General features: G+C 35.3%; 16 protein-coding genes and 2 long non-coding RNA genes across 34 annotated transcripts; 10 read left to right on the top strand and 8 right to left on the bottom strand.

Moving 5' to 3' along the window:
- Positions 1-20: 20 nt before the first annotated feature.
- Positions 21-12,854, bottom strand: LOC133690898 (proteasome activator subunit 4). Its single transcript, XM_062111180.1, has 35 exons — positions 12,531-12,854; positions 12,346-12,448; positions 12,117-12,229; positions 11,919-12,041; positions 11,480-11,581; positions 11,221-11,386; positions 10,452-10,568; positions 10,281-10,348; positions 10,079-10,180; positions 9,764-9,980; positions 9,380-9,613; positions 9,158-9,285; positions 8,926-9,043; positions 8,619-8,837; positions 8,377-8,532; positions 8,119-8,195; positions 7,802-8,010; positions 7,030-7,246; positions 6,855-6,934; positions 6,594-6,711; positions 6,333-6,503; positions 5,826-5,994; positions 5,708-5,751; positions 5,573-5,615; positions 5,353-5,498; positions 4,969-5,063; positions 3,943-4,844; positions 3,364-3,642; positions 3,183-3,278; positions 2,515-2,693; positions 2,091-2,172; positions 1,646-1,773; positions 1,229-1,321; positions 370-523; positions 21-271 (listed from the first exon to the last, which is right to left on the bottom strand). Exons 1-35 carry the CDS (start codon positions 12,689-12,691, stop codon positions 230-232), a joined length of 5,451 nt encoding a protein of 1,816 aa, XP_061967164.1. The 5' UTR covers positions 12,692-12,854; the 3' UTR covers positions 21-229.
- A 4,277-nt stretch (positions 12,855-17,131) lies between these two features.
- On the bottom strand, positions 17,132-17,887 carry LOC133689765 (uncharacterized). Its single transcript, XM_062109827.1, has one exon. The coding sequence runs from the start codon at positions 17,686-17,688 to the stop codon at positions 17,242-17,244; it is 447 nt and encodes a 148-aa protein (XP_061965811.1). The 5' UTR covers positions 17,689-17,887; the 3' UTR covers positions 17,132-17,241.
- Positions 17,888-20,046: 2,159 nt separating this feature from the next.
- Positions 20,047-21,814, top strand: LOC133680804 (uncharacterized). Its single transcript, XM_062103798.1, has 3 exons — positions 20,047-20,996; positions 21,091-21,162; positions 21,260-21,814. Exon 1 carries the CDS (start codon positions 20,277-20,279, stop codon positions 20,934-20,936), a length of 660 nt encoding a protein of 219 aa, XP_061959782.1. The 5' UTR covers positions 20,047-20,276; the 3' UTR covers positions 20,937-20,996; positions 21,091-21,162; positions 21,260-21,814.
- Positions 21,815-22,357: 543 nt separating this feature from the next.
- Positions 22,358-25,229, bottom strand: LOC133680803 (THO complex subunit 3). The gene is made up of 11 exons (XM_062103797.1): positions 25,003-25,229; positions 24,809-24,904; positions 24,469-24,598; positions 24,131-24,222; positions 23,949-24,017; positions 23,601-23,658; positions 23,387-23,486; positions 23,173-23,259; positions 22,980-23,058; positions 22,664-22,796; positions 22,358-22,545 (listed from the first exon to the last, which is right to left on the bottom strand). Exons 1-11 carry the CDS (start codon positions 25,063-25,065, stop codon positions 22,511-22,513), a joined length of 942 nt encoding a protein of 313 aa, XP_061959781.1. The 5' UTR covers positions 25,066-25,229; the 3' UTR covers positions 22,358-22,510.
- Positions 25,230-29,120: 3,891 nt separating this feature from the next.
- LOC133676088 (KH domain-containing protein At5g56140-like) lies at positions 29,121-34,924 on the top strand. Its single transcript, XM_062097662.1, has 7 exons — positions 29,121-29,500; positions 30,023-30,108; positions 32,298-32,443; positions 33,290-33,409; positions 33,506-33,622; positions 34,057-34,200; positions 34,330-34,924. Exons 1-7 carry the CDS (start codon positions 29,355-29,357, stop codon positions 34,477-34,479), a joined length of 909 nt encoding a protein of 302 aa, XP_061953646.1. The 5' UTR covers positions 29,121-29,354; the 3' UTR covers positions 34,480-34,924.
- Positions 34,925-35,765: 841 nt separating this feature from the next.
- Positions 35,766-39,340, bottom strand: LOC133676098 (probable calcium-binding protein CML21). 6 transcript variants are annotated; one of them, XM_062097690.1, is made up of 6 exons: positions 39,045-39,333; positions 38,532-38,575; positions 38,143-38,391; positions 37,236-37,438; positions 36,619-36,787; positions 35,766-36,172 (listed from the first exon to the last, which is right to left on the bottom strand). In XM_062097690.1, exons 3-6 carry the CDS (start codon positions 38,339-38,341, stop codon positions 36,054-36,056), a joined length of 690 nt encoding a protein of 229 aa, XP_061953674.1. In that variant the 5' UTR covers positions 38,342-38,391; positions 38,532-38,575; positions 39,045-39,333; the 3' UTR covers positions 35,766-36,053. The 6 variants fall into 6 exon arrangements, with proteins under 6 accessions (XP_061953674.1, XP_061953681.1, XP_061953666.1 ...); XM_062097697.1 differs by having other exon boundaries at positions 39,076-39,333; XM_062097682.1 differs by lacking the exon at positions 38,532-38,575 and having other exon boundaries at positions 39,045-39,332.
- A 1,430-nt stretch (positions 39,341-40,770) lies between these two features.
- Positions 40,771-43,586, top strand: LOC133691545 (ubiquitin-conjugating enzyme E2-17 kDa). Of its 2 annotated transcripts, none has more exons than XM_062112102.1 (5): positions 40,771-40,962; positions 41,424-41,503; positions 42,156-42,283; positions 42,967-43,071; positions 43,249-43,586. In XM_062112102.1, exons 2-5 carry the CDS (start codon positions 41,434-41,436, stop codon positions 43,390-43,392), a joined length of 447 nt encoding a protein of 148 aa, XP_061968086.1. In that variant the 5' UTR covers positions 40,771-40,962; positions 41,424-41,433; the 3' UTR covers positions 43,393-43,586. The 2 variants fall into 2 exon arrangements, with proteins under 2 accessions (XP_061968086.1, XP_061968077.1); XM_062112093.1 differs by having other exon boundaries at positions 40,772-40,962; positions 41,418-41,503.
- Positions 43,587-44,634: 1,048 nt separating this feature from the next.
- LOC133684367 (uncharacterized) lies at positions 44,635-47,806 on the bottom strand. Its single transcript, XR_009837878.1, has 2 exons — positions 47,559-47,806; positions 44,635-44,909 (listed from the first exon to the last, which is right to left on the bottom strand). It is a non-coding gene; the product is annotated as an uncharacterized LOC133684367 (long non-coding RNA).
- A 3,628-nt stretch (positions 47,807-51,434) lies between these two features.
- LOC133670304 (phosphatidylinositol/phosphatidylcholine transfer protein SFH13) lies at positions 51,435-57,108 on the top strand. 4 transcript variants are annotated; one of them, XM_062090817.1, is made up of 15 exons: positions 51,435-51,706; positions 52,525-52,618; positions 52,779-53,082; positions 53,211-53,310; positions 53,675-53,941; positions 54,316-54,393; positions 54,474-54,578; positions 54,664-54,713; positions 54,801-54,900; positions 55,028-55,126; positions 55,218-55,331; positions 55,508-55,661; positions 55,843-56,223; positions 56,328-56,402; positions 56,750-57,108. In XM_062090817.1, exons 2-14 carry the CDS (start codon positions 52,612-52,614, stop codon positions 56,366-56,368), a joined length of 1,800 nt encoding a protein of 599 aa, XP_061946801.1. In that variant the 5' UTR covers positions 51,435-51,706; positions 52,525-52,611; the 3' UTR covers positions 56,369-56,402; positions 56,750-57,108. The 4 variants fall into 4 exon arrangements, with proteins under 4 accessions (XP_061946801.1, XP_061946796.1, XP_061946797.1 ...); XM_062090814.1 differs by having other exon boundaries at positions 51,437-51,706; positions 56,314-56,402; XM_062090812.1 differs by lacking the exon at positions 56,750-57,108 and having other exon boundaries at positions 51,436-51,706; positions 56,314-56,650.
- A 3,035-nt stretch (positions 57,109-60,143) lies between these two features.
- LOC133668595 (uncharacterized) lies at positions 60,144-60,663 on the bottom strand. Its single transcript, XR_009833761.1, has 2 exons — positions 60,525-60,663; positions 60,144-60,439 (listed from the first exon to the last, which is right to left on the bottom strand). It is a non-coding gene; the product is annotated as an uncharacterized LOC133668595 (long non-coding RNA).
- A 394-nt stretch (positions 60,664-61,057) lies between these two features.
- On the top strand, positions 61,058-65,457 carry LOC133668574 (actin-related protein 8-like). 2 transcript variants are annotated; one of them, XM_062088517.1, is made up of 12 exons: positions 61,058-61,377; positions 61,538-61,623; positions 61,786-61,856; positions 61,994-62,061; positions 62,145-62,206; positions 62,467-62,564; positions 62,928-63,009; positions 63,359-63,501; positions 63,924-64,072; positions 64,340-64,473; positions 64,644-64,762; positions 65,069-65,457. In XM_062088517.1, exons 1-12 carry the CDS (start codon positions 61,058-61,060, stop codon positions 65,144-65,146), a joined length of 1,410 nt encoding a protein of 469 aa, XP_061944501.1. In that variant the 3' UTR covers positions 65,147-65,457. The 2 variants fall into 2 exon arrangements, with proteins under 2 accessions (XP_061944501.1, XP_061944509.1); XM_062088525.1 differs by having other exon boundaries at positions 61,244-61,377; positions 61,480-61,623.
- Positions 65,458-66,476: 1,019 nt separating this feature from the next.
- LOC133668586 (GPI-anchored protein LLG1) lies at positions 66,477-68,161 on the top strand. Its single transcript, XM_062088537.1, has 4 exons — positions 66,477-66,762; positions 66,860-67,063; positions 67,162-67,218; positions 67,553-68,161. The coding sequence occupies exons 2-4, from the start codon at positions 66,970-66,972 to the stop codon at positions 67,915-67,917; spliced, it is 516 nt and encodes a 171-aa protein (XP_061944521.1). The 5' UTR covers positions 66,477-66,762; positions 66,860-66,969; the 3' UTR covers positions 67,918-68,161.
- A 136-nt stretch (positions 68,162-68,297) lies between these two features.
- Positions 68,298-70,262, top strand: LOC133668539 (pentatricopeptide repeat-containing protein At5g66520-like). Of its 4 annotated transcripts, none has more exons than XM_062088485.1 (2): positions 68,298-68,735; positions 69,027-70,262. In XM_062088485.1, exons 1-2 carry the CDS (start codon positions 68,435-68,437, stop codon positions 69,995-69,997), a joined length of 1,272 nt encoding a protein of 423 aa, XP_061944469.1. In that variant the 5' UTR covers positions 68,298-68,434; the 3' UTR covers positions 69,998-70,262. The 4 variants fall into 4 exon arrangements, with proteins under 4 accessions (XP_061944469.1, XP_061944462.1, XP_061944452.1 ...); XM_062088478.1 differs by having other exon boundaries at positions 68,949-70,262; XM_062088468.1 differs by having other exon boundaries at positions 68,298-68,858; positions 68,949-70,262.
- LOC133668564 (actin-related protein 8) lies at positions 70,230-75,283 on the bottom strand. 2 transcript variants are annotated; one of them, XM_062088504.1, is made up of 12 exons: positions 74,557-75,283; positions 74,182-74,267; positions 73,985-74,055; positions 73,775-73,842; positions 73,395-73,456; positions 73,053-73,150; positions 72,637-72,718; positions 72,091-72,233; positions 71,747-71,895; positions 71,253-71,386; positions 70,999-71,117; positions 70,230-70,710 (listed from the first exon to the last, which is right to left on the bottom strand). In XM_062088504.1, the coding sequence occupies exons 1-12, from the start codon at positions 74,886-74,888 to the stop codon at positions 70,633-70,635; spliced, it is 1,422 nt and encodes a 473-aa protein (XP_061944488.1). In that variant the 5' UTR covers positions 74,889-75,283; the 3' UTR covers positions 70,230-70,632. The 2 variants fall into 2 exon arrangements, with proteins under 2 accessions (XP_061944488.1, XP_061944481.1); XM_062088497.1 differs by having other exon boundaries at positions 73,395-73,465; positions 74,557-75,282.
- Positions 75,284-77,063: 1,780 nt separating this feature from the next.
- Positions 77,064-81,530, top strand: LOC133694801 (uncharacterized WD repeat-containing protein C2A9.03). 2 transcript variants are annotated; one of them, XM_062116501.1, is made up of 10 exons: positions 77,064-77,196; positions 78,254-78,412; positions 78,520-78,687; positions 78,774-78,860; positions 79,019-79,153; positions 79,248-79,358; positions 79,606-79,697; positions 79,779-79,884; positions 80,625-80,711; positions 80,795-81,530. In XM_062116501.1, the coding sequence occupies exons 2-10, from the start codon at positions 78,275-78,277 to the stop codon at positions 81,206-81,208; spliced, it is 1,338 nt and encodes a 445-aa protein (XP_061972485.1). In that variant the 5' UTR covers positions 77,064-77,196; positions 78,254-78,274; the 3' UTR covers positions 81,209-81,530. The 2 variants fall into 2 exon arrangements, with proteins under 2 accessions (XP_061972485.1, XP_061972494.1); XM_062116510.1 differs by having other exon boundaries at positions 77,119-77,364.
- A 1,101-nt stretch (positions 81,531-82,631) lies between these two features.
- On the top strand, positions 82,632-83,347 carry LOC133694813 (photosystem I reaction center subunit V, chloroplastic-like). Its single transcript, XM_062116521.1, has one exon. It carries the CDS (start codon positions 82,748-82,750, stop codon positions 83,225-83,227), a length of 480 nt encoding a protein of 159 aa, XP_061972505.1. The 5' UTR covers positions 82,632-82,747; the 3' UTR covers positions 83,228-83,347.
- A 1,563-nt stretch (positions 83,348-84,910) lies between these two features.
- On the bottom strand, positions 84,911-88,987 carry LOC133696935 (WPP domain-interacting protein 1). 2 transcript variants are annotated; one of them, XM_062119236.1, is made up of 3 exons: positions 88,667-88,987; positions 87,212-88,479; positions 84,911-85,843 (listed from the first exon to the last, which is right to left on the bottom strand). In XM_062119236.1, exons 2-3 carry the CDS (start codon positions 88,395-88,397, stop codon positions 85,134-85,136), a joined length of 1,896 nt encoding a protein of 631 aa, XP_061975220.1. In that variant the 5' UTR covers positions 88,398-88,479; positions 88,667-88,987; the 3' UTR covers positions 84,911-85,133. The 2 variants fall into 2 exon arrangements, with proteins under 2 accessions (XP_061975220.1, XP_061975227.1); XM_062119243.1 differs by having other exon boundaries at positions 87,212-88,424.
- A 40,743-nt stretch (positions 88,988-129,730) lies between these two features.
- On the top strand, positions 129,731-134,031 carry LOC133690961 (uncharacterized). The gene is made up of 3 exons (XM_062111246.1): positions 129,731-129,847; positions 129,958-130,098; positions 130,284-134,031. The coding sequence occupies exon 3, from the start codon at positions 130,800-130,802 to the stop codon at positions 133,788-133,790; it is 2,991 nt and encodes a 996-aa protein (XP_061967230.1). The 5' UTR covers positions 129,731-129,847; positions 129,958-130,098; positions 130,284-130,799; the 3' UTR covers positions 133,791-134,031.
- The last annotated feature ends 4,275 nt before the right edge of the window (positions 134,032-138,306 follow it).

Here is a 138,306-nt window from a genome sequence, read left to right as displayed (position 1 = left end):
AACCCAATTATTTAAGAGCATTACAACACAAAATAGGCTGACACCTTTCATTTATTGGCAATAACATATATCTTATGCAATGAAAATATGAATAATGTAAATGAAGACTTATCATATTAATCACACCCTAGAATTACATAATTTCTTGCTGTTCTTCCAATCATTGATGTAACAACCTTTTCAATCATTAGTAGTATGGTATCTTCTCTTACTAGAAACCCAATGTATATCAAGCAAAATATGACGACGAAGACGACGTATCAGCCAGAACCTGCAAGTATCAAATAAGTAGAGGTTTAAAAATCAAGGTAACTAAAATTCTCCAATACAACCTAAGGCATCTAAGAAGATAAACTTTTACAAAGCTACCTCGAGTTGCTCTTCAGTAAATGAATCTTTCTGGACATTCCATGTATCCGCATGAGTCCGCCGGAACTCAGCGATTGCTTTTGTAACTGCAGATTTCACAGGTGATGGCTCTCCTCCAAAACGAGCCAGCAAAGTAACATGCTCAGGCAACCAACTGAAAGGATACAAATTACCAGGTAAAATACAGGGGCCAATGGGATTATATTTATATGTATTCATAAATTATTCAATGAAATATCAACAATCAGATCTCTTCAATCCTATCCCCTAAGTTAGAGTCACAAAAAGGCTTTCTGGTGTGGTTTACAAGAGCTGAAAATAGGATAGTTACCGCGAAGCCATTCACTTGTTTCAAAAATATTTTAGTCACCCTCAAAGAATCTTCGTTTAATAACAGATGCCAGGAAAGAAAAAAAAACAGAGAGAGGGGGAGAGAGATCTTCAGCTAGTCTTGAGCAATACAGGTACTTCTATTCGAAGTCTCCTTCCACTAAACCCCCAGCATATCAGCCCATTTCTGCTGTCGTGATTGACATAATCCATGATGGTGTTATTACAAATAAAAAAAGAACCACAGAAAACAACCCTTCGACCATCTTCTTAAGCAAGGGTGTGTTTTAGGATACCTTAACTCTACTGGGCTTATTGTTACTCCAAATCACTATTTTGATTATACAGATTGGCTAGTTGGATGACAATAAAAAGATCACTTGACAACTCAACTACACAGAGGATCTGACATGATTATGAACTTTCCATTAGTGGCACACCATCACCATTTCATACGAAAACCAAAATATTATAGGATCATTCTGGAAACACATGATACAATCAGTTCCTTGTATTAACATGAACACACCTGGGCATATCATATGGAACTGACAATACAGAAGCCACCAAAGCAAGTACTGCACCATGAATAGATGCTACAGATTGGTGATTTTTTAGATTCCTGCAATCATGCGAACAATCTTTAGGTTAAAATTACAAGATTATCCGTAACAGGACTTGTTGCTTGTGTACTCAAAGCAGAGGGGATGTGAAAACAAGGTATATCAGCAGTGATCCACTCACAATAATCATGATGATGGCGAATAACATGTATAGTATTTTGACTTCAATAAGAAACGAATTTTCAAAGAAATTTCAACGCAAAACACCAGCCTTGCAAGTTTGACATGCAGACCCCAAAAGCAAGTGCATGAATGTGTGCATGACAATTGTATCCTCAGTGAAAGATAAATCTAACTTATAGAACATTAGATAGTGATATGACCTCTGCTTTCTCTTCATTTGGATGATCGTTTTTGCCTCCAAGTAAGCTCTTTCACGGAAGTCTCTTGCAAGATCTTCATTCCCACCCTTCACCAAACCTGCTAGAACTGCTGCAGCATGCTCCCTTACCTGACCAAGAATTTAGCTTTTTATGTTGAAAGCAAAAATAGTGACTAGTCCTGTTGTCCAAGGAATTCATTCCCTCACTAACTCCCACAATGAAAGAAACCTTTGCATAAAGGACTATCCGAACGCACCTGGTGACCTAGTATTTCAGTACTTGTATTTTATTTTGGGAGTCCAAGTTCTTATCACAAATAAGAGTCAGTCAGGTCGATAGTTATTAAATATTAATAAAGTAGATGATTATTCTTCAACAGCTAATCTACATTTGCACCTAAAAATCTATAGTACTCTTTAAATTGAAGATTCAGCCAGGAACTTGCCTCTACTTGATTATCTCTCAGGAGACTTTCAACTGTGCTCCAAATTTGTTGTTTTTCCACATTTGAGAGGATGAAAGTATGCCTGTAATAAAAAGAGCACGCCAACTATATTATAATCCACAACATAACAAATACCCGCTTAACCCACAGGCTCAAGCTGATTCCCAGAAAATACTCAACATGGCTCTAATCACATTCAAGCTGATAAAATATATTTTCACATTCAGGTCTATAACAGACATCTTGTTAAACATGATATCACGGAAAATAAAATTGTTATCCACAACAGACAATTAATACATATTCTTGTGTGGGAAATGCAAAGCAAAATTCATAGCTTGCCTAGAAAGGAGTTTAGCATGTTTAATATGATAAAAAGGAGTCCACAATGTAAGAGATGAGGCATTCAGAAAAGGCACACTACCTATACATAAAAGTACGCAAATATGTCAGAGTAGCTGATCGGGTCCGCCAGTTAGAATCATTGGCAGAAGAAAGAATCACTGAAACAGCCCTCTGGAGATGAGGTGCCAAGAAAATTCTCCATTTCAGCAATTCAAAACATGCCTTTGCCAGTGTTGACAAATCTTTATTTGATGTTTCCTTCACAGAAGCAACATTAGGCACATTAAGGAAATAAATTCAAGGATGCTGTTACCACTATCAAATTGCCCAGATAATTTGAAGCAGTCCACAATATTGTGCATCACATTGGCATCTGTGTTTGTAAAATCTCTAAAACAAAATGCTAGCAACAAGTGGGCAAGATGACCGCAGCTTGTGCTGCTCTGGGTGGAAGACTTGCATGCAAGATCAAATAAGGAAACTGCATGCCAAAAGAGAATGCTATTCTACTCAAATAAGGAACCATGTTTTCCCCCTTTCTGATCTATTTTGTAATAAAAAGTGTCATTCTTATTGTTTGTGTCCAAACATATGTAAGCCAACCCTAGAGTGTAGGCGAGCATAAAAGGAATCATGGAAAAGAGTTGGGGTGTTCAGAAAATTGGAGCACTCAATGCAGCAATTAGATGGAAACCACTGGCAAAGACCAGTCAAGTAACACAAACAATGAAAAAGCACCATAAATACCTGCAAAGAAAGTACAGGATAGAGAAATTGCACGATAACATCCAGTACATAAGAAGATCTCCCAGACTTCAACGTTGAGATGATAAAATGAAATAGCTACATCAAACAAGAAATATACTGATAAATCAGTCATTCTTAATAGTTATAGATGCAAATATAAATTTATTCTGAAGATTAATACCGTTTCCATCCACTTAACATCATCTAGTGCATCCCCATTCAAAGACCTGTTTTGCAGAGCTATATGCCCATCAGTCTCCAAGTTGTCTGCTGGGCTAGTATTCTGAATATTTGTGACCACATCAGATGCTCGGTCAGTCAGAACAAAAACCCACTTTTCCTCTTTCAATTGATTGTCAATCTCACTGCCTCCTTCATGTGAATAATCATGAGCAGATGACAGCTGAAGACGAATGTTAGAGCACAACACGGACAAGGTAACACCTATGGCTTCCCTTACCTGTTCCGTGACAAATTTCCATTGAAACAAGATCAGAAAACAACTCAATCTGTCACAGAAACAGAAGGATGCAAAAAATATGGTTGTTCTTTTCAGACATCATTACATAAGATCAATCTCTTCCTTGGAAAAAATTAAATTTCTTCCTTATTTCCTCCATTCCCTTTTTCATGCGTGGAATAGAAAGGAAGTTCAACTTACTAGAACATAATCATATGATTCACAAGAGTGGCAAAATATGCCAGCAGACACAAAATTTGAAAAGTAGAATAACAAAATGTATGAAAATGCCATGCTTACTTGGGCTGATGAGTGGCACATGTTATCCAACAACTCATTCATAAGTTTGTTATGGAGCTCTATCTCAGCCATTGGCATCTTTTGCGGGGATATTTCTATTAGTGCAGCAGCAAGAAAAGTGTAGCGCTTTGCAACAACAGTGGTATTTACAGCTGGAGGTAAAGGTTTCATCAAACAGTCTAAAATTTGTTTCCTCAGGATGGGGACTCTTGTACCATATTTTCCTTTTCCTGTCACTGAATAGCGTATGCAAGCTGCCCACTCTGGAATAGATTCCACTGACTGAGAAAGAATGATACTCTGCAACTGAACTGTTATCCAGCTGTCCCATGCTCCTAAAAGACCATTGACATCAGAGTGCAACACCCCAGCTAATGCTTCAGCAGCAACACACTGCTTAGACCTTTCCTTAGCATTTGCAAACTCCTCCAATGTTTCTTTAAGTGCTAGTAAGACAGGCATGCCACATTCTTGTATTAGCCGTTTAAAGATTCGTGCAAAGCTGGAGTAAAATGTATCACTTCCTAATAGAGAGATCCAACTAGGAGTACGTGGCCATGAAGACGAAAAATCAAAATAGAAACGGGTAATTGATTTGTCTGCAAGGCTTTGGATAGAAGAATTCCTGTGACTTCCTCGGGAAGATGTGCTCTCAGTATCAGTGATTATATGAACATGAGACAGGCTATTCAAAGTCTCATTAAAGAACCCTTCTTCCTGAAAAATTTCACTTAATGCCCCTTCTAGAGATGATTTGACATGTGTTTGTGACTCCTCAGATACTGCAGACTGATTCTCAGCAGAGAGTCTGTAAGGCGATTCTTTTAATAGTGTATTTAGAGCTGAGATTGCTAGTATCCTTGTTTGAGGAAGTTGACTTTTTAAATTCTTAAGAAAGTGACCTGAAAAGGCATTAGTAAGACAATGTTGAAGAAATTGTGAATGATAATATCATTAAATTGTGGAAAGAGTGATGGTGAAAAGGGCAAGGAGTCAATCACACAAACTGACAGGGAAGGTACTCACCAGCAGTTTCACTCAGGATTTTAGAAGAGATGTTTGGAACATTTCTAGAACCCATAGCCAACAATAGAAGAACTCTGTTAGCCATCAGGTTATACCTGCCAGGTAAAAACAACAAGGAATGAAATTGAACCAATATCCATGGCAATTTGAAGGCCAAGAGTTTTGAACAAATAGAGCTTCTGCATTTTCAAAAATTCCAGTCAAAACTATACATGCAGTTTGCATCAAAGGTAATCCTTAATCAATCAGACACTATTTCTAAGTCTGCCAATACATGGTCCTTCATAAACAAGCCAAGACAGTTCATAATAAACTTAAATGCAATTCTCCAGGCAGCTCAGCACAAACTGCAAATAGAAAGTAAACAAAGAAATAGATTTTTACCGCCAATGCAAACCAGTAGAATCAAAACTCATCGATCCAATTTGAGAAACCAAATCAGCAAAATTTGGTCCATCTATGTGATTATCTGGTGTCCTGAAAATGCTTCTAGACACTCCCGAAAATTGGATGTTGTACATAACAAAAAGCTGTTGGCAATCAAATATTAGAGGAAGAAAATTCAATGACCCAACCCTAAATTACTACTGATGAGAGCCTTGACCTCATTAATCGCTTTCTGGGCTTTCAGTGATTCATGATGTGAGCTGCAAAAACAAAAAGGAAAAGCAAGGTAGAGCCATATGACTTCACAATTATCAACAACCTCCAATATATAAGAAAAGGAATCAAGGATCACCTTGAAAGAATACCAAGAAGAAAAGAAGACAATGCTTTTGGATCCTGAAATAAAAGATGGCATATCAAATAATTTTATTTCCAGATATGTATTGCAACCAATTTGTGCTGAATATTACTGTTGTCAAATGCTTGAGAACTGTTTGCATAGAAAGGATTGTACAAGAACCCAGCACTGCATATTCTGGTGAGCTGGGATTCTGTAAGTGTTCAGTAAGTGAGAGAACACAGTTTGAAATCATTGATGGCCATCTCTTAATCATTTTCAGCAGAGATTTTCCAGCAAGCCTGGCATAAGATTAACAATGAATATCAGATATGATATGAACACTCATTGTTTTTCATGGTAAACAAGTCAAACCTTTAGTTAAAATCATTTGCAACCCTATGACCCAATAGAATCATATACGCATATGAAAATCCAGTTTGATCACACAATGATTATCGAAGACTGAACAACTTACACACGAACAATTTCATAGCTATGCAAAGAAAGGTTTAGCAGATCATCCATCAAAAGAATTGCACGTTAAAATCATTTGCAACTGTATTGCCCAATAGAATCATATATGCATAAGAAAATCCAGTTTGATCAACCAAGGATTATCAAAGACTGAACAACTTACGCACGAACAGTTTCATAGCTATGCAAAGAAAGGTTTAGCAGATCATCCATCAAAAGAATTGCATGATCTGGTGGAGAGAAGTTCCTGCTTGAACGAAACCGATGATAGGAGGATTGTGATGACCTCCAAGTACTATGCATGTATGCTTTGTCGATAAGAGCCCACCTGGGCCTGAAATGGATTAGATTAAACATTCAAATTCCAGTCTCCAATGCAAAGTTCACGTAACAATACAGGGACTATCATGACAGGACTTCTTGCCTTTTTTTTCCTCGAGAATGAGAAGAAACGATAAAATTCATTGGAGGTTCTAAAATAGCAGCAGATTCCAACTTCCAAGCCTGCCTGTGATTCGACCACTCCTCATACTCCAAACTTCCTATTTGACCGAGGTTGGGAGATGAAATACACATGTCAAGAGATGAAAAGGGAGGATGTCGAAAATAGTTGTACAGAAAAACTACTCTAAGCTCTCAAAAAAGTTGAAAGGAATTTTATTCATCCAAACATAAAGTTCATTACCAAAGTTTCCCAAAGCATCCATAATACGGACAATGAGTATCAAGAGGATGCTGTCATCTGATTTTTCTTCTAACATATATCTGCCAGTGTTGCAAATATAACAGCATTTTAGCAACTCGGACTTGCTCAATATGGGTAAATAATATCCAGATAAATACTAAAATCCAAACATTACTTGCAAGCTGCATGTATAATCTCAGCAGCTTTTTCACGCAGTCCAGTGCTGCCAACACTTGAACCAGTTGCTCCGGCTATCAAGAAAGAAGTATGACTTGTATCTTCAACAATCCCATTCCTGGAGGACGGGCTGAAATCAGGTAAGCAAGATAAAACCCCTTGCAATGAAGAATCAATTCGCAAAAGAGTCACTTTCAAGTGCTCTTTCTCATTCCCTGTTAACAAGTTGCATGTAATTAGTGAAAGAATAATAATGAAATATCAATTGCAACATGTAAGTCAAGACAATTTTCTTTACATGGGAAAACAGCATGTATTCAATAACTTGGGAAAATTCTTCAACTACTAAGACATGTGGAGTCATGAACACTAGAACATGGTTGTATGAGATTTATCGTAGAATGAACCTTCCTAAAATATTTTGATCCATTGATATAAAGTCATCAAATTCAGAGGTTTTCTAGAGGGCCATTATTTTTTACTGGTTTTCTGACTTAGCGAGGCTCTGTTTGGCATTGCGGTTCAACCGCGCTTTTGAAAATTTTTGAAAATATTTTTTTTAGCTTCAAATTAGTTTTTTTGGTGTTTTTGGATTGTATTGATATGCTGATGTCATAAATGAATTAAAAAAAAATATTTTAATGCATTTCTAAGCGAAAAGCAACATCTACCACACTCCTAAACAGGCCCTAAGCTTCTCAAGATAAGAATTTCACCACAAAATCAGAAAAATACAAGAAGAAAACTATATTAGAAGAAAGGAGGATTACCTGCATCTGAATGTATTTTATTTTGGCATATTTTCAAAAGGTCATCTAAAGCTGATTGAAAATGAAGGTTTAAAAGTTCATTTGCGAACTGAACTTCATCATCACTTGGAACATGCCACTTGGGGCCCATCAATGGTTCATCACTATTATAATCTTTTGCACTGATCCACTCTTCTAATGCCGTAGCAGCTGGATGCCATGAAATGCACCTAGGAAATCCACATTCTTCAATTTTTAATTCAAAGGGGAGTTGAATAAATAACCTACAGAAAGAATTTATCACAATCACATGTATAGATGAAAAGACATAAGCTCACTTGTATTGATCGATAGGATAATAAACAATCAGGCTTCCAAGGAGGGATCGAAGGAGATGATCACCAGCTCCATTAACCTATCATATGATGAGAGAGTTTTCCACAACAAAAAAATATGTCGTTAATGCAATACAATAAAAACAAACACCCATTTAAAATATTCAGCAAAATATCCAATATGCACCCTATCCAAACAAAAATCATTTGAGTAGGATCTGCAATTACAAAACAAACAAGTTACTGGAAGTAAATTGAAACCTTCCAAGAGGGAGATTCAAAAGCTAACGCGATAGCCTCTTTGAATTGATTCTTGTAACGAAGAAGAGCAGGACCTCCATAGTTTATGGCAACTGATAATATTTTCAATTGATAATCGATTGCTGTTTCAAGAGCTGGAGAGATTGTTGGTTTTGCCTGGAAAAGAAGCCATCAATTTTCAGTAAGAATCTTTCTGCAAAAATAAAATCTAATAACTTATGCCATCTAACAAATGAAAAAACCTTAATTGAAACTTTAGCATCAGGAATCCCGCTCCCTCCAAACCCTGTAGCAGGTGTTCCTTTCAAAGAGGATATAACAGATGACAAGATTGGATCAACAAGAGAAGCAACAGCCTCTTCCGGGTTTGAATGAACACATGCACAGCAAAGCAATCCAACCTCTGCAACCGCTCCAGGAAGAATGTTTGTCCTAACAAACTTTGCAATTTTTCTCAAAGCCTGCTACCATGAAAGGAATAGTTTACAAAACAATCTCCTACCCAAGGAGGGGGACATGGTGACTGTGAATGAAGAAAACAATTGAAACCTGATTGTATAGCGGTTTTGATAGCCTTCCAAGCAAGATTTCAAGCATACAATAGTAGAAAGGACCATCATCTACAAGAAAAGTTCCTGATGTTGCTGATGAATGTAGGCCTTCATTCCTATAACAATGATAATGAGTTGATCTAACTAGAATGGCAAATCAGCATGTCTAAGTATATGAAGTTATGCAGAAAATTCAAGAAAGAGATAAGAAACTTAATGCTATTACTTACAGAACACTGCCAGGTTCCAAATGTTGAAGTAACGAAAATAAGCGACATAAGAATTCATCCAACCATTCAGAAAACTGGATCATTGGCAAGAACGATAACTGATCGGTGTTATCATCCAAAGTAGCAATCTGCATTTATAAATAGAATAGCAAATGACCATGTCATAAATCATAGAACTATAAAACATAAATGAGAAAATGAGATCAAGGCCTTAACTCTTACATTGGAAAATATAGACCCAAGTAACTGCATGGTTGCCAATGTTTTGGGAGGATCATTAGCATCCATACCAAGTAAAGCATTTGATAATGAGATCGTTAGAAGATCAACATATGCATCATCACCACCACCACAATCCTCTTGTTTACCTATACTTGAGAGAGATGTGAGACATAGAGAACGTCCTGCATATGCTACTGACATCACTGCAGTTTTCAACTGGTGGGTGGCAGTCATCTGACTAGACACAAAGGTTGGAAAAAGACAAGTTAATGTGGTGAAAGAGGCATAATCCGAAGAGGAGACTACTAAATATCCCTTGAAGAGAAGGTCATTATCAAATTTTAGCATTGTGGGCCCTAAAATAACACATGCACCACTACTAACCGTCTCCAAGGCCAAACGGAATCGAGATGCCAAAAATGGAAGAACCAGAGTTGGCTCCACATATGACAAAATGGAAGTTGCTGCAGCAACTGTCTCAGAAAGATGTTCATCTTTGCTATATTGTCCGCGATCAATTAACTTCAGCAAAACATTGACAAAAAAAGTCCTTTCTGATCTTCCAAGAAACATATCTGCCTGTCTACTGCTATCAGTGCTCCTGTAACATTAATATTTGAATAGTGAGAGTTGAGCTAACAAACTTAAAGAAAATGCATAACACGTGTACAAGCGAAACAGATACAGATATATCCTTACTGTTGCTCACGCTGTAAGCGCTTCTGGAACGTAATGACCAAATTAAGCAAAAACCTCTCCAATGAATAAGTCCAGCGACCTCCATTAGAGGGATGGTAATATCTAAATAAATAAAAAACAATAACGAGCCAAAAGTAAGAACTATGAACAATTCACATGGTTGGAAATGATAATTAGAGTATTTGTATGTTAGTGAACAAACTGTTCTAAGAGGTTGATCAATTTCTCGAAATGCTGCTGAGCTGCACTACCAGGTTTAAGCAGATAGACCTGAATCCGCAATGAAATAACATAGGATGATGATATAGACAACACTCAGATGAGATCAATTGTGGAAATCAACAAAATGGATGGCCATGTTTATTGATCTTACAATTGACTTTGCAATGGCCTTTGCTGGGGTGGCAGTTTTATTGGAGAATAAGAATCTTGTATATCTTGGAACGTCAACAGAAAATGGATATGAAGCACTTCCATTTGCCACAGGAACCTTTGATTGCCAGATTAAAGCATGATAGTGGAAAATCAGAATGGCAAGAAGTAGATTGATATCGACAGAGAACTCAAGCAAAACAAGAGCAATAAATTTTCTTATGGCAAGAGATAGAGAATTAAAGTCAAGCCTCATTTAAATGCACGCAGCATTTGATCATATGTTTTGTACACTGATTCCATTCCCACATTTAAAATATTTAAGTAAATTTGCAAAGAGTGAAGAGTTCTAGATCCTCTGTATTCCAACTGTCCCTGCTTCTTCCCTCTTCTTGATGTTGTAGAATATTTATAAAAAAAACCTTCCAACAAGGAATCCTTGCTTGCAAACTATCTCATAGTTAATTTGTCAATGCATATCTTTAGTGGATTCGGGGAAGAGGTTCTCTCCTCCTGTTCCTCTTCCCATCCTTTCCCCTACTACAGGTACTTATGAAGTACTAACTACATAGGGTTTAAAAAAATTCAGCAGCATGATTTAACTTGTCTTTGCTATCATTATGAGCTATAATTCCAAATGTTGAAGAAGAAGGAAATCCTACCACTCATGCACCTCTACTCCTCAAATCTAAACATCATGCAAGTCAAGAACTTCTATTCCCCCAACCTAGAGACTGATAAAAGATTAGATAAAACATACATAAGCTCACCTCGAACATGTTCAGGTATCTACTAAAAAGCGTTGGTAAGAAGCATTCCCAGTTGATAAAGTTGTAGTTTTTAATAACACGTGCTATGACAGCTGCCCACTGGTTGTTCCAGAATTGGGAATTTGGTATTGAGTCCCACGAGTCCAAACTTTTTTTAACCCAAGCACTGCCATGTCAACAATAGGTTATAAAACTTGTTCCAACAACATGTCCAAAAACCCTAAAGAATTAAGAATTCCAAAAACTATGCATCACATACTCAGTATAGAAGTCCTGGTTCTCCAAGTTTGTAGGTAGAAACAGTCTCACAAACCCCGATCCTTCAAAGGCTGAATTGTGCCATGGATTTTCCAATAGAGAACTGCAAGTTTATTTCAAGAACATTTCCAGGAGTGAACAACGAAATTGTAGAAACTTTATGATGCCACCAGATTCTTCAAGGATGGATTGCACCATCATATAATTTAATTAATGCTTTTTCAGGCTTTTTGTCTTGGCTGTTTTACAATCGCATAGGCTAAATGAACAAAACCAGCCTTTCTAGTTGTTTTTTTCAATTTCTAAATTGGATTCCATTTACCATTGAAATAATAAAGTATAAAAACCTAGATAACACCATATATGTGTTCCAGTACTGCATTTAGCAACCATAAAAAGCAATAGAGCAGTGAAAACCAATTTGAAAACTTCGAAGTCACCTAAACTCGTTCCAAATCTCCAAAGCCGAACCAACTGGAAAGAATCTCCGGCAGGACCGAACAAGTGAAGTAATAGTCTGAAAATGCCTTTGTCTCAATCTCCACCCTTCTGGACCAGTATTCCTGTAATGCACATCATTATACAAATCATAAACACTAAAATTACCAATATAAACTCGCAAAAAAAAAAAAACTAACCTTGAAAAATGAGTATGAATTAGAGTATCATACAACGGCCTCCATTGTACTTTGAAAGCCAACTTCTTTCTATACTTATTCAACACTCTCACTAACAAATTTCCCCATCTCACCTAAAAAAAAATAAAAAATTCCGCCATTCAAACTCAATAAAAAAGAGAGATAATTATCATAATTAAATAATTAATCAGCATTAAACAAGGTCGTGAGTCGTAAATCATAATAATACCTGAGCATAAAGCTTATTCTGCGAAATATTGAACAATTCAATTCCAATTTGAACGAGCTCAGCTACATCTTCCAAATTCAACTCGCTCTTCGCCTTGATAAAACTGTGATTAACAGTAATTAATTAACTAGCTAACACTCGATTAGAATCAAATAAAACTGAATTCAAAAGAGGCGGAGACTAACAGTTCGAGGACGGAAACCCATTTGAGAGTGGAGTAAACGGAATCAGGATCGTCAGGTTTGTAAGAATCTTTAACAGAGTTCAGGACGCGACGGAAGGAGTCTTTCTCTTTCTTCGTCTCCTCCGCCACCGGTGGTGGCAACCACGCATTGTAGAGATGCATCTGGTTCTGAATTGAAGGAAAGAGAAAGTTATTAAGAAGTAAGGAATATCAAGGTCTGTGTCTCTCTTTAATATAGGAGTTTGGATTTTTTATTTCTTGGAGGAGGGGACGGGGATGGAGCTGAGGGGAGGAAGGCAGGCTGTTTCTTTTGTGAGAAGAAATGTCATTTTTGTAAATAACCGGTACTAACGGTGATGGATTGTTTTTTCTTGGACTGGAGTGGCCGACGGGGTTTTGCTGGGGGTTGACTGGTAACCGGGACCGTTGGTTTTCTCTTTCTTTTTTTGTTTTCCTTTTTCTTTTAAGATTATTAGGATATAGAATGTTTAAGCGTGTGTTTGTACTTTTCAAATAAAAATATATTAAAATTATTTATTTATTTTATATATCAGTGCATTGAAATCATAAAAAAAAACATTTAAAATAATATTAATTTAATATTTTTTTTTAGATAAAAACCAGTTTAAAAATCACTTAAAAAAATAAATCATACCATAATTCCAAGTAAACGTAATTGTTGACGAGAAGATTCCTTAACTTGTAGGAGGGGTTGATAGAGATGGATAACATATGAGTAAATTATTATTTTTTATTTTCTGTGAGATTGTAATTGGTGCTTCTAGTTTTAAGAATTATAAGTTAGACCCTTGATAAAAAGTTAAACTAATAATTTCTTTTCTTTTCTGGAATCTCTTAAATTATAATTTTAAATGTGTTTCTAATTTTGTATATAGTATGTGAAATTATATATTTTTATTAAAATTTAAAAATAAAATTGTTATGAAAAAAAAAACAACAGAAGAACTAAATTAGAAATAAACATGATAATATAAACACTTGAACAAAAGGGACTAAGTGATTATTTCACTAAAAATACAGGGATCAAATGAGGACCAGATCAATAACTTACCAAGTTAGTTGTTGAAGAATTGTGCACTCGTGGCATCTATCTTGGCCATTAAACTATATATATATATATATATATATATATATATATATATGATTGTTGAAAATTATGATAAAATTTTAATTGTAAAATTTAAAGATTCAATAATCGGAGTAGCGATTTCATGGCTGCTAAGAAAAAAAACTTTTGAAAACTTCTATAAAAATTTGAGATTAAAAAAGAAAGAAAGAAAGTTAAATTCATTATACCTGCGAACGAGGTATACCAGCCAAACCTATAAATATATCCATGGACTTTATAAAATTTAATAGTAGATTTTTCTCTAAAATTAATTTTTTAACAATATGAGAGAAAAATAGACGATAAAAAAGTTAAGTTCGATTAAAATAAAATAAAAATAATATACCAAACTCATAAACTGGAGCAACCTCGATTACCATGGCAAACCATGTTAAACCTATAGAAAGATAAAATAAAAAGAAATAAATTATAAAGCCAAATTCTTAAATATTTTAATATTAAAAGATAAAATTGAGTTATTCAACATACACCATCTTAACATGTAAGTCGAGGTACTTGAGTTATTTTGAAAAAACTCATAAACCATGTTAGCCCTATAGAAAGGTAAAATAAAACAAAATAAATTATGTATCCAAAATCTCAACCACTCTAGTATTAGAAGGTAAAATTAACAACAACAAAAAAGAAATTAAAAAAAATCAGAATAAAAATTCAATAGCAAAAAGAAAAAGCAAAACATTGTAATCTAGAAAGCAATGCGATGGGTGTAACAGAATAATGTTTTTCCAGCCTCCTTTAATTTTATTTTTGCCTGAAATCATGTTGGACCGTTGGTTTAGAGGTAGCTAGCGGGTACATTTTCCATAATTCGAAGGTTTGTTTAAGTTTTATACTAATGTCGGAACCGACACTTTGCCAACTTCGAAAATTATGGTCTGGTTGTAGCAGACACACAGAGAGACAGACACACCATGCATGGAGAACTTTGGCAGGTGGGTGAGACGAACATGCCACCAATTCTATTTCTCATTGATCAGGATGTACATGGCGGCATGTTCCTCTCCAATTAAATCTATAGCTAATTCAAGATTATGAAAGGGCATTGCAACTCCTGCAGAGCATGCATGCATGCAGTCCGCATCTATATGATATGAATAAGCTGATGCTTGCAATATCCGTCTTATGGTATCCGGTAAAATGAGATTTTTTCGTAGCCAAAGGGAATTTCAGAATTATAATGAAAGAGGTGTTTCGGTAAAAAAAAATTTAATTGCTTTTTATTTAGAAATATATTAAGGTAATATTTTTTTATTTTTTAAAATTTACTTTTAACATCAACACATCAAAATAATTTAAAAACATTAAAAAAATAAATATCAACCAGTAAATAATTCACATTGAAACAATTATTTTAAAACTAGTAAATAATTTTAAAACACTTCCTCAATTGATCTTAAGGTTTATGACTCTATATCAAACTCAGCACTTGAACTTGACAATCAATCAAATCCAAGATAAAATGAGTCTGACAAGCATACCAGACTTTTATCAAACCTAAGACATTTGGACTTGATTGTTAAACAAATTCAATGTAACGACTATCCTCCATTGACATGTTCAGGGGAATGACCAATCTCCCCTGGGTCTAACCTTGAGGAAGAGTCTCAATAAGCTTAGTTACATTTGAGATCTTAAACTGTAATCACCCTATACCTTTTTAGGTGTATAAAAGTCCTCCAAGAACCCACCATATTTCCATCAAATATTAATATAAATATAAGAAATATTTATCTCTCATTAAATATTTTCAGGATAATTACAATGCATGCTCTCCTTTACATAAAATGACAAGACTCATGTGCTATAAATATACCATAAGATCTTCAAAATAAAGGTTCACAATCTTCATTCTCCATTGTATATATATTTTCAGAGCATCTCTCTCTAAAATATTATTGTATTTTCTCTCTCTAAAAAGATACTTATTTAAGCATCGGAGAGTCCACACCTCCACTAAAGAGAACCTTTTGTAAGTACTAGCCACGAACAGTTTTGGCTTACCAAGGATCAAGCATAAGATATTAACTACCTTGGTTAGGGATAATAAAGGAGACTATGACCAATTGATTAACTGATTGTCCAACCTGGGAGCTCTATTCCTCGGCTAGTTGGATTTTTAGATTATTGATTTGTGACTACTACTTGGGAGATGGGCAGTAAATTTAAAATTTTTTTTGTGAGTAACTAACGTGTGTGTGTGTGTGTGTGTGTAAACACCAAATTTAAATGCTCTAATTGATCATGATTATCTTTTAAATCATTATGCAGGTTCATCTTAATACCGTGCATCCTAATAGCCTTAGAGTCTACCCTTATTACTAGTAGATCTTTTGGTCATGTAAATTAATAATAATAATAATAATAATAATAATAATAATAATAATAATACCTCATGTATATTTTGAAGATCATTTTGTTGTGTATGTATGAACTTAAATGAACTAGTTTATTCAACTTGTATTTTTTTGTGTAATTATTTTCTAATTATAATGGTAATACACGCGCGCGATTAATATATAAAAGCATGCGATTAATATCATTTGTATAATAATAATACTTAAAAGATCAAATATGATTGAAAGAAATATATTAAATCTATAATCTATGATTATGTGTATAATTGTTAAGATAATTATCTTTCTTTGTTTTAGTTAACATGATTATTTTTTTGAATTGATATGTTAGAGAATGTGAATATTGTTGATTGAAAAATGTTATAGTAAAATAAAAATACTAAATTGTGAAAATCATTTATTAGGGATTGATGTTGATATTATCAATAACTTGAAATAGATTGAATTAGAGGAAACCTTGCCGAAATTTTTGTAAAAAAAAAATTATGAATTTCAAATAAATTGTTTGAAATTTTGGGGATGTTACAATTAAAGTGTGGAGTTTACAACTAGTGAGTGAGCATGCAAGAATGTTTTGTGGCAATCTCAATATTGTTGGCTGTAAAAAAGAGAGGCTAAATTAGCATGCAGTGCCTCTGTTCTATATATGTTCTGGCCATTGATTTTATTCTTATGATTCTCAAGTTCCACACAAAAACAAAAAGGGAAACTTTAAGAGTTGATTGGTTGATTATAGCAATAGAATCGCTCTCAAACTCTAATTCTTAGAAATGTTGTTGTTGTTGTGTTGTGTAACTCTCTCCATCAACTTCCATTTTTTCCCTATCAAGGGAGAGAAAACATTTATCATGAATTTTCTTTGATGTTTGGATTTAATCAAGAAATTTCTTAAAATTTGAAGAATAATAATTGACCTTAAAATTTAAATATCTAAGGAAACAAACTTCTTTTATTACCCTTAATACTAGAATATTTAAATATTGTAACTGATGAGATCACAGGCATGTCTGATCAACAATATTTTAAATATATAAAAATTAAGTTTAATTATGCTTTATTTTGTTTGCAAATTAAGCATATTAAATTAAGTTCTAGTAATTAAAATAAAAGGCAAACGCTTTGAGAATACTCGTGAGCAACGAGAAAGATGAAGACATGCAGTATACATTGCTAGTTGTACATATATATATATATATTTAAAGCAAGATCTAACTTGAAGCAAGCTCTTCCTCTTTATGTGTCTCGATGACAAGATCAGACCTAGGATAAGCAAGACAGGTGAGAACCCAACCAGCCTCTATCTGGTCTTCTCCAAGAAAGCTAGCATCAGACTGATCCACAATCCCTTCCACGATCTTGCCAGCACATGAAGAGCAAGCACCAGCCCTGCATGAGTATGGAAGGTCAATACCTTCCTCTTCAGCCTTGTCAAGGATGTAGGTTTCATCAGAGCATTCAATCACCTTTTCACCATCAGGAGTGATGAGCTTCACTGAATATGTTGCCATTGCCTTTACACGTCCTCCTCTATGACCGGCTTTTAAGCCAAAAAGAGACTGCCCCACCTTGGGAAGAGCCGGCCGTGGGCTTGTCACAGCTGGTTTTTGGTGAGTGAAAGAGACGCTCGCCATGGCAGCTACAGATGTGGAGGCCATTTTTCTTCTGGATTGAAAAGTGTCGGTATAAGCTAAGAGTTTCTCTCTGTGATGAAGTGTGGGAGGATTGTGGAAGTAGTATATAACGCGATGCCGTGGAACCCTATCCGCCACAAATATATGCAAGCTTTTGTGGTTTGCATTATCTTTGTATATGTTTATTCAAAGACAGATGAACACAGTGCTCGTGGGGACGGGTGGAAACTCGAAGTTTCTAAATAAAGTTTTCTACGATTTATATACAAAGCTAAAAGCCATACTGCAGCAAAGAGAATACCGTACACTCTCTTACAATTGCGGATTCGAGTACCTTTTTTTGAAAATTTTTACTTTGTGTAATTTGGCCCTTTGGAGCATAAATTAGCCCCCAAATTGCATATGTTTTTAGGAGGGAGGATTGAATTGAAAGCCGCCCCTTTCATTCTGAAGCAGCATAGGTCACACACGGAAATTTTGCAGATCTCATGAAAGAAAGGTTAGACTGGTGTCATCTCTGAGGACTATGACAGAGAAACTGAAGGAGTGGAATAAACAGGTGTTTGGCAACATTTTCATGCGCAAGAGGCTGATAGAGGAATAGAACCAAATTTTATCCCAGGAGGAAATTTTTTGGTTTCAGAAATCCAGGTGCCAGAGGTTTTCCTTTGGGGATTAAAAAATCCTCTTATTTCCACGCGAAGACTGAAATCAGGAGGCAAAGAAACAGAATCAGAACACTGAAAGACGACAATGTTAAGTGGATTTGGGATGAAGATAACCTCAAACAGTTAGCAGTGGATTTTTATCATACACTTTTCACTAGGGAGGAAGATTTGGCTCCTAGTTTCCCTTTACATGGTGCGTTCTCTAAACTAGAACAGAGGAATATAGACAACATGATGGCACCAATTACCGATGAGGAGATTAAGAAAGCCTTATTCGAGATGAAACCTCTTAAAGCTCCAGGGCCTGACGGATATCAACCATTTTTCTATCAGTCGATCAATGGCTTGTTGTGGGACTTGCAGTTTGCAAGTATCTCAGAGATATTACAGAGGGTAAGGAGGATGTTGCAGAAATCAATCAACTTCTTGGTCCTGATTCCGTCAAGGTGGACTTGGAGAAAACTTATATGATAGACTAAGATGGGATTTTATTAGAGACACTTTGATGGATGTTGGCCTCCCTACCATATGTTTATTGAGCTTATTATGAAATGTATAGAGACTGCATCTCTTCAAATTCTCTGGAATGTTTATCTATCTCAACTGATAGGGAGAACAGTGGATATAAGGTCAGTAAAGTGGGCCATCTGTGTCTCGCCTCTGTTTTGCTGATGGCATGCTATTATTTGCGGAAGCTGGTGAAGTTCAGCTGGATTGTGTAATGAGTCGCCTGAATATGCTTAGTATTTCTTCCGGCCGGCCAGAAAGTGAGCATAATAACTAAGACAGGTTTTTTTCCCCTAAAAATGTGTCCTCCAATACAGCGGATTAATAAGCAAACCTATGCTTACATCGTTGAGAACATGCAGCAGAAGCTAGCCGGCTTGAAATCAAGAAATTTATCTCTAGCAGGTAGAACTAACTCTTTGCAGTCAGTCCTAGCAAATTGAGAAAATATGCAAGGATTCTATGTGAGGAGATAATGAAGAGAGAGAAAGGGTGCGTAGAGTGTGTCAGCTTAAAATATACTAGGAACTGTAGCAGTAATTCAATTTATAATATTTTTTATTTAAAAATATATTAAAATATTTTTTTTATTTTTTAAAAATTATTTTAATATCCATGTATCAAAATTATCTAAAACCATAAAAAAAAATTTAAAATTTAAACATTTTAAGAATTGCATCAGCTTTTATAATATTAATGGGACAATGGGCCCAATTATATATATAAAATTCGAGTAAATTAAGGAAAATTTGTATGAAAATTTATTATTGAAACATAAGATTTGTAGCTTGTATGTTATGTGTTTTTTTTTGTGCGGAAATCTACGAGTGTCCTTAAATACTAAAAAAAATGTGATTGGATCAATTAAGGATATTAAATAGATTGCATGATTTATGTGCCTCCTATTTGACCAAATAAATAATAAATAAAATTCATGAAAAAAAATATAAAAATAACCACAGCTTTTTTTACCCTTTTTCTAGCTTTTCTTTCTTTGTAAATAATTAGTTGTTAAAAAATAAACTTATATCAAATCCCTGTCCTCTGGCCCAATCCTAATTCGGTCTAACAGACAGGATGGCCCGATTCTTGGAGCCCTAATTAGCAGGCCCATTATTTAGCTTTCGTGAATATAGCCGTTGCTTAGAAATCTTACCGTTGGAGCATCAAATGTAACCGAGGCGTTTCTCAACAATTTAAATATCAGAAAACTTTCTCCCTCCCTCAAAAATCAAGCAATCTAATCTCTCTTCAAGTCTTCCTCTCTCTCTCTTCAAGTCTTCCTTCAAGCAATCTATCAGAAAAACTTCCCATTTTGGTTCTCTGATATTTATTTACATCCTCAAATCCTTCTAGTTCATTATTCTGTTTCCTTTCTTGTGTTCTTTGCTTCTGTTAATTAAATTCTCCTGAACTTTATCTCATTTCTGTTCAACAATGGCTCAAATGAAAGATGCCCACATCGTAGAAATCCCAGTAGATGAAGAGCACCAACAGAAACTGATATGTGCCATGAACACAATAAAAGCAATTCAAAACCACCCATTAGCAGAAATTTCTAATAGTCCGGGCCATCTTTTGCTTCTCAAGCTATGGCAAAGAGAAGAGGATCTTTTTGGCCGTAGAATTGCTTTGAAAGAGTCAAGAATGGACTCTATCAAGCGCGAAATCTTTCAACTTTGTTGCTTCTTTTTAGTCTTTCATGGGTTTTTCTTAACTATTTTGTTTACGTCTTCTGTTGATAGTAAAGAGCATTCTTGCAAGAATTGGTGGATACCTTCTCTTGTGTCTGTCTGTACTTCGCTTGTATTTGTGTTCTTGGTTCAGGTTAAGGTTTGCAGGTACTGGAAGGTGTGGAGGCAATTGCAAAGAGAGAAGAATGATAATAGAGCTCTTACTAGGTGTATTCAAGAGTTGAGAATGAAAGGGGCTAGTTTTGATTTGTCAAAAGAGCCACTGAGCGGAAAGAAAATGAAGAGCTCAAGTGTTGAGATCAAATGGAAACCACTTACTTGGTGTTCACAGTATTTGATTACAATTTGTCTTGTTTGTTTCACAGGTTTGGTGTTTCCTGCTTCCAAATTCATGCTTTGCTGATTCTGACCAGGGAAGGTTACCAGCCTGTGGGCTTCTCCCGAGTTGGTGCCCAGACTGAAGGTAAAAACAGTATCAGATGTTTTGTCAGCATAATTACCCCTAGGATGTTCTTTTTCAAGCTGTTGGGATTTGACCGAATGCTTTGTTCCTGCAGGTTGTGATGATCTTGTTTAATCTACAACTACGTGGAATTTGCTGGCGAGTTCTCTGATTAAATAACTCGAAGGTAACAGCGAAATCATGCCAAATAACAATTACAGGAAACTCGGTAATTGAATGCTAGTTCATGTTGCTAATTATGTCGGTCTGTTGTATTTTTGCAGGTCTTTTCTGCACCATTCATCCTAGAGTTTGTGGTGCTGGATTTCGGGAGGTTTGATAATGTCATTGCGTCATCGCCATCTTTGATCCCCTCGAGGGGATGAAGCATTTTTGGTCCGATCATTTGTTAGTTGGAGTTAATTTTACTGACTAAAAACGAAATCGGTCAGATTCTACCTGAATTCCAGTGCGGATGCTGAAAAGGGTACCAGAACAATGATGCCTGGTGTACAGTAACAACAATTCCCTTCTGCAAAATGGTGCAAGTTCAATTCAATTACCCTAGCAATTCCATCTTGTAGCAGCATTCATTTTCTGCAATGTTAACTTTGAGCAAACAGAAGACATTTTATGGGACATTTGATGAGGCTGTTGGCACCCTGCTTGCGACCGCAAATCCTTGCTTAGCTATAAATGATATAAGTCTTGTACACTTCCAGATTGCTTTTGAATAAGCAGCAACACAGCTTGTGTTGTGCGTGCAGTTCTAGCTGTACAACGTAGAAAAATTCAATTCTTCTCATCAATAAAAGGTTTTTCATGTTTCTTTTCAGAAATTGGATCTTGCAGCATCCCTCTGACTTGACTTGACTCAGACAATTGCATATTTTTTTTTATCAAGGTCACTACAAATCTAACAAGAATACTATCTCAAAGCCCAATTTTCACCACTAGCATAGAAGACATTGGTTGACAGATGCGCTTCAAGATACTTTTAGCACGCTTTGTTTTGGCACGTTGCTATGGGATTCCTCCCAGCCACAGGAAATACGGAGAAGATAAACTGCATTAAGTCAATTCCATGGAACTCAAGCCATATCTAACTAATCCTGCTTTGATGCTCACTCGCCTCCTTACTCCTGCTTTGATGCTCACTCGCCTCCTTGACCTTCCTTCCACAATCAAGATGCGCACCATTCCTTCGAGAGTCAATTGATTAAATTTCTCCCATAGCCCAAATTAAGCATTAAAGAGTTCCATGTTTTCAATTCAGAAATTCAAATTTTGCTTCTCTGATTGGCCTGACTTTTCTTACATGCTGTAAGATATTTTTAATAGCGCATACAAATGGAGAGTAACAAAACTTGCCAAAAAGTTCATTTAGAGGCGTAAAGAAAGCATATCTATTGAGATCACTACAGTTGCATGAATCCAGGGTCAACATATCCAAAATTTAACAGGGAATACAGCAATCTTGAAGAATCCCAAAAATGTAAGCAGTATACAACAATGTGCTTCTTCACTAATATAATTCAGGCGCTCTCAAAGCCAAATATTCGAAAAACACCTGCAATGGATGCCATGAGAAGACAATAAGGCAATTTCATCAAACCACCAAACAGTTAGTGAGCACAAGTTCGCCAACTGCTTTAATGCAAAAAAAAATCCAGTAAGAATTTCAATACCTTCATCAGTCTGATATTTGTTCTTGTCATCCCCAGCATAAGCAAGTAAATTGTACTTGGGGTTCCACTCCACACTGTTCATGGCAGCACGGCATGGGATTTGATGCACTGATCGCCCAGTATGGACATTGGACTGTGAAACAACAGCAGAAATCTTGTCAGTATCTTGTTGATTATGGGCTGTGGAAAGCAGTTAAATGATTGCGTATAAACTATTAGCAAACTGGAGAAATGCCACCCCACATATAACTCTTGAGAAGAAAAGGAATGGTTGAGATTGAAAAGAACTAAGTGAGGAAGTTCCATGAATACATACTATATCTATGAATAAGTCTTCACTGGCAGAAGCAATAAAATCTCCTGTGTGATTGAAGCTTATTGTCCGGACAGGCCATCTGAGAGATTACAAAAAGGTTATACCATGCCATATCATGCATTTTATCAAAGTCATGTGAGAAAGAGGAGCATCCAAATACACAGCATACTAACAAAAAATAATCACCACATACTCAAGCTTCGTAAATGTTCGCACGCAAAGCATTTCTGAGATATCCCAAAGGCTGACTAAGGAATCAGCACTTCCAACAGCAAAATATCTATCACAGTAGAAAGATGTTTAATCAATGGTTCCATGCTTCATATATGTTTATATGAGACTGTTAGTATCAAGCTGTTGTTACATGTGAATCGCTCACAAAGAAGCTATACAACTTGAAAGCTTACCTTCCTTTTGGATCAATTGCAATGCAGTAGCAACCAGCTGTATGAGCCATGACAGTTTCAAGTGGTTGAAGAGATGGGTATGATAGTACTTCAACAGTACCTGAACAGATTGGATAAAAAGTAATGACGTTCTTGAAAGCATGAGCAGCTAAATGCAAATTAGCTCAGAACATCAAAGGAAAAGCAATTCCAATAGTCGGAATATAATTCTTACCATTCCCAGTAGTCAAAAGGAACATCTCCCCTGTCATGTTCCAAGCAATCTCATTTACCTAGAGAAAAAAATAAATAAAAAAGTTTGGAGTGTTGAAGTATTTGACATGAGAGGGATTCAGAAACAATCCATGTAACAGGTATTGGCCTTGTATCCATGCTTCCACACCGCCCACTCTCTCCTCAGCTAATGTAAGATGTAAGATGCACCCCCCCCCCCCCAGCCACCATGCACACTCAGAAGTAAAAGATTCCCTCTGTGACCCTTAAGAAATCGAGTGACAAGGAATTCAGCCTAGGGAACATATGTCTAAGGCAATCTGATACAAATAGGAGAGAACTAGATTACCTCATAATTGAACTTCCTCCTATGAATTGGCTTAAATTTCCGAACATCCAGTATAGTTAGCTCATCATCCTACAGCGAATTCAACGACAGAGTAAGATGATCATGCATTGGAACTCTATAAAGGTCATGCAACTAAAAACAAGAATATACTTTTTCAAATGAGATATCAGTGTAGGGCATACCCTATTACCAACAGCAACATGAGTGCCATCAGGCCTGTAGGTGATGTTTATATTCTCCCCACTAAGTTCTGTTTGCTGTGAGCACTTCCCACCTGCAGAACCCAAAGCTCAAGTGAGCATCTTCTTTCTGATGTTAAGTGAATCAGTAATAAGTTAGTTTCTTTTTAAATTAGTTTCTGCCTTCAAGCAGCTCCATAAACTAATATTGTTTCTCTGGTAGTCTATTGATGAAAGCAGAAAATGTAGCATGTATATCTTCACATTGCCTTGAATAGGAAAATGAGGCTCTCCAAAATTTCAACATTTCAATGACTACACAAAACAAAGCATTCACTTACTACGAGCATCCCATAAACGGACAGTCTTGTCACCGGAAGCAGTTGCAATTAAATCAGCATGCTTAGGATCCCAGCAAAGCTGATCCACACTATCTGCATGCCCCTTCAATTCAATATCCTTAATTTTACCCTGCATCGAACACAAACATCTCTAAGCAACCAACTATAAAACTCCCTAAACAACTATCAAAATCAACAATAAAATCCCAAGAAATAACAAGTTAGCATATCATCTCAAAAAGTAAAAGAAACCCATTAATCTACATTCCATCAAACCCAGCTTTAAAGATAGAAAAAACATAAAGTTTCAAACTTTGAAATACAAGGGAAAGTACTTTACATGGCCATGAAGATCAATGTGCCAAACACGAGCAGTTTGATCAACAGAACCTGAAGCAAGCTTAGTTCCAGTGCAATTCCATGCCACTGAGTGAACCTTTCAAAACCCACAAAAAATCACTTAATCAAGACATGAATCGAAGCCCAATTTACCAATTAAGAGAAGGGTTAAAAGTAGGGTTTACTGAGTTGAACCTTCTTTTTGTGACCTTGATACTCTCGGTTATGGAGATTCTTAAACGGTATCGTTTCCTCCATCTCTGCAAATTAGAACTTGTGAAGCAGTCAAATGTCAAACACTCAAAACTGCTCACGCTGTGCTTTTCTTTCTGTTCTTTTTGGGTAAATTACACCAAAGTCTATGATGTTTGAGTATTGTTTGACGTAGTCCTTCTAGCTTCCAAAACTTGCAAAACGAGGGCCTCTTGTTTTGGGATTTGTAAGCGTTGTTAACATGATTGCTTTATCTCATCCATGTCAAATTCAAAATTGCCATGGTATTTGTACAATTATTTTCTGATGATATATATATATATATATATATATATATATATATATATATATATATATATATATATATATATATCTTCAAGTCTTAATTGTTGATGTGGGTTGTTGGAGAGATTTAATAAAATATAATGTTATTACATGAAAATTTGCCCAACCTAACTCAAGGATGGGAGGGAGCCACGGCTCAAAGTTATTCTAGTCCTTACAATTATATATATTATTCAATCATCTTTTTAAAATAGCTTTAGTCAGTCTTACTTAATCCATAAAAAAAGAAATATATTTAATTTAGTAAACTTTTGGATGAAAGGTGTGTTTTGTTTAATCAGCCATGTCAAATGATTTTTTTAAAAAATATATATTTTTTGTGTTTTAAAATTATTTTAATATGTTGGTGTTAAAAATAAATTTAAAAAATAAAAAATATATATATTATCTTAATATATTTTTAAATAAAAATATTTTAAAAAATAATTATTACTACAATAACAAATACTACCAAGGTCTTGCAATAATAAGAGGATAATTGATAATAGAAATTGAGAAGCTATGATGACATTTTTCTAAATTTGTGAGAGTGTGGATGGTGTAAGTTATCCATCAAATATGTCATTAGCCTATCAATAAAACCATTGCTTTTTTTTTCTTTATAAAAAAATGAAATATAATATTCATTTGTCTTTCCTTTCAAAGGTATTATGATATTCAAAATTAATTTATAGAATTGAATTTATTTTTCAATTTTATTCTCTGTCTTTTTTTATTTTAGATTTGGTACCATTCTTTTTCTTTTTATTTGTTTTATTTAGGATAATTGTTAAAATTGATTTTTTTTTATGATTTCGCCCTCTTTTAATATATTTACATATCATATTTTATCCTCATTTTTTTATTACTGTTTTTTTTTTGCCTTGTCAAGTTTTTTAAATTGATAATTTTTTAGTTTATCCTTTAACATTAAATTGAGTTTCTTAATTAAACCCGAGTCTAGAATTTAAAAGGTTGCGAATTTAAAACATTAACTCATGTTTAGAAGATTCATCCGAGTTTATTTATTAAAAAAATCATGGTGATGGAGATAAAAGTCAAATTGAAGATCAAGTTTTGAAGGAAGAAAGTACAAAAAGAAGAATTATACAATTCTTGAGCAAAAATAAAAAAACCCTAAAATTTGTGAAATTACGGTTCATATAGAATTTGGAAGAAATTGTTAATTCTTGAAATTTTTGACATGGAATAATGATTATAGGTTATTAGTGAAAGAAACTTCCATGAATTGAAAAGAAAATTCTAAGGGAAACATATTCTATAGGTTCAACCAACCATGGTTTCGTAGGGGGGGTGTTTTTACATTAAAATTATGTGTATTTAGGCTTACCAACATATTCTATAGGTTCAACCAACCATGGTTTCATGGGGGGGTGTTTTTACATTAAAATTATGTGTATTTAAGCTTACCATCATCATATAATAAAATGGGATGGGGTTTTGTATGCCAATTGAAGAAAGATGAGAAAAACCTCAAATCTTGAATTTTAGGGTTTTGTGAAATAATTGGGGAAACAATCATTGATCCTTTGAAATTGAATAAGTAAATAAGTTTATAGTGTGTAATAAAGAGAAAGAAACAAGAAAATTAAAGAAAAACCTAGAGAAACAAGAATCCTTAAGTTCAGCCAAAGGAAGAAATCTTGGAGAGAGGTTATTGTTTAATTCTTATGTGTAATCAGTGATATTGACATATTAAGAAAGTAAGAAAATAAGGTTAATGCATGAAAGAGTGTTGAAAGATAAAGTTTCTTGGATTTTTGAAAATTCTAGTATTAAAAATTAAAGTAAGAGCATGTTTTCTTAAAAAAGAAAAAGAAAAACATGTTTAGGAGTAAAATTATAGGTAAGGATGATGAAAGATGAAGAAGAAACCTTAGGGGGGGAATGATGGTTTTGGCTATCAAAGAACAAGTGAGATCTATAATTTACAATGGATGTTTAGTTCATGAGATTGAAATAGATGAAAGAGCTCTTGAATTTTTATAGAATATATGGATGTATTGAATTAATTTAGGGGCTAATTTGTATTATACAATTTGAAGGGGTGTAAGGGTTGTTGTTAATGGGTGTTAACATGTAATTTTATGACATGTTGAATACCCCACAGGAGTGGGATAAGGGTTGTCTAAAGAGCCTCAAATGTTAAAATGAAATGAGGTCATTAGAGATACTTATTTTTTAGAGACTTTAGGGTTGTTGTAACAACCCTAAAAGTTTATGTTTAGGGGGCCACTTAACCCTACAAAATGATAGAAATGGAGCTAGAGTGACAGCTTTAAGTGTAGAGTTATTGAGGGATCAAAAGTATCTACAAGAAACTAAAGCAAGATCGTTGTGACAACCTTGCTATTAGGTATGATGAGGCTGATTTGAGCATCCCTAAAAACATAAATAATGAAAATCTCAAGTCTTATACACAGTAACTAAGATGAGGTAAGTTTAGGTTAAGGTATTTTGGCTTGGGAAAATCTAAGAATTTGGGGTTAATGGGTAATAATATGAATATGAAATAGTGATCTAAATTAGATATGAAAATCTTACATACTAATTTTATAATGATGCTTGTAAGTTGATAAAACCTATTGAAAAAGTAATGGATGTGAATGTAAAGAATGATGGGATGCAATCCTTAATATTAAAAAAATGATGGCTTTGTTTGAAACATGAGAGGTATCGACTGCAGGACCACAAGTTAGCAGAACAAGACCACTAAAAGGAGCAGGTAGATGTCTACCACCTCATCTTTATATTTTAAAATGTCATTTATGTTCTAAAATTTTCAATGATTATCATTGAATAATGATATATCAAATAAAGTATTGAAGTATTCATAAAATTAGAACAAAGTTAACATGACTATTTGGTGTCATGGGTTTACATGGTCAAATTTACCTAGTTAGTATCATTGCTATCACGTTGGATAAAGGATACAATTAAGGGTAACCTTGTATTTTGTTTTTTATTGGTTAAGATAGACGACCACAAGAGGGACATAAATATAACAATCAACCACATGAGTGGGGGCAAAGGGTAAAGCAGCCAACAATATGATTGTGGTTGCCTTGTATTTTGTTTTTTGTTGGTTAAGATAGATAACCACAAGAGAAGCATAAATATAATAACCAGCCACATGAGTGGGGGTAAAAGGTAAAGTAGCCAGCTATAAATATATTAAGTTGTTTGAAAATAAATTGTTGAACGATATTGCTTTTTATAATGAAATTAGTTTGGTACATGATGGATGGCATAAGAATACCCTTTCCTTTAATTTAAAAAAGAAAAGAAAGAAGGAAACTTCCAAACTAATTTGAGCAAAACAAATAATTAAAATCATATCTTATGACTTATGTAGAGTTATTTTACTAATATTCTTTATTTTTTTATAATAATCGAATGTATTAATTAAAATATAGTATTTAGTTTAATTTAAAATATTTATCGTGAAATAATTAATGCACGTAATTTTCTCTAGTGATCAAAAATAAATATTTCTATCGTATTTTGGTCCTCAATTGCCTTCAAACGAACAAGAACTAATACTTAACAACACAAAAACTCCAAGGACTAAAGAAAAAAAAAACTCCCCCTTGAATTACCTTCCATGATTGTCCTTTACCTTCCATGATTGTTCTTCTTTCTTTACAGGTGCCGTAAACAGTAAAAGTCAAAAATAAAATAATAAAAAAGGAAAAACAAAATCGGTGACTACTTTAATATTCTCATATTATTTTATTTACGTATAAATACAAATTCCACCGACGCATGAGAGAAGATACAGGGAGCAGCGAGTCTGGTAGCGGCCATAACCACAAGCACCAAAAAATAAGATAAAAAATAAAAAAATAAAAATCATTCTCCTTCCGGCTGCCTCTCTGCTGGTAGCCGCTCGCTACTGCTGCTCTATATATCAATAATAATTCTAATTGATTTATTAAAAATCTAACAAAACGGATATCTATAAGGATATTGATTGGAGTACTGATAAAATGACCACCACTGGCGGCGTCGGCGTCGGCGTCGGTGCTGGTCGCTTTATGGCTTACTCTCCGTCTCCATCTGCTCCTCACTCGCCTCATATCTCTGGTCTTCGATCATCGGCAGCTTCCTCTGCTCTTGTTGTTGAGCAAGAAAAGTATAGTCTCTCTCTCCCTTAACTCTTCACTGTCTGTTTTATAAATCTAGAGAGATCTAGATCTTTCATTTTAGTTGAACAGATCTAGTTTTTTTTTTCTCCTTATCACTAGTCTTGAGTCTCGTATTGTTTTGCTGTGGATTTTGTTTGATCGCTGACTTTACTGCTGGATTTAGCGATTGATTTATGTGGCTATATTGATGTGGTAACTCGTTTTGTGCTTCTGTTTGTTACTGTATTTTGTCATTTTTTTTTTGTTAATTTCTGTGTGTGTTGTGTTAAGCAGTAAATTTTGTAACTTTTGTTGTGTTTTGTATCTGCTTGAGCTCCGAGGCCCAATTCTGATGATTGTGAATGATGTGTTTATGAAATGGTTTCTAATAGTAGTAGATTTACTAAATGATTGATTAGTTATGTGTATCTCCGCAGCTTTTGTATTTCTAGCATGGCAGTGATTGTATGTACGAGGATATTGGCGCAACTGCATGGTTAATTGATACTTGATATGCTTTTGTTAAGCAGATATTTGTCGGAGTTGTTGGCAGAGCGTCACAAGATTAGTCCCTTTTTGCCTGTGCTTCCTAATACCTACCGGCTGTTGAACCAAGGTGAGGTTCATTGTCACGATGCCTTTTCATGCGCGTAGATCAAAGCATGTATAGTATTCAAAAATGAATATTTTTTCCGCTGGATTCTTTTCATGGTTACAGGAATAAGAAATGATTGCAATTGTGGAAAGTGGCTGCCTATATGGTGTTTGCAGTGTAGACACCTGTACATGGAAACTGAATTTAATATCTGGCATTAGACGATCAAGATACTTATTTACCAAATGTGCTTCTATTTGTTGTGCTTCCTACAAAATGATGAAAAAGAACTCAGTTTATGAATGGATTTTGCATACATGTTACAAATTAATTTCTTATGAAGTCATTCCTATTGTTCCTCCCTGACAGTAAAATGATGATGAGGTTTAGAATGGTTGTACAGCATTAGTGTTGATGATATAAATGGTTCTACATACTGTGCCAGTATGTAGAACTTGGGGGGCATTAACGATTGACAGGTCACACAAGTTCTGTTTTTTTCTTCACTCTTCTGTTTTCTTGATGAACGGAGTGAATGGTTTTGCCTTAACAAAATGGACGGAAAATATCTAAGGTGAGTGGAAACTTCAGTCATGTACCGGGGCAAGTTCATTTATGATCCTCAATTCCATTTTGGATATCTTGTTTAGTTTGATGGATTAGGTATAGATTAGCATTAAGCACATAATGACACTCACTATTGACAGCTGAATTAAAGAATGACGATGGCTTTGGGGGAAGCATCAATTAGCTGTATAAGGGCTCTTAGGTTTCAGAAAGATATTTGTACCAACTGGATGCTATATAAGCATCTACTAGGACCTGTTGGAGGAGCGTAAGGATTGATTATAACAGATTGACTTGAAAGTGTATATAGTAACTTGCAAATAAGAGGATTTCTTTTAGAGTACGAGTCATATATGCTTTTGTCAGTTGATTGTGTTGCATGTGGCTAATTGGCTTGCATTCTTGTGAAACTGTTAGATAGTGTGTCGTTGTATCATTAATATTTCTCGTATGGCATTGTAGTTTAACTTGATTGGCATTCTAGATGTGTGCTCCTGGCTTTATCCTCTGTCTAGAATTCTACTCCTTTCCCACTTCATATCCTGGTTCTTTTCCTTTGCAATCCTTTCTGAGCATTGGCTGTGATAGGGTAGGTGGTGGTTGAAGAGGGTGCACAAATGAAGTAAAGAGCTCAATGGTGTTGACATAGATTAAAGCATTTTGAGGTTTTTTTTTTCTTAGGAGTTGCAAATTCGTTTTTTTTAGTCTACTATAGGATTTTATCTTTTGTGTTAGGTTTCTGCGTTTAACATAATCATCTTTGGTGTGGATTCAACATCTGAATCAACAAGCAAGACACTGTTTTGATGTTTTGGGGTGGGTATTACCAATGATAAACAGCCTATTAGATTTATTAAGAAAACAAACTGGTTGGTTTGTGTTTTTGGAAATGAGGCTGCACGCTTAGTATCTTTCACTCATCTTGCAGAAAGAGATCTTCCAATACACAGAGTGGGCTAGGCATAGTTGGGTTATTGGTTGTTCAAGTAACTTATCACTTGGGGACATCTTTGACATCTCAAGAAGCTGATGGTCAATGTGATCTAAAACTCTGCCTGGTTTTCTTATAGACTCTGCTTGCAGCTTGGGCACCAAGTTTGGCAAATTCAGATGCTGATGTTATAGCCAAAATGGGCGGGTTGATCTAATTCTGAGCGATTTCTGCCATGTCTTGGTTTTATTTTCCCTCCTTTTCTCTTGCATTATCCTCCCTGTTAGCAAATACTTGTAACAATTTTCCCATTTGCAGTGGTGCAAACTTATGGTGTTGATTAGATAGTGTTGTTTTTATGCAGGCTGCAAATTGGTAGATATACAATGTCCTTGAGTTTTCTTTACTTCCGTGACTTGAATAATTAATTTTATTAGTTGCTTTTATTCTCTGTCAAACTAATTAAAACAAATAATGTTTTAACTTTCTTATTTGTTTAATTATGCATATACCAGGCTATCACTTAACATTGTGATCCTTAAACTTTTCATATCAGACTATGTTCTTCTGAAAGTTTAAGTATTTCATGGGGCAAGCATTGATTTTTAACTAACTCAGTTAACAATCCGTCTTGTCTGTTTGTGGTGACTGCTAACCAATAACCAATGCTAACTGGTACATCTTGTTCTTGAAAATTGACATTTTGGAGCAGAAATATTGCGTGTAACTACGCTGTTGGGGAATGCGTCAGTTTTAGGTCAAAGTGGGCTTGAACATGCTAGCCCTCTGGCTTCTGGAGGAATATTTTCAAATGGAGCAGCTGATGCAAATGGATGGGCATCACGGTTTCAATCAGAAGTACGGATACTAACCATTAACATGACCTTTTTTTTCATCTGAATTTACTGTTTTTAGAAGCATTTCTGACTATATTTACCTTTTATGCTAACTTATATCTAAGCATGTAGTTTGAATTGCCAGGCTTGTCATGACAGGCAGTGAGTCTGAGGCTAACATCACCAAGCAGTGAAAAGTAGATCTTAACTTTGCACATCTTTCCTGAATATCACTCTTAATTATATGGTCAAACCCAATACATGAATTTAATTTCTCATTGGTGACAAAATCAAAGACCTAATACCTTTTATTTCAAAGAATTACTTCTGGCTTGGCTTTGCAATTCATTCAAGGAAGGATGCATGTCATGCTGAGTATTAAGCAACTGCTTCCAGACAAGACGGAGTTTGGTACACTTTCATGTAGAATCCTGACCCTTGAATTGATAAAAGTTGTTCAATCCATGATAGCGCTGTAGCAGAAAGCCTGGAGCCTTGACCAATCTAAAAGATGACAAGGCTGTTGAGCACACTAATACATAAGTTTCTAGGTTTAGAGCCTTATATTTTCATTATATTTGGTGGGAATGCCTTAACATAGTTCCTGCACTGGGCCTCTTTTTTTTATGGTTCATTTGTCAACATGTTCTTGGCTGTCATCTGCCTAGTTTGTTTGTTTGTTTCCCCACCTGTTATAGTGTCTTAAACGTATTCTGGTGGGCTACTCCAACGGAGTTGCGAAATGCTTTTGGTGCTCTATGAAGCTTCCTTGGGGATTTAATTACTGTTATGCCCACAGTATAAAGCAGGAAGCCACAAGAATATAGATAGTGGTTTTTTTGACAAGATCTGGAATTATGTTATGCAGATGTCAGGTATTTTACAGCCCTCATCAGCACAAAACTGGCTGAGCTCTCAAGGTAGCTCATCTGGTCTTATTGTTAAGAGAACCATCAGAGTGGATATTCCTGTCGACAAATATCCTAATGTACAAATCATCTGCTCTTTCCCTTGCATTTGTTTTTTTTTTTTTTTTTTGCATTTTCCTTTTCTGCAGCCTCTTGACATTCATCTTTTGTTGCAGTACAACTTCGTTGGGCGCCTTCTTGGTCCTAGGGGAAACTCCCTTAAGCGAGTGGAAGCAAGCACAGAGTGCCGTGTTCTGATCAGAGGCCGTGGCAGCATTAAGGATCCAGCCAGGGTATTAATGAAATTTTCTTCTGTTAGTTGAATAACCTTTGTCTCAAACTTATAGTGGTCCTTAAGTACGACTTCAACCTTTTGAGGCAGAGGAGAACTAACTAGGAAGCGGAAGTACTTTATTTTGAGATTAGTGATCAAACAATCTTCGCTGGAACCTGTAGATGATTGTGGTCCTAGCTAGTCTCTGGAAAATCTGAATGTGCATGTGCTGTTTGAGAAATTATATGCATGGTGCAAATCTGCATTTTGCAATTTTTTGGAAGATTACTTTATATATTTTTAAAAAGAATTCGGGTCAAAACTTGTAACAGTTCTGTCCAACCATTGCCATCTTCTGCTTCCTAGAGTGTAATTTGTCTCCCATAAATTGTGATATTATGTCCCCTCAGATTCGTTACATGATGTGAATGATATACTGTTCATTTCTTATAGGAAGATATGATGAGAGGGAAACCAGGGTATGAGCATCTAAATGAACCTCTCCACATCCTGGTTGAGGGTGAATTGCCAGTTGAAATAGTTGATGCTCGACTAATGCAGGCACGGGAGATACTCGAAGACTTGTTGAGGCCCGTGGTAATTAACTTATTCCTTTGCATATATTTAGCTTGGAAATTAACTCCCTCCTCTTCTTGCATCTAAGCTTGCAAGCATCATTCTTTTCTTATCAGGGTTAATATTTATTTTTTCTCATTTCATGTTTAGGATGAATCTCAGGATTACTACAAGAAGCAGCAGCTAAGAGAGCTAGCGTTGCTTAATGGTACATTTCGTGAGGAAGGTTCTCCCATGTCAGGTTCCGTCTCCCCCTTTAACAACAGCCTTGGTATGAAGAGGGCCAAGACGAGGGGGTAGTGGATTCTTGAACATAGCGGGCTCCTGGAGCTTGTTTACTAGTTCTCCCAGTGATCAGCGGTTCTGACAGCACAGGTTCTCCTGTGTCAGCCAATGCTCCCAACTGCCATCGGGGCACTGGCACTGTCTGTGCCAGTTCTAACTTGTTTCTATATGAGGTGTGTTTTTATCTTCTGTTTGGGGGGGAGGTTTAATGGCGGTATCGCATATTAAGGGACCGGTTCAGTTGCGGGGTTGTGGTTTTGTGCTTTGCTGCTTTAGGCAGTTTGGAATCAAAGACCGCTAATGTATTAAATTAAAATTGGTCCGTACTATAAGCTTGTGATGACAGTTTTGATGGTCGATGGGAAAGTCAAGGTATGGTTTGGAGTGTTGTGTACCCTTAAGAGGAGGCAATACTCGAATTTGTTGAAGGCATTCTCTGCCGTCTCCAATTTTAAGTGTATCTGCCCTCTCGCCCCTTCTCCCCACCGCTCTTCTTTGATCTTTTTCGTAGTAGTATTCTACGTACTCGGCTGTTATTCTAGTCATATCATGTGTCCAGGCAAGCGACAGAAATTTTATTTATGGTGCTGAGAATAGCCAATGAAAATAGCGAGATCCACTCCAAAGAAAGAAATAGATAGATACAAGAAGAGAGATACATCATAGATGAAGATGATGGGTTAGATTTTATTTTCTTCCTCCTCCCTTTCAGTTTCTCTCTTTTTTCAAAGTGAGCGAGTTTCAAGGAGTAACTAATGTAGGTTGAAATCAGCTATTCGACTCGGAGTTGAGGTGCGCTGCTGCATGGGCACGCAGTATTTGCATGGTAATATGTAGGGTCTACATTAAAATCAGCTATTCGACTCGGAGTTGAGGTGCGCTGCTGCATGGGCACGCAGTATTTGCATGGTAATATGTAGGGTCTACATTAAAATCAGCTATTCGACTCGGAGTTGAGGTGCGCTGCTGCATGGGCACGCAGTATTTGCATGGTAATATGTAGGGTGAGTAAAAAAATTGAGAAAATCAGAAAAAAATAATTGAAAAAACTAAATTGAAAAAAAAATCAATTAAAATTTTAAAAAAATTGACTAGTTTGATGTGCTTTTGGTTTTATAAGTTTGAAATTGACAAATTAAATAGTACTCAAACAAAAAAAATCAAGTCAAACCGAGCGAAACTGGAAAAAATCGAGCTAAACTGGAAAAAACCAAGCTAAAATTAAGCTAAACTGAAAGAATCAAGCCAAACCGATTTGAACAAACCGATCGGTTTCGGTTTTTATTTTAAAAAAATTTCAATTTCATCTAAAAATCATCTTCGTATACTGCATTAAATAGTTCATAGCGAAATGCATCCAACAAGCATGTAGGTTGTGTACTTGAAAACCCAATTTACAATACAAAGCATAGAAGGAAAAAGATTTCTTCCGAGCCAGCAAAACATAGAATGTACGTGTTTTGATCATTTATTGAAGAGACAAACAGGAGCTTATATATATAGAAACTCTCACGTCTGTGAATGTCAGCTCCAGGTCGTCATGATTCGTCAAGTAGAGAGCTGGCGACGGGAGAATTTGCATAGATTCATCAGTCCTCTTCTCCTCCTCCCTCCTCATCTTCGTTATCATCGATCCCAACCCAGTTAGTGAAAGCAAACAGAAACTCCTTGAAATTCACCATTCCATTTTTATCCCAGTCCATCTCTTCTGCAATTGTAAAGTGAGGGCCAAGGTTAGTACCGTACGTTAGTTTCTTCAAGCAAAAGTATTGCCCCCGTACGTGTGGCTGAAGCAGAACTGGTTCCTCATCATGAGTAATGATCAGTAAACAGAAGCCTTGAGTACGTATAATAATTGATTGGATTCTAAGAAATCTACACTCGCGCGTTAACATGCAAACTAAACCCTAGCTCGTCGAGCAATCCCCTTGGGTGCCAATATGAGACGGCTAATTATCACTCAGTAAACCAGAGGGAATTTCTTTCTTGCCTACAAGGACCTGCATTGTATATGAGCATGTTCTGATTGCTGAATGCCGTCCCAAGCACATAAATGTGACAATATATATCATTTGACGTACAATGCAAGTGACCTTAATTTACACATGCATATCATGAAAGTGGAATGTCTAGAGAGGAGAGGGAGAGACTAACCAAATCTTTTCATGGCTATTCGTCCAGACGAACGCTCCCCAGATTCATTTATGGCTTGTACCATCTCACTCTTGCTGACGTAACCGTCCTTGTTCTTGTCTAAGAACACAAAGGCCCCAACCAGTGTTTCAAATGTGGCCTCCAAATCCGGCATGCCTATTCGTGATTTCTAAACATGTCATGGATTGCAAACATGGCAGATAACGAAGGAAAAACACAAAATTTTGCTGTTTATTTTAATTAGTGAAGCCAGAACAGCAAGGCAAGATAACTCGAAGCCCTTATCACAAGAAAAACAAATTCTCTTGCATTATTGCAACACTCTAGAACTGAACTGAGAAGCTAAACAATTGGAATTGCAGGAGGGGTGATGACCTTACCTAGACTCGGCACAAATGCAAGTAGCAGACAGCACATAATTAATTAGAAAACGAGGTGGAGAACTGGAAGTTTGGCTGCAAAACATGAAGAGCTCTCTCATCAAGAGATAGAAGAAAATGATTTAAACTGTCAGAATCATATGGTGGATGGAACATGCCAAGTTCGGTTCGAGAAAAAATGGAAAGCAGTAGCTATAAATCAGAATGGCGGAGCATTAACTGCTCTATTCAGGATACAGCTTGAGGGATAGCAGGATCATCCTTGAGAAGATAGACAAGACAGAGAAGTACAATGAACTCATTGAACTTCATGCCCATGTCCTCATTAACATCACATGTCTCAAAGAGATCGTTAATTTCTTCGTCTGTAAACGCAGTCTCCAGCTTATGGAAACATTTCCGGAGCTCTTCCTTATCAATGGACCCATTGGAATCTTCATCTGCAAAGAAATAAAAAGAACTCTTACCACTTGGAAGTAAACAAAGAAGAAAAAGGGATGTGTTTGTCTGTAATTTCTGTGCGTTCGTATCATGACAGCATGAGGGCATGATCCCTTGAATATTAGGGGAAAGGTGCTGTAACTTGATCCATGGTTTTGTCAAGTTGAGGCAGCATTGTTTTAATCATCTGTATTACCAAACAATCCGTCAATCTGCCTTGGAAATCAGTATTTTGGATGAACTCCAGGGAAGTAATTTGATCCTTAATTTTGGTATCGCTTAGCTAAGACTTGATTAAAAAAAAATTCAAGATATCTAGAGCATCAACCATCAAGTTAATTTTACGATCAACAGCTGTTCAGATATTTTTTTTTCAATAAAAAAATTTGTATGCACATGTTTTTTTATGTAGTTAAAAATTTTTTAAATAAAAATTAAAAAAATTAAGCACATATAATTAAATAAATTAAGAATTATATACTAATAAATGAAAAAATCATAAATAATTAATAATTAAAAATAAAATTAAAAAAATCAAGAAACATGTATAAATAAAAATATTTAATCTTGTATATATGAAGGCATAAACAGATCCCCCACTCCTTTAAGTTTTTTAGTTAATAAAGCCTTGAGTCTCATGTTTGCTTATAGCCAAATGAAATCTACAAAGAGGAAAACATATAGAGCGAAACTGGAGACTTACCAAATTGCTCAAAAGTAGCTTTACATTTTCTGAAGCTTTCATCTATTTTTGGGAATTTTAAGATTATGCTGTTGAATGATTTTATTGAACTTCCATGAGTTTCCCTCCGCCGCATAGCTTCGACCACTTTTGTTTCGATTTGTGTTTCCGGTATCCATGCCTTTTGAGGTGAACCAGCCTTTCCCACTGCACCTCCCATTCTCAATTAACGAGGCGAAACGGGACGCAGGAAATTCAGTGCGTTTCTGGCTGGTCACATAATCAATTGAAGATGTTAGACGTGTTCGAGCAAGCTTAGCACAGCAAAATATACAGCTCTTCCACTAGGGAAACTGAACACCAGATAAACGTCAAGAAGGAAAATACAGAGCTAGATAGATGTTCGTGACCTCCACTGTTCCTTTGAGCAAAACAAGTTCACATGATCCTTTGCCTATCAAAGACCAGATCCCAGAAAAAATAAAATTTTAATTCACGATCATTCAAGAGTTGTATGCTTTACATGTATATGAACATCCCAAAATCTGACTTGTTAACAAACCAAGTCTCCTTCTCTCAATAAGTTTTGCATGCAAGACACATCTTTAATGCATGTAGCAGAACACCTGATCCATGATTATAAATGATAACCTTAATGAACTGATAAGCAATATCACAGCTTTCTACAGCCAGATTTATGCTGGTGCGAAGGAAATAGAGCCACATCTAGCATTAACTAATTAATTTGATTGACAAGGTAATGGAATGATACCAAAGAAAACTTCTTTCATAATCAAATCGCAAGTATCATTCTCCCTGAAATATATATTCTACCAGTTGCAGTTCTGAAATCAATGCCTACAAATCAGAGCTAGCTTCAAAATGAAATTTAAAGGAGGCATAAACTCTAACCAGAAACTCACTAAAAGCAAGAAATCAAGAACCAGGACAAACCCTTCAAGAAACACTTCTCTCTTGATGATTTCCTCAGCTCCTCAAAAGATGGCAAAGCACACCCGTCGAATTAAAAGAAAAAAAACGAAAGAGAATGATGAAAGAAACAGAACCCTGGTTTCAGTTTTTGTTTAGAAACCGAACAGAGAAAGATGAGGAGGAGATGTGAATGATAAAGATAATGTCGTTGTCAAATTGAGATGGAGGAAGTATCATCGCCAAGTTTTGTGGTACACCCTACACGTACTCTCTATATTGCCGTTGGTGCTTGTACCACTCACTGTCCACTTCCTCTGACTTTTCCTTTTAACTAAACGAGATCCATGTGCTTTGTTGTTTGTCCATGAGACATGCTTACAAGGTCGGTAAACAAGCCGTGGAGAAGATTATAGTCAAGTAATTGCTTTCATAATCTAAGCATTACTGGATGATCTATCGATCACGCAATTGGAATTTATTGGAGGGTGAAGGATGTTCACATGTTATTGGAGATGGCTTAATTACTATATCATTAATGTCTACTACTTGAATAACAGATCCCTGTAAAATGACATAATAGTTTTCTGATCCATAGTTTATCAAACCCGTCTCAAGTCACGAGTTGGATATTAGACTATAATCTAAATTAATTTAAAATAATATTATTTATATATATTTTTAAATTAAATTAAATTTTAATATTGTTGATCATGTCATGATACCATTCCTCAAGTTATTTACATTAACTTTATTTAGGTTTAATTTGAATCCTAACCTGGTTACGTCCTAGTCATCAAATTGATTCTTATTTTTTATTTTCATATGTGTTGGCAGGTTAGTTTTGTAATTTAACGTCTATTTCTCTTTAGTTTTCCAAAATTTGGTGATTAAAGTCTTTGAACAAGAGAGGGACACCCTCTTTTCGTTATATACCTGGATATTGTGCACACTTGTTCTTAGTGTTTGATTAAAATAATGTTTTTGGTGGGTATGTGGCTTGATCAAGTGTAGACTAACGCCACTAAATCACTTAATCATCCACAACAATTAGAAAAGATTAATGCATGATTATCAGTTTTCCAATATACTAGGGCAACACCGATTGCAAGTATCGAACTCCTCAACTTGCTTGTGCCACAGTCAATTGTAGCCGAACTGAACAAGTTCAGTATTGGTGTTGGAAAGACACAGTCCACTGGTGCCTGCCTGAAATTGCTGACTTGGAGAGGACAAACAAAGCCTAGCACGCGACAACTGCTGAGGACTGCATCGGACCTCGGAGATATGCAATGGCTTAGGATTGTACATCTCCACTGGAGACATGAAGATGAGTGTCTTTGGTCCAACTACCTAATAAATGATAGAAACTACAGAATTTATCAATCATCATCAGTGGGTTAAGAGCATTCCTTTTTCTTCGGTTTTTGGGTAATTAATTGCTATGAACAAATCCGAAGAAAAACATGGTCAGGGCCAAGAAGCTTCCCAGCACCTTCTTCCTCTTTGGGCCATTGCTATGGACCTTGCACAATCCATTCTTAAAGTTAAAGAACGATTTGTATCCACAAAAGCAAAATATGCTTAAGATAATTTTTCTGAAATGATGTTATCGATGCTACGTTATTGGGATAGAAATAAAATTAATTAACTATTATCTTCTTTGAAAAAAACAAAAGAAAAAAATGATTGAATAAAGCAAATGAGAAGGTAACAGGCATTCGTGTCAGAGACAGAGACAGAGACAGAGACAGACCGCCACAAGGCAACTTAGGATTCTCTCCTTTTTTTAATTTCCTTTCCTCTTGTACTATATTTTTATAAAACACAAAACTCTCTTTTCTTTTTCTCTCTGTTACAGCTGAATCAACACACCAAACCCTAATCCTAACTCAACTGCCAACACTGCCGGTAATAAACCCCGTCGTTTCCAACATAATAAGTGGTTTTTATTTTTCTGAATCGTACTTGCTGGCTTTGTTTAATTTGCGTTATGGGGTCACTAAATAAAAGTGATTTCTTTTTGTTGTGTTTTAATGGGTTTTCCTGTTAACAGATCTGGTATTTGTTTGGTTACTGAGAAAATTTAAGGGATTTTTACTCTGATGGGTTTTCATTTCCATGAAAGTGATTTCGTGCCTCAGTTTGGTTGCTCTGATTTGTTTTTTCCTGTGACCCTTTTAGCGATCGGAAGAGAGGAGTATTTTAGAACCATTTAAAAAATTATGGGTTTACTATTATTTATATAAAGTTTTTGTCTTCTGCGGTTTAAAATTAAAGCCGTGTATTTGTTCGTATTTGATTGGATGATTGGTTTTGGATGACATATGTTGCTGACAATATTATACTAATATATGTTTTTGAAGCTTCAGAGAATTTGTGATGGCTTCCAAGAGGATCAACAAGGAGTTGAAAGACCTGCAGAAGGACCCTCCTGCTTCATGCAGCGCTGGTTGACTTCTTTACTTACCCTCAATTGTTTTGTTCTTGCCTAAGTGGAGTTGTTAGTCTTATAAGTTGCTTTCTTTGGTTTAATTATGAAATCTATATGCTTGCATAGTTAAGTTGGGGTGGCAACTGGGATTGCTTTGAATGTGGACACTTGTAAAATCTTCGTTGTATTTACTTTAACTTACACGAGCACATTGATCTGAAAATTTTTACAAATGGTTAAGTGGCAAGGACAAGGAAGATTCGCTTAAAAGAGTAATCAATGAGAATCCAACTCCATTTGTTATGGAATACAGATTGTTTGTTTGGTAAGTGGTGGGCTGGGGTTCAGTCATCTGTGAATGTGATTTTGTTGTGCTCATCACTTGTGGGAGTGACCTAAAAAGTTTTCATCATTGGATCTGTTGGGTGGTGGGGTAAGGTGCTATTGACTATTTTAATAGAGATTGGGGTGTGGAATTGCAATGTGGTGTTGGGGACTTGGCTGTGTAGATTGATGATCACTATCCTTTTCATTTATGAGCCTAGGCCAGTCTGCAAGCTAAACATTGAAGCTGATGAATTCAGTTGTTTTTTAAGCCAAAATATATTTTATTTTCGTTGGAGTTTATTGATTTAAACCATGGCTTGTGACATACAACGCATGCTTACAGGTCCTGTTGCTGATGATATGTTCCACTGGCAAGCAACAATTATGGGCCCAGCTGACAGCCCATTTGCTGGTGGGGTGTTTCTCGTATCCATTCACTTCCCACCAGATTACCCATTCAAGCCCCCCAAGGTAATCCCTATGCTCATTTTTCTGATACTCCATGCCTTGCATTCCTTCTCATCCCCCCACTCTTCCTCCCTTCCTGAACATACTTCATTGCGCTTGTGCACTTCATTGTGCTTGTGAATTATCTGCATTATCGTATCTGTTTTATTTGTGAATTTTCATATCTGTTTTATTTATACTGTATACATAGTCCATTGAGCGCCTGTCCTCTTTCCATAATTGCAATGTTTTCTTTTGTTAAAAAAATGGGTGTTCCTGACGCTGTGATATCCCTTTGCCTCGTTTTTGCTTGAAACAATTTGCAATTGAGTGGTGAACATTCCAATAATTGAGGATGGCTTTTTGTCAGTCCTGGCTTCTCACTTTTTTTTCTCTCTTTTTTAATTGACTTGCTTGATTGCCAGAGCATGCCAGTCTGTCGGACCGGAAATGCACATCCTGGAGTGTCCTATGGCATTCATGGAGGTGCTTCTTATCACCCCCACTAGCTGAGGTTGCTTGCCACTTAGGTTATGCCACCATGCATTAATATTTAGAGAGTTTTTTTTCCCTAAAAAATAGAAGGCAGTTGTTAGCTTGATGATACAATATATTCTGTGGGCTTTTGATGTGCTGGGGTTTAAAAGTTAGCTCTCTCCTTTTTTGTTATAATTTTTTTTTGTCTGATTTGATTGTGTTCTGGAAAGGTCTCTTTCCGTACAAAGGTTTTCCACCCCAACATCAACAGCAATGGAAGCATTTGTCTTGATATTCTCAAAGAACAGTGGAGCCCTGCTCTTACAATATCCAAGGTATAATTATCTCTTCGATCATGCTTTCTTTTGTCTCTCTCTGAACATGGGATGTTGTGTTAAAGTTATATAGTACTATAATATTGATGCTAGATCTGCATTATAGTTTTATATTTGTCGCATTAATGACATTGGATTTGCATAATTGTTTTAAGACGGAATATCTCTCTCTTGTAGGTTCTTCTGTCCATCTGTTCACTGTTGACGGATCCAAACCCTGATGATCCCCTGGTGCCTGAAATTGCTCACATGTACAAGACAGACAGATTCAAGTATGAAACCACTGCTCGGTCTTGGACCCAGAAATATGCCATGGGCTAGGGTTCCACATCTGCAGGAGGAACAAAAATGTCTATGGCCCTACTAGTAAATAATAGAAACTTCATCTGGGTCTGCTTTTGATGTCTTGGTTTTTGAAGATCAATGGGAGTTTATTTATTAATGCATGTTCGTCAACAGTTAGTTAATATTTACATGAAAACCAAAATGCAAAATGTTACCTCTGCTTTACTTAATTCTGTGTGTTTGGATTTAACTGAACGTCCATATTTTTAATACCCTCATCAAATACCCTGTCTGGAAGCTGGCACTCCCCTGACGTGGATTTGTTGCCGGCCCTGGCCCAAAATTCCTTGGGGAAAAAGGGCTGAGGCCCTGGCATGTGAACTCGTCTGCATTAGGGTGCGGTGTAGCTATTTAATGTTGTTGATAATGAATATGGATGTGATGGGATGTTCGCTAAATTTGGCATTTGCCCTTAGCTCAACTACTGTTCACCTTGAATCCTCGAATCTTGTACAGTCATACCATGGATGTTCCTCTGCTAAAAGTTTGGGTACAGAATTGGATTTTTTTTGTGGGGATGTTTCTCCTAATATGCAGCCTGACGGATGAAAATGGAAGCAGTTCACCTTGTCAATTGTATCTCGACTCAACATTCACACAAAACGAAGATGACAATCACATGTAAGAATAACAGGAATCGGCAGAGAGAGCGTTTTGGTTGATTTGGTGTTGAATCAGAGCTCTTACTGGTGCGAAGGGGCTGTCACGGCGACTTCATGAATCTATTCCAGTCATGTATCAAACGTGCTGGTAAGCTCTATAGGCATGGATAAACCAGGAGAGATGGGTCATATTTAAAGTGGAGTCAATAATCTTGGGGACAATCTTGGGGCATTTACTTTCAACAGTTAGGATCAACCAGAGAGGGGTAAAGAAATCACAGATAGAGTACAGAGGCGAGCAAAACAAAAGGCCTGCATTAACAAATGGGGTTGGGGTAAAAAGGGGCCATTTGCCACCCAACAACCACATCATGTGTTCTCCCACGAGATTACCTTGTCTTGTGTTTTATTCTCTTACTCATCCTCTCTCACAGCATCAACAATGGCCAAAACCAACAATGGCTAAAATCAATTCTAAGAGGTGTAACTTAACTAGTTAGATTTTAAATTTATTTTCTAGAAATCACCAGTTTGAATCTCACAAACCTCAAAACCACTAGAGGCTTACATGATTGTTAACTTCAGGGCTCGTGGGATTAGTCGAGCTGCACGCAAGTTGACTCGGACACCCACATTAATAATAATTATAAAAAAAATGGCCAAAACCATTGAGCGGTCCAAAACCTCAGCATTACTATATTACATATATTTCCATTATTTAATGTTATCAAACTGTATATAGTGCTAGAGAGAGAGAGATGATGGGGCAGAAGGAACTTGCATGAGATGTCCCTCTTAGCTGCTGTATCTGCTTCAATAAACCCAAGCTGCGTTCTTTTGGACTCTTGTGTTCGTAGTCAAGCACCCATGTTCCCACCTTCAGACACCAGTCTTCTTGTCGGTACATGCAGAAGGCTCCATGTTAACAATACTCCAAAGCTTGTGAATGTGACGGCACAGTGAGAGTTGGCCCGCCCAAAAAACAATATTATTAATGTCATCGAATATATCATTGAACAACTTAGGTGTTAAGTTCTTCTGCCATAACATTGACATTTTTGTAATGTGCACTTTAAGACGATGGATTGACGATGGAGCTTCATCCCTTACAAGGATGACAAGAAAGATCAATTAAGTGGGTTAGCTTTATCTCACTTATAAAACTTGAATTGACCTCGCTTGTTTGATACCTAGATTGGTTAAGGTTTAAAGAAAAATAAAAAAAAGAATTTACCAAGCTTAATCTAGTAAAAAACTCGGATTGACCATGATTTAGATAAAATCTAATGAAAACCTCATTAGTTTTTTTTATTAAAAATTAAATTTATTTAAGTTAATTTAAATTGACTTTTCATACTGTAACTTAGTTCTTGTCCAGCTCAAACCCAGTATCTTGTTATAAAACTACGTACGGTTAATTTCTTTCTTAGCATAAAATGTGTTGTTCTTCTTCTTCTTCTTCTTCTTTTTTAATCTTCCGAAGAAAGTAAGCAAGCATGGAATGCTATTCAATAAGATTCTAGCATAAGTATAACGTCAATAGTGCTAATATAAAGTAAAGAGCACACGAATTGTAAAGTGGATCTCTGCTTGAGGATACGAAGAAATAATTAATTAGTCCTTCAATCAGCACTGACTATTTTATCAATAATTTTTTATTCCAAAAGTATTTTCTTTTCTAATCAGATCTCCCCCAACAACTTACCTAGCTATTTTTCTTTTCTATATTATAGTTTTCAAGAAAGGAGAAAAAGAAAAAATAGTTGATAAAAGATTAAATTATAATCAAATTTAAAATTATAAGGAATTAAATACATAGTTATTCGAATTACAAGGATTAATTAATTAAAATTTCAAAAAAAAACTGAAAAGGATAATGATTTCACTATGTACTTATTTAGAATTAACTTTTTTATAAATTACTATAGATTGTCATAATGGTTTTTTTAAAAAATTTAAACTAATCTTCAATCTTTTGTTTTGCACAATTAAACCTTTTTAAGCCCAAAGTAATATCCAATCAGATCATCTTTTTATTTTTAAGAGAAAGTGAAATTAAAAAATAGAAGATCAAAGTGAAAAACACGAGCAAAATATATGGTAGATTCTAATTTCATCCAACAAATTTAGTTTAGTCCCCATTTTTTAAACTTAAAATGTGATCAGTCCCTTAGATTTTCTTCTAAAATTCAATTTTGATGCCAAATTTTATTTTCATAATTTCTTAGTTCTTTTTTTTATTAGAGGAGAGTGAAAGCTTGCCAGATTTCTGCGTAGAGAGAGAAAGCTCATCATTAACATGTATTTCGACCACCAAAATGTTAGAATTGGTGTCAACATGTTCAATTAAGTGAAGAGAGTCTCTTCATGATTGTTTTAAGCCTTAATATAACCTAAAAAACCAGATCTAAGTCGATGATGAGATATTTTATTCGGTTTAATTTTATGGTTTGGATTGTTTTTTAGTTTAATTAGGTTGATAGCTTGGTTTCGTAATGTTCTAACTGTGTGTTTTTGGGGTGAAGTGGGCTGAAAAACAAGTTTTTTAGGTAAAAAAACTATACTCTGAATTTTACAGCCACTATAATAGTGGTCAAAATCTGAGTTAGAAGACTACATCTTGTCTACAATAGCGAGTGAGATGTTGTCTACCATAGTAGGTGACATGCCGTCTACCTTTTTTTTTTCTCTCAAGAAAAATAGGGGCCAAACAAGCCCGCATGCCCGGGCCATTGAGCTGCATTGTTGGGTTCCTTTTCAGCCATTTTTTTTAATATAATTAAGTTCGATATAAATTTATATCAAAAGTGTTGATCTCGATTAAGTCTATGATCCAAATCATAACTGTGACAGGTGAAGCCACATCACCTAGGCTATTATTTTTTATGCATTTTTGCTCCTTGATTTTAAAAAAATAATCCAATTTCTCTTTTTGATATTAATGATATGTCTTTGCTATTTCAGTCTCATGCGTCTGTCATGTCTTTTATATTTATATAAATTTATTAAATGAAAAACAATCTATGAGATAAAAAAAATATTATTGAATTCAATATCTTGCATGATATGTGTTGTAAGTTTGGTTGGTTCACCCGAATTCACGTGGTGTTTTTTTTTAATTGAGTGATTTTTTCTATAATTTTCATCTTTAAACGTTGAGTTAATTAAAAATTTAGCTTTCTAGTTTATTTTTTCTAAGATTATCTCCACAAGTCTTACATGTCAATCCGGGTTAACCCATGTAAATTCAATGTACTTTCATCGTAATATTAGATAAAAATATTGTTAACATTAAAATCTTTTTATGTCTCTAATTAGAAGTACCTTAACAATAACTAGATTTTTTTTTTGACACTTCAAAAAAATATTTACTTTGACCCTAAGCGGTAGACGAATAATTGGCTAGTTATTAAACTATATGGACTAAGTTATTAAATTTACTCTAATAATTGTTGACCAAAACAAAGCCAGCCCCAACTTGGGATTAGTAGCAAAGTAGCATTAATGGTCGTCCTCCATATATATCATTTCAGTACTTACTTGTGAGTGAGTGATCGATTCCACTAAGCGTTGATAAATGCGATCCCCCCTCCTCTCTGCCTCCTATATATATAATATACAGGTGAAGAAGTTTCATTGATTGCATGCTGCGTAAAACCCCAAATTAATGCGCATGCATGTCAGTACACCACGAGGCTTTGCTGTTGCAATTACCAGCCATGGCTTCTTTACAAGAAGAAGAAGAAGAAGAAGAAGAGAGAAAGGGTGTGTGCGCATCTATATATAGAGTAAATGCATGCGTGTATATGTAGTGATCGATATGCCACTACTCTTATTGATGAGCCCAAAGACTAATTAATGAAAAAATCAAAGAAAAGGAGAGGTGGGATGGATGTGTGGAATTGTCACATTCTTAATTTTCGCATCGCTAGCTAGAATGTGACAATTCCAGATGCCGACACTCCTTGAGACAAGCATGTCTATTGTCTATTGTCTATTGTCTATTGTCTATTGTCTATGAGCTAGCTAGCTGCTACATACATCATCGCGCAATAAGAATCGAAGAAGAGACAGACCTTGTGCATTCCCTCTTTAATTTATCATCTAGCCTGTACTGTGCATCTATTCTACGTACTCTATCACTCGTTCTTAGTCATAGACTGACTAGCTAGCTTGCTGGGTGGGGACTGTTTACACACACACACACACACACACACATACACAGAGATCCAAGGAGAGGAGAGAATTCATGAAAGGGACTTGTAACTGAGTCATTTTCTTGGGGTTGCGTTAACGTTCTCTGACCTTTTGGAGAGGTCCTTGTCTCTCTTTCTGATCTCTCAACGTACCTTCTCTCCCTCCCTTCCTTGATCTTTCCTACTGTCTTTAATTATGGCACCTCGAGAGGGGAGATACATTAATTTGCTCTAAGTCTTGGATTTAAAATGACCAATTGCTCTGCTACGGTGATGTTTATAGCAGTTTTTGCAAGCATTTAACACGCAGATAATGATGGCATTATAATTATTGTTCATGCATGGATGGGAATGTGATCTTCACTCTTGTTTTTACCCTTCACCATTCCCAAGAGATTGGCTACGTAAACCCCCCTTCCTGTGTGTCTTGACAGAACTGGTAAAACCCATAATTAGGTAATCAAAAAACTTTATCCGCTTTTCTTGATTTATTTCTTTTTTTCTTTTTCTTTTTCTTTTTTTGAACAGCCATTGTTACGTTAACTAAACCAATAAACCATGACAAAAATAAACAGATAGAGCAATAAACCATAGCAATATAATACAAAAATAAGAAACAGAAAAGAAAATGAAAGTACTCATATTAAGATACCATTTCAGGATATAAAAAATAAAGACAACAAGTATAGCCCGGACAAGAAAGATATATCTTTTCTATTTAAAAAATATAAAAACTTATACTAAAATTATTTTAGAAACAAATTTATTTTATATTTTTATGTTTATAACTAAAATTATTTTTGTCTTTTTTATATATACGCAACATTAAACATTGACCGAAAACAATTTAAGAGTTTGGCTGATTAATCTTTTAATACAAATTAATATAAAGAAATATTAAAGTTAGATATAGAGTTGGGTCAAGTTTGGCATGTATTTGTTTTTTTTTTTATTTATCCTTGATCCACATGCATTATATATTGATACCAGATCAGTATAATACGAAAAGGGAGAGATACACACATTATCTTATTAATCACAACTTGAATGTAAATAATCCAAATAAAATACATAATAATAATTTGATGGAGAGATCGAAGGGTATTGTTCATCAAAGTAACAAAAGAATTTCTCCCCCAGCTGAATATCGATCTGGATCGAATTTAGGAGGAAAAACCAAGCACTCGTTCGTTTGAGGTCAATCAACCTTGTTGCAGGAGCCTTGGTTAAACAACCACCAGCCATCTAACCCTCTGACTAGCTTGGAGTCTTTTTCTACCCTTTTTTTTTTTTTAATGCTGTCATTGACGTGTTAGTTCTCGTACTATATATATAGGGTCGGTAGAGGAAGACATTGATGGGATTGTGAGGGGGAAATCAGTGCTCAAGAACACTTGTAGCTAGCTAGGCACAGACACGCACTAGCTACCTCTTGTGGCCTGAGCTGTGGGCATATACCGTCAATAATATTGAAGAGAAGAGCAGGTTAATTTAGGGTTTGGTGTGGTCATGGATAATTAAAGATATGAGATGGGATTGATCATATATATATATATATATATATATATATATATATATGATGTGTGATATATTCTCTGGAGATTAGAGCCAGCCGCATGCATGTCGTGTCCCCATCAATCTCAGGCAACTGGTTGCTTTGCTTTTCTTCTTCAACACTACTGCGCCATATTCGATGGATTATGCTTAGCAGTAATCCCTCCTCTCCTTAGTCCTAATCTCATGACACTTTTGATACATCCCCACTATGATCAACATTGGCTTTGGGATGTGTTTGTTAGTGTTTATTTATTTATTATTATTAATATGAATATTTGAGTTGTACATATCTCAACTAATCATACAAGTTCTGAAATTAACGATCGACCATGTAAGTTTTGAATGATCCTGAAATTTATAGGACTCGAACTAATAATTTATACAAAGCAAACTTAGAGCCTCATTAACTAAGCTATATCCCTTAAAGTTAATTTCAGGTTTGAAAAAAAAGACAAAATTTACTGCTAGGTCATGCCGAGAACTGTCATAAATGGTTACAAACTCTCAAATGATTCGTCTTATATTACAAGGAGGATTGAGATGGAACGTGACTGAAATTATAGTCTTTATTATGATTTTGAAAGTATTTAATTATTCAATATATATTATAGTTTTACACAGAAAAACCCTTTAAACTCTAATTAAAAAAAATTATAATTTATAATTTTTTTTAAATTAAAACTACAAAACTACCACGATATTACCTAACACGCATAATAAATTATTAAATGAGATCTTAGAGTGGCATACTTCTAATATTTATACCTTGATGGGATTTGTTAATTAAGAATCTGAAGGATGGTTAATTAGGATGGATAGGTCCTAATCGATCCTGCAATTAATTAATTAATTAATTAATGGAGAGAGCTGGAATATTTAGATACCTTCGGTCTTCTTCTTTTGGTTGCTGCATGTATTCTATACTTTAATTAAAGGAAGGTACACATGAGATTTTATTCCATTTCAAATGTCTAATTAAAAACAGCCCAAATTAAATTAAATAGATGCCTTTTATTTATTTTTTTGTCGGTCAATTTTATTGATTAACAAAAATTCAAAGATTATGGAATCGAACTCGAAATTCTTTCTTGATATTTATTTTGGTAAAATTATTATAAATCTTTAGATCTCGGCAGGGCTAAATATTATATAAAAAAAACTTGAAAAATACACGAGTTTGAATTAATAAAATCTACCATTGATATGGCCATTACAATGCAAAACAAGTGATTAGATAATTAATAACTAATAATTAACCGGGTATATATGATTAAAATAATATTAGCCGCTAAATGAATTTTTTATAAATGTAAGAGGTTTTTAAGCACTTAGCAAAATTTATTTTTTAAAGTATTTTTTAAATTATTTTTATTTAAAAATATATCAAATGAATATCTTTTATGATTTTAATATTCTGATATTAAAATAAAAAAAATCTAAAAAAATATTATTTTAATATATTTTTAATTAAAAAATACTTTTAAAATATACCCGCACAACATTACCAAAGACATTTTTTTATTGAAGTTTCTTTTTTTATCGATCGTCCAAACATGATTAATATAAAAGATCAATCCTATTTCACAAAATAGTAAATAGAAAATAAATGGTAAATAAAAGAAAAGAAAAGGAAAGAAATAAAGAAGGGACACGTAAAGAAACCAGAAAACAAAGGAGAGGGTGACAGAGACACATTACAGAGAGAGAGAGAGAGAGAGAGAGAGAGAGAGAGGCTTGTGTTTCTCTCAGCTTCAGCGAAACACTAGTAACTACTTCTCGAGATATCTTCTTGTTTCGTATCCTTTATCTACTCCTCTCCTCTCCTTCCTTCTCTCTGCCATCCACCCTTCATTCCTCTGTTTCTCTACGGTCACTGAGAGAGACGGAAGAACATATTGGGATTTTTTTTGTTGATTGGTTGAATGATTGATACGGGTGCGTTACGCTTCTTTCTCATTCAATTTCCTTCTATTCAATCCAAATCAAAATAAAAATCCTGCTTTCTTTCCTTCTCTGTTTTTTTTTTGTTAATGAATGAATAAAAAAGTGGTGAATGATTGAATGAAATGGAGGGTTAGATCCGTACAGTTGATATCTGCATTGTCGAGTTTCATGGGAATTTCTAATTTAATTGATTTTCTTTTTCCTTTTTTATAAGTATTTATGGGGTTTTAAAGCTCATTAATTTCTTTCTTTTGAAATCAGTGCATTCCAAGAGTGAAGTTTGTTACTTTCAGCTGACTGTGAGTGTTGTGAAGTGAAGTTTTGATCTTTTGCGTTCTTGATTTTATTAGGTTGATGGAGAATGGATAATATTTCATGGGTTTACTGTCAATTTTTTTTTTTAAAAAAAAAATTAGCTGATCTGGATCTGTGTTTGTAATGATTTTTTTAAGAGTTATGATATTTGATTTTAGAGATTGTGGTTTAGTGAGCTGAAGGGCTGTGAGAGGAAGTGAAAAGTTTGCTTCTTTTTTTTTCTTTTTTTTTTTGTAATTTCCAAGTCTCTATGATTGATGGAGAATTCGGAGGAAACTGGAATGTTTTAATATTTTGATTGGATTCATTGAAGGGTAGAGAAATTAGGGTTTTTTTTTAATCTACTTTGATAGCTTTGGAAAGATTTAGTGTTAAGGTACTTGTTTGGGTTGGTGATTTGAATTTAAATCAGTTGTCATTTTCTAATGCTTCAGTGTCGCTGAAAGCCTGCAGTATTATAATAGTACCACATTCTGTGCTTCTGCCCTTGACAGTTTAGAGAGGCATGTGTGTCGGCAGGGTTGCTGTGAATTCTACTTTCTTGGCCTGAAAATTAGGATTCCCTGTTGCATTTCAGCAAAATGTCAGGTATGTTTATTTTGTCAGCTCAACAGATACATCCGTTTTAAGTGTGTCATATTATGACGACCAAAATTGAATGGTTTCTGATGCTTGATTTCATTAGGATGATTTTGTGTGTGTTGTTTGGTTACTAGCAATAGTAATAATCTATGTTGACCTATTGAAGGTGTTGAAGGAATCGTGGTTAATGATGAAAACAGAGAGAGAAGATCTGATTTTGAGAACTCTGAAGATGAAAGACGACGGTCAAAAATTGGTAATTTCAAGAAAAAGGCTTTGAACGCTTCAAATAAGCTCACCCACTCCTTTAAGAAAAGAGGGAAAAGGATAATAGATAATGGGGTTTCGTCAGTTTCCATAGAAGATGTAAGGGATGCAAAAGAGGAGAGTGCTGTCCATGAATTGCGCCAAAAGCTTCTTGAAAAAGATTTGTTGCCTCCTGGGCATGATGACTATCATACTTTGTTAAGGTCAGCCTGTTCATATTTTTGGAACACAGTACAATCCCTTTTATGAACTTGAACTGTTGTTTTTGCTTGCCTGTTCAAATCCACTAGAATGCATTCACTTATTGACACTGTCATTTTTAATCTTGTAGATTTTTGAAAGCAAGAGAGTTTAACATTGATAAAACAATCCAGATGTGGGAAGAAATGCTTAACTGGAGGAAAGAATACGGGACAGACTCCATTCTAGAGGTAATGGAATGGATTTATTCTGCTAACCATGCTGCTGTTGGCATGGTTATCTTGGAACCTTATCCTGTTAAAAGCGGGATAATCAGAAGCTCCAAACTGCATCTGTTGGTAAAATCAACAAAATTTTGGTTGCATTGCTTTTTTATAACTATCCAATGCATATAATGCATTGTCGCTATTTTGTTTGAAATTGTATGTGTGCATGCTTTGTGGTTCTGCACTAAATGTTTCGGTCTTAATTTCTGCACTAAATGTTTTGATCTTAATTCTAGATTCAGAATTATATGTTTTTTTTATTAGTATTATTCAATCAATTTGTAATTTGATTCTACAAGCCTACTGAACTTATATAGTCAATGGTTAGGATTTTGAATTTGAGGAGCTGGAGGAAGTCTTGCAATTTTACCCTCACGGTTACCATGGAGTTGATAAGGAAGGCCGGCCAGTTTACATTGAGAGGCTTGGGAAAGCTCATCCGAGCAAGCTAATGCGTATCACCACTATAGAACGGTATTTGAAGTACCATGTCCAGGAGTTTGAAAGGGCTATACAGGAAAAATTCTCTGCTTGTTCTATTGCTGCAAAAAGACGGATATGTTCAACTACAACCATATTGGATGTGCAAGGTTTGGTATGTTAAATTGAATTTTCCCTTATAAGCCTTTTGAAATTGATCTTGGTCTTAAACTTTTGATCCCAACCATGCCTTCGAGCAGGAATTAACTCTTTGTTGGGATTTTGGAAAATTGTGTCAACCACGACTTTCCATGCTCCATGCACCTTAAAGACTTCAACAAAATCTATTCTGAAATCCAATTTTGGGGAGTATTAAGTCTTATTATAGGTTTCTAGCAGTCTTTGTTAAGTCAATTGAGGAATTTGTCGCTGTACCATAGGATGTTGATAGATTTTCTTTCCTCCTCTACTTTCACCGATTGTTTATTGTTTCTTTCAACTGGTTGTCTGCATAATTTGAACTGGTGATTAATGTTATGTTAAATACAGGGCATTAAGAATTTTACTCGGACCGCTGCAACTCTCTTGGGCGGCATGACAAAAATAGATAGCAGTTATTACCCTGAGGTATCAAAAGTCTCAGTTAATCGATAGGTTTCTTCTTCACTGTTTAATTGGTTTCTAATTGTTGTCCACACATTACACAGACATTGCACCGAATGTTTATTGTCAATGCTGGTCCTGGCTTTAAGAAGATGCTTTGGCCTGTGGCCCAGAAATTTCTGGATGCACAGACCATTGCAAAGATACAGGTAAAGGATATTGCTGTAATCATATAGTTCCTCACCATTCATTTCCTGCTGTCTTGAGTTGCTATACTTAATTTCTGAAATGCAGGTTTTGGAGCCCAGATCCCTGCCTAAGCTACTGGAAGTTATTGAATCAAGGTGTGTATCTGCTGTTATACCTGTCTCACATTTTTATTTTTATTTTGAGAAACTATAACTTTTTCATATATTTCTTTCCTGTTTCAGTCAATTGCCAGACTTCTTGGGTGGTTCTTGCTCTTGTTCGGCTGAAGGAGAATGCCTTAGATCCAGTAAAGGTCCATGGAATGATCCTGAAATATTGAAGGTAGGCCATCCTGCTACAAGGATTTCATGTACTGATTCTATGTGCTGAATTATAAAGCATGAAAGGAGGCTTGGATTTTTATATTGAACTTGTATTTAGAAATTAACCTAGTTTTTGTCTTCTGCAGCTTGTACATAATGCAGAACCAATATTTGTGACGGAAATCTCCAGAGTGTCTAATGAAAAGCAGGCATTTGACTCGTATATTCAGATACACCCTCTGAAGGCAAGTCTTCCATCTCACGATGCCCAATCGTGTTTGTAGGTCATCAGCATATATTATTCTCTATATTTATTTGTTAACCTATATCTTTCAGGGAAAAAGCAGTGATAGAGTGACAGCAGAATCAGGGTCAGATATTGATGATCCTTCTTCTCCATTCAGACAAAAAAATTCTACATTTCCATGCTCGACCCCGGTTGATGAAGAAGTAAGTTTTAGAGCCTCTAGCCTTTTTTTTATATGGTTGCTTTCTTGTCAGACTCGTGTGGGTGAGTGTGCATGCCAGTTCGCCTGTATCTCTGCTTGCATGAGTGCTTGTTCATGCGAGGGTGGTGCGTGCACATCCTTATCCTTTGTCTTGTATATGAATTGTGATTTCTGCAGGTGAAGGCATCGGATCCAAGTATCTACTACAGTTGTGATGATAATTTTACTCTGGCTGAGAAAACTGTGCTTAGAGGGGATTATCCTGAGGACCAACCACTTGAAATCAACAATTTGGGGAACATTCCCCATGAAGTGACATCAAACCTGGAAGGTATTTGTTCATGCTTTCTTACTGCAGATCAGTTTCTCTTGTTCATTTCAGATCCAATAAATCCATTGCTCACTTGGCAAAGCACAAAGATTTATAGATATGGACTTCAGGAATTAGTGTTGATATAGTTGCTGAATGACTTCTATTGTTGCTGTCTTTTGGATTTATATCTTAATTTCAGGTTTATTCATCCGTTGGTTTGACTTTGTCAAGGAAAAGGTTGGGAAAACAAGTATCCCAAATGCGACAAGAACCTTGTTATCATTCGTGATCAAGCTATTTGCACTTTGTCGTAGTCTACCATTTGAATATTGGAGAAGGCAGAACAACATTTATCCATCTAATTTGATGGAACATAACACAGATGTCCATTCAACTGCTGCTGAAGCTATGAATGAAGAAGACCATGTCCGTCCATGTATATATCGTCTTCAGAGACTAGAGAAAATATACGAGGAACTTAGCAAAAGGCCTGCTGTAATCCCTTTGGAAAAGGAGAAAATGCTAACAGAATCTCTGGAGAGGATAAAGTCTGTGGAGTCTGACCTTGAGAAAACAAAGAGTATGTCCTATTCTACATGGTTCAAAATTTGTAAATGTGTGGAAGTTGGCCTTTTAAATCTGTATTGAATGCATTTTTTTTCCCTGCAAGCGTTGTGCTCACAGGTACTGCATACTACAGTGGTAAAGCAACTCGAGATTGCTAAGTTGCTAGACAATTTACGGGAGTCTAAATGTCGTGTAAGTAGTTCTGTGATAATTGATTAAATTCCATAGTAAACTTCATCAATGAAGAGTATTTATCCCTATCTGGGATTAACATTCAAGCCTTGCATGAGGATTAGTTTGGCTTGAACCCTTGGTCCTCCTTAGTGAGGACTATTTCGCTCCCACTTCCCAGTTTGTTATTAACATGAAGAGAGCCAAGACTGTCCGAGTGTCTGTTGACTATTTGCATACTTTATGTTATTAAAAATTTTGTAATTTCAGGTTGACTCTCATTTACCTAATTGTCATTTTAGTTAAAATTGATGTGTACAGTGGTTTTCTGGTGCAACTGTGACAATGACGAGGTCATTCTTTTGCAGCAAAGAAGATTGTTCTGCTGAGTAATTATAGTGGAACATCAGAAGCTGAGTTTTTGGGAGACTGTGTGCACAGATGTGAAACTATTATATAGCATCAATGGTGGCGGGTGGCCTCTGAAAGCAGCATGACGGTCCACATGACTGCTTATTTCTTGTAGGAAAACGAGGCAGTCAATCCTTTTTCCATTAACCATTTTTCTTCAATCTTGTAAAGTTCTGTTGCAGTTGATACTTTACTGAAGTTATAGTAGTTAAGATGAGCGATGCTTGCTGATGTTAGCTTCTTCGGGTTAGTGCAGGGAAAAACCTGAAAAAAATCAATGGAATGCTTAATAGCAAGCATACTATATTTCTGACTCCCCACTACTCTTCCCTCTTTACGTGGCAAGGAAAACTTCCATTACATTTTTCTTTATGAAATAAGAAACCCAATCAATTACTGAAGCATCGGATTGCAAGAGGCCATGTGAGGGCAATTCACGAGATCAACAGGTACATTACATTAGACTCTATATGATGCCTTTCACTGTGTGAATCTACAGTAAAAGGCTGATTTTATCCATGTCTTGGGTCTACGATGATATTTTTTTATAGGATACGTTGGTTATTACCTGAAAGGAAAAGGTTCGTTGATAATTATGTGTTTTCCTTGCACAATGTAATTACCGAACTGCTCTTGTGAACAGAAAAAAAATTCACTTGGATGAAGGGGTTTTTAAGTTTTTTACTTGACTTTTAAACAAGTAAGTTATTTTATTATCCTTAAAAATTTAAAACAACTGTTTTGATTTAGGGGCTTTTTTGTCATTTATGTATGATTATTTGGTAGTTATTAAGTATTCTTGGGGCAGTAGGGTAATTTAATAAATAAAAAAATTAACAAAAAAGAAAAAAATCAGTTGAGCAGTGTCAGCTAGGGGTGAGCAAAAAAACTAAGAAATCGAGAAAACCAGAAAAAAAACTGAAAAAACCGAACCGTGAAAAAAACCGATTAGAATTTTGAAAAAAACGACCAGTTCGGTTCGGTTTTGGTTTTATGAGCCTAAAACCAAAAAAAGGGAACCGAAACGAACCCAAACCGAAAAAACTAGAAAAAAACCGAGCCAAACTGAAAAAACCGAGCCAAACCGGAAAAAACCGAACCAAACCAAAAATAATCACCCCTAGTGTCAGCCGCCTTTGAATCCGATAGCCAAAACCATGATTTCATGGCGGTTTTTGAAACATCTTGGTGTTTTCTCTATGGATCAATGACGCGTGTAGTATTATGACGTCTGGTGTGGCCCGTATAGCCTTTTGTTTTATTTTTTTCTTTTTCCCTCCCTTCTACTCAATTTTCATGCTGGAATTAAAAAAAATCAAATAAGCATCTAAACTTCGTTGTACTTAAGATTTTATCTATATTCTCTTTATTATAATTTTTAAAATTTAGAATACTTTATGAAATTAAAGGGTTTTTTCAATTTCATCCCTCTTCTCTTTGTTGCAATGTTTTTTTTTTATTTAGAATATTTTATTAAATTAAGAATTGTTTTCATTTTCATCTAAAATTGATATTTTCATCTATCAAATTTGGTTATTATTTTTTTAGATGGTTTTGGAAATTGTTTTTTTTTTTTTTTTTGCAATTTCATCATTTTTTAGTTTTTTTCCTGTCAAATCTAACTTTTTTTTTTATTGTTGAGATTAACCCTAGTTTACGAAGTTGACATAAGTTTCTTTGGGTATTTTTTCTTATTTTTTGAGCTTTTTTTTTTCCATCCTCTAGCATTTTCTTATTTTTTAATTCACTTTCTATGTTAATTTTTAGTCGTTTTGAAAATAACATGGATTGCCTTGGTTTTTTTTTTTTCTTTGTTGAATTTAGTTTTTCTAAAGGAATTCTACTTTTAAATTGAATTAAATTGATTGATTTTATCCTCCAACATTTAATTTTTTTAGGTGTTAAGCTCTTGGGTTCAGCCTGGATAAAAAATTTAACAGATTGCGGATTTGAGAGTTTAACCTGGGTTTACAAGGTTCACTCGGGCTTACTTGATTTTTTTTAAGCTATTTTGTTTTTCATATTTCATCCTTTGATATTCTTTTTTAATCTCTTTCTATAGGATTTATCTTTATTTTTTAAATAACAAGAGCTGTCTTGAGGGTTTTTTTTTCTAGTTTTTGTTAAATTTCGCTTCTTTAAAATGAATTTTATTTTTTAATTAAATTAAATTTATTGATTTCATCCTTTGATATTTTATTTGTAGCAATACTTGAAAGAATTTTGTTTTTTTAATTAATTTTCTTTTGAAAATTGATATTCTCTGTTTTTTTACATTTTTTATATATAAAATTATCTTGATATCATGTTTCGGATCACGGATTTAACATGTTTACCATATTTGACTTATTTTTTTTATTGTTTTTTAATTATTTTTTTTATCTCGAGTCAATGAACAAAATCTTCAATTATTTTTGAAAAAATAAATTTATATATTCTTAATATATTTTCTACAATAAAAAAATAATAAACCCACGCACAACATAGCTCATAAAACCTATCTACTGAATATCTATTTTGACCAAGATTGTCAATTCCGTTTCGATAGGTGTTTTGTTTTTTCAATTGGAATGGAATGTTTAAGTTTCAAAGTGTTTCGGCGTACCATTTCGGGGTTGTAATATTCATATATATATATATGTGTGTGTGTGTGTGTGTGTAATTCAACAAATATAATTTAAATTTAAGATAAATTAATTATAAATTATGCAATACAAACACAATGCCAAACAAATATAATTTTAAAATTTAAAATATTTCTGAATAGTCAAGATTAAATAGATTTTTAACTTAAAGTAATTCAACTTAAACAAAATATCAAAATACTATGAATGTAAAATGTTTTAACACAAATATTTTAAATATAAAGTTAGGTTAATGCTCTCAAGGCTAATGGAATCTAAAGCATCTCTTGTTTTGCTAAAATTCCTACAAAGCATAAATACGAAAAAAAAACATGAATATAAACTATATATATAAGTGATAAATCTATTTTTTTAAAAATAATATCATTGTTAATGAAAATAGTAATAATAATTTTCAATATTATTATTAATTTCATTGTTATTGAAAATAATAATGAAAAATAGTTTTTTATACTGATTTAATTAATTAAATTGAACAAGATGCAATTTGATTCATTGGTTTTTCAAGAGCAGAATGGAACATGTGGAATGAAACTGAAATGTTCTAGTCAGAATTTAGCTAAAAAATCTGGAATACACCAAGATTTAAAATAAAATAAAAATTATTTTATTTTATTTTTTAAATTAATATGAAATGTTTCAACTATTTCAAACCAAATATAACAAAATTAACAGTCCTGATTCTAACAGTGTGATTTGCAAATCTAAAGGAAAGGGATGTGATTTATATATGGACAGTTTCTGTAAGAAACCATGTGAGTGTGTGTGTACCCTACCCATTGATTACTCGCATCATGAACATGCACAAAATCTGCTGAAAACCCTCTTGAAATCCAACCAGACCGAGTAACAGTGAATAACTGTCAAGGATTGCATGTGAGAATCATGTAGAACAACAGTTCAACAAATCAATTGCTTTCCATGCCATCTTTGAGAGTCTGCGCGAAGTTCTTCATCCATGCCATCTTTGACATTTTCTTCCATCACTAAACAATCCTAGCACTTGAATTTCACCAAACACCAATTGAATTTCGAAGTCCCAAACTTGCAAAGAAAGAAAAAATCTCAAATTTCAGAAAAAAAATACCATTGACTGGAGTGGAAATGACCACTCAATTGCTTTCCTGAGTTGCAGATTTGGGTGATGGCGTAAGGGAGCTCCATCTTCTTGATCTAGAGAGATTAAATATTCCATTGACTTGACTAAGTTTTGTTGTTAGTAGAGGTAGATCCAATTGATTGATTACATCAGCATCAGCATCCTCTTAAACAAGCATCGAGAAAGCCATAGCTCCTGTCTGGTCCCTTGTTCTCTCATCTTCATCTTACACAAACGTCAAGAAAGCCATTGCTTCTTCTGTCTGGTCAGGTCCCACATTTTCTCACTTGAAAAATACGATGAAGGACAAAATTAAGTTTGTTAACAATGACAAATCTCTGGCTGCTCCCCCTCCACGTGTCACCATCATATGCTTCTACGTCAGCGTTCACAAATCCGTCTTAACACAACGACCTTACCACGTCCCTCAAAACAGGAAAAGAAAGGGAGCTCTGAACTTTCCCTAAAAAATAATTGAATTTCACAACCATGAATTGAAGCAGCGAGAACCCATTTCAGCTATGGCAATGTTATTAAAAAAAGTGTGGGAATCGGTGACGAATAGGAGGAGTTCTTGTCCTAGTTCGCACGTTGACTCAGTGATAAGTCCACCGGTTTACACAAAATCACCACCACCATCATCTTTGGGAGCTTTTGATCGGCTACCGATTGATGTGGTATTCCAAATAGTGAAATTGGTGGGGCCAAAAGATGCAGCAAGATTGAGTGTAGTGTGCAAGTCATGGAGGTCACTTGTATCTGACGATCGTCTATGGATTTATTTTCTCCAAAGTTATCATGACACTTGGAATTCTGTTTTTTTCGCTGAAACCAATTTACAGTAAGTTTTGTCCTTTTCATTTGAAGCCCAATCGAGTATAATTTAGCGGATTCTGATGGTTTAATTATGGATTTCTTATACTGTTTATTTGAGTTTTTATAGGTAAGGGAATTTTTTCCCCCTTCTAAATTGTGAGAATGGAATTGTGATTTCACAACAGGAAATTCTCTAGTCACATAGCAAAGTCGTCGTTCATGCGTATATACAGGCAAAGGGTGCAAGTTCCTGGTGCTGTTATTGTTGATGGTGAGAATTCTATGTAATTCCAAGCCTGGAGTTGTTAATTTGAAGTAAAATTAGGTGCAAGAACATTTATAGCAAGATAGAATTTCGTATTACAGTAGCATTGCTGATTGTTGAAAGTTTTATCTATTTGTTGATTCTTCTATCACAAATGTAATTGAAAAGGTGGTTCTGGCTATTACAAGTTTGGCTGGAGCAAATATGCCTGTCCGTCCGGTCGGTCGGCAACTTTTTCGGTGAGCATTTTCTTTTAATCGGCCAGCCATTTTGCAAAATCGGATCTTGAGCACCTCTTAGATCTCTTGTCTTAATTTGCTGGCTTCCATCAACTTAAAGTAAACCTGTTCCGATTCTGAAATTATTTGATGAGCAGGAATTTGTCAATATCGAATTTCCATCGTACTTCAGGTTTCGAAACTTTTTTGCTACTATTTATAGCAGGTCTGTCCTCCCTCTCTCTGTGCAGCGACTTATTTTATGAAGGAACACTTGTGTATATATATCTGAAAACATTATGTTTACAGGATGCAGGTAAAAGCATCTGCACAGCCAATTGTCCTCTCCCTTCCACTTCGCAATTATGATGGTCAGTTACCACTTAAACTAAATTACTCTTGAGCAATGTATCTTGCTAAATATTATGTGTTTAAATCTTACCTTTCTTTAGTTGATACAGTTCTCTATTATCTAATCAAAGAAGAAATATTTCAAATAACCTTTTTGTCTGACCTGACATGTCCAGATTTAAAGCACACAGTCAACTCATGATCGCTAGAATTTGGATTCGACGGTTATGAATAGTGTATTCTTCTCCTCTAAACTTGCTCCATGTGTTTACGATTGCAGATACTGAATCTGCAAGAGCATCTAGAAGGCAGCTAAAAGAAGCGATCTACACAGCTCTGTTTGACATGGATGTTCCAGCTGTTTGTGCTGTTAATCAGGTGTTGCCTCTATTTACCAACTCATTCCTCTAGTCTCTCAATGTATCCCACTGGTTATTGTGCTAACAAGGTCAGATCATCCGTGTTTCTTTCCTTTTCTTCTGGAAAATACTTTTCCATGTTAAATAAAGAGGACTTGTCAACAATGCCAGAGATCACTTTTCTATGAGTACTTGGGAGCTTCTTCTGTGTAGTTGTAGGCAAGGCAACTTCATATGCCATCTCGAAACATGGAAAATTGAATTGTTTTGTTCGTTGCATCGATGGATGTTAATAATCCCTCTTGTGTATGACAGAATCTAGAGGTTCTGGTATTATTCAGCTTATTATAATTACAAAAAAACGTTTTTTGGACAAACACAGGCAACTTTAGCACTGTATGCAGCACAGCGAACTTCAGGAATTGTTGTCAATATTGGTTTTCAAGTCACGTCTGTGGTTCCAAGTAAGCGATTATCTTCTTTTTGATCCATGCTTCCTCCTTGTATAGAAATTGAAATGCTGTATAAAGTGAACTAAAAATAGTATTTGGCTCATTCTTCATGCCAAGAATGTGATCTTTCCTGTGTGTCTAATGTCTAATTTCTTCCTTAAAGGAATATTCGTTGAAGGAATTACACAGGTTTTGACCTAGGCTTTTGCAAGTTGTAAAATATGCTTCGTGTTCTAGGCTCTAACATGCTTTTTACCCTATATGAATTTCTACCTTCTCTTAAATATCCTTTGTTTTAGAATGGCTTCTTGTGATTTCAAGATTGTGGGGGTTCTGGGAATCTGACTGTTATGTTTTGCAGTTTTAGATGGCAAAGTAATGCGCACAGTGGGTGTGGAAGTCGTGGATGTTGGAGGATTAAAATTAACAGAATTTCTTAGAGAACAGATGCAGAGGAACAATATTAATTTCCGATCACTGTACACTGCTCGCACATTGAAAGAGGTATGCCATTTCTTGCCACGGCACATTCTAAAGTTGTATGCCCTTTTGAACTCGGTCAGAAGCCAAGCAGTTTTTCCAGACAAAATTCTACGGTTATCATATAAAAATTCTAATTCAAAATTTTATTATTGAATGTTTTTTTTAGAAAATCTGAAAAAAAAATTCAATAGAAGACCCAAATAAACTTGGAAATCAAAAAATAAAAAGGAAAAGTAAAAAAACTAGCTTGAACACCTTTCGAGTTTAATTTAAAAGGCTCTTTTCAGTTTTTGCTTTGTCTAATCAGTCCATAAATATCCCTGGAAGGACTGTCCATGTAGTCCATAACTAGATCAGAACCACATGCATCATAACAGTCTTGTATTCCTTAGATATGTAAGGTTTTTCTCTTTATGTTCTGTTGGCATCATATGGATATGCAGAAGCTATGTTATATCGCTGCTGATTATGAAGTTGAGCTATCTAAAGATACACCAGCATCATTGGAAGTCCCTGGAGAAGGATGGTTCACTCTTTCCAAAGAGCGCTTTACAACAGGGGAGGTCTTATTTCAGCCACACATTGCTGGAGTGTAAGTCCATTTCTTCCCACAATTTTGCTACCGTCACGGGATGAAGCTTTCAAGACATCAATGCTGTTTTTGCATAAACTATTTCGACCCCAAATGTTCTTAGGAAAAAGGGGGGAGAAGTGATGCATTTCGACGTGACATATGTCCAATATTTTCTGATTGGATTCTTTCCACAATCCAACAATCAGAATATTTTCCATGCGTTATGCCATCAAAATAATAGGCCTCTGTGGTTGGCTCAAATGTTTCATTTATAACATGGTACAGGCACACAAAGGGTTTGCACGAGGCAGTAGCTCTTTGCATGGATCACTGTCATGCTATAGGATTCACTGGAGATGATACCTGGTTCAAGACTGTAGTTTTGTCAGGGGGCACTGCGTTACTGCCTGGACTTGTAGGTAGGGGAAAAAACATGAAAAGAGGGCATGCTCGCACCTTTTCTTTAATTCTTTGGTAGGAAGCATGGTTGAGATGCTGCCACAATCTAATCTTGAAGAGTTAAAACAACTGAATGTATGAGTATCTAGTGCATGAACTGAACCTAGCTATGTTCGTTAAATGTTTCCAGGAAGGCTAGAGAAGGAATTACATGGGCTTCTTCCTTCATCCATTTCAAAAGGAATTAGAGTTATTTCTCCTGCTTATGGGGCAGACACTGCATGGTTTGGTGCAAAGCTTATCAGCAATGTAAGTTAATAATCCAGATCTTTTGATTATGCAAGATTGGATATATGATATATTCATCATTGCATGTTTTCGTCTTGTATTAGAAGCTTCGATCCTTGATTGAGATGTCATGAATTGTTCATAATGTGGTCTCTGCACATCTGGTGTGATCCAGTTCTAATGAAGTTTTAAAAAATTCCAACTTCTTTTCTGGACTGTCATTTCTATTTACTGTATTTGGGTTTAGATCACAGATCGCTCCACCAGTGTACCTATATCGAAGCTTTATCTCGCTTTCTTTTTTTCTTCTTGTATTTTCTACCACAGTTGAGCACCTTCCCTGAGTCCTGGTGTGTGACAAACAAGCAATTTCGACGGAAGCCCAGATTAAATCTCGTTTGGTAAAAGGAAAAGGATAGGGGACCCTCAAGTGGTGGGATAACAGTGTGAACTACCTGGACTGGCATGGTATATCCGTTTGTTTGGTATTATGGTGAAGTATGATGCATGTAGCTGGAGATATTTTTATGCCGGTTACAATTTCGAAAGTTATTTAGTTTTCATTATCTAAACTTGTTTTTCAACTCAAATTATGGTAAAAACTATGGTTGGAGAAAAGCTAAACTGTAATTTATAGCCACGGATCAGTGTACACCCACTACTTTTTGCTGAAAGTTCATAGCTATTATCAAGAAATAAAGTTACTTGATAGATAATCTTGTATCACGAACCATTAGATTCCCAACTAGCGTCGTAACAAGACTGTTGGATCATATGTGTTTAGTGGTCAGGTAGTACAAAGACTACATATAATCTCCTTGAGCAATAATAATCCGATTTCTCTTCCTCCTTGAAACTTCTCCTCTTCTTGCTTCGACACATAACCCGAGGAAAAGCGATTGATATATATATATATATATATATATATATATATATATATATATATATATATATATATATATAACAAGTCTATCTAAAGTTGTACAAGCATCTAAACTTCCCCTCTCTTCTTCTTCCTTCTTGCTGGTTAGAACTTATTTTTGTGATAATTTGTTGGTTTTTACGGTTTTCTTCTGATGCATCAAATTCATTATTGTGATGATTGGTACATGACTTTTTCATTGGTTTTCGGGACATGTTGTAACCTTAAATTTTTTGTGATAGTGTTCCTTTGAGATGTAAAGGTCTCAGAAATTCCATCTTAAATTTCTTTTTTTTTTAAATAATATTTTTTTATTTTTAAAATTTATTTTTTTATGTTCCGCCGACTTTTCTTCCCAAAATATATTCAACAAAAATATGTAGAATTTTGTTGACTAAATATAATTATTCAGCAATATATATCCATTTGATTACTTATATTTTGTTTTTTAATTACTTGTTAATAAATATAGTTATTGGCATATGAAACTACTTCCTTGACGCAGTCCAAGTTTCTCCTCTTGCATACAAACACGAAAAGGAGATGAGAAGGGATTTAGACATTCATAATCATAAGAACTAATTACTCAATGTTTGATAAACTTTTGTGATTGATTGAGTGAACTAGGCTCACAATTTATCAGTACAGTTATAAATTTATAATTCCCGACTCAGTTTAAAATCATGAATTCAACAGATTAATTTTTTTTTTTAAAAAAATCAGTATAATGTTGTTTTTGAAATTCCCATTCCAGCTCAGACCAAGTCGGTGGATCAACATATTAACATGGCCTATAAATACTCTATCAACTTGCTAGAAAAGTCTTAGGATGTTGCTCCGTCGAAGACCCTTCAAAACAAAAATTGAAATAAGACAGGTAGGACAAGAGACGGCAAACCTGGATGTGGTCATTGCCTGCATGTCTTGATTGACCCATCAGTTGATCTACTAATTATCAAGGACTAGCAGAAGAGAGAGCACAATTATTGTCTTTCTCATCCATACTTGAAGAAGAAATTGGTTGGTGACCCCAGTTTCCGCGTTATTTGCTGTATCCCACTAAGCAGCTCATAGCAATATTTATTTTCAGACACAAACTGTAAGTATCTTCTCTCCTTCCCTTCCCTTTATTTTATTATGTGCTTGGAATTGTTGGGCTTTTGCTATTTCTTACTCCCTTTTATGTTTCTGTCCAGATCTCTTCTTCTTTAGAAGAAAAGAGAAGAAGAAGACATTAATAATCCAAAGAGGTAGATAGATATATCGAATTGAAGAAAGAAGGAAAGGTTGAATCTTTACAAGGGAGATGGGGTTGAATCAGTGTTTTTCATTTGTCTTCTTCATCTTTCTCTTGATGGGTCTCTTTGCTTCTCCTTCTTTTGCATCTACTTTCATTTCAGGTACCTCCTTTCAGTTTCAAAATCCTTATTTTTTGTTTATGTTACAAAGATCCATGTTATTCATTGCTTTTTGTCTTTTTTTGTTAATTTGGATGCAGATGGTGTCTTTGAATCTCATGCTTCTACTGGCAGGAATCTACTTCAGACTAAGAAAGGTTGCCTTTTTTGCCACTTTTTTCCTCCGCTTTATTTGCTCGCTTCTAGTCAAGTTTTGGTTTGGGTTCTCTAGATTGTGATCGCCACTATGTTTTCTTCTGTGATCGAAGTGATTTAAGTGATGACTGCATATTTTGTTGATCTCTGATGCATGCCAATGAGTTTTCCATTGCTGATTTGTTCATTTAAGATGCGAAATGTTGTGTTTGTTGTCTTGACGACTGCGTGTTCTTGCCAAAGAAGCCCGCAATTCTATTCCAGAATTTGATAGGTTGTATCAGTCTGCTTTAGATGGCGTGCTGATGGCAATGCATTGTCTTTCTTTATCTGCAGCTTGCCCTGTAAACTTTGAGTTTCTGAACTATACAATCATCACAAGCCAATGTAAAGGACCCCAGTATACTCCCAGTCGCTGCTGTGGATCATTTAAGGAGTTTGCCTGTCCTTACGCAGATGTGATAAATGACTTGACCAATGATTGTGCATCAATCATGTTCAGCTACATTAACCTCTATGGGAAATATCCGCCTGGTCTATTTGCCAATGAATGCAAGGAAGGGAAGCTGGGACTTGCATGCCCTGCACCAGCACCATCAGAACTGGCTGCTGACAATAATGGGAGTCAGATCATGCGTGGTCCGATTCTCCTGCTGATTTTCTTAGCTGGTTTCTTAGTGGTGTTCTTTCAATTACTTTGAAGGCCCCAAAAATGTTTTTTACCTTTCTTTTTCTCTCCAATAATTTCTTTTTAACCTTGGTAGAGAGGATTTTCGTTGTTTTCTGACGCTGCTATCTCTAAAACTGCTCATTTAGGCATGCTGAAAGAAATCAAATTATTTTTAGGCTTGTAATCTGCTAGTCCCCAGTGGAAGGGACTAGAGCCCGGTTGTATCAAGTGTGAAGTTATGTATTTTTACCCTTATAAATACTTCAAATTTTAAATTTTGGTTTGTGCCATGCCAAAATTGCTTGTTCTCATATGATGTGGACCTGGCATGGCGTTGTCTTCATATGTATCATTTTTATCTCTCGATTTTGTTTGTGTGGCTATGGATAGATGATACCATGTTAATCAAAAATCATATTATATCAGCAAAAACAGTCATCCTCGCGTTGCTGGAGATATTTTTAAGTTTCAGCTAGTTGTAGAAGACAACTCCATCCTTGACTACCTGCTTAAAGAACCTCGTCTTCATCATCAATTACGACTACCTCATGGCCTCTTTTCTAACAAAATCTCCTCTTCCCATGGACAGAAATCTACTTCTCACAACTTCAACTAGAGCACCAGCTACCATTATCTCACTTCGAACGTGCCACGACTTCCAGGAAGTGAAACAATTACATGCCCAGTTTGTTGTGTCAGGACTCCTTGGTTATCATCCTTTGTGTGCTAGGAGGCTCCTCGAGGCTTATGTTACCATGTCACAGATTTATTATGCCTCTTCGATCTTTGAGAGAATACCTTCTCCTGATGTGTTTGTTTATAACACCATGATTAGAGGCCTAACAATGGGTAAGTTTCTTCATGATTCTTTGTTACTGTATAAAGAATTCCTATTTGGGTACCTTGTACCAGACAACTTCACTTACACCTTTGTCCTCAAGGCATGCTCCCATTTGAAAGCTCCTTTTGAAGGTAAACAAGTGCATTGCCAGATAATTAAGGCAGGAATAGTACCAGATACTCATATCCATAGCTCCTTAATTCATATGTACACTAATTCAGGAAGCATAGACGATGCAGAACGTGTTCTTGGAGAATTCTCGGAAGAGAACACACTTGCTAAGAATGCCATGATTTCAGGTTACTTGACCGAGGGTCGTGTAGACAAGGCTAGAAAAATGTTTGATGACATGGCAGCGAAAGATGCAGCATCTTGGAGTGCATTAATAACAGGATATACAAAGAATGGTATGCACACTGAGGCATTAGCTCTTTTTCAAGACATGATGGTTTCACACATCCTGCCAAATGAAGCAGCACTGGTGAGCCTGCTCTCTGCCTGTGGACAATTAGGAACATTGCATCAGGGAAGATGGATACATGCGTACATTGATAAAACTAGAGTTTTGATGAGCACTAAACTCACTACTGCTCTCATCGATATGTATGCTAAGAGTGGAAGCATTGAGTGTGGCTATGGATTATTTCAGAAAATGGCCCGGAGAGACGTTGTAACTTGGGGAGTTATGATTTCAGCTTTTGCCATCCATGGCCATGCTAGCAAATGTTTTCAACTGTTTGATGAGATGATTGCTGATGGGATTCGTCCAAATAAAGTCATATTTGTGGCCATACTTTCAGCCTGCTCTCATGCTGGTTGTGTTGAAGAAGGACGACAATATTTCAGTCAAATGGAACATGGTTTCGGAATAAAACCATCTATTGAACATTATGGATGCATGGTAGACCTCCTTGGCCGTGCCGGGCTACTGGCAGACGCAGAACAACTGATCCTTTCAATGCCAAAACAGCCTAATTCGATCATCTGGGGTTCATTGCTAGGTGCTTGTAGAACTCACAATGACCTCAAGAGAGGGACTTGGGCCTTTGAGAACTTGATGGAGCTTGAGCCGACATCAGGGGACCGGCACAAATTAGCAGGGCTCATGTTTGCTAATGCAGGAGAGAAGGAAGAAGCTGCTATGATAAGGAAGATGATCCATGAAAAAGAAATGGTGACAACTTGTGGATCTAGTTTCATTGAGGTGGAAGGCGCGGTCCATGAGTTCACAGTGGGTTATACAGTTCATAAGAAAGCAAGAGATATATGAAATACTGCAAGGTGTCTATACAGTTCGAGACTGCTAATGATTTTTCTTCCAAGTCTGTATGCAAAGCAAAACAAAGAGGACGAGAGGACATAGATTCATGCCTTTTGTTTCGTGGATCTCGGGCATTATCCATCCCATTACCTCCACGTTACTTGTTCTTAATCGATTCAATATGAAAGGCAAGTTGGAACAAAGAAACTGTGAATCATGCCCACTTCATCACAAACTAGAGTTAATAAACTGACTTCCACGTTCATGTTTCCAAGATAGATCACAAGCAGGAAACAATATTCATTAGCTTTGTTTACATACTCAGTTTTGATATGTATACACATAAAGCAACAAACTCTTATTCGAGGATGCTCAGATTCCAAGAATAAACCGAACTTGCAAACAGAACTAAGGTTTCCCTGGCAATGTGGATTTTCGAGTTCATTCTTTTAAGAAACCTCCTCACAGAAAGAAGATTCAAGACAAACTTTAGAAAAAAATTGAAAATGTAAAATTGAAATATAAATAAAGAAATTTTGGCAATCTTCATCATGTGAGCAGAGTTTGGCTTCTTTCCCACTGCTTCTTTTATTATAGATGATAAACAAGGCCCCTGGAAGCTGCCGAATCTATACAAGCCTGATTTACCATGCAAGGGTAAATCTGGACTTCCGTCTAAATTGTTTTTTCGTTACACACCAGGACCCAGGAAAGGTGCTCAACTGTATAGAAAGAAAGGTGAGGTAAGGCCTTCACATGGGAAAATGGCGTGGTATGTGACCCAGACCAAGATGCTTGAGACTCCAAGTCATCAAACAACACCAGAGTCGAGAAAAGGTGAATAAATTATCATGATCATGAATGAAAGTCAAAATTGAGAGAAGACGAAGAGCCCAATAGTTGTGCAGAAACCAACTATGGTCACTTCAGGATGTACAGCAACTAAACATAACAGTTGTGAATATGTCCAGTTTTGCATGATCTAAATAATTGGTGATGAAGTAACTTACATTGCCAATAAGCTTTGCCCCAATCCACGCACTGTCTGCGCCATAAGGAGGAGAAATGACTCTTATTCCATTAGAAATGGATGGGGGAAGAAGTCCATGCAATTCCTTCTCTAGCCTTTCTGGAAACAGTTCAAAAATATAGGTTCATATACTTCACAAGCACGTGTCCTTGCTAATTTTATTCAATTTCTTAACTTTCTAGATTATTTTCTTGTGCCAACCCAATCATTATTTATAACTCTATTTTTTTTTACCTGCAAGTCCTGGGAGACATGCAGTCCCTCCTGACAAAACTATAGTCTTGAACCAAGCATCATCTTCAGTTAATTCCGCAGCATGACAGTGGTCCATGCAAAGAGCTACTGCCTGCTGCAAACCCATTGCACACCTGTACCATGTGCAAATGAAAACATTTAAGCCTAGCATCATGGTTTTATTATTTTGGTGGTGTAAGGTATAAAAAATATTTTGGTTGTTGGATTGTGAAATAATGTGAACGTGAAAATATGGACATGGTGCAGGCTAAAGGCATCAATTTAAATGAAAACATGCAGTGCAGGATTCCAAATATACACATTAGGGTTTGAAAAACAGTGAAGTTTATCCAAGAACAACATCAATATGAGATTTATTCCAAGCAAACAAGTTTTGTGGTCAAATACAGCTTATCCAAGAACAACATCAGTATGAGAAAGCTTCAAAAAAGAGTCCAATGAAAGTAGTGGATTGTGGGAAGATATGCACTTACACTCCAGCAATACATGGCTGGAATAGGACCTCGCCTGTTTTAAAGCGCTCCTTTGAAAGAGTGAACCATCCTTCTCCAGGTACTTCAAATGATGCTTGAGTGTCTTTATAGAGCTCAGCTTCATAATCAGCAGCTACATAACATAGATTCTGTATTTCCATGGTTCCAACAGATCATGAGAAGAAAAAGGTTCACCATTGAAATAACAATACAAAGTTATCAATACAGCTAATTAGAACTTAGTCATGAAGGGTGGGAAAACTAGTCGGCCTTGAATTTGACCAAGTTCAGTAGGAGATAAAGCCACATTATGCAGCATGACAAGAAACACTGAAACAGTATACCTCTTTCAATGTGTGAACTGTGTGGAGTGATTCAAAATTAAGATTATTCTGCTGCATCTGTTCTCTAAGGAATCCTGTTACTTTTAATGCTCCCACACCCATGACTTCCACACCCACTGTGCGCATTACTTTACCATGTAAAACTGTAAAATGCAAAAGTCAGTGTGCCAAAATCCTAAATCCCTATGATTTTGCAGCTTACCAGTTAGAAACAAGATTATTATAGAATGTAGAAACTTATAGAAAGTGAGTGAAGCATGCAAGAGCCCAGAATACCAAGCATATTACAGATTGCACGAGACAGGTTGAAACATGTGCAATTGATTAACAAATTTGGAAAAAAAATCAGAAAGAATATAAATGACACATCATCAATAACCACAGAGGTCTACAAATCCTCGTCATAAATGTGAGCACAAGAAGGATAGCATGGTTAGCAATAAGAATGAACCAAAGTCTATTTCTAGTTCAATTTATGCAACATATGCCTCAGATCAAGTTCCAAACAATGAGGGCATTTTGACAGAACAGAAAATAATCACTTACTTGGAACAACAGATGTGACTTGAAAACCAATATTAACAACAATTCCTGAAGTTCGTTGTGCTGCATACAGTGCTAAAGTTGCCTGTGTTTATCAACAAACATATCACATTAATGTTAAAAGATAGGCAGAACAATGCCAGAACCTTTACATTCTCTCACTGTAACTAGGAAATGTTAACACTCACCAACAAAACATGTAACAGAATAAGTTTTCCCACATTTCAAGATGGCATGAAATTGCATTTCATACAGCTACATAGCAGAAACTTCCTATTTGTAGAAATCTTTTCCATGCGATGATAATTAGTCTCTGGCATCCTTGATAAGTCCCATTTACTTTAACATATATATCAATTTGACCGGTTGAAAACATTGAGAAACTAGAGGAATTAGTTGACAAATAAAGCCAAACACACCTGATTAATGGCACAAACAGCTGGAACGTTCATGTCGAAAAGAGCTGTGTAGATAGCATCTTTTAGTTGCCTTCTTGATGCTCTAGCAGATTCAGTATCTGCAATCATAAAGATTAGAGCAAGTTTAGAGAAATAGGTTATATAAGACCACCCAATCTAAGTTGACACCATGAATCAACTATATAGTTTAAATTTGGAAGCATCTGGTCAGACATCATTAGAATTATTTCACCCTACGTAGATAATAGAATAATGTCATCAATTTCAAAAGATCTAAAATACAATGAAAAAAAATGTGCAAGTGAAATTCCTCAAAGTAATTTCGTTGAAGTGATAGCTAACCATCATAATGGCAAAGTGGAAGGGAGACGACAATGGGATGTGCAGATGCTTTTACCTGCATCCTGTAAAGACTGAAGAGATATTTTCAGCACTGTCAAGTTCTAGAGGCCATAAAGAATGGAAAAAAGCCTATAAGGGGCAACAAAGCAAAAATAGGTTCATATGTTGAGGATTAAAACCAGCATGCCACAAGTTAAAAATGTAATTAATGCTATCGGTCATCCAATGGAACTTGAATAAATCCTCCCAAAAGTGTTTCTTTAGAAAATAAGTTTTTCTACATGCAACGCAAGTTCACACACGCACACTGAGATAAAAATGAAAAGGGGACATTTGAAAAGTGGAATTGGCTAACAAATTTCAAGAGAGAGAGGACAGACCTGCTATAAATAGTAGCAAAAAAATGTTGAAGCCTGGAGTACATTGGAGATTCAATGTTGCCAAATTCCTGCTCGCCAGGTAATTTCATTACATATTGTCGAAAATTAAGAAAAATCCACATTGGTAATTATGAGAAATGCAGAAGATTTTCCTTCTGGAAAAGTTTCTTCCACAAATGCCAGAATGGCTAGTTACAAGAAAAAGCTCACCAAAAAAGTAGCTGACCGTCCAGACGGACAAGCATTTTTGCTCCAGCCATATTTGCAGTGGCCTGAACCACCTTTATCAAGAAGATTATAGAATTAGAAAAATGCGTAAAATCTTTCAAAAATATCAGTTTAAATAGAATGATTAATCAAGATGGTTAAGCAATGGAATTAGTCCTTTTTACATATATAATGCTTACCATCAACAATAACAGCACCAGGGACTTGCACCCTTTGCCCATATATACGCATGAATGACAGCTCTGTTATGGGACTAGAGAATGTCCTGTAACAAAATCACAAATTAATTTCAAATATTTTAAAAGAAATAATAATAAAAAAAAAACCCTTCAAATTTCCAATTCCAATACAAGTCTCACATTTTCCACTAATCTCTCTCCAAAAACAAATCCCAGTTCTATTCCCTCACAGTCAAAATCACTCAATCATCCACAACTAAGCAATCGATAATTGAAAAACATTTCACTTTTACTATAGTTTAACGGTCTCAGAAAAACAATGATTATATATTTCACAAAAAAAAAGAAGCTTGAAATGAAAATTGAGAAACTCACTGGATAGGATACCCGGATCGGAGATGAGTCTCAACAAAAAATACAGAATCCCAGGTATCATGATAATTTTGAAGAAAATAAATCCACAGGCGATTATCAGATACAAGTGGTCTCCATGACTTGCATACTACACTCAATCTTGCTGCATCTTTTGGCCCCACCAACCTCACTATTTGCAACACCACATCAATCGGTAGCCGATCAAAAGCTCCCAAAGATGATGATGATTCTGTGTAACTCAGTGGAGTCGTCACCGAGTCAATGCTCGAACTCGAGAAAGAAGGCGCCCTATTCGACACCGATTCCCACACTTTCTTTAATAGCATCGCCATAGCAGAAATGGGTTTTCGCTGTTTCAATTCATGGTGGTGAGATTCAATGAGTTTTGCGGGAAAGTTCTGAGCTTTTGGTGTTTTTTTGCGCGTTTTGTAGGGAAACAGGCATGAAGGAAGGGAGAAGGAGGTGAATTTGGAGGAGGAGTCGCGGTGGTTGTGTGCAAGTGGAAGGACTAGTTACACTGACGTGGATGGATATGATATCGACACGTGGATGAAAAGCTGCCAGATATGAGTGGTGAGTGAGTAACCCGGATTTGCAAAATCCATGAGTGAAATCCATTTTTATTTAATGTTTGAGATTCTCATTCAATGCATGAGATTTTCCCTTACAGAATACATCGAATCTCTTACATGAAAGGTTGATGATTTCCAAGACAGAGAGATTCATGAACACTGTTCTTAACTTGGAGTCATGGTTTAAGAATTATGACATTAATTATGAACTAGTTTTGAACTAAAAGAGATGGAGCGCTGCCTGATACACTTGGAAAGCATCATCACCGGGCTTCACTTTTTACACTCGGAAAGCATAATGCAGCAACCCCTACTTTCTATTTTTGTGTTTTAAAATTATTTTTTAAAAATTTAAATTATTTTTTATTAAAAATTAATACTTTTTAAATATTTTCATATTATTTTAATATACTAACATTAAAAATAACTTTTAAAAATATTATATTATTATATTTATAAATAAAAATTATTATGAAAAACAACCATAATTAAACTCTCAAATATTATCTAACTTTATAATCAGAATTATTTGAACCCAACCTAAGCACTTACCTTAGATGATATATTTTTTTAATTCAATTCCCTTCCCTTTTACCATTTTTTTTTTTTTATAGTTTCATATTTTTATCTTTTTAACAATTATTCAAGTTATTTTTAGACTACTCAAGTTATATTAATTCTCAGACCTATATTAGTTAAGGAATTGGACTAAGAAAGTTTTTTCCTAACAATTTTGTTCTCAAATTTTTTTTATTAATTGAACATATTATTTTTAGATTGACCAAGTCAATTGATGCACATTAAAGCAACTCCTGTATAATTTAATTTTAATAAATTTAAGCTTAAACTAGATTAAAAAAATCAAATAAGAAAATTACATGATTGATATCCTAGGCTGATTTTAATAATAATATAAAATAATTTATTATGATATGTATATATTCTTGTTACATTTTTTTTATAAAAAAAATGTAGCGCCTATTGACATCTAATTTGGAAGGGTGAGAACATGCATTCATTTCGGATGGATTGGTTTTCAATTTATGTGCAAATTATCTACTTGTTTCATACAAACTTAGAATAAAAAAAGTGTACCATGTTTAGTCACAACCTCCACAAATAAGCTATGGGATGGATGGAGGTGGAGCGATGGTAAATTTCCTGTTTTCTATGTTTCTATATAATTCGACAATATATATATATATATATATATATATATATATATATATAAAATCAAAATTAATGGACCCTAGGCAGACCATTTTTATATGAACTGGGTGCAATTTATATCTGGCTACAAACAAAAGAGCGAGAATTCGCAGATCCGCGGCCTATCAAAAATATTAGTCAAATCAATTATGAACAGTATAGTTGAATTGATTAAATTAATAATCTTCAAAAATTATTAATTTAAATTTTATAAATTTCAGAGCTATTAAAAATTTATATAATTATTAATTTTAGAATTTATAAAATTAATTGAGATATTTATAAGCTAACTAAAACACCCATATTAATTAAAAAAATAGATATTAATCAAATCTTATGAGTAATAATTTTTTAAATTTAGTTGATTTGAATGCTAAATTTTATTTATTCGTTGTATTTTTTTATTATTTTTATATCAGATTATTTATATTCATTGTGCTATAAAAGGTTTTTTCATAGCAATAACTCGAGAGCGTATATAAATTATTTATTCATTATACATAGAATAATATTCTTGCGTGCATCAATTAAAATTAACCTTTTACGATAATCTTAGAGACATGTAAAAATATATCTTTACATTGCCATGGTAGATTTAGATGAATGAATTGTTTATTTATGATTTTATAAATTAATTAATTAATTCTTGTCCTCATTGCACAAATAAAATAAATAAACAATAAAACCATAATTTAGTAGTAGTACAGTAGTAATTAAGGGTAACAAACAATTAATAATCCATCCACCTAAATTATTATTATTATTATTATTATTTAGTCTCTGATATGCTTCCTCTCTCTAGATCGACGAAAAGGAGCTTCCTTTCTCCAATCCCCAAATTGGCAACTCTCACACGCAGGTGCAATTTCTCATTTCCATGCCCTATTTCTCTTCCCCGATCTCAATGCTCCTCAATTTTGCTACTGTTAACTTCCAAGACTATCACAATTCCTTCTTCTTCATCTTCTTCGGTTTTTTGGTTATAAAGTTTCTCACTTTAGGGTTTCTATCGATTCTCCTGGTCTAGGTTTGTGATCCCTTTTTGTATTTGTAATCGTAATTAAGCTGGGGTTTGATTTTTTCTCGTAATCTTACTGAAATTTGTTGAAAGTTTGGGACTTTGAAATTCATTTTGTGTTTTGGTGAATTGGGGTTTCGATTTTCAGGTACCTGGATTGTTTAGTAATGTTCTTCTGTTTAGGGATTGAGAAATTATGAGCTAATTTTGGATTTTTACCAAGTAATTGAAAATATAAATGGGGAACCTGGAAATTTTTTTAGTAGGATTTAATTGTTTTTTAATCAATTTCAGTTTAATGTTTGATGCATTTTAGAGAGATATGATGGAATGCTGTAATTCCTAACTTATCGAATGCTTAGGTTAATAGTTAACCTAAATGAATAGGTTGATTTCTTTGTTCTTTTTTGTGCCACCCTGTAATTACTGGTTCTTGGGTGTTAATTTTTTTTTGTTGTGAATTAGTTTGCTATATTTGGTCGGTGTCTGTCGTAGCGCAATTGTTATTGGTTATTTAACATTTAATTCCACCTCAAGTACCTATTGTGTTCCAACAAGCAGTGAAAACTAGCTTGTTCATTGAATAAATGATTGTTATTGTTTGTTTCTTCAATGTATCATCATGGGAAATGAGGAAATATATCTGGATGTTCTGTTTTAGTAGTTTTTTGCTGCAAATTTGCTGTACATCCTATACGTGTGAAATTATGTGCTCTTTACATGTGGACATTTGTATAATCCTTTCTTTCTTATAGACAAAAAATCTACAGCTTTACTATTTTTCAAGCATTTTAATTTTTTAAATTCTGCAATTAGTCTTTGTGTTAATTTTGCTTTGTGGTTATGTTAGTTCCTGTTGATGCGTGACTAATTGGCTTGAGTTGATATTGTTGGGTAGGTGTGGAATCATTAGTAAAATATGTCCCATTACCAAGGGGATGATGCTGAATACATGGCAGATGAATATGAAATGGAAGATGTTGATGATGACATGGATGAAGAATTTCGTGCTAGGGAGATGGGCTCAGACTCTGATGTCGATGAATATGACTACCCGGTTTGTGATCTCTACTACATTATTCTTACAGGCAATCCTAGACAATTATTGCCACTGTTACCTTGGTGGTTTAGAGAAAGTAGCATTTTTGTGTTGTTCTGCTGCAGAATAACAAAGTAGCTGACATGTCTGCTGCCGACACTAGAAATGGAAAAGACATCCAGGGAATTCCTTGGGAAAGGCTTAGTGTTACTAGAGAGAAATACAGGCAAACAAGGCTAGAACAATACAAGAACTATGAGAACATACCCCATTCTGGGGAAGTTTCAAGAAAGGTGATTTCTGATTTCATCTCTTTTCTAAGTGCTCCGTGTTAGCAAGATTACTTCAACAGTTTCATACTCTCTTTTGCTGCATGCAGGATTGCAAAATTACTAAAAAGGGGGGCTTGTATTATGAGTTTAGACGAAATTCTAGATCTGTCAAATCAACCATTCTTCATTTTCAGGTTAGTGAGAAGCCAGTTTTTCTACAGCGAAAATTGTGACAAATCATGGAGTCAGCATCTAGTAGATTTTAGATTTATGATTGAGTGAAGATAAGCATGAAGTAATTGTGATTTTTGAGTGACTGACATACATTTATCTGTGATTTTTGGTGATGCAGTTGAGGAACTTGGTTTGGGCCACAACAAAGCATGATGTCTACCTCATGTCACATTTCTCTGTCACTCATTGGTCCTCCTTAACTTGCAGCAAGTCTGATGTTCTTGATGTTTCTGGACATGTGGCACCAACTGAGGTCAGTTTTCATGACACTTTCTTTATCTGTGTTGCAGATTGATATTCAGATTTGATTTCTTCCATGAAATTGATCAATTTATTGTGTCTTCTAGAAACATCCTGGAAGTCTATTGGAAGGATTCACGCAGACTCAAGTTAGTACTCTAGCAGTAAAAGGTAATTTGCTAGTTGCTGGAGGGTTCCAGGGAGAACTTATTTGCAAGGTAAGTTCAGAATCTTTCTTTTGCAAGTCTTTTTCTTGAAACAGGTAAGAGACCATTGTTAATAGATAAATGCCACTTGTATGAGGTGATGGTACTTTATCTGCTTGTATTATCACTTGGAAGTTTAAAGTTTTTCATTAAGTTTTTTGGAAACTATAATCATGTCACTTCTCAGATTTGATTTTAATGATTTCTCTGGTAGTAACAAACAAAGGCTAACAATCAAGCTTTTTTTTCTGGAATGCAGCATCTAGATCGGCCTGGAGTAAGCTTTTGTTCCAGAACAACTTATGATGATAATGCCATCACCAACGCTGTTGAGATTTATGACAGTCCAAGGTATTTATTTTCCATTGTACTGATGGTGGCCTATAACGTTTCAATGCAGAAATAACCTACCTTTGTTGTTTAAATTGCCAGTGGTGCAGTTCACTTCACTGCTTCAAACAATGACTGTGGAGTTAGAGACTTTGATATGGAGAAATATCAGCTCTCAAAGCATTTCTGTTTTCCTTGGCCCGTGAATGTGAGTAAATAATACCCAGTTTGGTTATTGGCCATGTTATTTCTTGTATTTGTAACCCATGCTCTACAATTTGTGATACTTGGAACTCTTGCACTGATTACTCTAAAAATGCCACTCATAGTTTCTCCTCTATCACCACATGCAGGTGGGTATTATGGAATTAGTGGCCTTCCAGATAAAAGGTTGGATTCCTCTTATAGAAAGAGGAGATCGAATCTTAGTAATAAATCTAAATTTTGTTTTCCACAAATACAGATTAGTACTGCACCTAAAATGTCAGGTCTTCTTCTTAGATTAACTGGATCTGAGCCTTGTATTTATACAAATTGCTCTTGGATCATCCATTGGGATTTAATTTATTGTTGCATCTTTCTGCAAGGGTTGCTCCATAATTATCAGTGCTGTATCTTTAGCCTCCTCACTGAGTGGTTGTTAGGCACTGGGTGAGGAATGACACATCAAGCATTCAGGGAATCAGCTACTTATGATGTTAATTTGATGGCATGCTGACAAGTTGTTGTATAAAGAATATTATTTCCTTGTCTCTGCAATGTTGAGTCCATTTTGCTTGATTGTATAAATGTTGTTTTCTTGAGTTATGTTTTTGCCAGGGGAGGCATGATGATGTAGTTGTTGCGTTTCAAGATAGAAGGGGTGGCTGAGGCCAGATTGCTTTAACAACTGGAACATGCATAGAAACATTTGATGGTGATATCATGTTTTTTGTGTCATTTATGCAGCATACTTCCCTTAGTCCTGATGGAAAGCTTCTAACAATTGTCGGGGACAACCCAGCTGGTATGTTGGTGGACTCCAGCACTGGAAAGGTACTTGTCTTTCTTGGCCATCAACTTTTCAAATATGAATTCTGCATAGTATACGTGGTAATCTGAATTTTGAATGCTTACAGACAGTGGCATCCTTGTCTGGGCATTGGGATTTCTCTTTTGCATCAGCGTGGCATCCTGATGGGGTCACCTTTGCTACTGGGAACCAGGACAAAACATGCCGCATTTGGGATGCTCGAAACCTGTCCGAGTCAGTTGCTGTTTTGAAGGGAAATCTTGGTGCAATTCGATCAATTCGTTTCACATCTGATGGCCGATATATGGCAATGGCTGAGCCTGCAGATTTTGTGCATGTTTATGATGCAAAAAATGGGTATGAAAAGGAGCAGGAGATTGATTTCTTTGGTGAGATATCTGGTGTGTCATTCAGTCCTGACACAGAGGCTCTTTACATTGGAGTGTGGGATCGCACATATGGTAGCCTCCTTGAGTATGGCCGTTGCCGGAACTATTCATACCTTGACTCCTTTGTTTGAGTTGACTGCAGATAGGTGTTGGTATGGTTTTTTTTTTCCTTAATGCAATTGAGGAACACAATAAAACCATACAATGTAGAATAAGGTTTAGGTGTATATGTATTGCTGTTGTGGAATTTTAGGTTCTCGTGGTTCTATTAGTCTTGGTGCCACTGTTGTTGGGTTATTATAAGATGTGTAGAAAGGAGGGTATGTACAGGAGGCTAGAAAGTAACATTCAATGCGAACAACAAAATGAAATCAAACTTCTGCTTCTTCAGGTAGAGGACATTTTGTAACTTTTTTCCACTTTCCAATGTCTTAGTGATCTTATTTCTTGTGATTTCTCGTCTTTCTGATTGGTTTCCTGCTCCACCTTTTTGCAATTTGCAAGGTGAAAAGGAGATTAATGATCGTAACTAATCTTTTTTTCCCCTAATTATTTGAGATTCACTAGTGAACTTGCTTTCTGATATGGGCTATGCAATTCTTGACGAAACGTAGAAAGTTATCAACAACAAGGCGACATCCCTTGCACAGGTACCTTTCAGGTCCTCCCATTCTGGTATCGAATCTAAGACGTTGATGGCACCTTTTCCTACAAACGTCCAATTAATCATCTTCCTGATCATATGATCAGGACTGCTAGTTTTACCTTTCACCAGTTTCATTGTTATTTTTATGTTCCTTTTCTTCTAGGCTAAAGGCACCGATAGAGTGTCTAATTCTCCTTTACACTTGATCTCTTACTGGTTTTGGACCAACCCTTTATAAGTAACCACCTTGAATTTGGTAGTAGCATCTGCAGCAGATCCTTTATTCTGACAATTCTCTATAAACATGTTTATTAATTTACTTTCATCCTGTAGCAATTTGCAATGTATGATCTCCACATGATTTTCCATTAGGGAACTGTTTCTTGTAAACTCGGCATAGCTTTTGTTCAAGATGATCAACAAATTAAGAACAATACCGAAGTTTGATGATGGGATTAGAGCAGCAGTGACTTGTGATTTGGGGAGAAGGTGAGTGTCTATTTATTTATATTTGATTAAGCAGAAAAGGCAACCCGACTAGGTTTTGTTTTTGGCTTCTTGATTAGTGACTGTTTGTCTGACCAGAAATAAATAAATAAAAATCAAATAGAAATGTAAAAAAGAAAAAAGAAGCTTTGTTTATTTTATAAATAATAAACATAGTTTATTTCCAATATTAATTTTGGGATTCCAAGTTGAGGGTAAACATTCAAATTTTTGTACAACTTGTCCTTGAAGGCTAGACAATTATGAAAGTGGTGAGAAAAATTCCAGGGACACCATTCGCATTTAGGGCCAAAAATCTGTAATCCACAAAGAACCAATGAAGCAAGGCCAGCTCACCAACCAAAATCTTCCTGCTATCATTTCCATCCTCACAACATAATCTCCCTTGGCTGCTCTATATCTAAACCACCACAAGTGAAAGATATGATCTTTATCCACCATTGCACAATCTCAACATCTCCAGATTTCTCATAATCCAAGCCTCTCTTCAACTCACAAGGCAGGCGCACTTCCACCGATGGCAACCTCTAGCTTGCTCTTCACGCCCACTATCCAAAAGAACCACCACAACCTCACCCCATCCAACCTCTCATTCCAAGGCCTTAGACCCCTCACCAGGGCCAAAACCACCTCCCTCTCCAAGATCAGCACCACTGCACCAAAAAGGAGCTTAGCTGTGAAAGCAGAGCTTAACCCATCACTGGTCATAAGCTTGAGCACAGGGGTATCACTCTTTTTGGGAAGGTTTGTGTTCTTTAACTTCCAAAGGGAGAACGTGGCAAAACAAGTGCCTGAGCAGAATGGTTTGACTCACTTTGAGGCAGGAGATAAGCGTGCCAAGGAATATGTAAGCCTCCTGAAATCAAATGATCCAGTTGGTTTCAACATTGTTGATGTTCTTGCTTGGGGATCCATTGGCCATATTGTTGCCTACTACATCTTAGCCACAGCCAGCAATGGCTATGACTGGGACCCCAGCTTCCCATGTTGCTTTTAGATTTATTGTTCTGCCTTCAATTGATTGTGCTTCACTTGTGTAAACCTTGTATAGTGGTTCATTAGAGAGGCTTTTTTTGTTTTTGTGTGGGAAATTTAAGGTTCGGATGATCATCTTAAATATGTGTAATCTTTCCCTTTCCTTGCCTTGTGATGTTCAATTGAAGCACCAAAATAATTAAAAAAAAATATATGGACGAGGGTTTCGCACGGTATCACAACAACAATTAAAAAGATTAGGAAAAAAGATATATTTAGTTTGTTGTTTGAAGAGTCAACATCTTGTTTAAAATATTTTCACCTAATATTTGGTTACTATTACTAAAAACTCTAATTAATCAATAAAAATATCAAAATTAAGTTGCAAAAAAATATATATATTATTACCTCTAAAATGTCATATCAAAGTAAGTTACATTAATATTTTTATTTTAAATTACTAAGAGTTTATTATATTATGTTATTAATGATATATCTGTCTATAATATTTCTCATTATAATATCAGTAAATATTAAAGTTAATATTTTTCACTCGGACAACAGTAAATATTAAGATTGATATTTCAGCTTTTAACTATAATATTATGTGACATTACTCTTTCCTTGAAATCAGGTATCATCATTAGTCATCATTTTATATGACATACTTTTAACATTTTTATTATACTTCATTCAACAAGGCAAACTTAACATTTCATTTCATCATTTAATAATAAATTTATTAGAAATCAAGCTTCATAATTTATTTAAAAAAATAATATCATATTGAATTTTGATACATAAAGAAAAAGGATAGAAAAGATATTGATGATGGCATGGAATACTATCTCCCTTCTTCACAATCAGGATTAGGGTTTGAATTTCATGGTAATGGTGATGCTGCTGAGACCAGATCCTCAGAAGATAAGCTTAAAAGTGCTGCTTTAGATCAAGATAGTGAGAAAAGTCTTACAGACGATTGCAGCCTTGAAACAGAAGGGAATTGTAGAAGAATTTGAAAGTACCAAAAAAGGTTCGCTGGGATCTGTAAGAAGCTTATTTTATATTATTTAAGGTTTTGTGTGATATATAATTAACCTGTTTTATGAGAAATTATATTATTGTTTTAGTTTTAGGTGAATATAACTAGTAATAATTAATTAGCTTTTTACTAAAAATGAAAAGTTAATATAACTACTAATATTTAGCTGTATAAAAAAAATGTATTAAATTCCTATTCTAGTTCAGAAGTATACTTAAATTTTAATTATGATACTCAAGGACTAACTAAGCACCTATTTTTAATTTGATTCTCGTCATTGACATGCACCAAATCTTGCATGTTCGAATTGTACTTCCTTGGTAAACCAGAGGCTTTGCAATTAAGGTAGCTTCAAGCACCAGCCAACTACTAATAGTTTTGCTTCCAGGAAACTAGAAGAAAAAAACAAGATCGATTTGCCTTGCTGCTAGGAAGGAACAAAAACAATAACCTAACGAAAATCAAGGATTCAACACTTAAGACATTTATGCGAGACCAAGGATTCAACACCATTGCATGGTTGACATTCGACACCAGAATAACCTGAAATTAAAATCCCAATTCCCCCCTTGGAACCATGTTTTTATCAATCAAACATGATCAACTTGAATACAATCCGAGCTTCAACTCATAAAAGGGGCATCACCAAAAGGAAAAGGAAAAGGATGAAAAAGACCCTATCATCTTAAGAGCTTTACTCAACAGAAATATAAGAAGAAATGAATTACAAGCGCGACAACGAAAATCAAAAAACTTTGTTACAACTACAACCCCATCATCTACTCCAACCGCAAAAAAGAGAGAACATTCTACGTGAAAATATGATATCCAATCTTTGCTTACAGATGTTGAGAATGGACAGAGAAGAAAGACCTGTTCGTTTTATTTAAGTGGGTGCAACCACCCCAGAAGAGGGTGATAACTGCAACACTAATAGCCAAAAAACCAAGAAAAGCAAAATCAACTGGATGAAAAAACATGCAGTAACCTTGCATACTTTGCTCTGCATCTTAAACACCTCTTCGGTCCCTAAAACATCTCCACAGTATTTTTCTAGCTGCTCCGCTTGTTTCTTTAGTGACGCAGCCTTGATTTCTGCTTCTCCTAGCTTATTTAGCATCTGCACTTGCTCACCAGCCAGAGCCTGTTGTTCCTCAAATAGGGTGATTTGATCACCTGCAGCAAGTCTCAACTTCTGCAGATTCCTTGTTAATGCCAGACACTTAATCTCAGCCTCGATCTTTTGCTTGAAAAGGCCCTCAAGCTCGTTCTCAATCTCTCTAGATTTCTCTTGTTGCAATTCTGTGGTACTCGCTGATTCTTCTTTTGGTGACTTGTCACCATTCAAGGAGGCTTCCAGTTCAGCAACCACCGTCTCCTTCATCTTGAGCATAGCCTTGGTCAACTCCAGGCTGCTTTCCAAGTATTTTACATTCTGTGTTAAGCTTAATACTTGGAACTCCAATGGACTTGATTCTTTGAAACTTTCAGAATCAAACTTGTCAGATAAGCTCGATTCATGGATTTCTGGATCAGCTAAAGAGGAATCTTCCACTACACTGCTAACGTTCCCGATCTCCCCCAATTTTTGAACCTCTGCAAGAGACGACATAATTCAGTTAACTATGCTATCATACTACCTTTCCATTTTATCTTGCAGAAAATGGACACAAGGTCTTCATCCACAACAAATTTATCTGATGCAACAGATGTGCCATCAACAACTCGAACGAAAGGATAAGTGCTATCTAGAGGTATCAACAGGTGAGGGAAAAGGGAAACACCAGGAACAATTCAACACCAGACAAGTGACCCAAATTAGGAGACTGACCATAATTACCTAAGACATGGATCAATTCCATACATAAAATGGGGCGTAAACACCATGTGCCACGGACTGGAATACAGTATGAATGCCACTTCAAAATGATGACCATGTAATTCAAGCCCATATCTTGCTTCCAAGCAACACTTAATATAAAGCGATAATTAATTTCAAAGTAATTGGCAATTGGACTGCTCAGATGAAACAATCCTGAATTGCATAAAAGGGAGATAATTGTTTTTACTGGAATCACCTAACTTCTGCTTTCTTAGATTAGAAAGGTAAGTGGAGTTTAAACAAACAATAGCAGTAGGACAGTAGGGTTCGACTTCCACAGACTGCAAGTCCCAATGTTGACCATCAGCTGCAGGCCTTAAGGACTGCGCTCAGCCAGGCACATCTCTTGCAGGGAGGGCTCTGGGCCTGGGTTGGTGGAGGATTAGTCAAGTCCAACGATGGATACCCCACCTTCTCAATACTAAAGAAAGAAAAGGGATTTGAAATGTAAGTTCCAGATTGAAAATTGATATAAAGGGAGAAAGAAGCATTCAGCCAGTGGGAGATGATTGTTCTTATTGGATGCCCTAACTTTTGTGTTTTGGATTGAAGATGCAAGTTCCAATTAAAAAGACTGGCTAACCATATGTCCTCATGCAAACCAGTTATACCAAGTACGAAGCAAAATACAAATCTTTGAATGTGTAACAGGAATAAACAGCAGGGACATGATTAGCCTTGGAATATAAATCTTTCTACCTTCAAATTGAAATATGTCTAGTAAACTAACACCAAATCCTATTGATAGCATGTACGCTGAGCTACTGCTCTTCCTTCTAAGAATCATGCTTCTCAATAATTTCACAATTACATTTCTGAAAAATGCTGATTACTATCGATTAGAATTGTGTCTATAAGGAGAAAAGGCAAAACAATTACATAGATACCTGGAAGAAGCATTTACAGGACTATCTACAAAAAATTGTCAACCTCTAAAACCAAACAACTATAGCAAAAACAAATTATGAGGTATGATACAGCTGCAAATCAACAATACAATATATGATAGAACACAAATGGCCTATATAAAACACGTCATAAAAAAAGGATTATCGAATCCGATAAAAGATAGTCAAACCAACCGTTTTCAAGAGCTTTTTGCACAGATTGGAGAGAAAGTATAGACTCAACCCATTGATCCTGATCTGCCGAGGGTCTGTGATCAACCCTTTTTTCTCCCTTATCTGTCCAAGATGCTTCTGCAGCTAATTCATCTTCTGAAACATCTTCAAATTCTCCAACATTCTCCTGCCCATAACCAGGATGTACATCCCCGCTGAATTGTTGTTCACCTGCATGGGCTTCATCACTGTTTTCTCCGTCGTAAATCATTGACCTTCCACTTTGCTTTCCGTTACTGGTCACAGAACAATCACCCTGCATAAAGACAAAGTTGGAGCTTCTTGAATCAGATTCCATGCTGGAATGAGAGTTTTCCTTCTCGATTTTGACCCTTTCTCCTCTAGGCTTCTTACCGTTTTCTACCCATCCCTTCCCTTGTTGAACCTGTTGAGCTGAACTACCCACACCCTTCCCACTCAAACTCTTCACCCTGTTCTTGTCCCTTGCATACCCTGACACTGCAGGTAGGTCATGCCTCACCCTAGGAGCACTAGCTGCTGTTGAGGACTTGCTACTCCGATCCTCACTATTCTCAGAATCCATACCAGCTGCGTAAGCAGATGCAACCATAAATCTAGATTCCAAACTAGACCCACGGGTCACAAACGCATCACCAAGAGCCACATTTCTAAATAGATTAGCCGATCCAAAAGAACCATCGCTGTTTTGCATGACCTCAACCGGCTTTAAATTTGTTGGTTCAGCCGGATTCACAGCACCAGAGAATACTCGTTTCAAAACTTTACTGTTATCTGCATCGGCACTAGCATCCTTAACAACATCTCTCCTAATTCGCCTCCATTTCTTCAAGCCAAATCCCTTAGTCGGAGGTGACCCTCCAGCAGGAGATATGGCCGTTGAAGGCGGTGACTTCCCTGAATTCCCCACTTGCTCACTTCCCACACCTTCCTTAACTTCTCCATCATGAGGCAATGTATTCGTATCACCATTACCATTAGCACCCATGTCATGAATTATCCCATTCGAACATGATCCATTAGCCTTTATCTTACTGTTATCATCCCCACCATCACCATCTTCATGATTTAAGGGACAGTCAGGGGTTGTGGTTGGAATGATGGTGGTGGTAGTTAATTCATTATCTTCAACAGATTCAAGCGCAGGACCTTCACTCTCCAAATCCATAAATCAGAGGTTTAAAGGGTGGTCTCTCTGGATCAAGATCAAGAACAAAGAACTATCATTCCAGCAGTATTATGTCCAAAATCTGGAAAATAGAATAAAATATATAACACTTTGCATCAAATTCAAATAACCCTTTGATAACATGATTCAATTTTCCTATCCATGAACAGATTTAAATGAATTAAACAAATCCAAAAGAAAGCATAATTCAAAAGAGTGAGATATATTATTGAAGGAAAAAAAAGAGAGTGAAAGACAAAAGGATATACCTTTTTATATCCATAAAATTAAAAATGGAAGCTTTGAAATGAAAATTGAAGAAGAAAGGTGAATGGAATGATGGGGAAAATCAAAAGGAAATAGAACCATAAACTGTGCTTGAACTTGCAATTTCGTACAGAGGCAGGGCGTCCTGGCGTGGCTGGAATGAAATTGTAATTATTCGTTGACGATTACTAGTAGTAGTAGTATTTTCTAAGAAATAATTAATATTAATAAATAAATAAAAAGAAAAGAATGAACGTGGAGAGAGGAAGATAGGGCCACATGGAAGAGGTAAGGATGGCCCAAGAACCCAACGTGTCCAAGTGGGGCATCGCTGGCCATTTGATCACCATCACCACCTGTGATTCTTTCTAACACTAAAACATCAATTAACAACCACCCTGAGATCTCATCTGACGAAAGTGTCGGTCTCCTGCTAACATTATGCTCTTTACTGATAAACTATATATATATATATATATATATATATCTATATATATATATATTCTAACCAAAAAACCCACATGAAAAGACGAAATCACCCCTGAGTTCTCCCCTTTCTTTCTCTTTATTGTAAGGGCAGAAAGATAATTTAATAATCTTAAAAAAATTCAAAGACATAAACACCCTTTACTAGCTATTCATGTTTTTTGGGCTAGGGGCTAAGTAAGTAATTACACTATTTTTTAAAAATAAAACAATTGTAGTAATCGCTAGCAATTCTTTGATGCGGAGTTTTAAAAACATGAAAAAAAAAAATTCAATAATAAAAAAAAATTGCCACAAAAACAATTAATTAAAAAAAACTCAAAATAAAATAAAATTTCCAAAGCCAGTCCTTTCTCAAATCTTCCAACATGGTCTGAGTGTTGTTTACTGTTTTTCTTTTTCATGGGTCCTCTGTCGGCTCTTGTTGGAATCTTGAGGGGTTTTCTATTAAGAAAAAGAAAAAAGTTAAGATATTTAAGAAAGTGTGCTTCTTCTTTTAATTATATTATGAGATAATATACCCACGTGCTGTAACGGGTTTATAAAATAAATATACTTAATAGTGTTATAATTATGAACCAGCACTGTATAAGTAATAAAAACTAAAAGTATAATGGAGCAAATATTTCATGACAGAAAAAAAAGTTGTGTTGGTGATCAAAAACTTAGATATTGAACAAAATAATTTGTAGCAATTTACAGTGTTTTATGAGGAAAGATACAGTGTTTTCGCTACATGATTTAGCTTTTCTGTTAATAAAAGTAAAAAAAATTACAAAGATAAATTCTCTACTAACTTAATATTAAAAAAAAACCAACAAAGATAATTTTATAAGGAAAAAAATCGATGAGGAAAAACATTGTAGCAATTCGCAATGTTTTGTGAGGAAAATTATAGTGTTTTCCCCAATAAAATAAAATAAAAAACCATTTAGAGAAATATTGTAGCAAATAACAGTGTTTGTGAGAAAAACTATAACGTTTTCCTCATATGATTTAGTTTTATTGTAATTATAATTCTTAACTAACTCAATATTTTAAAAAAAATCGACAAAGACAATTTTGGAAAAAATCATAAAAAAATCATATGGGAAAACACTACAACAATTCATAGTGTTTTAAAGAAAAAAAATTATAAAGTTAAATTCTTAATCAACCCAATATTAAAGAGAAATATTGTAGCAAATAACAGTGTTTGTGAGAAAAACTATAACGTTTTCCTCATATGATTTAGTTTTATTGTAATTATAATTCTTAACTAACTCAATATTTTAAAAAAAATCGACAAAGACAATTTTGGAAAAAATCATAAAAAAATCATATGGGAAAACACTACAACAATTCATAGTGTTTTAAAGAAAAAAAATTATAAAGTTAAATTCTTAATCAACCCAATATTAAAAAAAATCGACAGAGACAATTTTAGAAAAAAAAAATAACAAAACAAACACAAAAAAAAGAGAAAAAAATCATGTTGGAAATACTGTAGCAATTCACATTATTTTGTGATGAAAGCTACAGTGCTTCCCTACATGATTTAGCTTTATTTGTAATGACTTGTAATTGTAATTCTCAAATAATTCAATATTAAAAAAAAATTGACAAAGATAATTTGAAAAAAATTATAAGAAAAAAAACCATGCGGAGAGACATTGTAGCAATCCACAATATTTTGTGAGGAAAGCTACAGTGCTTTCCCCACATGATTAAACTTTATTACAAAGTTAAATTCTAACCAACTCAATATTAAAAAAAAAATCGATGAAGATAATTTTGGAAAAAAATATTATAAAAAAAGAAAACACAAAAGAAACTAGAAAAAAACCATGTGAGGAAAAACTGTATCAATCCATAGTGTTTTGTGAGGAAAAACTTGTATTTACTTGTAATTGCAATTCTTAACTAGCTCAATATTAAAAAATAAAACAAAAAAAGATAATTTCAGAGAAAATCATAAAAAAAACCATACGGAGAAATACTGTAGCAATCAACAATGTTTTAAAGAAAAACAAATTACAAAACTAAATTCTCAATTAGCTCAATATTTTAAAAAAATAGACAAATATAATTTTAAAAAATAAAAAAATAAAATAAAAAAATTATATGGGAATACACCACAGCAATGCACAGTATTTAAAAAAAAATTACAAAGCAAAATTTTTAACCAGGTCAATATTTAAAAAGTAAAATTAACAAAAATAATTTTGGAAAAAAAGAAAAAAATGCAAAAAAAAGGAGAAAAAATAGGAAAGTTGAAAAAGAAAGTAATTTTGGAAAAAAAAGAAAGAAAAACAAACAAAAAAGAGAAAAGAGAAAAATTGGAAAAAAAAATGCACTGTGAATTACTGTTGTAATTTATAATACATTGTGTGTGGGGGAATATTGATTTATAATAGTGATTTCCCCACACCATTTAGAATATTGACTAATCACATAACCTGCGCGATGCCGCAGGTTAATTTTTTTTTTGTATAAAAAATACAAAAAATTAAAATCTAAAAATGTTAGGTCCTTCTGCAAAGCTATATCCAAGAATCTTGGGTTTGGTTATAACGCCTGACCCCAAAAGTAATATTTATAATAATAATAATAATATTAAACTTGCATGACCTAGTAGGTCTAGGTCTAGCTCTAATACCAGACCCAATAGCCTTGGATATGGATCTGGCTGCAAGGTCATGTCATAAAAGTATGATAATTAAATAAATTAATTAAAAAGAAAAACAACCAATAGAAAAAAAACTGACGAAGAAAAAGAAAAAAAAATCTGAATTAACTGGTTTAACCCGTCAAACCTTGGATTCATGTCGTGAAAGTTTGATAACTAAATAGAAAAAAAATTAACGGGTTAACGCAGAATTAACTGGGCTAACCCGTCAAACCAGGTTACCTGTCAAACCCAGAATTCGTGTCATGAAAGTCTGATAACTAAATAGAAAAAAATTGAACATTAACAACCTAAACTAAACGAAAAAAATTAATTAAAAATAATAAAAAAACAAAAACAAACAAAAGACATAAGCCTGTTACTAATGAGAAAAAAGAAAAAAAAATCTGAATCAACTGAGTTAACCCGTCAAACCTGGGATTCGCGTCATGAAAGTTTGATAACTAAATAGAAAAAAAAATCGATGGGTTAAACGAAAAAAAATTAACAAACTAAACTAAACGAAAAAAAATGATTAAAAAGGAAAAAAACAAAAAAAAAATCAGGTTAACTCGTTCAACCAGGTTAACCCGTCAAACCCGAGATCCATGTCATGAAAGTATGATAACTAAATAAATTTTTTTTTCACATTAACAAACTAAATTAAACAAAAAAAAATTCATTAAAAGAAATAAGAAAAAAAGTGAACATTAACAACCTAAACTAAACGAAAAAAAATAATTAAAAAAAACAAAAACAAACAAAAGACATAAGCATATTACCAATGAGGAAAAAAAAAATCTGAATCAACTGAGTTAGCCCGTCAAATCAGGTTAACCCATCAAACCCGGAATTTGCGTCATGAAAGTTTGATAACTAAATAGAAAAAAAAAATTGATGGGTTAAACGAAAAAAATTGATTAAAAAGGAAAAAAACAAAAAAATTCAGGTTAACTCGTCAAACCCGAGATTCGTATAATAAAAATATGATAACTAAATAAAAAATATTTTTTACATTAACAAACTAAATTAAACTAAAAACAATTCATTAAAGGAAAAAAAACACAAAGAAAAAAGCAAAAAAAAACCTGTAGGCAAAAAAAAAAGGAAAACAAAAACAAAAAAAAAGAAAAGAAAAGGTCAAGTGTTTCACTGTGCACACAGTGCAAAGTGATACATTATTTTTGTAAAAAATAAAAGAAATAAAAGTAAAAAAAAAAACTGCTACTACAATGAAAAACCCACGTGTTTTAGAGTTCTTATTAATAATAAGTTAAAATTTTAAAAGAATTTATTTTCTTCATTATACCACGTCATTGCAAGGATGTCTTTATAAAAAAAGTATATACATGGAAAGTAATCTATTTTACAAAGATTTGGGACAAAAGGAGGTGAGTAACACCTACAATTAAGAGGGTGAGGTGAGGTCACCAATGCATCCTCTCTCTCTCTCTCTCTCTTTTAATTATTATTATTATTATTTCTTGTCCCCTTGACATATGGTACATATATACAACATATTATTTGTAGGGTAATATTCACATACATCATGTAAATTATATTTGTCGTGTCTATCAATGATGATGTCCCCTTGATTTGACTATGTAATAAGATATTGGTTATGAAATAATCCTAACTATTTTATAACTTAGTTGTTTTTATATTTACCCCTCATGTTCTTAAAAATTATAAATTATATTTGTCCAAAATTATTTTATAGTTTAATTTATTTGACATATATAAAAAATATAAATTATATATATAGAAGTATACCGGGGTTCAAATATATATATACCAGCTTTTTATCATTTCCAAGTTCTATTTTTTGTGGCAATAAAAATTGTAACTTCAATTTTATTTTCCTAATAAGTAATTAAATCATGTCATCAACTAATATTTAAAGATGGATTTTGTTACAGATTTTGAAGATTAATTAAGAATAGAGTTCAAAAGGCAAAACTTGAGAGGTTTTTTTTTTTTAATGGAATTAATGGATTGTACTTTGGGATAAAGGATAACTCAATCTTCAAGATAGGATCACTACATTAACTGTTCCCTCCCAAAAAGAGGCAGACAAAGAATACCAGAAAGAAACCCTAGATTATGAGGGAATCAGAATATTTTTTTTTCTATACTTGTTGTGATCGTGCATGGGCTCCATTGATATCGAACACGATTTTGTTGATTTCTGTGAATTAAGGGGTTTTGTTATTAATTGGTGATTGTGCAAAGGAAGATTGAAAGACATATATACATGATCAAAGCCATAAAATTTGCTGTCTATCCGTCACTTCATGCATGAATCTGTGAGTTGTGGAAGAAGCAGGGGCATGTTGAGACACATGGACGGGAATCATGCTTTGTCGCCGGGTTGTTATAGAATAAGTCAAGTTAAGTTTGTTTTAATTAGATTATTAGTAGATAATAAGGATTCCCATAATTACTTTCCAGCATTATTGTTATTCATTCATGTATATAAAACCTTGGGGCATTCAATGAAGGATATCGGAAATTATCCAAAGCTATTGTTCTCTTTTTCCCTGTTCCGAGTTCACTTCTTCTACTTCTTCCAAAATTTAGAAAGTTGCGGGAGCTTTAGTGAGATCAAATGGCATGACAACAAACTCATAATGCCCTTCATGTGTTTGAAAAGCTGTCTTAGGGATGTTGTCTTCTCGTACTCGGATTTGATGATAGTCGGACCGTAGATCCAATTTGGAATGGTTTCGGGATCCATGCAGTTCATCCAAAAGTTCATCGATCACCGGAATTGAATATTTATCTTTAATGGTGATTTCATTCAAGGCGCGATAGTCCACACAAAATCATCAAACTCCATCTACGTTTTTAACTAGCAAAACAGGTGATGAGAATGAACTAGTACTTGGCCTATCAATTTTGACTTTAAAAGTTCTTGCACCATTCTCTCTATCTCAGCCTTTTGGTAATAGGGATATCGATAGGGTCTAACACTTACTAGTCCTGAATTTGACTGCAATGGTATGTGATGGTCATTGGATCTTTTGGGAGTTAAGCTGGTAGGTTGTTCAAACACATGTGAGAATTTGGAAAGAAGGCTATTCATCTCAGGAGCATGGTGTATAGTGTTATTATTGGGATAAGAGAGAATTATTTGAAGGAATAAGCCAATTCCCTGTAGCCCTTGGAACTCTTATTCTATAACAACTTGGCGACAAAGCATGATCCACGTCCATATATCTCAACATGCCCCTGCTTCTTCCACAACTCACGTCTGTTGCTATACTCACGTCCATATCGCTACTGTGCTCATATCAAATTCTATGTCCAAACTGATCTTTTTAGTTATTCTATGATGTGATTATATATCCAATATCTTGAACTATATATATATATATATATATATATATATATATATATATATATATATATATATATACTTAATCAAACTTGAGCCTAAAAGTTGGCTTTAAAGATGAGAATGCATAGTTAAAGAGATGTTAATTTGACGAGTCTCTTGTTCTTCCTAGGTTAAAGCTTTTAGATGTGTGCGTGCTTATTTCTTTATTCAGCATTAATGTCTATTCTTCTCTGGCAGATCTCTCAAATCAAAATTATTGGTCTCTTTCCTTTTTTAAATTGATAATCGAACGATACTAACCTGAGGTTTTAGCTTGCTAGCATACAATGTCTGGCCAAAAGAGACTTAAATTGGTGTATAATTAAGCTAGACATTTGGGACAATCGTGGAAACCCTGTGAAGGGCAAAGTTACTGCTGGATGGCACTGAAATACTTCAGAATAGTTTGGTTTGGAAAAGTTTTTAGTATGTGTTAGTTTGGTGTTTTATTTCTTGCTCGTCAAAACTTCAATATTGATAGCCTTTCAGTAGAGTTTAACCAATAGAACTCAGAGTTTTTTCAGTCTAAGGACTGCCCGATTTAATTTCTAGCCTCGAGTTTGTCTCTGTGCATATAAAGCCTCTTAAATTTAGACTTTGCTTCTTCTTTCTTTTCCTTGTAGGATACTTTGAAGGTGTTTACGTGTTTGAGTATCATGTAAGCAAATGATCATCAATCCTGTTGTACCAAGCTCTAGGAACTTGCTTAAGCCCGTAGAGAGCTCTTTGTAACAGATATACTTTATCCTCTTCACCTTGAATCACAAACCCATTTGGCTGCTCCACATATATTTCTTCCTGTAATACACCATTTAAAAATGTTGATTTGACATATAATTAAAACACTTTCCACCCTTTTTGTGCTGCAATTGCTAGTAGCAATCTAATTGTGTCCAATCTAGCAACAGGAGCAAAAGTGTCAAAGTAATCAACCCCAAAAATTTGAGCATACCCTTTAACTACAAGCCTGGCCTTGTATTTGTTGATAGAGTTGTCTGCATTAAACTTTGTTTTGAAAATCCATTTTACTCCAATGACTTTTCTGCCTTCAGGTCTATCAACTAAATCCCAAGTTTTATTTTTCTGAATCATTGACATCTCCTCCTCTATTGCTTTCTTCCATTTAATGTCTCTGAGAGCTTCTTTATATCCAGCAGGTTCATATATTGCAACGTTACATCTTTGATAAATGTCTAAAAGTAACTTTGTATCTCTGATTGGAGGTTCATCTTCTTGTTCATTCTGCCACTGAGGTATTGTTTGATCCTTAGAAATAGTGTTTTGTTGAAAGTTCTTCCAATCCCATTGCTCATCTTCATTGAAGTGTACATCCCTTATGATCATATTTTTTTTTGTTTGAGGATGATACACTTTGTAAGCTTTGGAGACAGAATTGTATCCCACAAATATACTTGGAACTGCTTTCTTGTCAAGTTTGTCACGCTTGACCTGTAGAATATGGACAAAAAACACACTGCCAAACACTTTAAGAAAGTTTAGTGAAGGTTTATATCCATACCAGACTTCAAATGGTGTTTTGTCTTTCGAAAACTTTGCTGGAAGTCGATTTTGAAGAAAGACCATTGTATTTGCTGCCTCTGCCCAAAACTCTTTAGGCAACTCCTTCTCATACAACATATATCTAGCCATCTCCATTACATATCTGTTTCTTCTTTCACTAACACCGTTTTGTTCTAGAGTGTAGGAAGCATTGAGCTGATGTTCAATCCCATCTTCTTCACAAAACAGATTAAATTCTGCTCATGTGTACTCCTTTCCATTATCTGACCTTATACTTTGTATTTTGTAGCCACTTTGATTTTCCACCATTTTCTTAAACTTCCAAAAGACTTCAGCTACTTCTGATTTGAACTTCAAGAAAAAAATCCAGCACATTCTTGAAAAATCATCAATAAAGACAATATAGTAGAGACTACCTTTCAATGATGGTGTTATTTGAGGTCCTGCTACATTCGTGTGAATCAGTTGTAATTTTTGTAAGGCTTTCCAAGTAGATTTAGGAAATGACAGTCTTTTTTGTTTACCAAATTGACATGCATGACAATTTGGTATTTGATCAGCAAGAACTGGTAGACCTCTTATCACTTCATTCTTCTTCATTTTCAACATTCGTTGAAGATGACAGTGCCCAAGTCTCTTGTGCTAGATTTTAGTAATGCTAATATTTATGGAATATGCTGTATGCTCCTCCTCAATTGAAAAAAATGAGAAATTTTTACCTCTAATTTTGATTTGTAATTTTTTTCGTCCAGCAGCATCATAAATGAAACAACATTGATCTTTAAATGTCACTTTGAATCCCTTTTCTATTAGCAAACCCACACTCAGCAAAATTTGATCAATATCAGGTACATAAAGAACATCTGAAATGGTTTTTATACCTGAGTTTGTTGCAATTGCAATGGTTCCTTTTCCTTTTGTTGAAATGTAGTCACCATTCCCTATTCGAACTTTTGAAATTTCAGTCGACTACAAGTCCTTGAAAAGAGTTCTGTTAAATGTCATATGGTTTGTACAAACACTGTCGATCAACCAACATTTTGATGAGCTTCTGGTTGAAAAACAGGTTGCCACAAACATTTGATCTTCATCATCTTGATCAACAACTTGAGCATTTGCTTCTTGTATCTGAAACTTGTTTTTGCAGATTACAGCTTCATGTCCAAGCTGATTACACTTGTTGCACTTTGCATCTGGTCTCTTCTAGCATTTGAATGGTGGATGACCTGTTCTTCCACAATGTTGACAAAGTGGATAGCTTCTTTTTAAATTTCTACCCTTGCTTTGATTTATGTTGCTGACAGTGTTTTCATTGCTTGGAAGATGATATTTCTTGAAATATTTCTTCTTGCCATACTCTTGATGCTTGGCTGGTAAGGCTCCTTTAGAAATACGATCCTGCCTCATAAGCCTGCGTTGCTCTTGAGCCTGCAAGGCATTTATCAGCTCTGCCAAGATTATCTTGGACAAATCTTTTGTATTCTTCAAGGTGGTTATGGATGTTTCATATCTCTCAGGCACTGTTACAAGAGTTTTCTCAACAATTGTGCAATTAGAGAAATCTGTGCCAAGTAACCTTACCTTGTTAACAATCCCAAGCAATCTATCTGAGTACTCCTTTATAGTCTTAGAATCCTTCATTCGTTGCAGTTCAAACTCTTTTATCAGTTTTAGACTTTGCATGCCATGAATTCTTTCATCTCCTGCATATTCCTTCTTTAAATAATCCCAAACATCTTTCGCTGATTTAAGAGATATAATCCTGGTGAAGATTGTTGTGGAAACAACAACAAATAGATAAGCTTTTGCTTTTGATTTCCTTGTTTTTCTTTCTTTGTGATTTTTGATATGAGCTACTGTTGGATTATTAGGTAGCGGATGAACTTCATAATCGTCTTTAACAGCTTCCCAAATATCCAAGGCATCCAAATAGGTCTCCATTTTGACTGCCCAAAGTTGATAGTTCTCGCCATCAAAGATAGAAGAAGAAATGTGAGAAAAACTTGATTCAGCCTCCATTACAGGTCCCTTCAAGAAATAAATGCTCTGATACCAATTGAAGGTGTTTACGTGTTTGAGTATTATGTAAGAAAAAGAAAATAGAAGAGAATTGTAAAAAACTGCAATATTATTAATGCTGCATTATTATTAAGAAAAGGATTGAATACAGAATTGCTTCATGTTTCATAACAATCGTTTATATATTTATTGAAATAAAAGCAACAAAAATGTTAACTTATAACAACTTAACGTGCCATGATATGTTAACAACCTAACAGATCAATTGATTCCTAAAAACTAGGACAATCATTTATTGAAGCATAAAAATCGTAACTGAAACAGAGTAGCAGCAGCAACTTGAAGCAACAAGCTCTAACATACTTCTGTTGGCATGAGTTGTCCTCTGCGAGATTAAAGGAGGAAGATCAGCAATATATTCATTAGCGAATTAAGCCCATAAATGTATAGCCATAATTGAAAATTTATGTTATTTACGTTATGGTAACAATCTGTTATATATATTCCTTTATTCATGTAAATAAAGTATTAGAAAATAGAGAAAGATTTCTCTCTATTTTTTCCTCCATTCTGTCATGGTATCAGAGCATACCGATCCTTTTTAATATCCTACCAATCCTTCTTGTCTCCTTCTATGGCTGATACTGAACCCTAAACTGAGGAATCTCTATCTTCCTCCATCCTAGCCAAATTAACTACGAAAATGACTGAAGTTTTGAACAAAACTTCAGCCCCAACCCAGACCTCTGATGGTGCAACTGCACCAATCAGCATCAAATTGGATGACACCAACTATGCACTTTGGTCCCAGGTGTTTAAGATGTATAGCTCAGGCAAGGACAAATTGGGATATATAAATGGCGACCTATCTCAACCTCCTCAACAGATTCTACTTTTTGACAATGGCATACTGACAACGCAATTGTTAAAGGGTGGCTGATAAATTCCATGCATCCTTCTCTTGTCAGTAATTTCATCCGCTTCCCTACAACTAAACTGACGTGGGATGCAATTGCTACTACATACTTTGATGGCAGTGACACCTCCCAGGTGTATGACCTCCAGCGACGTGTGACACGCTTTAAACAAGCTGGCGGTTCACTGGAAAAGTTCTATAACGAACTCTAAGGTCTCTGGCATGAAATCAACTTTTTTCGTCCAAACCCGATGGAATGCCCAACAGATATTCAACATTACAATTCTCTTATTCAAGAAGAACGAGTATATGTATTCTTGGATGGTCTTGATGACCATTTAGATTATATAAGGTGTGATGTTTTATAGATAAAGCCATTCCCAATAGTGGAGCAAGCCTATGCACATGTTAGGAAGGAAGCTCTTCGTCAAGCAGTGATGACCACAAGCGTTAATGATCTACCTGGAGCAGGCTTGGCGTCCAAAAATTTCAAACACAGCTCACATTCTCTTTCTTTTCATGGTCGCAAATCTTTTTCCAACTCTAAATCCTGAGCCACCTCTAATGGCACTAAATGCTCTCACTGTGGGAGGGCAAAACATACTCATGAGACCTGTTTCAAACTTCATAGATATCCTGATTGGTGGCATGAGCTTTAGGCTCGGAAGCGTCGTGATGGAAATGGTGGTAATATAGGACAAGCTGCAGTGGCAATAACAGTAGAACCGTATCTGTCCCTTATTCCAGCAGCTAAAATTGTTGGTGGTACCACTGAACAAGCTGCAGTGGCTGCAGCAGACCCACACTCAGGTAATGCTCTACTTGGTTCTAATCAGGAAGCTGACTGCAATGATTGGATACTTGATTCAGGAGCAACATACCACATGACTTTTGATGCCCAGTGATTTCTCCCAGCAATCCCCTCCAAAGCGAACTAGCATTGCAAATGCTAATGGAGACATTTCTTCAGTAACAGGGGTTGAGACAGTAATGATTTCACCAGCCCTATCATTGTCTCATACATTACTTGTGCCTTCTTTATCTCACAAGCTATTGTCTGTGAGTCAAATTACTAAAGCCTTGAATTGTGTTGTGCTCATTTACCCTATGTTTTGCATTATTAAGGATATTCTCACCAAGGAGATGATTGGGCGTGGTACTGAGAGGGGGGGCTCTATTATATGAAAGATATCAGTATTGGATGAGCACATCACATGCATCATTCAAACGACCTCAAAATGAAACAAATTTTGCTATGGCATTGTCGGTTAGGCCACCCGTCGTTTGGTTATTTGCAACATGTGTTTCCTGATTTATTTTCGGGCTTGTCAAATTTAGATATTAAATGTGAGACATGCATTTTAGCTAAAAGTCATCGAGTTACTTATCCATTGAGTATGAATAAGAGTGATATTCCTTTTGCCTTGATTCACTCTAACGTATGGGGTCCTTCCCCAAAATCTACTATGTCTGGTTTTTGTTGGTTTGTGATATTTGTTGATGACTATACTCGGATGACTTGGATTTATCTGTTGAAACATAAAAATGAGGTTTTTCATGTATTTAAATCATTTCATAGAATGATTTAGACTCAGTTCGCAGCTAAGCTCTAAACGCTTCGATCAGATAATGGTGGCGAGTATGTGAATCAACAGTTTTGTAATTATTTCCACCACTATGGACTAATTCATGAGACCTCATGCCCCAGACTTCGCAACAAAATGGTATTACAGAATGCAAGAATCGTCACATTCTTGAAACTGCTTGAGCTCTGTTACTTGGACCTCATGTACCTAACCACTACTGAGGTGATGCTGTTGCCATGACTGTCCATCGCATTAATCGGATGCCTTCAAAAGTTCTTGATTTTAAGACTCCGCTACAGGTCTTGTCAACCTATGTGTCATTACCCATAATATTGATGCTTCCGCCACGCATCTCTGGTTGTGTTGCATATGTTCACCTTCATAAGAATCAACACACGAAACTTGATCCTTGTGCCGTTCGTTGTCTTTTTTTTGGGATATGTTACACACTAAAATGGGTATCGATGCTATGACCCAGTTACTAGGCACACATATGTGATTATGGATGTCTCGTTCCTTGAATCTGACACTTTCTACTCTCTTGCTGCATCCAATTCTTCTTTTCAAGGGGAGACACAAGTAGAAGAAATGAATTGGTTGACATTTGACTGGTTCAAATACACTGATACGACCCCGAATACAACTCAGCCTATTATCAATCAGGAATCTAATCAAGAGTTGACATCTTCGAAAGTTGAAGTAACATCTCCAGAATCAGTAATAGTACCCCCCCATTCTTCAGTATCCAATGACCCATCTCCTGATAATATAATTGAGGTAAGCTCTCCTATCCCACCTCACATTCCTGATGATATGAATACCCTTGTTGGCTATAAATTACCTTTCAGACAAAATCGAGGAAAACCACCAAACAAATATTCTCTAGAACTAGAGGATCAAAGATCAAGATATCCAATTGCTAATTATGTTTTGACAAAGAAACTATCTGAACCTCTCAAGAACTTTGTGAATGAACTCTCCTCACATCATATTCCCACAAGTGTTGACGAAGCGTTGGATGACTCTAGGTGGATCTAAGCTATGAAGGAGGAAATGAAAGCTCTACTAAAAAATAAAACGTGGACTCTTGTTTCTCTACCAGAAGGTCAAAAAACAATGGGATGTAAGTGGGTATTCTCCATCAAGTACAAAGCCGATGGGTCAGTTGAAAGGTACAAAGCAAGGATAGTGGCAAAGGGCTATACGCAAACCTATGGCATAGATTATCAAGAAACATTCTTACCTGTTGCAAAATTAAGTACTGTCAGAGTTCTACTATTTCTCGCAGCAAATCTTGATTGGCCATTACACCAGTTTGATGTTAAAAACGTGTTTTTACATGGAGATCTTGAAGAAGAAATCTACATGGATGTCCCTCCAAGATATATGGCAAACTCTGAAGCTAAGATCGTGTGCAAACTACAAAGAACTTTATACGGCCTAAAGCAGTCTCCTAGAGCATGGTTTGGGCGCTTAAACTCAATAATGAGGAAATATAGCTTCCAACAAAGCAACTCGGATCATATTTTATTCTTAAAACATCATCGGGGTAAGGTAACAGCTTTGATAGTGTATGTAGATGATATGATCATTACAGGAGATGACTCAGTGGAAATAGCAAGACTTCAAGAGCAATTGGCCATAGAATTTGAGATGAAAAATCTAGGAGGACTCAAATATTTTCAGGGAATTGAAGTTGCTAGGTCAAAACACGGCATATTCCTTTCCCAACAAAAATATATCCTGGATTTATTATCAGAGGTAGGATTACTGGATTGTAAGCCTGCAGATACACCGATAATTCAAAATCACAGACTAGGAGAATACCCAGACCAAGTGCTAACAGATAAAGGAAGGTATTAGAGAATAATAGGAAAATTGATTTATCTCTCTCATAGACGACCAGACATCGCTTATGCAGTAAGTGTGGTAAGCCAATTCATGCACTGTCCGAGTGAAGATCATATGAATGCAGTGATTCGGATTCTTAGATACCTAAAGTTCTCTCCTGGAAAAGGACTTATATTTACAAGGAACAATCACTTACGAGTGGAAGGCTACATAGATACTGACTGGGCAGGAAATATTTCTGATAGAAAATCAACTTCAGGTTATTTCACGTTGGTTGGAGGAAACCTAGTTACTTGGAGAAGTAAGAAGCAAATGGTGGTAGCATTATCAAGTGCTGAAGTTGAGTTTTGTGGGATGGCCAAAGGTCTCTGTGAACTTTTCTGGCTCCAAAGGCTATTAACTGAAATTGGCCTTACTCCTAAGGGAGAAATGAATCTATTTTGTGATAACAAAGCTGCAATTGATATCTCTCACAATCCAGTTCAGCATGATCGGACCAAACATGTGGAAGTAGACCGACACTTCATCAAACAAAATCTTGAGGTCAAGATAATTCGATTTCTGTTTGTTAAATCCGAAGGCCAGTTGGCAGACATACTTACAAAAGCTATATGTAGCAGAAGCTTCTATAACTCATTTGGCAAGTTGGACATCCGAGATATATATGCACCAACTTGAGGGGAGTGTTGGCATAAGTTGTCCTCTGCGAGATTAAAAGAGGAAGATAAGCAATATATTCATTAGCGAATTAAGCCCATAAATGTATAGTCATAATTGGAAATTTACGTTATGTACATTATGGTAACAATCTGTTATATATTCCCTTATTCATGTAAATAAAGTATTAGAAAACAGAGAAAGATTTCTCTCTATTTTTTCCTCCATTCTGTCAACTTCCTCCTTTTCCCTCTCCAGTTTTCGCAAGAATCTGCCTCTACTTGCCGACTCACTGCTGCTAATTAAAATCCCACTCACTTCTTCCATCGAGCTTGCTGCTGGGATTTCGGCCATGACCTTGCTGCTGTTTCCTATCTTCTTCCGCAGCTTCCTAGCTCCATTGTATGCATTTCTTAGCAGCCTGCCCTGGTTCTCATCAGTCTTCTCTGGCATTTCAGAGATGTTAATTTGAGCGCCAAAAATTACAACCTAGTCAAACGCATAAAACTTGAATATATCTCGGTACTGACACACACATCTTCGTTAGGCTAGCCATTCTCACGATAAAAGAATTGTGCCATATTTTGAGGTCAACAATCGGCCAAATGCTGACTAATTATGGAATATATATTGTGAAGGAAAATGAAAAATACTAGCTAGTACTGGTTTGGAATCCATGTTCTCTCTAGAGACTAGCTATATATAGCAGATGTGAAGCTCCCTCAATCTCATGCTGTCACCATTTGACTTTTTTATATCGTTTTTCTTTAATAGGTTCTGGGTTACAAGATAAAAGGGATGCCCTCCTCCATTCCCTTTTTCGAGGATTAAGAGTTTCACACCCATTGTCGGTCTTGTAATATCAATTTAATGTGAGATAAGCTGCAGTTAGATTTATAGGTTCCACTCTAGATTGTTGTAATATGTTTCTAGAAACATTACATTTACACACAGGCTGTTCTTCGAATTGTATCAATTTCATTCTGATGAGAAGCAAGGATTTTCAAAGTTACGTGGTTTCTTATCTTATCATCCCATTGTTAGGTTATGTGAAAACCCTGAAAATAAATAAAAATAGTGATGCAATAGTAAATAAATATGAGAGCACTAGTGTTTGATAATCTAGGTGTCAAGGACTACAACTTTTGGTTACGGTTAATAGTCAAAACAAACCGAGAAAATTATTTAATGGAATGAAAAACATCCAAAAATTATCTAAAATGGTATTGTAGTAATTGTGAAGATTCTCTGCACCGTATAAAGGACCACTTGGCTTTCTAAAGAAGCTAAGAACAACCAGCCACTTAGAGAAAAGGAAGGGAAAGAAAAACCTAACCATTTCTTGCAAAAATTCCCATAAATCACACAAATTTTCTTGATCAAAGGATTGAAATGGAGTGTTGGAAGATCTATGAAGGTTGTTTACACAAATTGAGGGAGTTTAAAGCTTTAGAAAGGGGGGGGGGTAATTTTCTTTATATTGATTGTTCATAGAATAAGGAAGATTGTGTTGATTTCTATAGTTATGAATTTATGCAAAGAGACTATTTTTGCCTCTACCTACCTTTCCTTCTGAACGACATCGTATAGAGAGATTGCGAGATGGGCTCCGACAGGATTTAAAGAGACTATGTAGTTTCAAACAGTCCGAGAGTTGGTATAGGCTGCAGTGGCTATGGAAAAGGTGATCAAGGATGATTAAAAGAAAGAAGCTAAACAAGGACCGTTTATAGGAGTAAAGAATAAGGATTTTGCATTTTCCACTAATAGCCCTCCCCTTCCCCAAAAAAGGAAAGGTGGTCAGTCGACCAACTAATTTTCTAAGAGAGGGGGGGGGGGGGATTTTACCCTAGGTGGGAGTTCAGGGGGGTCCATTCAGTTTAGTGGAGGGGGATCTTCTAGAGTCCATCGTTAGCAGGGAGTAACTAATTCTGGTAGGTTTACTGAACATAGGAGACCTAAATACTCATTGAGTTCCAAGTGCATTAAGAGACACCTGGAGGAAGGTGTATCACATGACTCAAAAGAATGTGAGAGTTGCACCCGATGTTGTAACAAGTACTCTTTTGTTAGATATTATGTTGGTATATGCCTTATTTGATCCTGGGAAAAGTCATTCTTATATCAAATTGAATTGCGAATAAACCGCCTATATTACTTAGTAAATTGGATGTGGGAATAACATTTAGTACACCCCTAGAAGAAAATATAGATATTGATGATATATATAAAAGGGTTAGACTGTTTATCAAGTGTTATGAGATAAGGATAAATGTAATTCGTTTGAATTTAGATGATTTTGATCTTATCTTAGGTGTTGCACGTGTGCGGTATTGCGTCGATCATCCTTATGGTTCTAAATTATCAGGAATGATGTGGGTGGAAAGGATAATAAATTCTTGTCCTTTATCAATAAAAAAAAAGGAAAATATGAGTCACCACCTAGTATTTTGGTCATTAGAAATCTTAACTAGTCTTAGAGTCTGGATAAGAGGATTGATTGCATAAAGAAAAGGTATTAACATCATTAGTACGCCTTACCTGAAGTAAGCTGCATTGTTCATTTGTCTGTTATAAACTAAAGAAATGTTATATTTTCTAATTGTCGAATCCCCGCTGCCTCCTTGAAAGAGAGATGTTTTGAACCACTAGATGATGGGGACTCATTTGCCCGATCGTCAGCATATTATACTCATAGTATGAACAATTTTTTGAAATTGTTAGTTGATCTTGTCGCAGGGGGTGCTGCGATGTCGTCGGCGATGACAAAGGTTTTTTCGTGCTTCCTGATGAGGTGTGGTGTTGTTGGGAAAGGAAATTAGTTTAGGTTTAATCATAAAATTATGATTAAGGTTCAAGAGTCGTATCTAATATTATGGTCACTAGGAACCTATGGTCTGCGAGAGTCTGGGTAAGGGACTAGTTGTGCAAGGGGACGACGCATTACCCCTAGGGCACCCTACCTAAGGTAAGCTGCATTGTTGTTTTATTGTTTTTCTAGGTCGGATTTCTATTTGTTGATCTTTTCTAAAGTCCAAGGCAGATCTTTCTCCATAAGAGAGTCTCTACCTTATTGGATGAAGTTCAAACCATTCTAAAGTCAAAATTTAACATCACATTTTCTAAATCTTGTATATTTACTACCTGAAGAAGTAATTTATCATGTAATTTTACACCCTCACAGGTATTAAAGTCTACTTCTGAGCCCTAAAAAAATTAAATTTTTTTCTGACATTTTGGTCAAACCCTAATGAATAATTATAAACTGGTTATAATATCCATTATTTTAGATTTTCAAAACATGAGGAGCAATTTTTTTTTTATCTTTTTAAAAAAATATGCTTGGAAAATTTTAGGATGTTGGCCATATGTATGGAAATAAATTTTTTATTGTTTTTGGAAATGAGAAATTAATTTAAAAGTTTTGAGATTTTGTTTTTGAAATTTTGAAATTTTTAAAATAACTTTCGAAGAAAACCAAGTATTTTAATACCAAATCAGTATCTTACAGTGTAAATATACAAACCTGATATTATACAAAATTAATGAAAAAATATGCAAGAAAATCATAAATTTTTTCAAAGGATTTTTGAAATTTTTTTTTATATATTAATAATAATATATTATATATTATTATATTGATATATTATAAAATATATGGGCTAGGCCGTCCCAACTGATTGGGCTAAGCTCAACCCAAAGAACGGTTGGGCCAAACTCGGCCCAAAAGATCTTTTTTCTTTTCTTTTTTGGTTCGGGACCGACTCATGTCCACTGTTTATGCGGAGGATAGAGGGTGAAGAAGAAGAAGACGAGGATGAAGAAGAAGACCACCTGATACGGCGGTGGTCTGGACATGGAGTAGGTTCGGCCGGTGGCTTAGGAGGCATCAACTCAAGGAATGGTGGCTGGAGTCGACTGTAGGAGGAAAAAGAAAAAGGTCTGCAGAAGAGACAAAAAAGAGTTTGCGACGACTGTTCTGCCACTGGTGAGGATTTGGGTTCGTGGGGAGGTTGAGCCGCCATTTGTTGGTGGAGGAGAAAGGTTTTTGTGGGGTCTTCAGAGGCTAAAGAAGCAGTGGGGAGAGAGAAAGAAGAGAGAGAGAAATGTTGGCTGGAAAAAAACAGGGCAGTAAGTTGAATTTTGACAATTTTTGGACCTGATTTCCTTCATGCTCAGTCCATGAAATTCACCCCTATTTATAAGAGGTGGAAGAGGGTAATCTGGTCTACACAAGAAAAAAATTTCAACCCTTGATTCGGTTGGGAAGGATCCTAATCGATGGTTCAAAATAGACACCATGAACTGTCAAATCTGACAGTTCAAGGCTACTTGAGTTAGCCTCTTTAGGCCGGCGCCGGGGCAGCTGTGATGTTAATAGGCTTGAACAGATTATACTTAGGGATAGAGGGATGTCAGGTAATCATTTTGGTTTATGTATTGTCAATTTTAGTGGACATATGAGGTATTAAATGCAAAATCAGGGAAGAAAATGAACAGTGGCAATACGACGCGTTGTCTGGTCCCTTCTTCTTCTGTTTTTTTTTAATTCAAAACACCGCTGTTTAGAGTTAAATTAAGGATTATTGCCCAGCTTCAATTCAGTCTTCTAGCTTTTAATTTTGTGCGATTACACCCCTAATTGACCATAAACTTTGGATTTAATATGATTAAGCCCCTGCTGAACATCAATTTGGACCCCAGATTTATGTGCCTTTTCCATTTTGATCTTTGGTCTCGGATTTACATAATTTAGACCCTAATTGACAATGAAACTTTAAATTTCTTCAATTTCACCCCTGATTTTTGTCAATTAAGCCCCTATAGTTTGGCGTCTTTTATAGAGTGGTCCTTAGCTGTGAAATTGTTCAATTTAACTCTTAATTGATCCCAAAACTTCATTTTTCTTGCGATTTTGCTCCTGATTTCAATCAATTAGCTTGGTAAAAATTAAATTTAGTCTCTTAAAATTCTAATTTTCTCAATTAAGATCAAATTGGCCCCACAAACTTAAGTTTTTACCAATTAACCCCAAATAAAATTAATTTGACCAATTTAAAGTGTAATTAAGTCCTTGCACTTAATTAAATCCTTCAATTGAACTCAAATTAATTCTTATACATAATTAAAATTTAATTTGGCTCATAATTAAATCAAATTGGCCTATTAAAAATTTAATTATGCCATTTGGACTTAATGTTTATACAAATTCATCCAATAATCATTTAATCTGACCTTGAATTTGCATTGTTTCTCTATTTTTTCGCATAATGGGATACAATTAGGCTTTGAATTTTCTTCAAAATTACAGTTGTATTCTTTGGACTGCTTTCTCCATATTGCCAGTCTTTATTTTATTTATTTTATTTTTGTTTCAAAAAATGAATTTCGAGGAATAATCCAGAATTGGGTTATGACAGATCTATCTAAGGTTTAAGAAAAGTCTTCATCAGAAGAAAGGTCATTATCTTATCAAGTTAAAAACCTAATTGTTCTAATGCCAAAACAAAAAATAAAATAAATTATCTTTTTATTTAATATCAGAAATATATCGTACGTATAAGTTTATAATTTAGTATATTAAAATAAACAAAACAAAATATTTTTTTTGATATTTTTGAAATGTATGGCAAAATCCTTTATAATTTTACAAACTTGTTGTAAAATCCATGAAATATGTTTTTTTTTAAAAAAATATATCCGAGTATTTTACATTTTTTTTTTAAAAATCCTTAAATAACTTAGGATTTTTAGCCATATGTAAGAAAAAAAGAAAATATTTTATTTTTATTTTTATTTTATTTTTAGGCTTTATTTGGCAAAAACCTGTGTTTCTTTGTAATTGAAACATCAAAAATAGACTTAGATTTTTTTGTAAAACACACTCTTAAACCGAAAAACCCTTTAACAAAAATTATGACAAACCAAACAGGGTCTTAAACCCTTGACCCAATTTGACCCGAATTGGTTGACCCAAATTGTTTTTCGACCTTAAATTGAATCAAGAATTATGATTTGACCCGAAAACAACCCCAAATAAAACTAAAGGTGAAAAATAAATTAAACACTAAAAAAACATAAAAAAATCAAATTCTTGAACAAAACGGATCGAACACAAAAAAAGAAGAGAAGATGAACTCTAAGAACATCACGAACACCCACTACCAGAAATTCGCTAAATACCAACGGATTTACCGACGGAATATTTCTGTCGGTATTTTGAGGTCGAAATTACCGACGGAAACTTTTCGTCTGTAATTCAGTCTGTAATTACCGACGGAAACTTTTCCGTCCGTAATTCCGTTGGTAACTACCGACGGAAACTTTCCATCAGTAATTACCGACTGAATTATGGACGGAAAAGTTTCCGAATTAAAAAAAAAAAACGGGTCGCTGACGTGGAGGTTTTGGCGGGTTTTTTTTCTGACGGAATCACCAACGGATTCAAAACGACAACTCGTACAGTGCCCGTACAATGATGTGACCGGTTTCGCCATTTAAATTGCCGACGGACTCACCGAGGGATTTGAAATGGCAGATCCGTACGGTGACGTGTCTATGTTTCCGTCAGAATCACCGACGTAATAACCGACGGAGTTTCCGTCGGTGAAACCGTCGGAAAAAGTTAATATATGACAGCTCTACCGACCCTCTCATCCCCTATTTCTCCTTCTTCTTTCTCATCCCAACTCTCCCCATCTGCAAACAACCAGCCCCCCTCCCAAAAAAAAAAATCTTCCTCATATCAGCACAACAAGCTATATTTCTTGAAGTTTTGTGGTCACAGCATCCGTGTTCTGATTTACCGACGGATTTTATCAATTTTTGTAAGTAATTATATCTTTTTAAATTTTAACATTTAATTAAATGTCAATTTTATTGTTTTTTTAGTATATGTATTTTGTTAGTAGATGTACATGTTTTATTGTTATTTCTCAAACAAACTTGTAGTATATGAATGTATAATTTTGTACCTGTTATGGTTTGTTTTAGATTTTGTAAGATTGTATTTGTTTGTAAATTATTATTTCTTTATGGAATTACCGAATTACATGTGCTATTTTGAAATAATTAATAGCTTGCTTAATGGGTCCGTTTAAAGTTTTATCAATGGTATCGCGGAGTGGTAATTTCTGTAAATTTATATATTTTAATTCGTATGGACGTTGATAAATGATAATGAATATTTAATATTTATGAGAAGTTGTGATTGGTTTGTTGGATAATCTCGAGGTAAAGTAATATTTTTGCAAGTTTATTTACCTAACTTAGTTAATTAATACATGATGTCATCATAATTTTATAGAGGTTCGATATAAGTCATGGATGATCGTTCATGGATGTATCGAGATTCACCCTAAGGATTGCGGAGGATGGATTATTGTAACGGGGTTCAGGGTTTTATTAATTTCGCAACATCTATTCCCAGAAATTTTACTGGAGGCGATATTAGGTGTCCATGCAGGAAGTGTGAAAATAAAAAGTATCTGCATCCAGATGTTGTAATGATGCATCTTCTACACAAAGGGTTTATGGAGAATTACCAGTGTTGGTATGCACATGGAGAAGTATTTGTTAGCGAGAGTGAGAGGAGAATGGAAGAAACGGTGGTTGGGTCTACTTCTAGTGCTAGCAACGTGCATGAAACGACAAATGACAACACTAATCCTTACAAAAATATGGTTATGGATGCAATGAGAATGAATCAAGGTAATGGCAGTCAATGTCCAATCGTAGAAGAAGAACCTAATGTAGATGCAACTAGGTTTTTTGATTTGTTGAAAGATTCTGACGAACCATTATGGGATAGCTGCACGAACCACAGTAAATTATCAGTCGTAGCACAGGTGTTCACCATCAAGTCAGATCATGGGTTGAGTGAGGCCGGGTATGACAAGATTATTGAATGGGCAAGAAGCATTTTACCTGAAGGGAACAGGCTGAAAGAGAACTTCTATGCTGCGAAGTCCATGATGAAACCCCTCGGTTTAGGATACCAGAAAATTGACATGTGCCCTAACTTCTGCATGTTATACTACCTTGAAAATGCTGAGATGACCGAGTGCATGACATGCGGGCATTCCTGTTACAAACCTAGAACTGGCAGGGGAAAGACTCTAGTGGAATGTAAAAAACTTAGATACTTCCCGATCATACCTAGACTGCAGAGGTTATTCATGTCACCAAGGACTGCTGAGCACATGACATGGCACCAAGCACACCATGCGGTTGATGGAGTGATGGTTCATCCTTCTGACGGCGAAGCGTGGAAACGCTTTAACAGTGTTCATCCTCACTTTTCAGCTGAATCAAGGAATGTGCGTCTTGGGTTGTGTACAGACGGATTCAACCCATTTGGGTCATTTGCTGCTCCTTATTCTTGTTGGCCGGTCATACTCACAGTTTATAACTTGCCACCAGGAATGTGTATGAGGCCGGAGTTCTTGTTTTTATCTACTGTCATACCCGGTCCAAGAAGCCCGGGGCGGAATATAGATGTTTGTCTTCTACCGTTGATTGATGAGTTGGCGCAGTTGTGGTCCTCCGGAGCTTTGAATTATGATATATCGAGGAAACAAAATTTCCTTATGAAGGCGGCATTAATGTGGAATATCAATGATTTTCCAGCTTGTCCCGCGTGTGTGCGGCGTCGCGGCGATCGTCCACCCTCAATGTATGGATATATATATCTGGTAAATGTGGGGAGACAAGGAATTCTTTGTCTCTTAGCGGTGAAAAATGGAATGGGAGTCGCCACCTAATATTTTGGTTACTAGGAACCCTAACTGGTCTCAGATATTGGGTACGGAGACTGGTTGCGTAAAGGGAAGGTATTAGCACCCCAAATACGCCCTACCTAAGGTAAGCTGCATTGTTTTATTGTCTAATAAAAATCTAAGGTCTTATCATGTTGGTCTGTCTAGGGTTCAAGAAAAGCCCTCCTCAGTAAGGAGGTTCTTATCTTATGGGGTAAAAATCTAACCGGCCTAAAGTCTATAAAAGAACTACCTTTTTAAAATCGGGAATACGTTTTACGTATAAATTCGTAATCCCAGACAATAAAACAAAACAAAAATATTTTTTTTTGATTTTTTGAAATATTGGACAAGTTCTCATGACTTTTAATAAACTGGTTATTAAAGCCAAAATACATGTTAAAATAATATTATTATTTTTGAGTTTTCTTTATTGTATAAAAAATACAATATGATTTTTAGCTTTGAGAGACTTGGCCGTATGCATGAAAACAAAGGTTTTTTTTTTTGAAAACCGGGTATTTTTTAATACTAGATTTGTATTTTTAAGATATAAAAATACAAACCAATATTAGTCGAAATGACGTAGAAAAATCCGTGGGAAAATCACAACTTTCAAAAAATATATATAGATAATAAAAAAACACACAAAACAAAAAGGAGAAAAGAAATAAAATGAAATGGACTGGGCTGGGCCTGTATTGGCCCAGCCACAAGGTTGGACTCAGCCCAGCCGCGCGGGCTGGGCTGATGTTCCAGCCCACTGGAGAAGGGAAGAAACCCATGTAGCCGGTCACTGTGCGCATGCACAGTAACCGGCTAATTATTTTCTTCTTGCATGCAGAACGTGCACAGTGCACATTCTGCAGGCAAGAAGATGAATTAGGACCGGCGGCTAGGGGGGAAAGGGAATTTACCTGAGGCGCTGATCTCGGATGGTTGAGCTGACGGTGGTGCTGGCGACTATTCTTGGTGGCGCTGCGGTGGCGGCTACTAAGAAGAGCGGTGGCAGCTGCTGGAATTCTTGGTTGAAGGTGGCGGTGGCAGCGGCTGAGAGGAGCGGTGGCAGCTGCTGGAATTCTGGGTTTGAAGGTGACGGTGGTCTCTTTTTTTCTGTTTTCGTTTCGATTCCTCCTCTGCTGCTGCTCCGGTCCACTCTCTCCCTTTTTTTTTCTTCCTTCTTCCTCCTCTGTTCTCCCTTGTTTTTTTTTTTCTGCTGCCTTTGATTCCTTTTCTCTTCACCCTTCTTTTCTCTAAAAAATAACCTGCGGTTTCCTTCCTTTCGTCCTCCCCTTTCTCTCTCAAAAAAACAATTGTCTCTCTCTCGGTCTCTGTCTTTCTCCCCACTCTCTCACTGTCTCTTTTTTTTTTCTTCGGTCCTCCTCCCCTGTTTTCTGCCGTTTTCTCTCCTCTTCTTCTTCCTTTCGGGTCACTATTTATAGGGGCAGGGGGAGCGGGGTCGACCCTGCCCCGTCCCATCGTTGCCCATGCATGGGGCGCACGTCTCCTGCACTATTGTGGCGCCGGCCGAGGTGGCCAATGGAGGCGTCGCTTGCGGGGCACGACTTCTCTGTCTGCTCATCATGAGGAGGTGCGGATGGCATCCGGTTTTGGTTTTAACAGGGCACGTGGGGAGCGAGAGAGAGGAAGAAACAAATGGAAAAGAACAAAAACTTCTCTTCTCCTGTTGCGTGTCCAAGGGAAGAAGAAGGAGGAACAGTGCCGTCTAAAACGGCACAGTTTCGTTTTTCCTTTTTTTAAAAAAAAAAAATGCATGAAACGGCGTCGTTTTTCCCAAAACGCACCGTTTCATTTAAATGAAAACTGGCGCCAAAGCGCCAGACTACAAGTCAATCCTTCAATTTGCGCGCGTTTTGCATTTTGGTCTTTGGTCTCAGATTTCTTCAATTAAGTCCCTAATTGGCCATCAAACTTTAATATTTATGCAATTAAGCCCCTGATTTGACCAAACTAACTCTTAAAAATTATAATTTGACCCCATAACTTTAATTTCTTCCAATTAAAGCCCAAATTAACTCCAAAATCAATTTTTCTTACAATCAAACCCTCCATAAATTCAATTAAACCTTCAATATAATTTAATTGAGTCCACCAACATCTAATTTTGGACTTTTCTTCCTCAAATTGAATTTTCTTTGTCAACAGGGCTATCATCAGTCAATAAAATACAGCCAAACTTTAATTTTTGTATTTTTAAACCTCCTCAACCAAATTTTGACTATTTTCTGAGCGTTTTGGCATTCTCTTTTATCTGTTATATTTTTTTTGTATTTTTATTTTTTTTTATTTTTTTAAGAGAGAGGAAAAAATGTGAATTTGGGAATAACCCAAAAATGGTTTATGACACAGCTTATGGAATGCTTTATGGTTGGAGCACGCATGGGAAACTCGCATGTCCATACTGCATGGAAAACAACAAGGCATTCACGCTAGCAAATGGAGGTAAAGCTTCTTTTTTTGACTGTCACCGTCGCTTCTTGCCACTTCATCACAGGTACAGAAAGAACAGAAAAGATTTCTTTGTTGGCAGAGTTGAAAAAGATGTTGCATCCCCGCGTCTTTCTGGTGAAGAATTGCATGATGTTGTCTCAGAGTACGGTGACATTGTGTTTGGCCTTCAATCAGGTAAGCAAAAGTTTCGTGGTTTTGGTTTGACCCATAATTGGGTAAAGCAAAGTATCTTTTTTGAGGTTCCTTATTGGAAGACCAATCTGCTCCGCCATAACCTTGACGTCATGCACATCGAAAAGAACATGTTTGAGAATATTTTCAACACCGTCATGGATGTGAAGGGGAAGACAAAGGACAACATCAAGGCTAGATTGGATATAGCTTTATACTGTAACCGTAAAAATATGGAGTTGGTTTATGATGAGTCACGGGTCGCAAAACCAAGAGCAAGCTTCGTGTTAGAGAAAAACGCACAACTGCTAGTCTACAAATGGCTTAAGAGTCTGCGTTTTCCGGATGGACATGCATTGAACATATCAAGGCTGGTTAATATAGAGGACTGCAGATTGTATGGAATGAAGAGTCATGACTGCCACGTGTTTATGCAAACACTCATCCCATTAGCTTTTCGTGATTTGTTGCCAAAGGGAATATGGGATGCACTTACGGAGATAAGTCATTTCTTCAGAGATATATGCTCCAGCAAGTTGAATGCTGATCACATTGAGAGACTTCAAATGAATATCGTCGAGACACTATGCAAACTCGAGATGATATTCCCTCCATCATTTTTTGACTCAATGGAGCATCTCCCTATACATCTACCGATCGAGGCAAAAGCTGGAGGACCAGTCCAATATAGATGGATGTATCCATTCGAACGGTTAGATATTACAGTTGCAATGTAATTCATATATAAAAGTATTTTCTATGTTTTTCTTAATTGAAAATACTTAATTAATTCAATACAGGTACTTGTTTAATCTCAAGAAAAAGGTTAAGAACAAGGTGCATGTTGAGGCTTCGATATGTGAGGCCTATATTGTCGAGGAGATCTCAACATTTATCTCGTACTATTTCGAACCTCATCTGAGAATGAGAATCAATCGCGTTCCACGGCATGATGATGGCGGTGAAGTGCCTTCCAGTAGGAACTTGTCAATATTCTCCAATACTGGACGACCCACACCTAAAAATGTTGTAAGAGGAAGATATTTGTCGGAAATAGAGTTCAAACAAGCACACAACTATGTTCTATTTAACTGTGATGAGCTGAGACCTTTTATTCAGTAAGTTTATACTAATTAAACTTTGTTAGTAATATACTGTTAATTATATATTGTAATATCATACACTCATTATCACTTGCAGGCAACATCGTCAATATTTGCTCTCCAATAACTCACAGCTGACCGAATCCCAGATCTTTCAATTACAAGATGAGCAGTTTGCCACGTGGTTCAGAACACATGTAAGCACTATCACAAACTCATTCTAACTTGCAAAATTACTGTACGTATGCATGTCATTACGAGATTCTCATTCATTTACTGTTTATTGATGTACATTACATACAAGGTTTATCAAATGGGAAGGAGTGCACCTAATTCATTGTCTTCACTAAGCCTGGGGCCTGAAAGAAAATGTAAGTGCTACAATGAGTATTTTGTCAATGGATATGTTTTCCATACTGAAGAATACGGGCAAGGAAGAAAGATATACAACAGCGGTGTTTGTGTTAAGGGATTCACTAGTAGTGAGTTAGAAGTTGACTACTATGGTAGATTAGAAGAGGTCGTCGAACTGCAATATCATAACGAGCAGAATATAGTGTTTTTATTCAAATGCTATTGGTATGACACGACTGACAGAGGAATCAGAGTTGATCTGCACTATGGTGTGGTCGAAATCAACTCAAAAGCTAGACTCCGCAACATAAACGATGTCTTTGTTTTCCCAAAGCAATGTCAACAAGTTTATTACACATACACCCCTTCATTTAGAAAGGATCGATCAAGAGTGGATTGATTGTCCGTTTTAAAAACGAAACCCCGGGGTCGTGTCGAGGTTGTTCAGGATGAGAACGAAGACACAAGTGTGCGAGATGAAGTCTTTCAAGTTAGTGAGGTGGTTGAACCATATCGAGTTGCTCCTTCGATTGAATTGGAAGAAAATTCAAATTTTCGTGTTTTCGATGATAGTCTTGTTGATGTTGACGCAGAGGAGTTGAATTTTGTTTTGAGCTCTAGCGGACAAGCAAATATCGATGACGAAGATGATATTCATATTGAAGATTGCGATGAAGGTGACGACAATTCAATTGATGACGAAGAAGAAGAAAATTCTGACTAACTACCAAAATGAAACCCTATGTAAAACCCTTTTTTTCATGTAATTTAGATTATGAATGATATATATATTTTGAAACACAAAATATTTATTACTTGAAATAATTAGTTGAAATGCCACAATTATGAGATAATTCCTTGAAATAATTATTGATAATGGATGATATATTTTGTGACATGAAATAATTACTTGAACCGACGGCCACACCGACGGGCTTAAGTCCGTCGGCATTTCACAGAGAGTTCGAAAATAATTACATGAAATGGCACCATATCACCGACGGACTTAAGTCCGTCGGCATTTCATAGAGAGTTCGAAAATAATTACTTGAAATGCCACCCGATCACCGACGGCGACACCGACGAATTTAAATCCGTCGGTACGTTGGCGGCGGGTCAATTGTACCGACAACATTACCGACGGACCGCGCGAATTTCAAAGGGTTGCGCATTAAATGCGCCTCTGACCGCGTAATAATTCCCGACGGACCACGAAAATTATAGAGGGTCATTAAAAATTTTGGTGCGAAATTCAAAATGTACCGACGGATGTTTAACACATCACCAACGGAATAAATTAAAATAAAAATTAATTTTATATCCGTCGGTGAATCCGTCGGTACAACTGCCATATAAGTTCAAGTGACCGCCCGTTCAGTTCATTTTTTCTTCTCCTTTGTTTCTCTCCTTCGGTGAATCCTCTCCATTCTTCAAAGCTTTCACCTTCAATCTCTAGCAAGTTTTCTTCATCATCTTCATCAGTTTAAAAGGTTAGTGTTTCCTCTATTTCATTTTACTTTAATAGTATTTTTTTGCTATTTTTTTGGGTATTTTTTTTGTTTTGGTGTATTTTTTGTAATGTAGATAAAGTCTATAGTTTTTTTTTGCATAATTCATTGCTAAAGTATATAGTTTTTTTTTTGAATTTATTGAATATTTTTTATTGTTGTATAGGCATAATTATTATTAGTTAATTTGTTGAATTTTTATTGTTAATGTTGAATTTACCATAGAATTAGTAATTGAATATGTTGAAATAATTATTAATTTTACTTTATTATTGCATGATTTGTGTTTAATTTTTTCCATTTATTTTGATTGTTATTCTAGAGTTTTTTTTTAATTTATTGTTTTGTTGTATTGGCATAATTATTGAATAATTACTTGAATTGTAATTGTTAATGTTGAATTTACCGTAGAATTAGTAATTGAATATGTTGGAATAATTATTAGTTTTACTCTATTATTGCATGCTTTGCGTTTAATTTTTTCCATTTATTTTGATTGTTATTCTAGAGTTTTTTTTTTTATTGTTTTGTTGTAATGGCATAATTATTGAATAATTACTTGAATTGTAATTCTTAATGTTGAATTGACCTTAGGATTAGTAATTGAATATGTTGGAATAATTAGTATAGATTGGGTAAATTGGTTGTGGCTATTGTTAATATGTGCAGGTTTGTGGATTTGGGTAGTATCCGGTATAGGGGAGGTGCTGTCGAATTTTTTTTTTACATTTGAATTTAATTATATAATTATTTGTATCAAATTGTGTAGATGCGTAGAACGAAAACCAGAGTTGGTCGCTCAGGTGCGGTCGCAGCTAGTTCGTCTAGCAGCGAGGATGATATTTCCTTAAGTGCCTCTCAAGAAAAGGCACCTACACCACCTGCGCCGTCAACCGATGCTGCCTCTTCCAGCGGTACTTCACAGCGCAGAGGCGGCGTGCCTTCGCAGCGGAATCAATTTACCCGCAAGTACGAGGCACAGTGGAAGGACGACCTTTCAATGTAAGTTTGTTAAGGTTTTAGTTTTTTTTTTAAAAAATTACAACATAATTTATGAAGTAATCATTATTGAATTTATTTCATTTATTTTCAGGTTCACAAACATTGAAGCCGCCCGAGTAATATCATCGACGTTTAAATCGTCGATGGAGATTCTATTGTTTCAATGGAGTCAGATATCCAAACATCCTGAATGGATGCCTCAAATCAATGCATGGTTTAACAGGTTTGAGGTTGGTATTAATTTATAATTTTCAGCTTATTAATATAATTGTAAATAAATTATTATTTTTATTTAAACTTGTTTATTTATACAAAGCACAAATTCTGCTGGGACATTGAGCATAACACTGTTGTGAGGAGGGTGTGGGAAAATCACGCGGCAACTAGGTAAGATCGAAAACAATACATGATTTTTTTTAGACAAAAATTTATGTTTCGAAATGTAATTTTTGGTTGCGTGATTTTTGGTATGAAGCACAGAAAAAGGCAAAAAAAACCGCGAGGGATAGGGGTTTCCAAGGCTGGAACGATGTTGCGGTTTGGAGGGATTTCATACCGATATACATCCCGGAAGATATATGGTCGCACTATCTTGAGCACGTGATGTCTGAGCGGTTCACACGACGCTCATAGTCCGGTGCTGGCAACCGGAATCGGCCAATTCATGGCGGGGTGACAACTCACACTAGCGACTCTATTCCGTTTGCTGCACATGCGAAATGGATGGTAAGATTAATTTAAATGAAATATATCGTTAAATTCAGTTGTTGTTAATATATCTTTTTTCATTATAGGCTGCGTCTCTTGGACGTGAGCCGAGCCCGATGGAGCTGTTTGTGGAGACGCACGTGCGGAGTCAAGACCGCTAGAAGGGGGCGCAACAGTTCGTTGATAACCGTGCTCAGCATTTCATGGTATGTTTGTTCAACCATTTTATTTTGTAAGTTATTATGTAAGATACTGAATATGATGATTACTTTTTATTTTTATTTTCAGAAGACCTATAATAATCGATTGAGGGAGAGATACGGGGACGATACTTTGACCCATTCGGAATTCAATCCGGATTTGTGGATGGAGGTTGGCTCATCAGGTGGACCCGATAAAAATCGGGTTTACGGGCTCTCCAACACTACGGCCGACAACTTGCGGTCGACCCGTAGTGTTTCAACCGTTGGGAGCTCCCAATCAATATCGAGCTCCCAATCTAAGGAGTTCGTGGCTTTGCAGCAACTCACCGAGAAATACGATAACCTAAAAGCGGAGTACGCACAACTCAAAGCGTCTCATGCATAACAAAGAGCGGAACAAAGAGCGGAGTCTGAGCAATTCAAAGCGTCTCAAGCACAACAAAAAGCGGAGTATGAAGCGGCTCATGAACAACAAAAAGCGACTTATGACCAGCTTTACGAAATGATTATGAAATTGTCAAATAGCGGAACATGTGCGCCTAATCCTTTTTGGCCGTATAACCACCAGCCTCCGCCAGGATCTCCTCCTCCTCCTCAAGCTCCATCATCTTTATATTCATTTGTAATCAACATTATTTACCTTTAAAACTTCATTTATTATTTTTCTTGAAACATATTCAGTTTGTAATGAATATTATTTAACTTTGTTTTTTTTTCTTATGTTTAATATAAATTTTATTTGCATAATTGGTTTGTATTACAATTAATTTATATAGTTTTATATTATATATCCTAAATAATTTTTTAAAAACAAATTAGGAAAAAAACTATTACCAAGGATTTTACCGACGGATGAATTCGGTCGGTATTTTAAACACTCACTGACAGAATTACCGACGGACTTAATCCGTCGGCATTTAACAATAGCTTTCACAATCACCGACGCATTTACAGACGGATATATTTTGTAGGTATTTCATACACTCACCGACAGATTTACCGACGGCTATTTTCCGTCGGTCAATTACAATATATCGACGGATTAAAAATCCGTCGGTATATTTAAAGCTGGAATCTTTTTTTTTGACGCGCAAATTCCGTCTGTAAAACCATCGGAAAATGGTTTTTTTGTTTTTCCGACCGATATAGCGACGGAATGGGGAATCATCGACGAAGGTAAAGCCGACGGACGTAATCCGTCGGGGATTACGTCGGTAAAAAAATCACCGACGAACTTCTAATTACACACCGACGGAATTTGTCCGTCGGTAAAACTGTGAAATCTTGTAGTGACCGAACATGAACCTAGCAACATGGGTAACAAAATAAACTAGATTTGGTTAAAACAAAGGCACATACATGTTGAAAATCATGCAAGGATCGATAATCTAGCATCCATTTACTACAATTGTCTCTTAAACATCACAATTTTATCAACATGGGTTTCAGTTCTAAACCGAAATCTTGGGATTAAAAACCATTAAAATTATGTTATTGATGCAAATAAACACTAGATTATCGATTAATCATGTATAAGAAAAGGTTATATGCAAAGAAATGGACCAAAATTGGTCCAAATCAAAAGGCTAAGACAATTTTCTTCCCAATAAAAATTATGACAAACCAAACAAGTTATCTTTTTCTTTTCTACCTTTTTTTTTATTTTTTATCTTGAGGGGGTATTTATATTGTTTTATTAGGGTTTTAGAAGGTTTTGAATCCATTTCCAATCTCTTGATTGATAAGATCCCATTGATGAGCCTTTGTATGTGAACACATGAAAAACAAATCGGTTTTTGCACAGTGGTTTCACTATCATGGTTGACTGAGTTGCTTACTTTCGAGGCTCGTTCAATTATGACATCATTGTCACCTGGTACCACTGGAAGTTTGTAGAGCGGATGAATGCCTTTTATTTGAATATAACCTTACTTAATTTGGAGGTCTATAGCTCAATTTTCATTCGTTTAAAATTGCTAATTCGATTAGCCAAAACTATCAAAACAGGGATGCCTTTATGATGAACGACGTGTTACTTACCTTTTCTTCATTTAGTCTGAATGACACGTTGTTCAGGGTTATAATTTGGGATTGAAAATTTTTAATTGAGTCTTTATTCTTCTAATTTCTTTTAATTGCACCTATAATCGCCTTATAAATCTAATTTCATGCAAATTAACCCTTGCCAAACTCAATTGCCAGCCCTAAAGTTGACAACTATTTTCATTTTAGTCATTGGTTCTGAATTTGTGCATTTCAACCCTTAATTGACCGACAAACTTTTAATTTCTTTAATTTGGCCCCTAATTTGGTCAATTTGAGCCCTTACATTCACACATCTTTTTTAGTTTGGTCCTTGATTTTTTATTTCTTTAATCAAGTTTCTAATTGTCCGTTAAACTTTAATATTTATGCAATGAAGTCTTGATTTTACCAAATTAACTCTTAAAAATTATAATTCGACCTCTAGACTTTATTTTCTTCTAATTAAAGCCTAAATTGACTTCAAAAATCAATTTTTCTTGAAATTAATCCCTCAATAAATTCAATTAAACCTTGGAAAAAAATTCAATTGAGTCGTTAAACATCCAATTTTGAATTTTTCTTTTTAAATTGAATTTTCTTTGCCAATCGAGCCTTCATCAGTTGAAAATACACCATCAAATTTTTCAATGTTGTATATTTTGATCTTTCTCAACCAGTCTGTGGTAATTTCCTGTGCATTTTGATATATTCTTCCCACTGATATTTTTTTATTTTCTTCCAACATTTTTTTTTTAATTTTCTCTTTTTTTTTTGGTTTATGTGAGACCCCAAAATAAGTAACAACATAAAGCATGAATTGGTTAAGTGTACATCAGGTAAAAATAGATTGTTTCACTAAAACAATAACTATTTTAAGGTTGAATGGTGACCAAATAATATTTAAGGGAGACATGAAAGTAGTATCTAGTTGTTTAATTTCAGTCATGACAACTAGAAAATTAATGAGGAAATGATACCCTATTTACTTAACACTTGTAAAAAAATTAAGGAAGGGAAAAATGGAATTGGCTTGTATTCCAATAATGAGAGAGTTTCCTAAAGTGTTTCTAGTTATCGGGCCTGCCCCAGTTAGAGAGATTGATGTGTTTGTCGCACCTCGGTAGAAGTTGTAATGACTTTTATAGAAAAAGATATTAAAACAAGGTTTATGGTGTTTTGTTCTTCAAGGGGAAAAGTCTTATTTATAGAGTCGCCACCTAATATTATAATCACTAGAAATCCTAACTAGTCTTCAGAGGTTTCAGGGTAAGAGAATGGTTATGCTAAAGAGAAGATACTATCACCCTAAAGCATCTTGACTGAGGTAAGTTACATTGTCAGTTGTCCTTTATTGCTAGAAGTTTATTGTGCTTAATCAATGATTTATTTACAAGGTGAAAACATGTAAAATATGAGGAGAAAAAAATTAGGCTAAAGGTTAAACTAGTTATTATATGGTATGAATTATTTTTGTCATTTTCAATTACTACCTTTAGATAATACTAATGAATTGACAATTTTTTGATTACTCCTGGTCACAACCTATGATTATTTATCAATCAAATCATGTCAATAGTCTAACCAATTTGGTTACTTCTGATCAACACCTATGACTTTTCATCGATCAAGTCATGTTAGTAAGTTGAATAATTTGATCACCTTTAATCACAATCTGTGACTTATTATCGATCAAGTCTTATTAGTAAGTTGAATAATTTGATCATTCTTAATCACAATCTGTGACTTATTATCGATCAAGTCATGTCGATAAGTTGGACCATTAGACCTACAATAACCTATAAAAAAATAAAAAATATTATTTTTTCTATAAAGAATATATATTTTTTGGATTTTTGGAACAAGTGTTGGACCTATATGGGTAGTGAGAGATTAGGTGTTGTACTTGTGTGCGATGATGGAAAAATTCAGGCATTGGACTTGCATTGTCATCTTCCACTTTGAGTCAATCCTCCTATCTCAACATGAAAATAGGAGCAGGACTTTCAATATGGAACGAGTGCTCGTAATTATAGGGTAAAGCATTATAATTCCCACTATTTATGCAAGTTAGTTTGGTCAAGATCATCATTGGTGGTCTTTCTATAATTGGATGATATTTACAAACTTCAATCTTCTTATCTTGACAAGTTATCATTCGAATTACAACATCTTTCTTGGCACTCTCTAGCCTTAACATACATAAGATCATGATTCTTTCCATCTCATTATAAAACTCCTCACAATGGTCAATATCATGACCAAATTGTTGATGGTATTTGCAAAACACACCCAAATCTCTCATAAGCTATGTCTTGATTGGAGTACTAATGCAATTTGCTTGTATTATCATTATATAGAGTTTTCTATAGTTGCCTTCAAAACTCTTTCACCTCCTTTTCCTTTCTTAATAACTTTGACTCTTTTATTTCTAGAGGCATGGTTTGGAAATGGATTTGAATTTACGTTTGCGCAGCTTTATCAGAAGTGATCCACCCAGCCTTTATAAGTTGCATAGCTTTTTTTTTAAATGCTAAACATCCATCAATATTATGGCCTGCAATACTAGAATGGTATTCTTAATTTTGATCAGGCTTATACCACCGTAGGAATGGATTGTAATGGAGCTAATGGAATAAGGGCAATTTGACCAACACTCAACACCCTTTAGTACATTTCACTTAGAGGTATTGGTAATGGTGGTAATTGTTCTTGGATTCTTTAAAAGTTCTTACGTGGATAATTATTGGTTTGGTTATTTGGTGGGTTGCTCTAAATTTGGATTGGGTCCTAAGAAAAGGTGAGGTAAAATTCATGTTTGAGTAGGGGAAGATGTTTGAAAATTATAGGTGTTGTTGTTATTGTCGTGGTATTTTTTTATTTTTTCCTTTATAACCTCCACCTTCGACATGATGTACTTTAACCTCTTTCTTTCTTCTAGTAAAACTCATCTTCTTAAATGGGTTAACAATCTTTCCAATTCTGATGGCTTGCTCAATTTTTTCAACAACAATTACTAAATTGGTGAAATGTTGTGTTGTGCTCCAAACCAAATGCTCAAAATTTAGTGTAAACCCTCTGAGTGAAAAATAAAAAATTTACTAGTTTTATGCAAAACAAAAAAATTTGTAACTCTCAATCGGGTTACCAGAAAATTCTAAACTTTTGCGTAGAGCCTTCTAATATGATTTCTTAGCTTGGATTAAAATTTCAAAATTTTTAGAGAAATTCAGAAATTTAACGAAAAATCATAATTTGACCAGTTTTATGTTATTTGACATACTTTTCAATTCGACAATTAGATTGAGCTAAAATTTTATGAGGGACCTTAAAGTATATTGAATTAAATCTGGTTAAAATTTTAGGATGAACGGAACTCGATAGTGCTAGCAAACAAATAAGGATCGTCAAATAGAAGCAAAATGACTCATTAAGGGTAAAATGGTTATTTGTCATAAAAAATTAAAAAAAAATCAGCTCTCCCTTCCTTTTATATACTGCCGACTAGGAAGAAGCAGATTGGGGAAAAGATAGAACAGAACAGAACGTGAGAGAACAAGAGAAAAGTAAGGAAAAAAATAAAGAAATTGAGAGAATAACCTTGTAAACTTGTAAAGTTCAACTTATAAAACCCTAATCTAAGAAAGAATCAAGTGAAGGAAGGAGGAATTGAGAGAGGGAATTTGGCTAACTTTGGGAGAGAAGAGAAATTGGAAGAAATTCAATTGGTAAGCATGAGAAGTTTGAATTTAATGTTTGATTTAGATGTTTTTAAGCTTGATTAAGTTAGGAAGTAATTTCATGGAATTTTACTTTAATTTCCCTTAAATCCTTGATTCTTGAACTTAGGGTTCTTATGAGAATTTGGAGGAATTAGGAGGGGAATGAAAAATGATGAAGTTGAAGTGGAATAGAATGAAAACAAGTTGAAATAACAAGTAAATGAAGAAAAATTTGGGGGAGGAAAAGGAGCATCACATTCGGCCAATGAAGGAAAATAGAGGAATGAGTTTTGATGTTAATGTTTAGAAAACTATGTTTAATCATGATATTTGAATTATGTAAGAAATACTAAATGAAGAAATAACATTAAAGTTGAGAAAAAATAAGTAAATGCAATTTAAAATAGAAATGAACTAATTAAAAGAAAGCTTGAAGACAAGATGTTTAGATTGTGTTTGAATATAGTTGTTACATATGTTTAGATAAAATAAATAATATGATGTGAGAGCATAAAGAATAGAAGGATTATTTGATGGAGGAATTATGAACATAAAGCAAGAAGAGAAGTAACTTGATTTAAATATGTGGTTGTATGTAAATTAATGATGTTATGTTTGATAATGAATTTTTATTAGAATGAATTACAAATAAAAAATTACATGCTTTGCGTTTCGGCACGTAAGAAAAATATTGATGGATTAATGATATAATGACATTTGATTGATTCAAGAGTTGTGTCTGGAGCTGGTTATCAGACAGGAGGAGTTGAGTCATCACGAGCAGAAGGTAGGTGATTCGTCACCTTAATTTATAATTATTAGTTTTTCCCTAAATATATATGTTATTTATTTAATTGATGTTAAAAGAATGAACCAAATGAATAAATTGAGTGATTATTACATATGAGAATTATTGATAATTTATGTAAAATTACCAGGATTATTATTTGGCTAACAAAAAGAGTTAGCCGGATGCTGGGTAATTTATATAGAATTACCGGATTAATTTTAGCAACCAAAATGGGTTAGCCGAATTTCTTGGGTGATTAAGAGAATTATCGGGTTCATTGGTTAACAAAAATGTTAATCGAATATGGGGTAATTTGTATGAAATTACCGGATTGATTGGCTAACAAAAGAGGTTAGCCGAATGCTAGGTAATTTGTATGGAATTACCGGATTGATTTTGGCAACCAAAATGGGTTAGCCGGATTTCTTGGGTAATTAAGAGAATTACCAGATTTATTGGTTAACAAAGAGGTTAACCGAATATGGGGTAATTCATATGGAATTACCGGATTGATTGGCTAGCAAAAAAAAAAAAGGTTAGCCGGATGATGGATAATTCAGATGGAATTACTGGATTTATTGGTAACTAGGAAAGGAAAACCAAATTTGTGAGTAATTATAAGAAAGTGTTAGAGTTATTTGGTAATCGAGATGAGTTAACTGGATATTTAAGTTTTGAAAAGATTATTTAAATTAATTGATTGGAGTTAGAAGTATTAAATTTCAAAGGTTAAGAGTAAAATAATTAATATTTGACTAAGATATTGAGTAAATTGATTAATGTGGTTATTGTTGAAACAGGTACACTGCGAGGTGATACAGATCGTTAGATGTGGGATTTTTCTATTTATGAATTATCATTTAAAAAATGTAATATTTATGTTTTTATTTTCTTTGAAAACCCTTGTGCTATAAAAATTAAGTAAAAGATGTGTAGTATGTAATAGATGTATTACTTTTGTGTTGTAAAAATCAAGTAGAAGATGTGTAATATAGTATAGATGCAGATTGTTTGATGAATAGGATGTGATCCATGATGATTGGATCAAGATGAAAGTTGTAATGATATATAATAGAAGTGTTGTCGATAACGTGGTACCAATAAAAATAGAGGAAACTCTGCCAAAATTTTTTTTAAAAAAAATCTCATAATCTTAAACATATTATTCAATACTTGACATTAGTAAAGAAATATTTGAGATTTCATGACATTATAATTTGAAAATGTTACATGTAAGGCTTTAAAAGTATTGAGAATAAACTGATCATCTTTTTCTCTAACAAAAAAGGATTAACTTGAGCAACTATCTCACTCCATCTCTGGGCATACTCTCGGATAGATTTTTTATTTTTGTCTTCAAAACTTGGAAGCTTGATCTATTAGGTGCAATATCCATATTGAATTTATATTGCCCTAATAAATAAGAAGCACTATCATATAGAGTTTTCGAATATTCCTCCAATTTTCTGGCCAAAAAAGAAATGTCCATATGCCCTAGCTAACCACCCCATGCAAAGCTTAATTTAAGGTGGTTTCTAGCACCAGCTACTGACTATGAAATATTGTTATTTCAGATTATATTTTACTGAAATAAATTTTTAATTCTTTAGATACCTCAATTCTAGACCCATTATACTATTAATTTGTTTTATCCGAATTTCCTTAACAAAATTCATTTGACTGGATAAAATCAAGTCTTGGGACAGTCTTGACTACACGAGATTATATTTAGAAAAATTAAAATTCATTTATTTTAAAATTTATAAATAATCAAAAGATATAATTTGGAAAACCTAATATTTTTTAATTGTACCCTAAATCTTAGGTAGTTCGGAATTCTTCAAAAATCTTAAAAAAATTCAGATAAGTTCAGATGATTGGAGTTTTTTTTTTCTTAGTGCTCACCGGCCCTACTTATTGTGCTGGGAGGATTATTATGTCATCCCCTTATGATGCACCTGTTAATTAATTGTTAGTGGTGGCGGTGGTGCATAGATTGACAGGGAGAGATCATGACTCGTTGAGAAATATATATATATATAGTCCACACACACACACACACTGTATTTCTTAAATTAAGGGCACACAGATGATTGACAATTCAAGGGCACACAGAGAGGAAGAGAAGTATTATATGTTAAAGCAAAGAGATAACTGGTAAAATGAAAGAACAAAAGGATGCTCATAATGCCACCTTTTCTTCATGCTAGCTTTTCTTCATGCTAGTTGGTAGAGGACCTCAATTATTTGAAGTCAAAAGAAACAATAATAATAATAATAATAATAATAATAGTGTATTAACTAGTTTAGAGAGGCTGATTGACACATGTTGGTATGATTGATTAGAACATCCACCTTTTAACTACATGTTGAGTTTTAGTTGAATTTAGCTTCCACGTCTAGCAGAGGATATCTATAGACTTTAGCAAGCCAGCCAGGGGGTTGATCACAACTTTTGCTAAAAAGAAGGCTTTAAGGAAGGAAATATGGAGGAAGACACGAAATATTGTATAAAAAAGAGATGATACTTTAGTCTTTAATCGTCTTTAGGGTTTAGGATTGGACCAGGAGGTCATAGCTGATACACACAATCTGAGTAAGCGCAGCCTTCTTGTTTGATTAACTTGATTCAAATAACCTGTTAGGCCTGGCTAGATAGGTACCTTTGTATTTGAATATTAGTTAAACCATATCCATAATTCAAGCTGATTAAATCCCAAAAAACAAAGATAAGGAGGTTGTTTCAAACTCAAACAAGGCAATAAGGGATGATGTCGAATTTGAATAAGCCATCGAACACGAGTAGTTTGTATTGGAACAAACCCTACCACTCTCAAGTTGCCTTGGTTTTGTGCTCAAATGTATACGCTGAGTAATATTTAGGGAATAGTGGCCCCTCGCCTATAGAGAGCTATGCAAGTAGACAAAAAAGTAGAGGTAAAAACCTAGCTGTATATGTGTATGCCCAAGGAAGGAGTCGTTGAGGAGATGCATAGGAGTTGGACTGGTCTTGGCTCCAATTCCCGGTGCACAATGGTTTCAAATTTGTGTCAGATAAGTACATCTGTATACAGGGAAAGCATAGATTAATTTATTCAGGTCCCAGTTTGAAAAGCATTACTAAAAAACACCCCACTATGAACAAGGTCTGAGTTGTGGTTACCCTCCCAATGCCCTTTCTCTGAGTTCTTTCTGACCCCTTTTTTGGCTTCTGTGACAGGTTACAGAGAGGAGAGCCCCATGTCTATATCATGATTTATGAATTGAGAGATTAGAGTGCACAACAACACATCAAACAAAAGGATATAGGGTAAGCCCTAGGCAAATTATTAAATAATACTATACAATGTTGCACCATTAGGACCTATAAATTTCTTTTTAAGCACTAGTTTAATATTTTAATGTTCAAAAACCTCGCAGATCCAGCAAAGACATTAGATTCCCTCTTATTCTATACAGCTTGTTATGAGAGAGAGACAGGGAGAGCAGTTTTGAGGAGTTGCAGCGAAGGAGGGCCTCTCTTTTCTTCTGTATCTCACGTACTTGCAGCAAGAGGTTAAGGTAATTCCATTAGCTTTCATTTACTGCTTGTGCTATACTCTAGTTGCATCATAACCGGCTTCTTATGGTCTAAAGAACTTTTGCTTTTACTTGTTTTAATCAATGAAACAATTTCAATCCTGTTTCTGGAAGCCGCTTTCATGTTTTAGAAGTCTGATATATGAATTGATCACCTATTGTTTCAGAACAAAGCTCGAGTGTTCCACATCTACAACTGTTCATATGTGAACATGAATGGGGTATTCTCTTGGTACATGTTAAAGTTAAACAGTGTATTGGTCAATATATACTCTGAGAGGCAGAAGAAAATAGGTGTATAGTCTGACTGACAGAGGCCCACAGTGAGAGGAGATATGTATGCACACCACATGCAAATTTCTTCTGGGTGAGCCTTACTGTTGCATTCATCTTCTGGCAATAGTTTTTGGTCAGAACTGCTCACTTTTATATCACTGTCAGCTTAAATGGGAGCAAAGAATCAAATCCAATGGAGAAAGGAAGAGCTCCCCTTCTTGGCTGCTACATATTTAGCCAAATATGGTTCCTGTAAGGACATGTGATGCAAATAATGAAGGGCCTTTATCACCTCCCAGTCTGTGACTTTACTCAAAGTACAGCTACAGAGAGGTACTAAAGCAGTAAATTCTCGCGGAGAAGAATATTGCCTTCTAAGCATAGCTTTCTAAGAAAAAGTTGCATTCATGGCCATGGATGAAGAAGGATCGCTTGCTGGTAAACTTCCTCAAGAACCCCCTAGTGGCCTCACCATCAAGATTTCTACTTCTGGCAGCAAAATTGGTAAGAACATCTCAACTCCCCTTGGTTGTTCAAATTCAGATTCAACTTCTCCAAACTTGAAAAACTCAATTGAATCATCCCCATGTAACTCTCCACTAGTGTCACCACCTTCATCAGCCTTTGTTTCAGCCTTACAGTCACCATACATATCACCAAGGGCTATAACCCCAAAACCCCAAGAGAACCCAGCCCCACCTGAGAACCCAACACCAGTCTCCCACTCCTCACCACCATTCTCATCATACCGTGGTTCACAATCAGATGACATACCAAGCAGCTCTTACACTCCGCCATCAGACCAATATGAATTTTCTGATGACCCCACAGAGGCCAAGCTCAAGTATGTTACCTGTGTTCCGGTCCCAGATCCTGCTCCTCCTAGAATCTCATTCTCTTTTCCAGTCCCTCGCATTTCCTTCAAAGGGCCTGTTTCTCCAGCTTCCAATGCCAAACTCAGGAGCTGTGATGTTTACATTGGCTACCATGGTCAGAATCCTAATCTTATGCGCTTCTGTAAGTGGCTTAAATCAGAGCTAGAGCTTCAGGGAATTGTTTGCTTTGTTGCGGATAGAGCCAAGTACTCGAATACTCAGAGCCATGAGATTGCTGACAGAGTTATCTGTTCTGTGACTTATGGAGTTGTGGTTGTGACTAACTCTAGCATCCTCAATCATCCCAGCTTGGAGGAGATTAGATTCTTTGCTCAAAAGAAGAACTTGGTTCCAATTTTCTTCAACACCGGCCTTGCTGAGATCACAGGTCTTCTCAACCGCAACTCAATTGACAAAGAGTGTAGAGAAGTGATTGACGGACTAGTGAAGTCTAATGAGTTGAAGCTGGAGGTCAATGAGGGTAATGGGAGGAGCTGTGTAGCTAAAGCTGCTGGGATGTTAAGAGCAAAGCTCGGGCGAAAGAGTGTGGCCGAGAAAGCTGCAGAAGGATTTGAGGAGATTCCATTTCCAAGGAACAAATGTTTTGTAGGACGAGAGAAGGAGATTATGGAGATTGAAACTGCATTATTTGGATGTACTGATAGTTCTGAACAGGATTATGCTGTGCCGATCATTAAAGGAGAAACCAGTGGGCAATCTGAGGGCCTTGCAGATGAAGAAAGTGATACTTTTAGCTGCAGCCGAGGAGGGAGATTTATTAATTTGGAATTGGGAGGGAAATGCAAAGAACCGACATTGGAGGCTTGGGTGGAACCAGTTACGGGAAGGAATTCATTGAAGAGATCAAAGTACAAGAAATCGAAAAGTGGGAATTACAAGACCCTGGATAGCAGTGTGTTTTGCATAAATGGCGTTGCAGGCATTGGAAAGACAGAACTTGCACTTGAATTTGCTTATAGATATTCTCAGAGATACAAAATGGTCTTGTGGGTTGGCGGGGAAGCTAGATATTTCAGGCAGAACTTACTGAATCTATCACAGAATTTGGGGTTGGATGTGAGTGCTGATGCCGAGAAGGAAAGAGGAAGGATTCGAAGCTTTAAAGAGCAAGAAAATGAAGCATTTGAGAGAGTCAAAAGGGAATTGTTTCGAGACATGCCATATCTGCTCATTATTGACAACCTTGAGACAGAAAGAGAATGGTGGGAAGGGAAGGATCTGCATGATTTGATTCCAAGGAACACTGGAGGGACACATGTGATCATCACAACAAGACTATCCAAGACGATGAACTTTGACATAATGCAGCTGCCACCGTTGGAATTGACTGATGCAATGGTCTTAATGAGAGGAAAAAGGAGAAGAGATTATCCAACTGAGGAACTTCAATTTCTCCATAAATTTGATGAGAAATTGGGAAGGTCGAGCTTTGGCTTGTGGTTGGTTGGGTCACTTCTTTCTGAGCTTGCAATTTCTCCATGTGCACTTTTTGAAGCTGTGAACCAAGTTCCGCTTGAAGATGGTTCTATTTACTTCTACATGAGCATGAGTGATGAGCAGTACTGTAAGAGCAATCCTTTCCTAATGAAACTTCTCCATTTCAGTTTCATTATCTTGCAGCAAACCGATGGAAGAAAAAACCTTCTTGCCTTAAGAATGCTTCTTGTTGGTGCTTGGTTTGCCCCAGCTCCCATTTCAGCAACTTTGCTGGCCACTGCTGCTAAGAATATGCCCGCAATTGGAAATGGATTCAGAAAATGGACCAAATGCGTGAGCCTCGCATTTTCTTGCTGCTCTGGGTGTGGATTAGCACCCCAAAGCGAAGAAGATGCAGCCACTCTTCTTGTTAAACTAGGCTTAGCACGAAGAGCCAACAGACAGCCAGGTTGTTGGATTCAATTCCACCCAATAACTCAAGTTTTTGCAAGAAGAAAAGAAGGCTTATCCGCAGCCAAGGCTACAGTCCAGGGAGTGAGGAAAGTTGGCAATCCATCCATCAACACAAACCATCTATGGGCATCTGCATTCCTTGTCTTCGGATTCAAATCCGAGCCTCCGCTTGTTCAACTGAAGGCTATTGATATGGTTTTGTACATAAAGAAGACAGCTGTGCCGCTAGCAATTAGAGCCTTCACAACGTTCTCAATATGTAATTCAGCATTGGAGCTTTTAAAGGTGTGCACTAATGTGCTTGAAGAAGTAGAGAAGTCATTTGTATCGCAAATACAGGACTGGTGTCATGGTTCACTTTGTTGGAAAAGGAACATTCATGGTCATCAAAGGGTAGATGAATATTTGTGGCAAGATGTGACATTGTTGAAGGCTAGCTTGCTTGAGACTAGAGCAAAGTTGCTGCTTAGAGGTGGTCATTTTGATGGTGGTGAAGAGCTGTGCAGGACTTGTATAAGCATCCGGACAGTGATGCTTGGTCACGATCATGCTCAAACATTGGCTGCCCAGGAAACACTAGCAAAGTTGGTTAGAATGAGAAGCAAAGTATGATCCTAGTAATCTCTATCAATGAAAGAATGGATTATCAGATGCCATGGAGAGCTCAGTTTTGTTCACATCTAATCATGTTTTTAGCTAGAAACATAACCATTAAGTTGCTCATAATGTAGTTTTCTCCACTGCACATTATAACATTTACTTCAAGTTGATGAAACCTCAATTTGTTTGTCACTTTCTGTATATTTTGCATGACAAGATGAACAATTAGGAATTTTTTTTTGATTCCTTGGAAGTGTGGATTAGATTTAGAAATTGAAACAAGAACACATCTTGGATGTAACCCATGAAAGCAGAGGGATTGAAAAGGACAGGAAATCTGAATTCTCAAAGTTCTGAAGGCACCCCATTGTAGTAGATAGAAGGTGTCTGGTCTACACTCTACAATAACAGCTCTGGTAACGAAACCAACTCTCATCAGTACACAGATTAAGAAATTACGGCACTGAAGTTGTTTCTTGAGATCATAGGTATCTGCAATTCACATTTGTTTTAGCTACATGGCTAAAATAAGTTCATCTTCATCTTTTAATAATGGAGTATGGAAATGAAAATCAGTTAAAAAAAATGAAGGATTGAAATTGAATCCTTATATTTTTTCCACAGCAGGGCTGCCACTTCTAACAGATGCCTACAGGAATATACATTACTGGAACATTTTGAATAAATCAAATCTATGGATTTTTTTTCCAGCATGAAGTCTGGAACAATTATTCATATGTAGTGCATACAATATGCTGACCTGATCACAAATTTCCTTGTAGATCAAAGTTGAAACTGTTGTTAAAACATATATAGAGAACTTAACTTAGTTAACAAAGAACAGAAACTGAAGACCTAGAACTAAAGAACAAGGAGCAGAACAATATTTCATTAGGTTACTGTCATCCTTTAACTTTTATTTATAGATGAAATTAAACACTATAAATTATAAGAATCATAACAACCATAATCTCCTTTATATAAGGAATTATGTAACTTACTAGACTTATTATAGATAAACTTATATCTAAAGGATCAAAAAGAAAAAAAACACCATCAAGATAATAATGCCATTAACATATAGATAATAATGAAAAAAAAAACCATAGTTGAATAATAAACTTTTAGCTTTGGTGCCATAACTTCAACACTTCTCCTTGCTTTTAAAATTGAAAATTTCAATCCTTTCACTCAGGGCTTCAAATTTATCTTAGCTAATGGCTTGGTAAACAAATCTGTTAATTGTTCTTTTGAGGTGCAATAGAGTAACTCTAATTCCTCTTCTTACTGAAATTATCTAATAGCATGAAACTTGATCTTCATATGCTTGGTCCTGTCATGAAAAATAAAATTTTTGAAATAGCTATTGCTAAAGTGTTATCACAGAACAATTATGTGGGACTTCCGTTGATCAAAATCCAGATCAGTTAACATTTTTCTTAACCAGGTTAATTACTTTGTTGCCTTATATGCTGCTATGTACTCTGCCTTTGCAGTAAAGTGTGCAACCACTAATTGCTTCTTTGAGTTCCAATAGAAAATGCTTTCTCCCATAGCAAAACAATAGCCTAAAGTGCTCATCATTTCTTCATCACTTTCAGCTCAGTCACTGTCAGAAAAAACCAACAAGTTTAATAGAATTAAATTTCACAAATGCATGCCAAACTCTACGGTCTCTTTTAGATATCTTAGAACTCTCTTGGCTGCCATAAAATGGATTTGACTTGGACTTTACATGAACCTAGATAGGTAATTGACAGCAAACACAATGTCTGGACATGTAGTAGTTAAATATAACAAGTTGTCAACTAAACTTCTATAGGCTTTACCATCTATTTTGGGTGCTCTATCCTCCTTTATTAGCTTATTTCCCAATACCGTAGGTGTACTAACTAGTTTGCAATTTTTCATCATAAATTTATTTAGTAGCTTAAAAGTAAACCTCTTCTGACATAAAAAGTAACCTTGTATAGATTGAGTTACCTCTATGCCTAAGAAATATATCAGCAAACTAAGTTCATTCATCTCAAACTTATCCTTTATGTTGGCTTTAAACTCCTCTACAAGTTGCTCCTTATCTCTTGTAATCAATAAATCATCTACATATACTGACATAATCAGTTTATATTTATCAACATATTTCATATACGAAGTTACTTCATTCATACTCCTTTCAAAGCCTAAGCTTAAAAGATGATTATCTAATCTGTTGTACCAGGCTCTAGGAGCCTGTTTAAGTCCATACAAAGCCTTCTTTAGCAAATACACCTTGTTTGATGTAATCTTTTTTAAAAACCATTTGGTTGTTCAACATATATTTCTTCATTTAGAACACTATAAATGATTATTTTGGCCGCTCATGGTAGCCGCTCATGGTTATTTTGGCCGATTGATCTTCCAATATGCTAGTTTTAACAACTCTCACTCTTTACATTTCTTCTTAGCTGCTTGGCCTGTAGTAGGTATCTGGTTCACTGCTTTAGGTATTAGCACTATGGCTTTCAATCTAAATGGTTTCAATTTCAACCAATCTGTAGTTGATAGTCAAGGTCGTGTAATTAATACCTGGGCTGATATTATTAACCGTGCTAACCTTGGTATGGAAGTTATGCATGAACGTAATGCTCATAATTTCCCTCTAGACCTAGCTGTTGTCGAAGTTCCATCTACAAATGGATAAGACTTTTGTAAATGGATAAGGCTTTTGTCTTAGTGTGTACGAGCTTTTGAAAAAAAAAAAAAAAGGAGCAATCGCCAATTTCTTGTTCTATCAAGAGGGTTGGCATTGCTCCTAAAATAAATTTTCTTTTTTTTTTTTTACTTTTGTATTTCTTTCTTATAAGACTTATAAAAAATAAAAAAGGTCAAATTGAATGTTAAATGTTAGAAATTCAAATCTTGGTAATTTGTAAATAGAGTATTAGGGGCGGATGTAGCCAAGTGGATCAAGGCAGTGGATTGTGAATCCACCATGCGCGGGTTCGCAAATGAATTATTATAAGCAGTTGGCTTATAGCGATTATATATATTACATATACCTAGTTTGATCCCACTCTTCTAACGAAACCATTTTCTCTTGAATCTCATTTTTTGTAAACCCCTATCTTCCTTTTATTTAATTTAGAATTTAGCATTATCCCACATGGATACAATCAATCTAAATGGGCGAATTTCTTAGTCTAAATCATTGCATAGAAATATAAGTCTTTGGTTGATCTAAGTTCATGTAATTTATTCTTTATTAATATTTTCTTTTGGTCAATCTTTGAATTGAATAAAACCGACTGAAATGGGAATCGCTCTATAGAACCTAATTTTTTTTTACAATTCCCTAATATCGTAATCTTTTTTACTATTCTTCTAGATCTTATAGATAGATAGATCTTATAGACTTTTTTGTCTATTTATGTGTATATTTATGTTCACGAAGAAGATTATCTCGAGCAAGGCATAGATTACCTTGCACTAAGCTAAAAAAGACTATTTCGAAACTTAGTCAATGGTGTCCCTCCATGGATTCACCTATATAAGCCGCAGCTAAAGTTGCAAAAATAAGAGCTTGAATACCACTTGTAAATAATCCAAGGAACATGACAGGTATAGGAACCACTGAAGGTACTAAAGAAACAAGAACAACAACTACTAACTCATCCGCTAATATATTTCCAAAAAGTCGAAAGCTAAGTGATAAAGGTTTTGTGAAATCTTCTAAAATGTTAATGGGTAAAAGGATTGGAGTTGGTTGTATGTATTTACCGAAATAACCTAATCCTTTTTTGCTAAGGCCCGCATAAAAATATGCTATTGACGTAAGTAAAGCTAAAGCAACGGTAGTATTTATATCATTCGTGGGTGCGGCTAACTCCCCATGAGGTAACTCTATGATTTTCCAAGGTAAAAGCGCCCCTGACCAATTAGAAACAAAAATAAATAGAAACAAAGTTCCAATAAAGGGAACCCATGGACCATATTCCTCTCCAATCTGGGTTTTGCTCACATCTCGAATAAATTCAAGGATATATTCGAAGAAATTCTGACCGTCAGTAGGAATGATTTGTGGATTCCGAACAGTTACAATGGCTGAACCTAATAAGATAACAATTACAACCCAAGAAGTAATAAGTACTTGGGCATGGACTTGGAAACCGCCTATTTTCCAATAGAAATGCTGGCCTACTTCCACACCAGATATTTCATATAACCCTTTTAATGTGTTAATGGAATATGATAGAACATTCATATTGTCCTCTGAAAGAAAGAAAACTTTACAAGAAATTATTTTGATTCAACCGTCTTTTTTTCGACTTGCTCACTTGAATTGTATATTTTAGATACCAACTAATCACATACTATCCCCAGTTTTTTATCTCTTTTATGAGATTCAGAAATAGTAACGGATTCCGTCAATCTATGGAATTCAAAAAAGAATTTATTTATCTTATTATTAATCAGGGATTTCGTATATAGCTAGAACGCCCTTCACAAATCGCAAATACTAATTTGTTAAGAATTAATCGGATTGAAGCTA

This window comes from Populus nigra, chromosome 1 (assembly GCF_951802175.1).
Source record: "Populus nigra chromosome 1, ddPopNigr1.1, whole genome shotgun sequence".
In the NCBI taxonomy this organism is placed as follows: domain Eukaryota; kingdom Viridiplantae; phylum Streptophyta; class Magnoliopsida; order Malpighiales; family Salicaceae; genus Populus; species Populus nigra.
The sequence above is the reverse complement of the archived record's forward strand: the minus strand, read 5'-3'. Positions and strand labels throughout refer to the sequence as shown.

Bases quoted from the DNA above. Each gene is read 5' to 3' on its own strand.
- LOC133676088 (XM_062097662.1), top strand. From the start codon at position 29,355: ATGACCACCACTGGCGGCGTCGGCGTCGGCGTCGGTGCTGGTCGCTTT. The intron at 29,501-30,022 runs GTATAGTCTCTC...TTTGTTAAGCAG, and splicing joins CTTGTTGTTGAGCAAGAAAA to ATATTTGTCGGAGTTGTTGG. The intron at 32,444-33,289 runs GTACGGATACTA...TATGTTATGCAG, and splicing joins CATCACGGTTTCAATCAGAA to ATGTCAGGTATTTTACAGCC.
- LOC133680803 (XM_062103797.1), bottom strand. From the start codon at position 25,065: ATGGAGGAAACGATACCGTTTAAGAATCTCCATAACCGAGAGTATCAA. The intron at 24,905-25,002 runs GTTCAACTCAGT...GGGTTTTGAAAG, and splicing joins ATCAAGGTCACAAAAAGAAG to GTTCACTCAGTGGCATGGAA. The intron at 23,059-23,172 runs GTATGTGGTGAT...GTAATCTCTCAG, and splicing joins CGAACATTTACGAAGCTTGA to ATGGCCTGTCCGGACAATAA.
- LOC133689765 (XM_062109827.1), bottom strand. From the start codon at position 17,688: ATGGCCTCCACATCTGTAGCTGCCATGGCGAGCGTCTCTTTCACTCAC.
- LOC133691545 (XM_062112102.1), top strand. From the start codon at position 41,434: ATGGCTTCCAAGAGGATCAACAAGGAGTTGAAAGACCTGCAGAAGGAC. The intron at 41,504-42,155 runs GTTGACTTCTTT...GCATGCTTACAG, and splicing joins TCCTGCTTCATGCAGCGCTG to GTCCTGTTGCTGATGATATG. The intron at 42,284-42,966 runs GTAATCCCTATG...TGTTCTGGAAAG, and splicing joins ACCCATTCAAGCCCCCCAAG to GTCTCTTTCCGTACAAAGGT.
- LOC133668574 (XM_062088517.1), top strand. From the start codon at position 61,058: ATGGCAATGTTATTAAAAAAAGTGTGGGAATCGGTGACGAATAGGAGG. The intron at 62,062-62,144 runs GTCTGTCCTCCC...TTATGTTTACAG, and splicing joins TTTGCTACTATTTATAGCAG to GATGCAGGTAAAAGCATCTG. The intron at 62,207-62,466 runs GTCAGTTACCAC...TTACGATTGCAG, and splicing joins TCCACTTCGCAATTATGATG to ATACTGAATCTGCAAGAGCA.
- LOC133690961 (XM_062111246.1), top strand. From the start codon at position 130,800: ATGGCCATGGATGAAGAAGGATCGCTTGCTGGTAAACTTCCTCAAGAA.
- LOC133694813 (XM_062116521.1), top strand. From the start codon at position 82,748: ATGGCAACCTCTAGCTTGCTCTTCACGCCCACTATCCAAAAGAACCAC.
- LOC133676098 (XM_062097690.1), bottom strand. From the start codon at position 38,341: ATGGGAGGTGCAGTGGGAAAGGCTGGTTCACCTCAAAAGGCATGGATA. The intron at 37,439-38,142 runs GTAAGTCTCCAG...ATTTCTTTGCAG, and splicing joins AGCTACTTTTGAGCAATTTG to ATGAAGATTCCAATGGGTCC. The intron at 36,788-37,235 runs GTATCCTGAATA...TGACATGTTTAG, and splicing joins ATCCTGCTATCCCTCAAGCT to AAATCACGAATAGGCATGCC.
- LOC133690898 (XM_062111180.1), bottom strand. From the start codon at position 12,691: ATGCATCTCTACAATGCGTGGTTGCCACCACCGGTGGCGGAGGAGACG. The intron at 8,533-8,618 runs GTTTTTTCATTT...CTTCTTTTCCAG, and splicing joins ATGCTAAAGTTTCAATTAAG to GCAAAACCAACAATCTCTCC. The intron at 2,173-2,514 runs GTAGTGTGCCTT...TTTTTATTACAG, and splicing joins TTGCGTACTTTTATGTATAG to GCATACTTTCATCCTCTCAA.
- LOC133668586 (XM_062088537.1), top strand. From the start codon at position 66,970: ATGGGGTTGAATCAGTGTTTTTCATTTGTCTTCTTCATCTTTCTCTTG. The intron at 67,064-67,161 runs GTACCTCCTTTC...ATTTGGATGCAG, and splicing joins TGCATCTACTTTCATTTCAG to ATGGTGTCTTTGAATCTCAT. The intron at 67,219-67,552 runs GTTGCCTTTTTT...CTTTATCTGCAG, and splicing joins TCTACTTCAGACTAAGAAAG to CTTGCCCTGTAAACTTTGAG.
- LOC133694801 (XM_062116501.1), top strand. From the start codon at position 78,275: ATGTCCCATTACCAAGGGGATGATGCTGAATACATGGCAGATGAATAT. The intron at 79,154-79,247 runs GTCAGTTTTCAT...TGTGTCTTCTAG, and splicing joins GACATGTGGCACCAACTGAG to AAACATCCTGGAAGTCTATT. The intron at 79,359-79,605 runs GTAAGTTCAGAA...TCTGGAATGCAG, and splicing joins AGGGAGAACTTATTTGCAAG to CATCTAGATCGGCCTGGAGT.
- LOC133670304 (XM_062090812.1), top strand. The intron at 53,942-54,315 runs GTATGTTAAATT...TGTTAAATACAG, and splicing joins TATTGGATGTGCAAGGTTTG to GGCATTAAGAATTTTACTCG. The intron at 55,127-55,217 runs GCAAGTCTTCCA...TATATCTTTCAG, and splicing joins TTCAGATACACCCTCTGAAG to GGAAAAAGCAGTGATAGAGT.
- LOC133680804 (XM_062103798.1), top strand. From the start codon at position 20,277: ATGGCTCAAATGAAAGATGCCCACATCGTAGAAATCCCAGTAGATGAA.
- LOC133696935 (XM_062119236.1), bottom strand. From the start codon at position 88,397: ATGGATTTGGAGAGTGAAGGTCCTGCGCTTGAATCTGTTGAAGATAAT. The intron at 85,844-87,211 runs GTTGGTTTGACT...CGTCTCTTGCAG, and splicing joins GCAAAAAGCTCTTGAAAACG to AGGTTCAAAAATTGGGGGAG.
- LOC133668539 (XM_062088465.1), top strand. From the start codon at position 68,435: ATGGCCTCTTTTCTAACAAAATCTCCTCTTCCCATGGACAGAAATCTA.
- LOC133668564 (XM_062088497.1), bottom strand. From the start codon at position 74,888: ATGGCGATGCTATTAAAGAAAGTGTGGGAATCGGTGTCGAATAGGGCG. The intron at 74,268-74,556 runs GTGAGTTTCTCA...ATTTTGTTACAG, and splicing joins CGATCCGGGTATCCTATCCA to GACATTCTCTAGTCCCATAA. The intron at 72,719-73,052 runs GTGTGTTTGGCT...TGATAAACACAG, and splicing joins CTGTTTGTGCCATTAATCAG to GCAACTTTAGCACTGTATGC.